At 47.4% G+C, this 144179-nt stretch overlaps 1 protein-coding gene across 1 annotated transcript; it reads left to right on the top strand.

The window, feature by feature from the left end:
* Positions 1 to 32105: 32105 nt before the first annotated feature.
* Positions 32106 to 102879, top strand: RIT1 (Ras like without CAAX 1). The gene is made up of 6 exons (XM_078670917.1): positions 32106 to 32495; positions 55477 to 55606; positions 61177 to 61233; positions 90304 to 90377; positions 96766 to 96957; positions 99967 to 102879. The coding sequence occupies exons 2-6, from the start codon at positions 55507 to 55509 to the stop codon at positions 100195 to 100197; spliced, it is 654 nt and encodes a 217-aa protein (XP_078527043.1). The 5' UTR covers positions 32106 to 32495; positions 55477 to 55506; the 3' UTR covers positions 100198 to 102879.
* The last annotated feature ends 41300 nt before the right edge of the window (positions 102880 to 144179 follow it).

Here is a 144179-nt window from a genome sequence, read left to right as displayed (position 1 = left end):
GCATCTCCACAAAAGTGCTCAAGGTACGAGTAACGTGACGCTCGAGCACCTTTGCCAAGAATGGCAAAAGGGAGATGGGACGGTAGTTGGCCGGGACCGAGGGGTCCGCACCAGGTTTCTTAAGGATGGGGACAATGATTGCAGTTTTCAGCGGGGTGGGTACCACACCCTGAGAAAGTGAGCTGTTAAGGAGGTGAAGAGGGGGATCAGAACATGAAGAAAAAATGTGACGGAGGATGTGGGAGGGACAAGGGTCTAGAGGGGAACCGGATTTGACCAAGGGAATTATCGAGGTGAGACATTCCTTAGTCAACAGAGGAAAAACGTCTAGTTGGCCAGTAGGGGGGGGACACTGAGGGTCCACAAACGTGGGAGAGGGAAGAGGGATGTTGGCCTTGATGATAGAAATTTTCTGGATGAAGAAATTATTTAGGGAGTGACAGAGTTCAGGTGAAGGAATGGGTTTCAGAGTAGTTCTGACAGAGAATGCCAGGTTGTTCACAATCGAAAAGATTACTTTCGATTGGTTCTCTGCGGCGAGGATTTTGGAGGAGAAGTAAGCTGTTTTTGCCCCTAAGATGGCCTGCTTGTACTGGGCCAGTATATTAATAAACTCCAGACTCAATAGGGGGCAATAGTTTCTCCTCCAGGCCCGCTCAGCTCTGCGTACAGCTAGCTTAGTAGACTTGAGGTCCTCATTGAACCACAGGTTGGCATCCTTCTCCCGCTTGGTCGTAACCCGCTTTAGTGGGGCAATCGAGTCGCAACCAGAGGTAAGCCACTGGTTGATGGAAGCGGCTTGGGAGAGAGTAGATAACCCCTGTAGTGAAGGGTAGGAAGCAGTAAGTAAGTCAGAGAGGTTGCCTGGGTCTACTCGTCCCCAGGACCGGACCCAAACGTTTTTAGGAAGTGAGGGTTTAGCTGGGGAGTATATGGGAAGAGCAAAGGAGATTGAATAATGATCTGACCAAGTACAGGGTGTAATAGAGACAGAGTTTACAGGACAATTCAGGGACCAAATCTGGTCAAGCACATGTCCTTTAGCATGGGTGGGGGAGTGGATGTGGGGTATAAAATTAAAAGATCGGAGGGTTTCTGAAAATTCCTTAGAGGAAGAACACTCTGCAGGGTCTGAGGGCCAAAAATTGAAGTCACCCAAAAGCAGGATGGAAGTATTATTAATAGCGATTGTAGCTAATACTTCTAGGAACGTAGGCAGAAACAATAAAGGTGATTGAGGGGGGCGGTAAATAAGTAAGCAGGTAAGAGGAGGGGAAATGGAAGTGGTGCGAATGGCCAGGTACTCGGTCGTAGCAATATCGGGAGGGAGAATTTGAAAAGGCAAGTCTGCTCGGGCAATAAGCGCTACCCCTCCCCCCGCCCTGCCGTTAAGGCGGTCCGAGCGTAGGGCGTAATATGGGGCTGGTAAGGTGGCCAAGAGAGCGGGGAGGGAATCATCACGAAACCAAGTTTCGGTGAGAAACAGCAAGTCTGGGGCATGAAGGTCCAACAGCACCGATAGCTCATGCGAATGAGCCACGGCGGACCGGGTATTAAGATAGCAAGCTTTGAGAGTTTTAATGGGTGCAGGATTGGTGGTACCCCTCAGCAGATTAGTGGGAACGTGATCAGGAGGAGGAGGAACATGAGAGGGGGATAAGCCGAATAAGGAAATACGAGAACGGATGGCAGCTGGTAAAGACCAAGGGCCTTGAAGGCTTAAGAGGTCTGCTGAGGAGTAGGTGAGCAAATGGGCAGAGTGATGTGCCCCCAGCCCCGGCCGGCCGCGGACGGGCGCAGACGGGCTTGACTTGTGCGCGACTTCGGCGCGAAGTCGGCGCTCCCGCTGCGCTCGTCCGCTGCGCTTGCTCCAGGGTGTCATATATATCCGGTAGCCGTGACCCACTAGACCGCTAACCTGCATGGTGGAGAGGCAGGGCGGAAGTGGAGCAGGACCAGGTAAGAAGTGTCGCTCGTAGGCTGACCCTCCGCTCAAACGGCACACAGCCGGGGCGGACCGGGGTCAAGAGCGAGAAAGATAGAGGTAGGTTCCCCAAATACAAAATATTAAATCAGGCACAATGCTCTCATTCAGCAAAGCCGGAAGTAATCCTCTATATCAGGGGTACTCATAGTACGGCCCGCGGGCCGCCAGCGGCCCGGCAAGCCTACATTGGCGGCCCGCGGACATTGCAGACATCGCACCAGTTTAAAAAAAAATCAACAGTGTCAACCTGGACACGTAGAGACTCTGCTCTATGGGGGCCGGGAGTGGAGCTGCAGGGGCCTCAGAAGAGGTGAAACAAAACAAAGCCTCATTAACAAGTTAAAGGTATTTTAAAGACCTGTGAAGTGCTCCGGTGCGGCTGTGCTGTGTGCGTGCCGGGGAAGGGGGGCGGGGGGTGGGGGGGAGGGATCGGGAGCTCTTTGAACTCAATGGGCGTTGCACGCCTGTATGTGGCACATATATTTTCTCAGGGCTTTGGCCTGGCACGCAGGTTTCTGGTGGTCACATACATAAGCTTGCTTACCCCTGGCTGACGGCAGGACTGCCCTTCACAACCTACTCTTAACAGTGCCCAAGCTTCACTTTACACCCAGTGCATGGCTGGAGCCAGGCCTTGGGAAGCATCTGCGGCCGGGAGCAGTCCATCCACTTTGCTTCTTTTTCTGCTCTTGTAATACGGGAATCGTTGGACAATTACAGTGACCAGGACTCAAAGACAAACCCCGTGACTGACTGAACCGAGCATGAATTTGGAGATCGCTCTGCGCAGCTCGTGCTCCCCAGAGTAGCATTTGTTTTATCAACACTGAAGGGATGAAAGTCTGAGTCAGCCCAGCCTTACTTGGAATCTCTGCCCTCCGGATTACACCTGATCTCTGCTGCAGCGGTCCAGCCAGCTCTCGTGCACCCTCTATATTAGGGTGTCATTAATAACGTGCTGCAGATTTTGGGAAGGCTGGGGAAGGTGGTTCGATGTGTGCAGCAAAGAACTCTTGCTTTTCGTGATATTTCTAATAGAATTATTACACCTCGCCTAGACAGAGATAGGGAGACGGAGATGGAGAGAGAGGGAGAGAGTCAGGGGAGGGCGAGGGAGGGAAAGAGAGAGGGAGGGAGAGTCAGGGGAGGGCGAGGGAGGGAAAGAGTCAGGGGAGGGCGAGGGAGGGAGAGACAGAGGGAGGGAGAGTCAGGGGAGGGCGAGGGAGGGAGAGAGAGGGAGAGTCAGGGGAGGGCGAGGGAGGGAAAAAGGGAGAGTCAAGGGAGGGAGAGTCAGGGGAGGGCGAGGGAGAGAGAGGGAGGGAGAGTCAGGGAAGGTAGAGAAAGAGAGGGAAGGAGGGGGGGAGACATAGAGATAGGGAGGGAGACAGAGAGAGAGAGGGAGGGAGACAGAGAGAGAGGGAGGGAGACAGGGAGAGGGAGGGAGACAGAGAGAGGGAGGGAGACAGAGAGAGGGAGGGAGACAGAGAGAGAGAGGGAGGGAGACAGAGAGAGAGAGAGATAGAGGGAAAGAGACAGAGGGAGAGAGAGGAAGGGAGACAGAGAGAGAGAGGGAGGGAGACAGAGAGAGAGGGAGGGAGACAGAGAGAGAGAGGGAGGGAGACAGAGAGAGGGAGAGACAGAGAGAGGGAGAGACAGAGAGAGTTAGAAAGAGAGAGAGGAAGGGAGGGAGAGAGGGAGAGAGAGTTAGAAAGAGAGAGGAAGGGAGGGAGAGAGAGGGAGGGAGACAGAGAGAGAGGGAGAGAGAGTTAGAAAGAGAGAGAGGAAGGAAGGGAGGGAGAGAGGGAGAGAGAGTTAGAAAGAGAGAGAGGAAGGGAGGGAGAGAGAGGGAGGGAGACAGACAGAGAGAGAGGGAGGGAGACAGAGAGAGGGAGGGAGGGAGACAGAGAGAGAGAGTGAGGGAGACAGAGAGAGGGAGAGAAGGAGGGAGACATAGAGAGAGCGTTAGAAAGAGAGAGAGGGAGGGAGAGAGAGAGGGAGGGAGACAGAGAGGGAGAGGGAGGATACAGAGAGGGAGAGGGAGGGAGACACAGAGAGAGGAAGGGACACAGAGAGATAGAGGGAGGATACAGAGAGAGAGAGGGAGGGACACAGAGAGAGAGGGAGGGACACAGAGAGATAGAGGGAGGATACAGAGAGAGAGAGGGAGGGGGGAGACAGAGAGAGGGAGAGACAGAGAGAGAGGAAGGGACACAGAGAGAGAGAGGGAGGGAGACAGAGAGAGAGGGAGGGAGACAGAGACAGAGAGAGAGGGAGACAGAGAGAGAGATAGAGGGAAAGAGACAGAGGGAGGGAGAGAGAGGGAAACAGAGAGGGAGAGGGAGGGAGACAGAGGGAGGGAGACAGAGAGAGAAAGAGAGTTGGAGGGAGGGAGGGAGGGAGAGAAAGAGAGAGAGTGAGGGAGGGAGACAGAGGGAGGAAGAGAGAGAGAGAGAGAGAGAGATATGTGTGTGCATGCTGGGTCTGGTGGCTCAGTGGACGAAAACGTCCGCTACAGGGGCCGGTGTTCAACCTCATGGTCACAGGGTCTTTTTTGCTCTCGCCCCCCCCCCCCTCTCTCACTGACCACGCCCCCACCGGTGCGGCCCTCGGCCACAAACCACACTGTAAATTTTGCCCCTGAGAGAAAGTTTGTGAGTACCCATGCTCTATATCATTACCAATCTCTGTCTTAAATGCCTCATCCAGTAAGGCGTGTGGCGGCAGCCTCCAAGTGAAGGCTCGGCTATGCATCTTGGGTAGTGTTAGCTGCAGCAGGCACGGGGCGTGGTCGGACAGGGAGCGGGCAAGGTGTTTAACATCTACTGTGTATGCCGCCACATCTTGGGACACCAGCCAGAAGTCAATCCTAGACCAGGCACTGCGATGGGCTGTGATGCAAGTACCCTCTCGTGCTCCAGTGTGTCTGTGTCGCCAAATGTCCACCAAGTTACCTTCTTCCATCACTCCCTTCAGGGCCTCACTCGCAAGTGGGTGCAGAGGGCGGGCAGTACCCCGCCGGTCTAACTGGTCGTCAAGAATAGCATTAAAGTCACCGCCCCAAATTACAGTGTCACACCCAGTGGCTTTAATTTTGGACCAAATGGAAAGGAAGAAGTCAGGTGAGTCTGTGTTCGGACCATAGACGTTCATAATAAGTAATGTCGTACCGCAAAGCAGTCCCTGCACCAATACATAGTGCCCCTGCGGGTCCACCTGTGTACTGCCCTCCCGCCAATCCAGGCCACGGCGCAGCAGCACCGCCACTCCCCTGGCGTAATTAGAGTAGATCGCAGAGAAGACATTGCCCCACCTATTATTGCTCAGCCTGCGCGATGGCGCACTATTTAGATGTGTCTCCTGCAATATACATAAATCTATGTTGTCCCGAGTCAAATATGCATGTACCAACCGGGCCTTTCTACCATCATTGAGGCCGCGGACATTCCAAGTGAGACAGTTGATCGTATTAGACGCAGCCATATATGTCATGCCTGCCGTATGCGAGGGGAATAATACTACGCGCAATTAGTGAGCAGTTTCCGTGTTAGAGTTGAAATCGTGGTTGGCAGTGGTTGGCAATTGAGGTTACAGGGATTGGTGCACATGCGCAGTATTCACGCATGCGCAGAAGTCCGGTAAACAGAATTTAACCCGCCCCAAAGAATCAGGAAGTGCTTCGCGTTAGCTGAGCTGTTTCCTGTTTTCGTTTCGGGTCACGGTGTTGGTGTTGGCATCCGAGGAGTTAGCGTGCCGGTTAGGTGTCTCGTCGATTCCTGTGTGCGGGCGGTTTACCTTGATTTCTTTGTTCAGTCCGGTGTTCTGTTTGATGACTTATTGTTCAAGGTTAAGCAGACTTCCATAGAGATTGTGGTGAGTGTTAGGACAGTATTAGACTTTTTCCTTATGTAGGTATCAGGGAACATTGTCTCATATTATTGTCTTACATTTAGACGCTTGGTGTGCAGAAACACTCAGGACAGTCACATGAGGTTCACCTGGATAATTCTGACTATTTGGTTCGAGTGGTCCCCACAATTTAGAAGGTATCTTTAGTTATATTTCCTTACCATCATAGACTCATACATACCATATAGGGGGGGGTTGGTTTTCACGTATCTTCATTTGTCTTCCTATATAGATCCAGGTGCTGAACATAGACTCTTGACTACACAGACCACAGAAGACGGAGGAAGCTTGTTTCTTTTTCCCTTCCTACCCTTGTTTTGTTCCCCTGTGTTCCCCTTAGTTACAACTTGGGATTCAGTGTTTCTCCTGTGTTCCGAGGGGTGACAGGGGGAATCAGGGTGTTTAGCGGCGAGAATCCAGGACACTTCCGAGACAAAGGTGCCTGCATTACAGAACGCGAAGCCATTATCAAATTGTCTCCCAGGTGCCATGGATCTCACCCTACAAGACGTAGCTAGCATGGTTGGAAACTTGCAGCATGAAACCCAAGCCATTTCCGAAAGACTAGAGACATTGAGCCTCAATAGAGGAGAAGGAGCAGGACCAAGTAACCAAAACCCTGTAGTACAAGTAGTAACACCGCACACTATCCCTCTTGCTCCCCCTGAGAGATTTTATGGGGATCCTTCGAAATGCGCAGCTTTTCTAACTCAATGCCAATTGCACTTCCTATGTAAGGCCCCCTGTTTTCTGAATGATCAGGCCAAGGTGGCTTTTGTATTGTCATATTTAGGTGGGTCAGCAGCCAATTGGACGATTCCTTTAATAGAAAAGGACGATCCGTTGTTGCTTGACTATGATGCTTTTCGGCGAGAATTAAGGAAAATGTTTGACAAACATTCTTTCACACACGCTGCTGACACTGAGTTGCTATACTTAAAACAAGGGTCTAAAGACTTAATCACCTATATTTCAACTTTCAATAGGTTAGTTGTTGAAGCAGATTGGCCCACGGAGAAACGCAGTGCTTTATTTTATAAAGGCTTAAGGGATGAACTTAAGGATGCGTTGGCTCATGTGGTGGATCCACCTGCTACCTGTCCAGAATTAATTGATTTGGTAGTGAAACTGGATCATAGACTGAGTGGAAGACAGGGTTCTGCACTAAGTTCGGCCTGTATGAGTACTTGGTGATGCCCTTTGAGCTTTGTAATGCTCCTTCAGCATTTCAATATTTCATTAATGAGGTGCTGAAGGAGTTTCTTGAAAGGTCTGTCATTGCCTACATTGATGACCTATTAATCTACTCGAAAACCCTTGAAGAACATATATGCCATGTCCGGGAGGTTTTGCAGTGTTTACAAGACAATTTTCTATTTTGTAAACTGGATAAATGCTTCTTTCATCAACATCAAGTCTCTTTTTTGGGATTCATAGTGTCAGCCACAGGATTGAGTATGGATCCACAAAAGGTCTGTGCTGTCTTAGATTGGCCTCCCCCGAAAAATGTCAAAGAAATCCAACAGTTCATAGGTTTCTCGAACTTCTATAGGAGGTTCATCCATCAGTTTTCTGACCTAGTGGCGCCCATTACACACTTGTTAAAAAAGGGGGTTCCCTTTCATTGGACCGCGGAAGCACATAAAGCCTTCAACACATTGAAAGATGCATTCACTAAGGCTCCTATTTTGAAACATCCTGATCCTACATGTCCTTATGTGGTGGAAGTGGATGCCTCCCAGGTGGCAGTGGGGGGAGTACTCTCACAAGCTGATTCCAAAACAGGGGAACTCCATCCGGTAGCCTACTATTTGCATAAGTTGACTCCTGCTGAAGTGAACTATACTGTGGGGGAAAGGGAACTACTGGCAATTAAGAAAGTGTTAGAGGAATGGAGACAATACCTTCTGGGCACAAATCATACAGTCACAGTATTGACAGATCATCGTAATCTCCAATATCTCAAATCAGCTAGAGCGTTGTCAATGAGACAATTGAGATGGACACAGTTTTTTAACAAATACGATTTCTGTATACATTTCAGAGCAGGCAGACAAAACGGTAAAGCAGATGCTTTATCCCGTTTGGGGTTTGCTCCTTTGACTTCTGATGAGTCACCCCCTTGCATCATTGCTCCTCAAAGAATTATAGGGGGACTCACTACTGAAGCGGATTTTCTTATGCAAGTGAAGAGAGCCAAACAGGAACCTGTTGCAATGGAGATATTGTCCCAACAACAGTCTACTGTCAAGTCAGATTTGCAGTACGTTCAAAATGGATTGTACATACCCTCTGTACCCCTCCAGAATCAAGTGATGGAATGGTGTCATTCACACAGTGTTGCAGGCCATCCAGGTTACAAAAGAACCCTCGAATTAATCAGGAGATATTGTTGGTGGCCTCATCTAGCTAGAGATGTACAACAATATGTCCAAACGTGTCATGTATGTGCCCAGGGGAAGGCGTCACATCAAGGCTATGTAGGTTTATTGCTTCCTATGCCCACTCCTGAGGCCCCCTGGCAGTCTGTGTCTATGGATTTCGTTGTTGAGTTACCACGTACACGGAAGGGAAATAACACTCTCCTTGTTGTTGTGGACATGTTCACTAAGGCTTCTCACTTCATCCCATTACAGAGATTACCAACCTCCTCTGCTCTGGCAGAGATTTTTCTGCAAAATATAGTCAGACTGCATGGTCTTCCAAACGTCCTAGTCACGGATAGAGGCTCTCAATTTATCTCTAAGTTTTGGAAACAATTATGCAAAACCCTGGGGATAGAGGTCCATCTTTCTTCGAGTCATCATCCGCAGACAGACGGTCAGACCGAGAGAGTGAACCAGAGTCTCGAACAATTCCTGAGATGTCAATTGTTGCAAGAACAAAGAGAATGGGATGAATTGATTTGGTTGGCTGAATTGTCCTATAATAACAGTCATCATTTTTCAACCTTATTCACGCCATTTTATGCCACCTACGGGTTCCATCCTAAGATCTTACCCTTCTCTCCTTTGCGGCCTTGTGCTAACCCTGCTGTGATGGAATTAGTAGCTCATCTACAGAGGGTGCATTCCACCATCCATGATAATTTGGATAGAGCCAAATCTATGTACAAGAAGGCAGCAGACACACATAGACATACAGGACCTACGTATAAAAAAGATGACAAGGTATGGCTTTCCACCAAATATCTTACTCTCAAAGGGGCCTGCAAGTTCCAACCTAAATACATTGGTCCTTTTTCTATTCTTAAAGTCATTAACCCTGTAGCTATGAAGCTGACACTACCGCCCACTATGAAAATACACCCAGTATTCCACATTTCTTTATTGAAGCCCGTTACACCTGATACCCGCCTTCAGACAGTCCTTTTACCCACGATGGTTGATGATGAGGACGACTATGAGGTTGGTGCTATTATTGATTCACGGAGAGTGCGAGGTCGGCTCCAATATCTTGTTCACTGGAAAGGCTACGGCATTGAGGAGAGGTCCTGGGAACCGGCTGGTCAGGTTCATGCTCCTCGCTTATTGAGAGCATTCCACAGACGATTCCCCCATAAATCAAAACCTGTGGGGGGCACTGTGGGAGGGGTGTTCTGTCATGCCTGCCGTATGCAAGTGGAATAATGCTACGCGCAATTAGTGAGCAGTTTCCGTGTTAGAGTTGAAATCGTGGTTGGCAGTGGTTGGCAATTGAGGTTACAGGGATTGGTGCACATGCGCAGTATTCACGCATGCGCAGAAGTCCGGTAAACAGAATTTAACCCGCCCCAAAGAATCAGGAAGTGCTTCGCGTTAGCTGAGCTGTTTCCTGTTTTCGTTTCGGGTCACGGTGTTGGTGTTGGCATCCGAGGAGTTAGCGTGCCGGTTAGGTGTCTCGTCGATTCCTGTGTGCGGGCGGTTAGTACCTTTCCCATTCCCTAGCGTTTCGAAACGGATTGTTTCGGGACCTTGTATTCTATAGTTTCTTACGCTTCCTGATTTTTTGTCACGAAGGGTTTGGTCTGCCACGGTAGACGTATATACTGTGGATGCTTATGATTTTCTTAGAGAGTTTACCTTGATTTCTTTGTTCAGTCCGGTGTTCTGTTTGATGACTTATTGTTCAAGGTTAAGCAGACTTCCATAGAGATTGTGGTGAGTGTTAGGACAGTATTAGACTTTTTCCTTATGTAGGTATCAGGGAACATTGTCTCATATTATTGTCTTACATTTAGACGCTTGGTGTGCAGAAACACTCAGGACAGTCACATGAGGTTCTCCTGGATAATTCTGACTATTTGGTTCGAGTGGTTCCCCACAATTTAGAAGGTATCTTTAGTTATATTTCCTTACAATCATAGACTCATACATACCATATAGGGGGGGTTGGTTTTCACGTATCTTCATTTGTCTTCCTATATAGATCCAGGTGCTGAACATAGACTCTTGACTACACAGACCACAGAAGACGGAGGAAGCTTGTTTCTTTTTCCCTTCCTACCCTTGTTTTGTTCCCCTGTGTTCCCCTTAGTTACAACTTGGGATTCAGTGTTTCTCCTGTGTTCCGAGGGGTGACAGGGGGAATCAGGGTGTTTAGCGGCGAGAATCCAGGACACTTCCGAGACAAAGGTGCGTGCATTACAATATATCAATACAACAAAGCCTACACCAGCATTTCCAATGACATGCGTAACTAGGGCGATACATGTGGGAAGCACGCACTCCAACATTAATTGACTGGCATTGTAGAACCAAAGAACCCCTCCCCGCCTCCTGCCACCCACTCCAACCCCCCAATCAGGTTGTAGTTTAACCCACCCTAAATGTCGCAGGACGCCCCGCAATGTAAAGAACATCAAATAATGGGAACTTTCCCTTGGAGGCGTGGCAATACCAGCTAACTACCTTGCATCATGCAAGGTGGTCAGAATTAGAGGGAGGCCTCAGCGTCCCCCGCAGCAGGACTACATATGAAAAGTACCAAATGACTTGTGCGTCAGTGACTCGGGGTCGGACCGGACAGTTCAGACAGTTCACCAATATCCGCAGGGCATACAAGGAGAAAGGCAAGACAAAAAAAAGGGGGGAAGCAATGCATATCACACATAGAACATACCATACCAGTTCAGTCATTGTCGCTTAGGGCACCTTCTGCAGCTTCTGCTCCTAGCTGCTTCTTCTTGGATTGTGACCCTCCTAAATGTTTTGCAAACTTGAGGGCCGATTTGGCATCTGTGAAGAAGTGTGGCTGCCCGTCCACTGACACCTTCAGCTTTGCGGGATATAGTAGAGGGTACGGTATCTGTGCCTGTAGCAAAATGCGCTTCGCAGGGAGGAACTCTCTTCGTGCCTCCTGTACTGCTAGGGTAATATCCGGATAGAAAGACAAGTTGTTCCCTTTGTGCGTTATCTTGCCCCTCTCTCTTGCCAGTCGCAATATAATGTCCCGGTCTTGATAATTCAGGATCTTGGCGATTATGGGCCACGGAGCGGTTCCCACCGGGGGTTTGGGGCCAAGTGACCTGTGCGCTCCATCAACCGCAAAAACAGTCGAAAGATGTGGGTCAAATAGCTCGTGCAGGAGGTCCGTGATGTACTTCTCCATCTTGTCAATTGCCGTCGTTTCTGGTATTCCGTGACACGCAGGTTGTTGCGCCTTGACCGCGCTTCCAAATCCTCGTTCTTGGCACGTATTATGCCAAGTAGCCTGTCCATATGGAGCAACTGCTCCTTGGTCTCAACTTGGAATTCGTGGCACTCCGTGTGGCGATTTTCTAGGGTGTCCAATCGCGTCTCGTGGGTTGATACTTGCGCTTTCACTGAGTCCAATTGCGATGATAGATTGTCGAGTTTGGCGTCGTTATTGCGCAGGCTGGAACGCATATCCAGCATTAGTGTTTGGAGGTCAGGTCTCTGGTCTTCCTATTCCTGGTGGACGGCCCCATCTTTCTGCGACTCAGAGTCCGCATCGCCCGGCTTAGGGGCGCGTTTGTTTTCAAACGTGATTTTTGGTTGGCGGGCATCATTCCACCCCATGGTGCCCGTAGAACCGGACTGCAGGTCACGGAGATCGCCCCGCTATCCACAACTCCAACAGCAGGCGGGTCCGCAGGTACTCGGTTGGCTGCGTGGCGTTAATCAGGCAATGGTGGGCCCCGGAGCTGCCCCGCTGTCACCGCTTCGCACAGCCGGTGAGGTCAGCGCTTCCTACGTGGACCACCACCCACTCTCATCAGTGTGCCTGTATAGTGCAGTCGGACAGACGTGTCAGGAGTTATATCAACGATCAATACCTGTATCAAAGGGACCGGGCTCAGCGCCTCTGACCCCCCGGCGACAAGATGGTTGCCTCTCGTTGGCGCCCGTGAGGTCAGCGCAGGTGGCCGCGGACGATCCCGCCGGGTCAGCTCTTGTTCATGCAGCCTGGGCTCGGCCAGCAGTGGCACCCCTCCGCCTCAGCCTCTGTACACCTCTTCCACCCCAGCCGCCGGTTCTCCACCTCACAATGCCAGGCTCCGGGCAGGGCTGCACAAAATGGCGGCCTCCGGCTCTCTTTGCGCTAGTAGGGGACTGCGCCCCCTCACCCGGTCCTAGCGCTGCAACAGGATGTACTCTGCCGGCGAGTGTCTCCGGGAGGGCTGCAGACGGGTAACATGTACTGGCCCCCTCGATGTGGTCCCCCGTCGTCACTCACCGAATGCGGGCCTTAACAATCTCGGGCTTTACCCTGCAGCCCCAGCGTCTCCCGTGGTCAGGACCGATGCCCGGGCACGCCCAGCAAGCTCCGCGTGTGTCACCGAGGGAGGCCGGACCTCTCCAATTCCGCCCTGTCTCACGGCCCCCCCGCAGAAGCAGATCAAGGCCCACGAAGCCGCGGGCTCAGGTAGTCCAGGCGGCCGGGCCGGAAGCTCCACTCCCGCCTCCTCCAAGCTCGGCTCGGCAGTCGTCCGCCCCCGGTGCCGGACCAGCAGCCCTCCAGGACCAGAGGTCACCTCAGGCAGTCGCGACCACTTACCGCCACCACCACAGATGTTTTGGGGTTTGCGAGGGCTCTCCCAGTGTAGGATTTTAGAAGGATTTGATTCCGACCGGCGGAGCACACTTACAGTGCGGCCATTCCGCTGCTCGGCAGGCCACGCCCCTCGAATAATAAATACCTTAGAGTCAGTGAGTGACAGTCACTCAGAGCAAGCTGCGGCCCGGTCCAGGGAATCATACTGGCGGCATTCAAGAGAGCCAGAGGCAGCTGCACAGATGCACCAAACTCTCTCTAAGTCCGTTGGCTGTGGTCCATCTGGTCAGCCAAGTGAGGTCTGGACTCGTGTGAAATGCCTGATCACGCAGAGGAGGCTGAGGAACGAACTGGAGTAGCACAATACTAGCGGTGCGAGCAGCTCTAAGGCTGCCAAGCTTTAAAACAAGCATTTGCAATGCAATAGGTCTCGCATTAGGAAAGTTTGAGCTATTGGTCTTGTAAATGACAAATGTTTTATTTATGTGTTGGTTTTGAAAATAGCGTAATTAATAGCTTTCTCATTTACAATGCTAATAGTTTTAACTTTCGCAAATGTGATACCTATAGCATTTGTAATGCAATGTGTTGTATTTACGTGACTTAGATGTATTGATATTAAAAATAACAATGGCTTTTAAAAATTTTTTATTAATACTTAAATAAAAGTTATTGTAATTTATAATGGCAATAGATTAAACTTTTGTAAATAACTTTTGTGAAGATTATGTTCAGTGTATTTGAACAGCCTATTAAATGGGAAGAGAAGTAAGGCATGCCTTCAGGATACTAAATCATATATATTTGTCAATAATGCGGCAAATAATGGTATAAATAAAACTCAAATATAAAAGACATCTTAGATATACACACTTTAGGAAACTGGAAAAGAGATACCCTAGACAGCCTGGCATAGCTGCTCCGGAAGGGCAAGAGTAGAAGCAGATCGCTCCTGATCACCAGCCAATATTATGTTTATTAGGATACCCCTGTAATCTCAATATTGTGAAGATAACACTCCTTTTGGGGGAGTTTCACTTTAAGAGACTGTAACATTCATATGGTGTATGACTAACTAAAACTAGCACTCAGTAATTGCTGCAGCACTCTCACTAGAGCACTCGCAGTGCCGCAGCACTCCCTCTCACTAGAGCACTCGCAGTGCCGCAGCACTCCCTCTCACTGGAGCAATCATTCACTGCTGTAGCACTCTCTCTCACTGTAGCACTCATTCACTGCTGTAGCACTCTCTCTCACTATAGCACTCACAGTGCTGCATCACTCTCTCTCACTGGAGCACTCAGTCACTGCTGCAGCACTCTCACAAGAGCACTCGCAGTGCCGCAGCACTCCCTCTCACTAGAGCACTCGCAGTGCCGCAGCACTCCCTCTCACTGGAGCAATCATTCACTGCTGTAGCACTCTCTCTCACTGTAGCACTCATTCACTGCTGTAGCACTCTCTCTCACTATAGCACTCACAGTGCTGCATCACTCTCTCTCACTGGAGCACTCAGTCACTGCTGCAGCACTCTCACAAGAGCACTCGCAGTGCCGCAGCACTCCCTCTCACTGGAGCACTCATTCACTGCTGTAGCACTCTCTCTCACGTTAGCACTCATTCACTGCTGTAGCACTCTCTCTCACTGTAGCACTCATTCACTGCTGTAGCACTCCCTCTCACTGTAGCACGCAGTTACTGCTGCAGCACTCACTAGAGCACTCACAGTGCTGCATCCCTCTCTCTCACTGGAGCACACAGTCACTGCTGCAGCACTCTCACAAGAGCTCTCGCAGTGCCGCAGCACTCTCTCTCACTGGAGCAATCATTCACTGCTGCATCCCTCTCTCTCACTGTAGCACGCAGTCGCTGCTGCAGCACTCTCTCTCACTGTAGCACGCAGTCACTGCTGCAGCACTCACTAGAGCACTCACAGTGCTGCATCCCTCTCTCTCACTGGTGCACTCAGTCACTGCTGCAGCACTCTCACTAGAGGACTCGCAGTGCCGCAGCACTGTCTCTCACTAGAGAACCCACAGTCACTGTGCGTGAGGACGGCTAACCCCACTACTAAGGCTGTGTCCGAGAGGCCGGGTAACCCCACCACAGAGGCCGTGTTTGACTCTGTCTGAGAGGCTAGACTCTGGGCGTAGAGTAACTCCACCACCACCAGCCAGTGTGTGTCTGAGAGGCCGGTCCCCGGAGCCTTCTCTGGGGAAGACTTTCCACCTAGCCCACGAGATAAAGCTGAGCCTCTATCTCTGAGAAAAAGTGAGGTAAGAGCACCGCAGCCACCATTGTTCCCTCTTCCTCCCCCTGAAACACAGGAAGCCGCATGCCAGGAGGATTCAAAGGTCATTAAAAAAACACTGGATGAATCTGAGGGAAGTACACAACTCAAGCTCGGCTATTTTTTGGCCTGGCCCAGGCCCACCACCACAGTCAGTGCAGCACCCTCGGTGCCCGCAGCAGTGCAAGCGCTGCGTCAGTGTGTGACCCTGGGAGCCTGCTCCAGTGAAGGGCGCCCACACGTCACTGAGGCTGGAGGACCCCAACACAAGCTGCAGGAAACCCCCGAGTTGTGTGACCATGTTTTCAAAGTAAACCGGAGAGTAGCACTCACTGATAGTACCATCTCTTACCTTCTCTTATTTCATGGGCTTAGATATGGCAGCGGCGCTTTATGAAGCGCTATGTGACGCAGGAGTTATTATTACCTGAGGAAGGAGGCGAAAAGGCGCGGTGAATGGAGCTGGGAGTAGCAGGCATTGGGGCTGAGGTACAAAAGGGAGTAGGTCAGGACAGCACAGGGTAGAGGTGAAGGGGGGAAAGGAGGAGGAGGGAAGAAAGGGCAGAACCGGCTGGGAAAATGTATGGCGATGTGTGGCCAGGAAGAGCAATGGGCTGCGAAGGTTGATGGAGCGGAGCAGCCGGGGAGAGGTACAGGCATGGAGGGGTGCAGACCGAGACATGTGGGCAGAAACAGGGAAAGGGAACTGTGCGGCCAGGAAACGGTATGGGCTCGGAGAGCTGTGCGCTGGGAGAAGGGCTGACAGATAACTACGGGTTGGGAACAGGCTGGGAGACCTGCTGGCAGGAAGATGTGTTGCAGGCTTCGCCGTGAAATGGATCCAAAAAAAAATATTTTTGTTACCCATGTTCTGAAGTACTTCCTTCGTTTTCATATGACTGTGATTGTGTTTGCTATCCGGTTGCTTTAATACTTGCACATGTGGAGTGAGACATTCAGATTCAGGCACCCGATTGTGGAACTTTTGTCTTCACAGCCTGCATTTCATCACAAATACAACTACCTTTAAAAACGAGTCCTCACCGCCTTCCCTCGGACGGTCCTGGTGGGCAAAATCCAAGTCACAGGGGCAGTCCGAGCCTGGAGAAGCGAGCTCCGTGTGCCGGCGCCGCTGAAAGCTGATCTTGCGGCGACCCGGAAGCTCTTGCCCGGCCGGCCAATCCGCTCGCGGCCGACCGGAAGTCCCGCCTCCCGAGGTCCGCGAGCTGCGAGCTACCGGCGCATGGAGCGCCCTGACGTCCGGGGTAGCCCGGGTCCCCAGGAGGGGGCCGGGGAAAAGGAGGAGTGTGGCGCCTGTTGCGGGGCTCCTCTGACCTGAGGGAGCCCCGATTTAGAGGATGAGACGCGCCGCGCCGTGAGGAGCCCCGCCGGAAGAGCGCAGTCGGTGAGTGGGGCCCAGGGCTGATGTGAAGTGCGTGCGTGCCTGTGTGTATGCCTGGGGGGGTGGGGAGGTGGGAGTGTGTGCGCGCGTGTGTGCGTGTGTGCGCGAAGGAAAGTGTGTGCGCATGCGTGACTGTGTGTGATTGAGAGAGAATGCGAGGTAGGGGATAGTGTGCCTGTATGTGTGCCTGTATGTGTGCCGTATGCCTGCGTGTGCATGCGCGCGCCTGTGTGTGTGTGCGTGCGTGCATGCAGAGGGGTGGGGGCTGTCTGTGTCTGTGTGAGAGCCAGGGCTTGCACCACGCATGCGCAGCTATCAGACGCTCGCTCCCGAGGTGAAATCCGACCTCGTCAAAGCGCGCGTCTGGTAGCTGTCCACTCTCCTAAATACGGGCAGCATAAGTTGTCGAGCTGATGCATTCATGCTTCGCATGAATGCAACATCAGCTCGACCTAAAAACATATCTGCCAACTGCTACCCACTTGCACCGCGGGCGGCCCCGCCTATGAGCCCTGTTTCTCAACATGTCATTGGGCAGAAATCATTCAGTGCTGCAGACTCTCCATGACACGATCATGTCACGTGGTGAAATGAATCATGCCGCGGTGTGGGTGATTGGAGCCAGCAAGGAGCGTTGTCAAGCCACCCCTCCAGCCGCCATCAGTTCAGACAGTGGGGCGGGCTTCTTTGCTCAGTGCTAATTATAACAGCACTCCAGCTTGACAGCTAAGGAGGAGCTATAATGCGTAAATTTGCATTTTGGTGGGGTGGTGCGGAACACCACACAGAAATGCGTTAGTCTAACTCGTGATGCGTGGTACTTGGCAGGACTGTGCCACCCAAAGTAATATAAAATCCATCCCTGATTTTTATGGTCACACTGCAACCCTTAGTACTCATCTCAAGAACTGTTTTTCATAGAACATAGGCAGGTTATTTTCACAGCATTATTCAAAGGCCGCCAGCACATTACTTGTCTGTGTAAGGTTTGGATGATCAAAAAGACAGTGGTTTAAGTGGAGTTCAGAAATTAGCAGATTCAAATATCACTGAATCTAAGGTCATTACAGCCAGCCTGTCTTTTGACGAGAAACAATTGCACAATTTAAAAACAATGTTGTATGTCAAGTTGGAGTTAGTAATCTGATCCATGCCCCGCAAAAATCTGAAAAATGTGCTCTGTTGTTCCATACGCATTTTCTTGCTAACTGCACTCTGTAAAGTTTCACTAAAAGTGTCACACATGATAGATTTAAATATCACGCATAAGCACAGTAAAAATATAGAAATGTCACTCATATGTATGCTGCAAACTTGGCAGCTATGAATTATCTGTGGCAGGAACTTTGTATGTTTATCGGTGAACACTAGCCTAAGGCTCTCATCATTACAAGTTTACCCATAATTAGATACTTACCGCACCTGATAAAATCTGACTCCTTGAGATGGAATTTAACAGCTGCATAATTAGTTGATTAAAAGAAAATCAAGCTCAAACTCAAATGATCAATAGTTCCGAACAAAATGCAACACATGGTCATGCACGCAGCAAGACCATTTGCAAAACGTGGTCTCCTTTTAGTTACTGATTATTGTTTTTTAGGTCTCGACCTCTGCCAAAGCGATTGCGCATTGCAGATGTCGAGACATATAGAGGTGGAAACAGGAAAGCTGAACCAGGCGGATTATGCCGGGTGCATGTGCCCGTGCACGCGCTTGATGTTTGCTCCCCGAGCCGCCTCCATTATCGCATCAGACCCGCCACAGCAATGCCGAGAGCTTCACACTTCAAAGGAATGCTCTCCCCCGCCCCATGCCTCTCCTCTCACCCTTTCGCTATCTCCCACGCCCTCCCACTTTCAGCCTCTTCCTCTGTAGTCTCCGCTGGACTTGCCCTCCCTCGCCATTGGTATGCACAGCGCACTCTCTCCCCCCTCCCTCCTCCTCACAGCGCTACACAAAGGTTGGCACCCCGGCTTGTCTTTATCTCTCTGCCCTCTACTGCTTCACCCGATCATGCTCTCTCACAGCTGTTCTTTCCTCCCTCTCCCTGCCCTGTAGCCCCGCTGCAACCCCCCCTCACGCAGCATTTTTATTAGTCATCCTCGCCTTTCACTTTCCAACTTGGCTATTCTTCTTTTCCTTCCGTCCCCACTCTCTGCCTTGCACTCCTCTCCCTCCCTCGCAATCCGTTGGCACCAAGGCCCTTTCCCCTCGTGCTCCTCCTTCCTGTTTCTCCCTGCTGCTCTCCTCTGGCTCACGCCCCTGCCTTATTTATCAGCATTCCACTCTTCCTCTGCCACACTTCCCTTTTCTTCCGTGCTTCTAGGTCATCGTTTGTCCTGTTCGTGTCTCTTACTCCCTTCTCCTGTAGTTTCCATATTCTCTTTACTCAGTGCTGCTCTACCTCCAAATAACACCTCTCAGTCGTCTTCTCTCTTGCTTCCCTCCCTCTTCCACCCTATCCCATTGCCAGGGCTCCCGCCCAGCGCCTGTCCCTAGCAGTCTTTCTCGTCTCCTCTCTCTCGCTGTATGTCCCCTCTCCCTCTTCTTGCCTTCTTGCCTTGCTGTGTCACTTCTTCCAATTACAGCGCCTCGCCCTTGGCTCTGCCATTACAGCCCCCATGCAGTGTGTGCACGTCGAAGCGAAGGCGGCTCAGCCCGTGACTTTTTTTACTCTCTTCTCCCTCTTTTTGGTCATCTGTAACTCACTCTCTCATCAAGTCTCCCCCATTGTCTCCCTCTCTCTTCTCACTCCCTCTCATTATCCCTCTTTTTCTGTGGGGTTCTCAGCTCCCCCTTTACTCTCACCCTCAGAGCCCCCTCCCCCTTTCTCTCCCCCGCAATCCTTCACTTCTCTCACCCCCCCTTCCTGTTCTTCCCTCTCCCTCCCTCCACCAGTCTCCACAGACCCGTGAGTGAGTCCACCCCGTCAGTGGAGTGCGGGAGCCTGTGTCCACCTATGAGCTGTCCTGGGCAGAGGGGGAAAAAGACACACGCCTTTCTTTAATCAATGACGCGGCTAAAATGGACTTCGAGGCACATTACATCATTCTCCTGCTCCAATTGCATTCACGCGCTAAATTGCAAAAAAATGGAGCTATCGGGCGGCTGCAGATTCTCTAGAAGCGCCCGCACCTTATTACTGAAGCCACAGAAATGTTATAAATGGAACACATACACACGAGCCTTCACAGGTATTGCCCCGAGCGCCCTGAAATCAGACCGAACCCCTCAAGTGCTTCAATAAAAAAAGATGCTGAATGAATGCGATTGTCGAAAACATTTCTGCTCTTTACTTTACTTACTGGTGCTTTTTTTTTACGGAAGCACAATCTTTTTGCGTGCTTTTTAATACTATTTTATTTACTTTAGCAATACACATAACCCCCACGCTCTAAAACTGTTATTACTCGTACCACACTTAGCCCTTACATCCCTTCACTTTAGCCCAGCCACCAATCAAATTTACATACAGCATAGTGTCTGTCTATTTCAACACTGCACTATTTCTATGTAGCTACAGCCCCGTTCACTCCGCTTAATTATGGACAACACTTTTATCGTGCTGCAATTATATGCCCTTAATCTGCATTGTCACTAACAGCATTGCTATCTTAACACCGTCTATATTATGTTGCATTTGCAAACATTTTTACTTCTCTACAAGTCCCTTAACAAGTTTCCACAGCTATATACCTATAGTTTATTATGCCATGTTCCCCTTCAAATTACAACTCCGAGCCTATATTGTCTGCCTCTGCTGTTCCCCATTAAATTACAAGTTAATCACAGGGTGCTCTACCCTCCCGTTTACTCTTCCGTTATATAACATTTTTTATGTCCGTGTCTTCTAACCCTGTTAAGCTTCTTATTAAACTACAATTCCATACCTATGCTTTCTAAAATTACAACAATTCCTCTGCTGCCTTCTTCCATTGTCTAGGTTATCTTGCAAACACGCTCATAAACACGCGCTAGCATCCGCTGTTGTAAAACAGCATGTGTTCAACTTGCGACTGGCGCCATGCCACGTTAATTTGTTTCCTGCTTTGTTGTAAAACTCTCGCAAAGGAACTTCGGTGGCTTTCTCAGTGGCACCATCTCTGCTTCTTCTAGTCACAAAAATTACAAAATCTACAACTCCCCCGACACCAGTACCCTCAACAAACATCCCCATTATATTACTTGTCTCTGCTCCTCCGCTTTATTCCCACAATACCTCACATTTAAATACCATTTTCTGCGGGAAACATCCTTTACAACACAACTTTTACCACGCAGTGCCTTTACGACGCAACTTTTACAACGCAAACCATTACAACGCATTGCGCTGGGGGGCGCTCTAGGATAGGGAATAAGTTTAATTTACTATCCAACACCTTCCCTAGTGTCCACGGGGACTGGAGTTGGAATAGTAAATTAAACTTTTCACTATCCAGCACCCCAAAGCGCTATGCGTTGTAAAGGTTTGCGATGTAAAAACCGCGTTGTAAAGGCATGCGATGTAAAAGCATGCGTTGTAATGTCATACATCCATTTTCTGCCTTTATAGTTTACTTCCATTATAATCCCTCTCAAATTACAAGCCCGCATCACTGTTGTTTACTTTTGTTATGTCTACCATCAAACTACAAGTCTGTGCTTCTTTCCCACCTTTCTTAAGCGTCTCATTTAACTATAGCTTTGTGCCCGTCTTCTCTACCTTTGCCACAGCTCCCATTAAATTACATATACGTTCACAGCTGCTCTACTCTCTAATAAGCCTCCTATAAAACTATAATAGCAAGTCTTACAGTTTGCTCCTTGTTTTTGTTGCAGTTTTATATAGCGCAAACTATGTTCAGATGTTAAACTGGTACTACTTGTGATGTGAAACATTTCATTAGACAGCATGTTTCACATGATATACGCCACCTTCGCCCACCATCACCCGGTAGGGTGACCAGATCTTGAGACCCAAAAACTTGGACATTTTTTAAAAATAGAAGAAGGATTAACATTTCACAACAATGTTGCTGCACAGAATGACAACTCTTATCAACCTAGGAACGCAGACGAAGTACTAAGAAAATAAATTACATGTAATTTCTAATGCCAGCATCATACCTGTTAATTAAATTGTTTACTTATAACAGCTGCCACCTAGCACAACTTTAGTACACCAAATAAGTGCCTCTCACTGGTTTCAGTCCACCCCCTCTAAAAACCGGGTAATAAGCCAAAAAATTGCAGAAATCTGCCGGGACAGATGGTGGAAACCCAGGACTGTCCTGGCAAATCTGGGACGACTGTTCAACCCACCACCCGGCCAGGGCTTTAAGTGGGATGAAAAAACTGGGGGGGTCTTCCAAAGGGGCATGGCCAATGTAATTAAGGGCGTAGCTTAAAAACACGTACTCTAAATATCTGTTCGAAGCATAGTGTGTCGCCCGACTTGTATTTTGCTGTTTCTGTCATTGTTAGAAAGGCGTCCCCGGGGGAGGCAGAAGATGTCTGACTGACCACCCCTAGGTCCACCTCTCCGTCGAGGAGTAGCCGAGCGGTTGCTTAGAGGCCTCCTGAATGAGGGTCCTCTCCTAGGATCGTACAGCAGAGTAATCACAACACTACAGATGGACACCACACAAGAAGTTAAGTTCTCAAGCTTTTATAGGGAATAAACGGTGGCTGGTTCTTGGCAGTATGTACAAGCAGATCGAGGGATCTGGAAAGTCTCTTAAAGGGGGGTAAGGTAGCGGGACAGTCTTACTCTGGGCGGAGGAAGGGATACCCTACGCACAGCTCTCAATCCTCGAGCTGGGGGGTTCCGAGATGTTCGAGCCGCGGCAGCGCCAGCAGGCTTGCAAGGTGGTTCAGCGAAGTAGGCCGCGGCAGCGCCAGCAGGCTCTCAGATGGTTCGACAGGATAGGCCGCGGCAGCGCCAGCAGGCTCTCGGCAGGTTCAGCAAGGTAGGCCGCGGCAGCGCCAGCAGGCTCTCAGATGGTTCAGCACGATAGGCCGCGGCAGCGCCAGCAGGCTCTCGGAAGGTTCAGCAAGGTAGGCCGCGGCAGCGCCAGCAGGCTCTCAGATGGTTCAGCAAGATAGGCCGCGGCAGCGCCAGCAGGCTCTCGGAAGGTTCAGCGGGTTACGGACGAGTTCGTCTGGTTTCGGCCGTGACAGCGTCAGCAGGGCTTCCAGTCCAGGATACAACTGAAGTCTTAATCCAGGGTTGCCCCAAATATAGGTCTGGAGGTCTTTGAAGTCCGGACCCTCGCGCCTGGGGGTCAGAGGGGCCGGGATGATGGTGTCCAGACACCCAGCAAGGGGGTGGAGCCAGCGCCCAGGGAGGCCGGAGGGCGATCGATACCAGGCGTCCGGGGACGGCTGGAGGCCCATCGAAACTCCCCTTCCTCCGGGATCTGTCGAGTGGCTACTCGACCACCTGGGTGGATCTTGGTGCCTCGATGTCGGGGCTTCGCTGGGGCCTGGGCTGGGGCCGAGGCCACGTGGTTGTGACGTGGCGGGTCCAAGATGGAGTCGGGCACGGCCTCGTGCTGAGGTCGTGATGGGCCTACGCTGGGGTCAGGCCTGCGCTGGTGGACCGGGATGGTAGCCGGCCCTGTGGGGTTGGGGCGTGCAGGATCGGGCCGAAGGGGCCGCCCGAGGTCTGGTGGAGGGCGGATATCGTCTTGGGCCCGCCATGCGGGAGGGGTAGGACCACGCCATGAGGCCGGGTCCAACACGCGTCCCCCCCAGCTGAAGGCAGGGGAGAGTCACCCATCTTCTTGGGGATTCTCCTCGCCAAGGCGGAAGAATCTGGACAGGCCGTCAGCATTGGCGTGGTCGTTGCCGGGGCGATGCTCCACGGTGAAATCCATTCCCTGCAGCGAGATGGACCAGCGCAGCAGCTTCGGGTTTTCTCCCCGCATCTGCATCAACCAACGCAGGGGCTGGTGGTCGGTCTGGACCAGGAAGTGGGTGCCGAAGAGGTAGGGCCGGAGCTTCTTGAGGGCCCACACCACGGCGAAGGCTTCCCTCTTGATGGTGCTCCAGCGTTGCTCTCTCGCCAGCAGGCGTCGGCTGATGAAGGCCACAGGTTGGTCGATGCCTTCGGGGTTGACTTGGGACAGGACCGCCCCGATGCCGTGCTCCGAGGCGTCGGTCTGGACTACAAACTCTCTGCTGTAGTCGGGGGCCCGGAGCACAGGGGCGGTGCAACCTCTTTGGTAGTTTCTTGGAGGTCAGTTCGGTCAGGGGCACCACAATGCTCCCGTAGTCTTTTATAAACCGCCGATAATATCCAGTGAGCCCCAGGAAGGCTCGGACGGCGGTCTGGGTGACTGGGGACTCCCAGTCCCAGATGGCGTCGATCTTTGGTTGGAGGGGAGCCACGTGGCCGCTCCCCACTTGGTGTCCCAGATAGGTCACAGTCCCTTGGCCTATCTGGCACTTACTGGCTTTGATGGTGAGTCCGGCCCGCCGAAGGGCCGTCAGGACCGTCCAGAGGTGGGTCAGGTGCTCACCCCAGTGAAGGCTGTACACAGCAATGTCATCGAGATAGGCAGCGCTGTACTCCTCTAGTCCGGCCAGTACCTGGTTCACGAGTCTCTGGAAGGTTGCTGGTGCGTTCTTCATGCCGAAGGGCATCACCTTGAAGTGATAGTGGCCATCGGGGGTCGAGAAGGCTGATCGTTCTTGTGCACCCGGGGTGAGGCCGATCTGCCAATACCCCGCCGTGAGATCGAAGGTGCTGAGGAATTTGGCAGCTCCTAAGCGATCGATTAGTTCATCTGCCCTGGGGATAGGATGGGCGTCGGTTCTGGTGACTGCATTCAGCCCCCGGTAATCAACACAAAACCGGAGCTCCGGAGCTGTCCCGGGGGCGGCGGTTTTAGGGACCAGGACAACGGGACTGGCCCAGGGACTCTTGGAGGGTTCGACTACCCCCAGAGCTAACATCTTGGCCACTTCTGTTTGGATGCAGGCCCGAACCCGGTCGGGTACTCGAAAAGCTCGGTGTTTCACGGGCGGGCTGTCTCCGGTGTCCACATCGTGGACACACCACCGGGTGACCCCCGGAGTGAGGGAAAACAGATTCGCAAACTGCCCCAGCAGCTTTCGGCAGTCTTGTTGCTGCTCTGGGGTCAGGGTAGAGGAGAGCCGGACCCCTTCGAAGGAGCCGTCTTTCTCGGAGGTGCTGAGGAGGTCTGGTAGTGGGTCGGAGTCGTCTTCCGCTCCGTCATCGGTCGCCAGCAGCAGACTTAGTTCAGTGCGTGCAAAGTGCGGCTTGAGTCGGTTAGCGTGGAGAACCCGGAGGGGGTTCCTGGGGGATTCCATGTCCACTAAGTAGGTGACGGGGCTCTTGCGCTCCACCACCTTGAAGGGCCCTGTCCACTTGTCCTGGAGGGCACAAGGTTCGACCGGGGACATGACCCAGACCTGCTGGCCCGGCTCGAATTCGATGGACGAGACGTTCTGGTCATACCAGCGTTTCATCTCCTCCTGACTAGCCTCCAGGTTGGCCTCGGCAAGTTCCCGAAACTTCCGAGTCTGATTGCGTAGGGTCAGGAGGTACCGGTAGACATCCGGTGGGGCATCTCGGACTGCCGTCTCCCAGCCTTCCTTGACCAGGCTGAGGGGGCCTCGGACCGGGTGCCCGTACAAGAGTTCGAAAGGGCTGAACCCCAGGGACTTCTGGGGTACCTCTCGGTAGGCGAACAGGAGGCAAGGCAGTAGGACATCCCATTTGCGCCGGAGGGGCTCCTCTAGGCCCTTGATGATCCCCTTCAGTGTCCTGTTGAATCGTTCGACTAGCCCATTTCCTTGGGGATGATACGGAGGGGTGAACTTATAGGCGACCCCGCACTGCTGCCAGAGGGACCGCATATGCTTCGAGATAAAGTTGGAGCCCCGATCACTCACGACTTCCCGAGGGAAGCCGACTCGGGAGAAGATGCTCATGAGGGCTCGGCCCACCACGGGGGCCGTGATGGTTCGGAGGGGGATGGCCTCGGGATAGCGGGTAGCATGATCCACCAGGACGAGGATGAAGCGGTGCCCCTGCGAGGTGCGAGGATCCAGGGGCCCTACGATGTCGATCCCCACTCGCTCGAAGGGGGTGGTGACCACGGGAAAAGGTTGGAGCGGGGCCTTCACCTTCCCCCCGCTCTTTCCGCTGGCTTGACAGGTCGGGCAGGTCCTGCAGTGGTTATGCACATCGTTCCGCATTTTCGGCCAGTAGAAATGGGTCACCAGGCGGCTGTACGTTTTGTCCTGCCCCAGGTGCCCGGCGAGGGGCACATCATGTGCTAAGTTTAGGAGGAAGTCTCTGAATCGGAGGGGCACGACCAGCACCCGGCTGGCCCCTAGTTCGGCAATCTTCTGTTCACTGTAGAGAAGGTCGTTGTCCCAATAGACCCAGTGGGACCCCGTGGGGTCTCCCGCGGCTTGAGTAGCGGCTTGCTGTCGGACCCCCTCAAGGGAGGGGCAGGTTTTCTGCTCCTGCCGGAACTGTTTGCGAGTGGGACCCCCTTCTTGGCGCCATTGCGCGAGTTCGGGGAGATTTTCTTGGTCGGGCTCTTGGGAGCCGTGTTCCAGGCCAGGGTCCTCGGGGATGACGGGTGGCGGCGGTGCGGGCCACTCTGGCTCTTCAGTCGAAGCTTCCCCCGCTGGGGTGGAGGCTCGGGCGGACATGGAACGGGTGGTCGCGCAGACCCACTCGGGAAGGCCTAGCATCCCTAGGTGCTCTCTTCTTTCGACGCCTGCCCAGGGGGAACTTTCCAGGTCGTTCCCAAGGAGGTAGTCCACGGGGGCATCGTCGCGGACAGTCACTTTTAGCATGCCCGACACTCCCCCCCACTCGAAGGGGATGCGGGCCATCTGGCACAAAGTCTCTGAGTTATCTGCGGACCGGACTGGGCACAGGACGTTAGGAAGGATCTGTTCGGAGGTCACCAAATGGCAGCGGACTGCTGTTACGCTGGCTCCAGTGTCACGGAGGGCTTCGGTTCGGCGACCATTGATGGTGACCCACTGGCGGTACTTCTGGGTGTTGCCGGGGATCGGGCCTCGGGGGATTAGGTCGTGAGTCCCCAGGCAGGCTAAGGTCATGGCGGCGGGCTCCCACTCGGCCTGCTCGGGCCGTTGTCCTCTTCCTCACTACCTTCTTCAGGGCCGCGGCCATTATCTGGCGGGCTGGGGGCCCGGTGGTGCCGGGTCGCTGATTCATCGGGCAGAGGGGGGTCATTTGCGTAATGACCCTGTCGCTGGCATCTGTGGCACGTAACGTTCGGCCGGGGCCCTGGTCTGGCTGGGGGGCCCCCTCTCTGGCCCCAGGGTGGCGACGTGGAGGCAGGGGATGACCCCTGGGGGGCGTCTCATCCCCGGCTCTGGCCTACTCTGCCGCCTCGGGGTCGGTGGTTTCCCGGAGATCCCCGGCCGGAGTCTTCCGTCGGACCCCGGCCGACTCGGGTGCTCGCCCATCTATCCGCCTCGCCAGCGAGTTTTCGTGGCTCAGTCAGTTTGCTGTCGAGGAGGTGTTGCCGGAGTTCGATGAAGCAGTTATTGGATAGATGTTCCCACAGAATGAGGTCGACCAACTGCTGGTAGGTGGTGACCTGACAGCCCCGAGTCCACCCCTCGAAGGCTCTGCTGTAATAGTTCACGTACTCCACCCACGTGGTACCGGGGATTTTTTTGCAGTCTCGGAATCGCTGCCGGTACATCTCTGGGGTGAGTCCGTAGCGAGTGAGGAGGGCGGTCTTCATGTGCTCGTACGAGGTCATCTCGGCGTCGGGGAGCTCTAGCAGGGCGTCTCTCCCTTCGTTGATAAACTTCCCCCACAGGCCGGCGCCCCAGTCCTTGAGGGGTACTCGATGGGCGGTCATGGCGACCTCGTAGGCTTTGAACCACTGTTGGATGTCGTCGTTCTTATAGTACTCTTTGACGACATCCTTAGGTATGTGCACCTTTCTGTCCCCCGGGGGAGGTGAGGTCTTCCCCCCGGAGCGATCAGTCTCGTTTGCCTTGGCTTTAAATTCCATTTCTTTGAGGACGCGCTCGTGCTCGAGCAGGAGTTTCTTCTCCTCGAGGTCTCTTTGTCTTCGCCTTTCTTCTAGGTCTCCTTCTAGCCGTAGCTGCTCGAGGGCTAACTTCATTTTTGCCAGTTGGATCTCTCCTTCTTGCCTGAGTCGAACGAGCTCCAATTCGTGGAGCCGGTTCTTCTCTCGTTCTCTGGCATCTTCGTGGGAGAGGCCCGTGTCTGGGTTCGCGGGTCTCCCTCCCGCTGGGTTCGTCGCAGCCTCCGTGCCTCCGTTCGGGCCCGGGTTATCTTCCCTCGGGGGTGGCGCCTCGCCGGCGTCCACCCAGGCCTGCAGGGCCGATTTAAAGTCTTCTTTAGTACTTAAGCCAGTGGTAGCGATGCCTAAGTCCTTGCAGAATTGCTTTAGCTCCTTGTGACTGTAGTCTTCCATTTTCTCTTTCTGGAATTCTGTGCTCATGGTTGCAGTGGTTTTTTTTCTTGGTAGTGAGCGACTTACTCTCTGTACGATCTGCGTGGGCTCGGATCCCAGCGCTTGCCACCAATGTTAGAAAGGCGTCCCCGGGGGAGGCAGAATATGTCTGACTGACCACCCCTAGGTCCACCTCTCCGTCGAGGAGTAGCCGAGCGGTTGCTGAGAGGCCTCCTGAATGAGGGTCCTCTCCTAGGATCGTACAGCAGAGTAATCACAACACTACAGATGGACACCACACAAGAAGTTAAGTTCTCAAGCTTTTATAGGGAATAAACGGTGGCTGGTTCTTGGCAGTATGTACAAGCAGATCGAGGGATCTGGAAAGTCTCTTAAAGGGGGGTAAGGTAGCAGGACAGTCTTACTCTGGGCGGAGGAAGGGATACCCTACGCACAGCTCTCAATCCTCGAGCTGGGGGGTTCCGAGATGTTCGAGCCGCGGCAGCGCCAGCAGGCTTGCAAGGTGGTTCAGCGAAGTAGGCCGCGGCAGCGCCAGCAGGCTCTCAGATGGTTCGACAGGATAGGCCGCGACAGCGCCAGCAGGCTCTCGGCAGGTTCAGCAAGGTAGGCCGCGGCAGCGCCAGCAGGCTCTCAGATGGTTCAGCACGATAGGCCGCGGCAGAGCCAGCAGGCTCTCGGAAGGTTCAGCAAGGTAGGCCGCGGCAGCGCCAGCAGGCTCTCAGATGGTTCAGCAAGATAGGCCGCGGCAGCGCCAGCAGGCTCTCGGAAGGTTCAGCGGGTTACGGACGAGTTCGTCTGGTGTCGGCCGTGACAGCGTCAGCAGGGCTTCCAGTCCAGGATACAACTGAAGTCTTAATCCAGGGTTGCCCCAAATATAGGTCTGGAGGTCTTTGAAGTCCGGACCCTCGCGCCTGGGGGTCAGAGGGGCCGGGATGATGGTGTCCAGACACCCAGCAGGGGGGTGGAGCCAGCGCCCAGGGAGGCCGGAGGGCGATCGATACCAGGCGTCCGGGGACGGCTGGAGGCCCATCGAAACTCCCCTTCCTCCGGGATCTGTCGAGTGGCTACTCGACCACCTGGGTGGATCTTGGTGCCTCGATGTCGGGGCTTCGCTGGGGCCTGGGCTGGGGCCGAGGCCACGTGGTTGTGACGTGGCGGGTCCAAGATGGAGTCGGGCACGGCCTCGTGCTGAGGTCGTGATGGGCCTACGCTGGGGTCAGGCCTGCGCTGGTGGACCGGGATGGTAGCCAGCCCTGTGGGGTTGGGGCGTGCAGGATCGGGCCGAAGGGGCCGCCCGAGGTCTGGTGGAGGGCGAATATCGTCCTGGGCCCGCCATGCGGGAGGGGTAGGACCACGCCATGAGGCCGGGTCCAACAGTCATTGCATCCAGAAATATGACACAACAAGTAACATCATAGCTACAACAAGTCAGGACTATTGCTTTTGTCAATGGTTGTTAGTTGCATAAGAGAAATAAGCAGCAACTATGGCTCGTTGTATATAATATTGAAAAGCTTCCACTTAGAGCCCTGGTGACACCGGGACAATGTTGCTGCTCCTGAGTTTTTAAAAAGAGATGGGAAATCCAGATGGAAAATTACTCTCTTTAAAGGATTTCCTTTCCCCTTCAACGCTCCCATGGCATGACATCATGCCATAACTTCTCCACTAGTGAGAAGTGAGCAGGGTGAGCAGCGCACATCGATGTGCCTGTTGTCACTTCAGTCCAGAAAAAAACTAACTGCCTGTGCCAGGGCACAAAACAGAGCCTGATAGAGACCCATTTCGAGGCCTCCTTTAAAAAACTGCCAGTGTTCAGACCCGGTGAGACCCAGCCCACTTAAAGCCCTGCACCCGGCCTTCTACCCTTACGGCCATCACCGGCTCGGGATCCCTCGAGGCCCTAGATCACCGCCCTTGAGTGCAACAGCACCCTGAAGGCATGGCTGAACGAGCACCGCAAAAATGAAACCTGCTTGAATCTATACTCCCATAATATGTACTAACATTAAGTAGACGTAGTAAAACTAATGCACACCAACATAAACACAAGGGAACTGCTTTGCGCTTGCCCGAACTAACGTGTAATTACATGGTATTGTAATAACCTTTGTGCTTTGGAAGAAAATAAAGAAGTTGCACGAATAGGTCGCAACTGCATCGGTATTTGCATGCTGCATCTTGCTTTAAAGTAATAATTAATGCTGCTTTTGCACTAAGCTTTTTCTAGGTTACATTAATGGGGAATAGTGAACTCTGGGTGGTAAACAGTGAAGGTTTCATTACCATATAATTAATAAATGTTCATTTTCATCTACTTTAGTGTGCTGAATGAAGCCTCCATTTATCTAACTTGACCAAAGTGAGAGGGGGGAAGCTCCGAAGAGTGATTCCGTTTTGTTACGAGGCAAGCAAGATGTGCTGTGCACCACAGATGACATGAAAGAGTGAAGGCCAGAGTGTCAGACGTCTGCCAACTACTGCACCCGAGCGTGGGACCAGAGATGTTCTCTGCAAATAACTTTAATTCATGAATGAAGAATGTAAAATGTGTAACTTATGTGGGGAACGTGTGAATAAACTAGGATTCAGACCATGGGAACTATCTTCCACAATAAAGTTATTGAATAAAGGTGAAGTCATAGTGGTGAGACAACGTCACCTCCCCAGACCACCAATCCCTGTGTGAGTTTGATTGTAGAATGCAACATCTGTGGGATTGACATGTCAATTTTAGACTATAACTAAGGTGATTTTAGGAGTGTGGTTTTGAGCTTAAGCTGACAGGAGAGAAGAGGGGAGATGCGTTGCTGTTCGTTGGTTTGCAGAGAGTCCTAGCTGTTCCTAACCTGTCCTGTTTCTGTCCTTTTACTTTTTGTTCCCTGATTCCTTATTGGGGAACCTCCATCCTCTCTTGGGTCCAGGGGGTGGTTTTCCTACAGAGCCGCTAGGTTTGTATTTAGCCTATATCATTCTCAGAATCTAAGAATTAATGTATGAGGTCTTTGAATCTTTTCTCTCCACCAATCCACTCCATAATTAGTATATTGATGTGTATTATTTTAGATGAACCTATTGTCTCCTCATCTATCCCTCTGTTAGGTATATTATGTTTGGCATAACTATTTGCTGAAACTTTTGTCTCTTACCCTATTCACTCCTTCATTGCATAATGTCATTGCGTAATGAGTCTTATGTTCTACATAATTTCTCCTTTCATGAGATTCCATGTTTGTAATTGTGACCTAATGCACCTGAACATTGACCTTTAAAATTGAGATAAAATTCATTATTAACCTTATCGAGAGTCTGTAATTAATTGACTAAATGGTTGGTAAATTAGCAATTATCATTGCCATTACCTATTCAAACTAATTGGTCCATCGACCAAGTAGGAGAGTTGTTATCAAGATTAGTTATTTAACGGATGTCCCAATGGGATCTATAAAAGGAAATATTTGATGGAACAAACAAATTGACCCCAGTGCATCAGGGATATTGGGTGAATGAGTATGGGCCATTGTGGTGATGTTATTGAGTATCAATCCCTGATCAATTATTGGTATTGGCGCTGGATCACTCTGTAAATATGTAATACATATTTTTCCAACCATAATTGCTTTAACTTTTGTGAAAATGTAATTTTGCGTGAATATGTACCTCTAACCACTAGTATCTGTAGTAGACAGATGTACTTACCACCATTCTGATGTGAGTCTAGAGTTTATCTGTTTCCTATCTTTTATGTAATTCATGTACTCTGAAGTCTTTATGTAATGTCACTGGTTCTTGTAAAGCGTTCTGACGAGTAAAGTTCGCGCTATATAAAAACGCATACATAAACAAATGAATAAATAATGCTTGATTACTCTCGGCCCCAGTGTCTTTGTGACTACAGTTCTTGTTTCGTGTTTTACTTTAGAAAACGTAAATAAAACGTTATAAATAAGCCCATTTCTTAGACTTCGCCGCCTACCATCTCATCATGAACTTCGCGTGTAGTATGCCTTTCATTTCAACCATCGTCGGGTTCAGTCCGTCTTTAGTGTCCATAACTGTCACTCCGGCGCCGTTGATCTCGGCGGCGGTATCGCGAGAGGATGCTGGCCATTGAGCCCGGAGCCGGGAAGGCGGCAGAGGGGAGGCGGTGACCGGCCTAAGTGGGGCCCCGAGCTCGCTGCGCACGGGAAGAGTCCGGGGTAGGAGGAGCTGAGGGGTCGGGCGGACCCGCGACACCCTGACCTGATGCTCCCCGATGACCTCTGACACAAACCGCAGATAGACGCTCCCAGCTGCTGTCCTGACCTCCCCGACCCATACTCCCATGGCTGCAAGAACCAACCGCTTCAACGACTCCTGTGGTTCCTCTGCCGACAACATTCCACCCATTCGTAAAGACCACCGTAACCGACCCCCCTTTGTGCCTGGGAGTATACTCCACTGGAGTACAACACACTGAGTGTAAGTTAGTTTGAACTATGGGTTTATTTACGTTGATTCTGCAGTGTCCCCATATAGGAGCCCAGAGGTATTCAATAGATCTCGCTTGGCACATGTGTTATAAGTTGAAAACAGTTGGTACGTGTTATATCACCATCATGTAACTTTGTGGACCGTGCACTAATGGTTTGTCACTTTAACATGCGATTTCAGTTCACTTTAAACTTATCTCACTGACAAAGCAAACATTGGCTGTGCTAAGATTTTGCCTTTTCATGTTTTACGCTAGCGGTTGGCTTTGCCAATACATTTGATGCGATTTCAGTTCACTTTAAACTTATCTCACTGACAAAGCAAACATTGGCTGTGCTAAGATTTTGCCTTTTCATGTTTTACGCTAGCGGTTGGCTTTGCCAATACATTTGATGCAGTTGCCTATGTGCACAATTGCTTATTTCCTGATGCAAAATGGCATTAGCAAAATGCTGTCGCAGTGTGATATGCAAAAGAAACAATTGATGGACGGAATGCTGGACAATGCAAACATTCACCCCCAGTCACAAGGATCTGGGTTTGCTCCATCATTCTTTTGTTCAACACACCACCCCAATTTGGACCCAGCCATATGCAAATCAGGCTTGACCCTGTTCCTTACGGGAACAGTCTAGTCCGAACGGCCAAGCCAGGTCCTCCCTGGACCGGAAACACGCATTCTCGGACCGGTTTCAGGGCATCACCCTTCATCAGCCAGGCTAGCTTGAATCCAGTGGTGTAGTGAGCACGGGACCCACGTCTGGGCATAACCTTCCCACTTAGGGCGACATATGCAAAAGAAACAATTGATGGACGGAATGCTGGACAATGCAAACATTCAACCCCAGTCACAATGATCTGGTTTTCAGTCCAGGGAGGGCCTGGCCGTTCGGGCTGGACTGTTCCCATTGGGCGCAGGGTCAAGACTGAATTGCATATGACCATGGAATGGCATGGTGGGCAAAAAGACGATGGATTTAGGCCCAGATCTCTGTACTGGGGTGAAAGTTTGACATTGTTTTGTATTCTGTCCATCAACTGTTTTTTTTGCATTTGTTACAGTGTGATGGCATATATGTGAATACAAATTAAAAAAAGCAAATTCAAAATACTGGAGGAAAAGCAAATATGTATCCTATAGAAGCTCAAAACTGTACATTGAATCCTATGTTTTCAGTCTTTATAAATGGCATATTTATTATTAGACGTAAGCAGTAAACTCTGCTCTGTTTGTGGAGTTTTTCCCACTCTTCATAGAGTGCCGAGTTGTGAAAAACTCTGCGAAGTGGTGCGGAGTGGAGTTTTTCCTCTCTTGCGGGAGTGCGAGTGAGGAACATACAACGCTAGCCCACTTTCTGGCGAGAGTTCTCAGCTTGGGTAGTCATGGCAGGTCGCTACCGCTCGCATTGAGAATCCTGCCACTCGCTTTCATGAAGCTGCTGCTCGAGTAGAACATCTACTCGAGCAGCAGAAATACGCTACGCTACGCCCTGCCGGACAAACGCCCAGCGCTAAAATCAGCATGACTTGCCTCACTCCGCTGCTTGTGGAACTCCAAGGACCAAAGCAGAGTTTTTTCTGTCAATTTGCAGAGTTCTGCCAAAGCTTATTTATTATTTAAATGCTATTCATTCAGGGAACTCAACAAAATTTATCAAGAATAAGGAAAATTATGAATGTAAAGAGAAATGCTTTATAAGAACTAATCAACTTTCCACAGGATTCAGATGGTCCATTTTGTCCTGTGTTTGAACCCAGAGAGCAGATTTATGGGCATCCGGGTGAAGTGTCATTTTATGTGCACCATTTGCTTCAAACACCAGCTGAGTGAGCGCAACAGATTACTCTCTCCCTGGGCGCAATCAGAGGCTTTGTGTGCCAAAACTTGCGCTTTCATGCAATATGTGGAATTCAGGAGATCAAACAAAAACCATCCTTAAAAATCTATTCTTAAGCTATATACCAGCAAAAATATTCTTGTCGCTGTGCTCTTTTAAAAGCAAGATTGGAGGGGTGTAGCACCAAAAGAGTGTTGAAAGAAATAGGAGCTGGGGGAGTGTGAGTCACTCATTTTCATCAAGAATTTTGCTTGTGGGAGGAGAGTGACACCAGAGGTTTTAGGCATTGGTCTCAGTTTATTAGGTCGAGTACCGTCGCACTGCGAAGCAGTTGGCGGAGTCCGAAGATTTTATGTTTTTAGGATAGGGGGGCTTGAACCCGCCCCTCTCCTCCATTGGCTGGCTTCCTAAACGGAGGCCAGCCATTGGAGGAGAGGGGCGTCTCTCCGTTCAAGCCCCGTCTCTTTCGGATTCGGGGGCGTGTTTTTTTGCGCTCTTTCGCCCTGTGACGTCATCCGTCACTCAGAACGCCAAAAACACGCCCCCTATTCCGAAATTTTCGGAGCTTTGCGGCCGCCATTTTGCTGCTCGGTAAAACCAGGAGAGCAGCGTCCTGAGAGAGACAAAACTTGCATGTGTACTCTGAAATATCAAAATAAATATTGGGGAGACGATTGCTATCGAGGTGCCAAGTAACAGCAGGATGGTTCAGTGAGCTAAACACTCTTTCGAGATAGACACTGCTGACTCGTCTTTCCATCATTCCTAAGTCGATAAACCAGGCACCGTTATATTGGAAAATCCAAAAGCATATTTAACGAACTTGAAACAGCAGAAGTGCATTATCAAACCTTACATAACAGGAAGTTAATAGTTAGTTGTGTGTGGCAGCTCCGTGAATAGTACATATGCTCCATGGCATAATGATCGCTCACTCTTTCGGTGAGCTCTTAGCAAATTATCTTTGCTTTGGGGGCAATGCCATCGACAAACAAAGTCTCTCTTGTAGATACATATACTCGATGTAAAACTCCAATACAAGTTATTCGGCAAACGAAGTTAGTCCTATTTAGAATCCCAAAAAATAGCGTGTTCACGACTGTTAACATGCACGGTCACTACCACTCTTGAAAAACATTTCCTCTCTTCGTGCACGGTCAGCAGCGACACACAGACCAACACTGCCCACTAACTTCACACTATTCAAACATGTACCACCCTAGCTTTACTGGACGAGAAACATACTCTGCGCAGGCACAGAGTACACATGACGTCACTGCGTGTTGTGCGGCTCTCTCTTCACAACTAGTAGACACCCGGCCCGTAACCTCTGCGTGCACCCGGCTAGCGCATGCGCATTGTTCTTACTCTCCTTCCCCTTCACTGTGAGTAAACAAAGCTGTACACATGCGCAGACGGTATTTCGAGTGGTGGCGCCCCCTGTTGCAGCCAGGAGAGCTTGGGACATGTCACTGCACCTATGACGGTTGAAGCGCTGACCAGTCTCCTGACAGACTTGAATGGGCTCTTCAGAATTACAGGTAAGGACTCTTTCAGTGATAAGTAAAACTCAGTAGTAGCAGGACTAAGTAAGATCTGGCAGTGCTACCTTTTCCAGAGGCACACTGTAAGTTCCTTACCAACAGCGATTAACTCGCTCAGTGTCTTTAAGGGCAATTTTCAACAGTTCGGATTTTCTACATCTAACACTGGGGAATGTAGTTCCACATATTGCAATAATCGTGTGGGCCTGCAAGTGCAAGTCAAATTAGTTCTGTTGGCTTTAAAACCTATTGAAGGTCAATGCATCGTTCCAGTTAAAGGTTTGTGGAGTTGTGGGTGAGGCGGACCGGAATAACAAGCTGGGAGGCCGGATATAATGAGCTATGGTTTCGGGTTTTTATTCAGAGGTAGGACACACAGTAGTATTCCACAGAGGTATAAAGGAGGAAGTCCGGAGAGAGCGTCGTGACGGAAGAGATCTGTTGTAGGGTTGATGTCTTTGTCCGGGATACTCTGTAGGTTGTGGTCATCAGATGACGGTCGGGTGATGGGTCTCCTCGGAGATATGTAAAAGAGAGAACAAGTTGGGGTTAGTCCGGTCCGATGAGGACTATCGAGTACTGTCACCTTCACCGGGAGTGCGTTGGTCAGGAAGGAGAAGTGTGGGAGGGGAGGCGGGAAGGGTAGAGGGAGAGGGTCAATTGCAAGCGGGAGGGGTATAGTGGTTGGGGTGCCCGGGGCAGTGCAAGGAGAGTGATATATATACAAGGTGCTCGTGATACTTCGTTTATCTATATGAACAGTGCAGGGTGCTCGTGACACACTATGTACAAGCTCTACAGGTATTTACACTATTTTTACACAGGGACACGGAGAAAGGATAGAGAGTACTCACGTGCCCCGCCGCAACTCTCATCCGAGTTGCGGCCGCTCTCCAGCCACCTCCGGAGGTCGCCACCAGTCCTCCGACCACAGGTCTTCTTCCTCCTCCTGTTCTCCGCTTTCCGCCTTCTCAACGTTCTCCTCTCCTCGTCCACTCTCCGTCGGGGGTTCCGCGCCGTTCGCTTTCTCCTGCCACGAGTCCGCTGGGCTGAACAAGGTCTTGACTGCTTTCCCGTCTTTTCTACGTTCCTGGTGGAGCGTAGTTGCTGCACTTCCGCTTCCGGATGGTTCGGGTTCCGGGTCACTGGTCGGGACTTCGCTTCCGGTTTCCGGTTTGCCGGGTTCCGGGTCGGCAATGGGTTGCGGATCCTGTGGGTGAAGAGAGGAAGTCCAATGACCCCGGGATGCTGTTTGTGCCGGCGTGGGGGTGGGAGACCCCTGTCGCTTCCGCCCCTCTGATGAGGTAGGGACCCCTGAATTTCCACAAGGTTCTACTTTTCTCTAGTGGCGCTACCTGAGGGAAGGCGTGCCGGGATTACCGCTACCAGAGTGGATACTTTCAAGGTACAAGTTAAGAATTGCAAGGGTACCAATGACGTAGTAAAGGTACACTAGTTTGTACAGCGCTACTGGTGTCAAATATCAAAGGCACGAAGTGTGAGGGTACGTACCAGTGGCGTAAGGAACGTAATGGCTGTGCTTGCTCCCCTGCCCCCTGGCTGTGTCATCAGCCGGGAGTATTTAAAGTGGCCCGGTGAAGCTATTCGTCCCCCATCCTTCCTGCCGTGACTTCTTGGCTCTTGCAGACCTGCTGACAGCCTTATACCGGTAAGCCTACTTAGGGAACATGTTGCTTTGTTTTGCTTGATGCCTGGATTTTCTAGTCTTTGATGAATTGTGTCTGGTATAATGTCTCTTGCCTGAGCGGCTACCATGTGTATGTATTTCCAAGGGGGAGATGGGCTATACTTTTACTCGGGAACACTGCCTTGATTTCATACTTGATGGGTGAGACTCGAGGCTTAATGAGGAGGGCCTAGCCATATGGTCATTACATATATCTATCAGTGATGGCATTATGCCTTTAGTTAGCAGAAGCTTGGATCATAAGTGGCTCTGTGTGTGCGTGTGGCTCTGTGTGTGCGTGTGGCTCTGTGTGTGCGTGTGGCTCTGTGTGTGTGCGTGTGGCTCTGTGTGTGTGCGTGTGGCTCTGTGTGTGTGCGTGTGGCTCTGTGTGTGTGCGGCTCTGTGAGGGTGGCTCTATGTGAATGACTCTGTGTGGGTGTCTCTTTATGTGTGTGTGTGGGTGGCTTTGTGCGTGTGGCTCTGTGTGGGTGTAAATGCAATAGGTCATGCATTTGCGAGCGATTAAGCTATTGGCATTGTAAATGACAATGCCATTTTATTTATGATAAAAAAAAGTCATGAGCAATGCCATAGCTCTACCTTTAATAATGCCGAGACCATTGCATTGTAAATGCTTGTTAGAGACCGGTCCGGATGCTCTCCAATGCCCCAAAGCTGTGTCCTCCTGGTGGCTGAGCTGTAGCCCCCGACCATCAGCTGATAATTGTCCATCTTCCAAAGGATAAAAGGCTGATTTGGCGGATCAGACCTGTGACTTACACATCCAATACAGTACACCTCTGTAGAGGGTGCTCGGTTTGCTTAGCTGCGTCTTGTTCCATGTTATTTTTTAAGAAGCGAGTTGACCAAGTATTCTTTTTAGCTATATTTGTAAGGAGCGAGGTTCTGGCACGTTGGATGGGGTGGTGGGCCTCTAGTTATGTACTTAAGTACTCTTTATCTCGAATAGTTATGTTTCAACAGTAAAACAGTGACTCACTGAAAGTTTGCACAGTGCACCATGACTCACATTTGAGCAGGTATTTGTTGTGTCTGTTCACAAGTTCCTTAGACACTGTTTTCTCTGCACACAGTGACTAGTGATTCACTGTGGTCACAATGGTTAGGAGGATCAAGTATGAAAAAAATAAATAGCCTGATCGCTTTAAAAATAACTAACCTATAAATATGGCATTGGATTACAAACGGTAAAATAAGTCTTTTAAATGCTTGAATGTCTCTAGCAGTATGGTACTAGGGCCCTAACTCTGCTTAATTATCAAACTCTGATACCTGTGCAAACTCCTGTTTGCAGGATCAGAAGAAATCAAGACACCTTACTTGGTGATGTACAATTAATAAACATTCACTAAAACCGGATTTCCACGCATTATCATGTGTTTGCAATATAGGTTTATTAATAAAACTGTATGTCTGTGTAAATTTCGTGACTGTTTCAATGGAAATGCACCACCAAACATTGTTTTTTTACATTAAAAAGTTTCCGCCTCATGTCCGTTAAAGCTAGGTGGATACCGAAAGTTTGTCGTACTAAAAAGTGGGTTGTGGTTCAAAAATGTATGGGAAGCTCTGCTGTAGGCAGCTCTGCAAGATGCTATGGTGCTGAATGTGGCCCCAGTAGAGAAGGGGCTACAACACCCAACGATATTGTTAGAATTGCTGGGCTTCTGTTTGACTGTAGGTCTGGCTTCCTCCTGTCTCTGTTGAAACATGTTTCATTGCTGTTCTGTTTTCGTTCTCATGCTGGGGAAAAACATGACTGCTTGCAAATAGTAATTGGAAAATGTGCTGCTCATGGTCCAGTTGGGCTGCACGTCTGTTAAAGATTCAGAAAGTGGGGTTGAGATGAAATTGTAACACTGTGTCTTCAAGTTGGCAGCTCGGCTTCAACATTTTGTAGATGTGTGTGGCAATAGAGGGCTGAGAACCCACCTCTATGTTCTGTCCAAGAGGTTATCACAATTTCACATTGAATTTCAGGCTTGTGTCACATTTACAGCAAGTGAGTTGTTACAAACAAATATTGCCATTTGTTTTGGCTATTTCACGGTGTTAACCTTTAATGCATACATTCAAAAACTGTTGGATACATATTTAAAGACCAATGATAATATAGAATTCGAACAAAGGATACATGTATGTTGGTGAGGGTTCTGTGTGGAAAAATATAGAGTGAAAAAGAGTCCAGAGAAATACCTACTACATATCTATATCTCACCATTAAATATTCAACCTTTTTTAATTTCCTATATCAAGCCACAACAAAATACCTGTTGTAAAACTGAATTGCTATTCTAGCTCCAGTCCTAACTTGTTTAGTGGCAAGTGGTTGATAGTTGATTTAGAATGACATTGACATTTGTTTGTGTTATAATTTAGTTTGGTGGTCACAATAAATGTTTATCAATCTGTGTTTCATAGTCCTGGCATTTATAATAGTGCAGGAATTAAAGTCTCTATAATCAGTTTGAAGTTTTGCCATTTTGTAGCATTGTAAATAACTAGTGTACTATTATATATTTATGCGCCATCCAGTGTACACATTTCTTATCTATTTTGCAATATTGTGTTCTTTTTACCTAAATGTAGTTTGTAGTCGTAATCATATTTGTCTTTTGCTTAACATATTACTTACTCGGCTGTATTTTTAGGTCTTGCCAGCAGACAACTTTTAGATTTCTATTATCGAAGACCCATTATGCTGAGTATAGTAGTTCTAGTTGGCTTTGAGTCTGCTCATTGATTACTAATGGTTGGCTTTCTTATCAATTACATTTGCTTGCTTCTTATTTGATGGCTGTCCTTCCACTTCTTATGTTTGTAGACCTTAGGGAGAAAATCTGGTCTAAAAAACAGAGTAGTCTACTATTACATAGGTTTTCTAATGAGACAAAGTGTTTTCGTTCTTCTTTGAAGTGCTGATACATTATTGTCAAGCTCACACCATTGCTAAATATCTGCACAATTTGTCCATGCACAGTGCTTAGATTTTTTCCCAGCACATACTGCAAATTGAACATACATTTTTTATATGTTGCAGCAGATCAACAATATCAACACAATTTAGGTTTCAGAGATAAAGAGCCTAAGAAGTGTAAGTTGGATGTTAGTATAGGGTAAGTGCAGATGTCTATTTGCATTTATTTTGGATTAAGCTATTTATTTTAGATTAATCTGTTTTGGTGGGGCATGGTTTTGTTATTACATTAACTAAATCATCTCTAGCGGGTTGCTGTTAATTATCCTTATGTGTTTATTGCAGCCAATTTGCTCTCACACTATCTCTCAACTCAGTGGCATCGCAATTTTCAATAATATGTTAACATCGGCTCACTTGAGTGACAATATTTTGATGCTATTTCTTGTACTTCTCGGTATCGTCTCTAAACTTAGAGAATTGTCCAGCATTGAGGCGGTAGCTGGGTGACAAGGAGACCTTCCCCTCCTTTCCACTGACAGCTGACTTAAGAATAACAAGGCTGGGAATATCTTCTAGGACTTTTCCCATCAATTAACCCCCTTCCCTTGCGCTCTCTCCATACTCTTCTCCCATTCCTGCTATCTGCACTAGAACATCTGTTGTGGTTTGGCGTTTGAGTTTCTGTTAGGATAAAATGTTATTAGGCTATGTGGAGTTTCATGCCCTGAATGGGCAAGGGTCCGTTTTTAATGGCGAAGGTTCCGCCTTTATGTTGGTAGTCACTCCTGAAACACTAAACCATCATGGACCATTGTGGACTCCAGTTTGTGAGGGAGCACACTTCAGGACGAGGATGGAAACCACCTTCTTGGTCCTTTTAAAACAGTATATGTGAAGAAAAAAAATGTGGCTGTGGTGGAATCGGTTAAAATGTAGAGCACGTGGCTATTGGTCATTAGTGGTAACAGGTGTGAAATTTGATAAGGGAAATTTAGAGAGAGTGTTCAAGAAAAGAGGTGTCACAAATCAAGGAAATATGGTGAAGGGTGTGCCAGGGTGATCTGGAGATGGTGTTTTTGTGGACTGAACGAAAACCATGGAGTGTGAGAACCAAGTGGAGTCCATTGGTGTGGATAGACAAAGTTATCTGTAGCTTAGCCATTTGGTAGAGACTGGGCTGTCTACCGAGTTACACACTGTGGACATATGTTTGTTCTTTGCTCTCAGTTTTGTTTGTTCGTTCTAGATGTGTGTGAGTCTTGTGATTGTTGTGTTCATGTGTTGTGTGTAGGTGTTTTGTTGTAGGGAGGGAGATGTTTCGTTTTGACAGTTGTGTTTCTGTTAGGATAGAATTTGATTAAACCATTAACTAGTAAATCTACCTTGACAACCCCCGTGTGGATTAGAGTTTGTGGGAAGCACACTTAATTGTGAAGCAATGTACATGTCCCCTGTGATAGCTAGTTTCAAGGCAGGTATCTGCTGACCACATTTGATTGGGAGGCTGCACATGGGGCGTGGTGGTATCAGTATCTTGTCAGGTCCACAATGTTGTTGTGAAACTGAATGTTTGTGCATACTAGTGTACCTGCGTCCACCCTTCCTGTACCTCTTTAAGTGCGCAACAATGGACCATCCTCATTTGGTCTTGGGGTGGGTGGGTGTGGGGTGTCTGTCTGGGTCTCCTCGTGTGATCTGGTTAAAACCTTAAGGGGAGCCAGTCCGGTTGCTGTGAAAGTGCTACATTTGTTCTTCTGTCACAATTATAATTTAGTCTTTCTTTGGGATCTTAAAAGATTACATATTTGAGATTTTGTTAAGTTTTGAGGGCTTTCTCGTGCCAGTTCAGAACCGCTTTTCTTTGATCAGGGAGACTTAAGATGTTGACTTTTCCAGTTTCAATTTAAAATGTAATGTATGGAAGAATATAGGTGAAGGGTTAGGATATTACCTGAGCCTGTATTGGGAAACCTCTATGGAATATAACACCCACTCCTCATCCAACTGGACGACATAATTAAATTCAAGTGTACTAATAGGCTGTCTAGGCATTGGCACGCAAACAACTATATTAAAACAATAGTTTTGCTTAAAAAAATGCTAAAGTATGTAAAAAGGGATGGCAAAAAAAATTGCCACTCAAGCAATAGCCCTAATGTGTCATATATATATATATATATATATATATATATATATATATAATGTCATAGTCTGAACAATTACAAGCATCGGAAAGCCATGCAGGTCATTAAAAAGTGTCAATTGTTTTGGAGTTCCAATTTTGAGTTTTGTTTAAAAAAAAAAAAGGCCGAATTTTTCCCAGCACACGATGAGCCAAATGCTTGGGTTCTGGCTGGTAGACGCAACGTCCCTATTGCCTGCCATCACAGACGACCCTTATAATACCTTGCAGATCGAATCAATTGAGCACAGATGATCTTCCGTACTGCCTGCAGCCGATGCTGGGGCAGCCTGTGCACCATCCAAGGCCTGGGTGTCAGTGGAGGAGCCGGTATCCATTCCAACAAGAGTAGAGATTTCCTGTGGAGGCTCTAAGAATGCCGCCATCAACATAGAAATACGCTGGGGACACTGCAGAACATGGGCCTTTATCGGGTCCAGTAAAGCATCAATGTCCGGTTATGCAACTGATGGAAGTGTCAGACAGAGATCCAACATACACTCTTCTCCGCAGAACAGGCATCGGAGAACAGGTAGGATGCAGTCCATCCAGACTGGTCTAAATGACAGGAACCAAGAGGGCGCTTAGTTCCCTCAGGCGAGGTGCACCTAGATGTTGTACCATGCGATCACGGTATTTATGCTCCAGGAGCGCTTTTTCTATCTCCTTGGTGACTGGAACGTCCATAGCGTAGCAGAAAAACTACAATTAGGATACCTGCTATTAGAACCCGGATCAGCCGAAGTCTTCCAAAAATGCTTCAGAATACGGAGTGTAAAAAGTTAGATAACTGGAGTATTTTTAAAAGTTCGATCGGACCAAATATATCATAATCAACCTTGTCCCATACTATACCATCAGGTATAGGAACTCCTGTAATGTTCACTGATGACCAGTCTCTTTTTCACGATGTGATGAAACATGAGGTTTCAGGATCAAGTTCACTTTTGATGATGCAGAGCTTTGGCGCAGGTAAGTTCCATTCATAAGCAAGCAGAAAACCGTTACTAAGCCTATCCAGAAAAGAAAGAACAGTATACCCGTGATTACCCAATGTTCTAGCCAAGGTGACACCAGATATGTTTTAAGAAAAATGAAAAAGTCTTTGCTTTGTTGTTGATGAGATATTGGGGCTGGCGTTGTTTCAGGTTCACCTGGATCAAATGAAAAGGTATCAAAGTCGATGAAGTAGCCAGATGCTGTTCGATCTAGTTTAGATAGCTCAGCAGGTTTTGTTGAACTTGTAGATGGCTCTTGTTGAGGCATATTTATGTAGACATCAGTGTTGGGTCGAATTGAAATTTGTCTCATTTTGATTATGAATTTCTGTATCTAGAGGAACGAGTTTCACAGCGTTGTTGCATAGTCCATCATTCCGTATAGGGTACTCTTCAAACGTGATAAGCCTTTCCGTCTGAACTTCCTGTATAGTAGCGAGAGGAGGGCGTTGGCTACTCAGGAGCCCACTAGGCCTACTATTCAGCATCAGACACATAGTGTGGTTTGATCAGATCAATGGAAAGAAATCTCTTCTCCTTTTTGCCGGCAAGAGGTGGCAGAAGTACAGTTCTTGTTCCTTCGACGGCCAGGACAGGGGCAGGTTTTCCATACGAATGCCCACATTTATTTTTTCCCCTGACCAGATCCCCGACTTGAGGAATCCAGACAGGTCTGTCTGCGATGGCAGGCAATAGCGATGTTGCGTCTATGAGCCAGGACACATAAACATTTGGCTCATCATGTGCTTGGAAAAATTCTGCCTTTTTTAAACAAAACTCAGAATTGGAACTCCAAAACAATGGACACTTTTTTTTATGCCCTGCATGGCTTTCCGATGCTTGTAGTTGTTAGGACTGTATATACGGACACATTAAGGCTATTGCTTGAGTAACACATTTTTTTTCTTTCCCTTTTTACATACTTTAGAATTTTTTTTTTTACTAGCAAAACTATTGTTTTACTATAATTGTTTGCGTACCAATGCCTAGACAGCCTAGTAGTACGCTTGAATTTAATTATGTTGTCCAGTCGGATGAGGAGTTGGTGTTATATTCCATAGAGGTACCCCAATGTAGGCTCAGGTAATATCCTAACTCTTCACCTACATTCTTCCCTACAGTACATACATAACGGTTCTTAGGGACTGACCTTTTACCTAGATACGACACTGCACATTGAAAGCGGGATTTTCTCTGGTAAAGGCCTCATACATTATGCATAAGGATTCTTGGAAACTCAGCAGGACTACCATCTCCTTTATGATATCTATGTATAAAGTTCATTCCCGACGTCATCCTAAGTCCGACAAGTGGCTCGGCAAGGTAGAACCACAGGGGAGACCTTTGAGTATATAAACATCACACCTTGCTGAGACAAACGGAGGAGATCAGGATTTCCCTGCCGACACACACTGACATGAGACGCTGAGGTTCATGCATGCAGACACTCCAGCTCGCAGTGGTCTACCATACCTTGTGGGGTGTCCAACTCGAGACCAAGACCAGGACCCACAGTCTCTCACTTAAGGTAATGGGTTGACTTTATCCTAGAGGGATTCTTGGTGGCTTAACACCTGCATACATGCTAGGTACACTTAGGTACATCTAGTTAGGGTAACATCGTAGGAGTATGCATTTTATTGTCATGTATTCTATGTACTTGCCTGTATTCATGGTTATAGCAAAATGGTAAAAATCTACCATTCTTTTACTTTCCTAGTGCTTCTAATCATTTATCTGTTACTGTCTAATGGTCGTTTCAGCACACCTATTTTACACCAGAATAACAACCGTTCAATAAATGCTTATTGAAAAACGTCCATACTGTTTATTCTGTGTATCTCTCTGAGATTAAGTAAGCACGAGTGACTGAGTGAAAAGTAGCACACTGTTTCCACGGTCCTGAGGGATGAGGGTTGTCCTGTTCGATAGTTGCCAAGAACTATTCTCTCCTTGGTGAGTGGAGTTTCTAGTGGCACTGTGAGCTGGCTGGTACACAGGCCAACATACCCGTGGGGCTGTCTAGAATCAGTCTGACACCAGTCCTACAGTGTATGTTGTTTAAACACAAGCAGATCCTATATAGGTTTTATAGGAACTAAACGACATGGCTATGTGAGCCTACGCTGTCTCTTCGAGAAATGCTGTATTCAGGATATGTGCCTAAAGCTCCGCCCACTTCCCGCCCATCTTTTTAATTGTTTCCTGTCCCGGTCCTTTGTAAATGGTGGCTTTTCATTGTTCAGTAGGCTTTGTAGACCCTCCTTAGTACTGCCCCGTCTTTTTGTAACCTCCCATAAGGACTCCCCCAATGACATGTGGTGTTATGCCCTAGGTTTTAATTACAACCTCAAGGCACTATTTTCTTAAAGGCCTTCAGATAGGACACTCACTTGGTCCTAAACCAGGTTGGCAGTGGTTACTGTACTCGCTAGCACATCTCACATTTATATTAGACCTTATATAAATTTCCCTACATCAGCTCCACATAGAGTACAACCTAATCGGAATTAATATAATAATTGTTTTGCTATATTTCAAAGCTATTAATTGTGTACATGGACATAGCTATTTGAATGTACTCTTGGTACTGCCTTGCATGCAGTGCATTAGGAGAGTACCATATGTGACCAAAAGTTTGATGCTCACTAGGGACCTCTAGGCGCAGCTTGCAGTACTGCACCTACACATCTATATTAGACCTTCTATAAATTTCCCTTCATCAGCTCCACATAAAGTACAACCTAATCCGGAATTAACCACATTGGTGCTAAGGCAATTCCCGCTGGGTGCTGAAATTTACATGATCCCATTGTTCATGACAAGGTCAGCTCGTCATAAGCACAGGAGCAGTGCACTGCATGACGAGCTGACCTTGTCATGAGCATGGAAGGGGTTAATATAATAAATATTTTGTCACATTTCAGAGCTATAATTGTATATACTGAATATGCTGTGGTACGGTCTTGCATCCAATGCATTATGGGTAGGGTGGGTTTACCAGATCTTCATAGTTTCTGATGCTCACTAGGGACCTCTAGGAGCAGCTTGCGGTACTGCACCTACACATCTCACATTTATATTCAATAAATTTCCCTTCAGCAGCTCCACCTAGAGTACAACCTAATCAGAATTAATATAATTTTGTCACATTCAAAGCTATCAATTGTATATATGGACATAGCTATTTGAATGTACTTGTGGTACTGCCTTGCATGCAATGCATTATGGGAGTACCATGTGTGACCAAAAGTTTGTGATGAGCACTAGAGACCTCTAGGAGCAGTTGCAGTACAGGCAGTGCTGTTGCCTTGCTCACTAGGAACCTCTAAAAGCAGCTTGCGGTACTGCACCTACCACATCTCACATATTAGACCTTCTATAAATTACCCTTCATCAGCTCCACATAGAGTACAGCCTAACCTAATCCGGAATTAATATAATTCTTTTGTCACATTTCAAAGCTACTTATTGTATATATGGACATAGCTATTTGAATGTACTTGTGGTACTGTCTTGCATGCAGTGCATTATGGGTAGGGTGGATTAACCATATCTTCAAAGTTTATAAAGCTCATGAGGAAGCTCTAGGAGCAGCTTGCGGTGCTGCACCTAGATAAGCAGTGCTGGTGGCTTGCTCGCTAGGGAGCTCTAGGAACAGCGTGCCGTACTGCACCTAGACATACAGTTCTGCTGCCTTGCTCACTAGGGAGCTCTAGGAGCAGCTTGCGGTACTGCACTGAGACATACAATGCTGGTTCCTTGCTCACTATGCAATCATTTGCAATGCACTAGGTCTCGCATTACTGAAAGTATGAGCTAGTGGCTTTGCATTATTATTTGCAGCACCAATACCTCAAACTATCAGTAATGCGAGACCTATTGCATTGCAAATGCTTGTTTTACAATGTCACCGTAAAAGACCTTGCAAAATGAAAAGTAGCATTTCAGAGGAAACAGACTGGAAATGCAGAGCGGTTATTTATGTACCACTGCAAGTACTCTCTTTGAGAAGACTTGTCGGAAGTGTCATGCATGTGAAGTATATTACCTTACATTTTGATTAAGCTTATATTCTTTTACAGCAGAAGGCCTGGTTTTACACATTTGTCTACTTGGCTTTGCCCAGGTATGCAGAGTTATGTTCGGTGTTCTCAGCGTAACCTAAACTCTTTAGAGTTGCTTGCTCCATACTGTACTTCCTAATAGCACAATAGGGTCTTCAGTGGAAAAATCACAGGCTAAACAGCGTATGGAGGGGTCTTATGTGTCCATGTCAAGGCTACACCAGGGTAGATGAGTAGTGGATCTTCAACACTGGAGAAATCCACCTGTAACTCTGATGTCTCTGCCTTGCCAGAGTACTTAGGGCATTTAGATTCCTGCCTCTCCCTTCATCCTTCAAAGTCCTTTTCAACTTGGACGTGAAGGTAAATGTGACTGTTAGGGAGAGGCTGCTTGGAATATCAGATGTCGACATTTTAGAGAAGAGGCGGTTGGTCTTCTGACACTCGTAGGTTGTCGTTTGACTTGCCATGTAATTTCTCAATTACTGTAACACAATCTGTTGTCTGTCACTCCCCCATATTCCTATCTTGTACCTTCATCATCTGTTACTCCGTCGCCCCTCCCACATTTCCCACATATCAGTTCCCCTCTAACAGCCTGGTCAGTCAGGAGCCTAGCAATTTACTATCGAACCACCTCCCACATAAGGTCACCCACAAGTAAGTTCTTATGTTTGAGTGAGCCACCTTTCAAGCTATTGTATTTTTAATAGATCGATTATCAATACTACCAAAACAGAAGTAATGCAAGTATGCAGGAGTCCTGTTTGTTGACAGTTTGACACAAGTTGGCCATGTCCAACAAGCATTCTCAAGGACACTCTGCACTAACAGGTCTTTCATGATTCAATTGCAAGTTTGGAGATTGCTTGTTGGGACCTTTACTTGAAGGCTAAAGCAAAAGTAGTGCTTGTTGCCACTTCTGGTTATCTGAGGTTGCTTCTGGAGGCCACCCATGATTTTAACAAGCATTTGCAATGCAATAGGTCTCGCATTATTTAACTTTGAGCTATTATTATTGTAAATGGCAATGTTTTTTGCTTTATGCTATAGTTTTCTTATGTACATAAAAAGCTACATATAAAGTATTTTTTGTTAAAATTATTTATGCAGTATTTAAAGGCAAGCATTACCGCCTTCGGGTAAAGTCCGTGCTATATAAAAATGCATAAATACATGAATAAAGAAATACCGCCTTCGGGTAAAGTCCGCGCTATATAAAAATGCATAAATACATAAAAAAATAAATACCGCCTTCGGGTAAAGTCTGCGCTATATAAAAATGCATAATTAAATAAATAAATACATACCGCAAAACATCCTCGTTACTCTGCCGGCCTGCGACCAGGAAGTCAGGCAGGCCGGCGCGACACCCGGAAACAGGAAGTAGGAGGGCGGGAGCCTACCCCGCCTCCCACGGAAGAGCCGCGATTGGAGCCGTGTTGGGAGCACCGGAGCAGGCAGGAGCCTACCCTGCGCCCCGGTGCCGAAGGAGAAAGGAAGAGTCCTGCTGCCGGGCCTTGCAGCTGAGGAGAGGAAGCCGGTGAGTGCGTTGCTGAGCGGCGGGCGGGCGGAGGGAGAGGAGCATGTAGGCGCGGGGGGGAGGCGGGCTGTGTATGTGTGTGTATGTGTGTGCGTGCGTGTGTGTATGTGTCTTGGAGTGCGTGTGTGTGACTGTGAGGGAGGGGGTGTGTGTGTGAGCGAGTGTCTGTCTGCGACGTGTGTGTGTGTGTGTGTGTGTGTTATGCGCGGTAGGCTGGGAGGGCGGCGCATGCGCAGTAGGATGGGAGGGCGGCGCAGGACGGAACGTGCGCGTTCACGCAGCCAAATCCGACTGCTAAAAATAGTGCCAGTTTTGTGTCTCTCATTCCCCGGCATCCGACGGCTATAGAGTCTCTGTCCCTGTTCCAGGGCGAGACCTAAAAAGGGCCTGCAATATCAATCACTCTGAGCAGGCCTACTATTGTAGTGTGGTGGTACTATGCCTTGAACTGGGTTTGTGCTTTTCATTTCTACCAAATGAAGTAGCTAGCATAAAGTTATCACTGTCATTGAAACAAACTAACCACTTACTGGGAGCATACTGTCCTCACGACTAACGTTCGAATGATACAAGTTCTGTCCGCTGGTCAAGACAAAAATTGAAGGCTTTGTGCGCAAGGTATAGCTTTCTCTTTGAATCAAAGGCAATATGCAAAGACCAGGCGCTCCTAGTAATGAGGAGTCAGACAAAGCAGGAAGCATTTGAAATGTCTTTTATTGCAGCTAGGCAATACATTGAGAATAAAAAACATCTTCTGTACTTCTACAAAGCAATGGATGTTCCAGGTGTAGCAGAACATTCGTTGAATGTACCTAAACCCAACTTGTGCTGTAAACGTTTATTACTCAGGATGGTGTTGTCATCAATTGACATACATCTGCTCGGGCTTATAGTCTATAAAAATATAATTTTTCTCTGTGTAGACTTAATAGGTTCACATTCTACTTCTTTGTCCAAATCATATGGTTCTGAGGATAAAACATCTAGAACCTTTATTTATTAGAAGTGGTTTACACACTGTTACACCAGCTCTCCTGTTTCTTACTGGGACTAAACATAGACCTGACCTCGCTTGCTATTAAGTATTTTCATTATTTTAATAGTTAATATGTGTAAGTTTAAATGTTTCGTTTTGTATTATATATATATAGACGCTGTACTCTGTTGTTTTTGTTAAGTCAGACAAAAATGTCTAATGAATAGACCTCCTACACAATACCACACTTGTTTTTGGGAAACCATTGTATCCATATGTACAATTGTGTTTCTTCTTGTCTCCTAGTTAGTCTTTTCCATCTCTTTTGCTCCCGTTGCTTTAAGTTGCCCTTATAGTGACGTAAAACAGATCAGAAAACAGATTAGAAACATAGCAGAAATTTCACCATCCATACATAATGAGTGCTTAACCTGCCACTGTATTTTTACCGCAAAACACACAAGATGATGGACGGAATGTTGCACAATGGCAAAACATTCACCCCCAGTCACAGATCTGGGTTTAATCCATTGTTATTTTGCTCACCAAGCCACCCCAGTTCAGACATGGCCATATGCAAATCAGTCTTGATCCTGTGCCTCATGGGAACAGTCCAGCCCGAACTGCCAAGCCATGTTTTTCCTGGACCGGAATCAAGCATCCTAGGACCGGTTTCTGGCTATCAGCCGTCTTCAGCCAGGATAGTTTGACTCCAGTGGCCTAGTGAGCACGGGACCCACGTCTGGGCATACTCTTCCCACATAGGGTGAACAGCAAAACACACAAGATGATGGACGGAATGTTGCACAATGGCAAAACATTCACCCCCAGTCACAGATCTAGGTTTAATCCATTGTTATTTTGCTCACCAAGCCGCCCCTGTTCAGACTGTATTTTTACCCTCTTATGCCATGTTTTGTGATTGAGACACCACATAGATTCCTAATTTTAGTGAAATAAAGTCTGGATTCTATTAAGCACCTGCTAGCTAGCAATTTAGTTATTTTCGTGTTTGTCACTGTCAGGTGCCAGCAACGAAATAGACCTGTTGCTTATACTGGTTAAATACCCAAAGAGAAAGTGAAACTACAAACACAAATGTGATCCTTCCGTGTCCTCTTGTCCTAGTTGTAGGTTCTGTCTCCCTCTAAGGTGTTAAGCCCTCTTCCTTTGCTGCTGATTGCACCTCTGTATTTTTCTGCCCCTGGTGTTGTCTAGTGGGCTTTTGTTTTGGATAATGTGATTCGTGAATGTCCCTAACTGACGTTTTCTCTGTGTAAATCAGTGCTGGTGGTCTCGCTCATGCATATCCTGTCTGAAGGAGTTCACCTTTCCCCAACCTTTCAAACATTCTGTTGCAACCCATGTCCTAATTGCTAGTTTTCTTCCATCTGCTATTAGGCTTTCTGGTATCTGTTAAGTGGGGTAATGTTGCGTCCTAGTTTTGCTAGAGAATCGTAGCTTGAGTGGATGGGCGTATCCCATTTCCTCTTTCATTTCTGTGCCTGTGCCCTCACTGATCTACTGTTTGTTCACTTAAAACTCTGAGAACTGTTAGTCCTAAAATACGAAAGGGGGAGTTGTGCTCTGCCACACACTTTTTTTTTTAAACAGTGTTTATTAGTTTTTGCAAGAAAACCATTTTAAACCACAATGAAAAGGCCGCCATTACGCAGATGGCTCGTGCCGCCACAGGATAAAAGCAAACATCAAATACTCATCACTCCCCTAAACACCCTTCTCCCCCTCCCTGCCCCCACCCTCCCCCCGCCAGTGTGCCCTATTTAGGTTGATCAGGCGTATAGCAGCTAACTACCCATCTGTACAGCCGTATAACCACCTAAAATCAGATGTACCAACATGATAAAGTGCCTTCACAAGGGAATCGGAGCCCTGTAGCCCCTTCCAAAGTTGCAAACGAAATCAAACCTGGATCGTAGTCGGGCGCCCCACCAATTTACCCGCACCCCTCAGTCTCACTCAACGCTCTCTCTCCACCTGTCTGGTGCCAGCATTGTCCCCCCCGACTAGTCTCAGTATTCTCCCCTCCATCCTCCTCCATGGTGAGTTCCCTTTTTGCCATGATCAGCCCCAAGTCGTAGAATTTACTAGTAACTTTGGTACGGGAGGTATGTGGAAACCAAAGCAGCAAACAAGTAGCCATCTCAGCCTCCAGCGCCCGCCCCGTCACACGATTCAAACACGTCACCACCTCTTCCCAATAGGATCCCAACCCTGCACAGGTCCAGAACATGTGCCGGAAGTCGGCACCATCGCCAGCGCACCTCGGACACGGTGAGTGGGATACCCCAAAGTACCTCAAAATCTTAGCCGGAGTCAGGTACGCCCTATGAAGCGTGAAAAACTATACCAATTGGAACCGGGCATTGCGCGTACCCTTCCAGGCTCGCCACAATAGGTGGGGCCACGTCGTCTCCGGTATGGGCCTGCCGATGTCTGTCTCCCACTTACCTTTTAAGGTATCTAGTGGTGATAAGTGTTCAGTCGATAGGCGTCGGTAGAGGCAAGTGACGGCTTTAAAAGTGCCCGCCGCCATGGTGACATACTGGCAGCCCAGCGAGGTCGGAGGTTCCTGCAGCCCCGTCTTCCAGCGGCGCTGCAGTCCCACTACCAACGCAGCATGCAATAAATAATCTCCTCGTGGCAACCCAAACATGTTTTGTAGATCCTGAAAGGACAGCAACCCGCCATCTCTATACAGATCTCCCACCATATGGAGGCCCAGCTCCTCCCAAACTGCCAACGCAGTCCAATTACCCCCGTGGGGGAGGGCCATACACATGCCCAACGGTATCTTCGGGGCATACGGGGAGGAACAACCGACTCGTTTCTGTCTCCGATTCCAGCACAGGCGGAGGGTGCGCTCCTCAAGAGTGAGCTGGCTAAGTTCGATCTTCTGTTGGAGAACTATGAAAGAAAATAAGTGTCGAGGGATCACTCTGCCACAGGGTCCCTCAGGTCCCCGGAACTCCCGAGCCACCGCCAGCGTAAGCCACTGAAGCTGTGCCGCTAGGTAGTACCATTCAAAATCAGGCACCGCCAGTCCCCCATCAGCCCGCGGGCGCATCAGGGTGGTAAGCGCAACACGCCGCCTACCTGCACCCCAGAGGAAACCCGTAGTCATCGCCCGAAGTGTCCGGAAGACCGAGGTCGGAATCCACACAGGCAAAGTGCGGAAAAAGTAGAGCAAGCGAGGCAGCGCCACCATCTTTAAGTGTGCCACTCGGGCCCGCAACCGACAGAGGGAGAGAGCTCCAAAAGGCCATGCTGCCCTTCAGGCCCCTTATCGCCTTGTGCACGTTACCATCCAAGAGATCAGACCGTGTATGATAAATACGGGTGCCCAGATAAGGCAGGCAGCAGGGTTCCCACCTCAAGTCCTCCCTTGCCGAAGGCTGCCGCCCAGTCGGGGTCAAAGGGAATTGGCAGGTTTTGTTCCAATTCACACACAGGCCCGACAGTCGACCAAACTGCTGGAGCAGCGCTCTGGCACCCCGTATTGCCTCATTTTCGCCGGACAAGAACATCAGTAAATCGTCGGCGTATAGAGAAATGTAATGGGCCTCTCCACGCAACAAAAGACCTTCATACGACCTCCCCAACCTAGCATGCGCAGCCAACGGCTCGATCGCGAGTGCAAATAATAGCGGGGATAACGAGCAGCCCTGCCGGGTGCCCCTCCCCACCTGGCAACCCGCTGATATGGTCGTCCCCGTTTTGACCCTGGCGTGCTCTGACACACACATATTGAAGTTCTACTCTTTTGCCTGTGCCCATAGAGGTACTTGGTGTCTGCATTGGGTGAGGCCAATTAGAAGCCCTTTAAGTTTCATCACAAGATCAAAGTCCAGGCATCAAAAGACTACCCAGCTACCCTAACCTATTTACATTGCTGCTGATCAGTTTGTACATCTTGGTGGCTTCCCCTTTAATGGCCTGAGTCAGGTTTTGCACACCTCAGTCCGTGTCCGATCTAACATTCATAATAGTGGCCCACAAGCCATTCCAGACAATGTAACTTCATACGGGAAGGAAACCGACCATAGCAGGCTTGATGACACATTGCATGTTAAATAGCATTCCATTGCCAACCGTATAGCTTCTGGATGTTTTGAACTCTGTGATTGTTTTACGATTTAATGTGTGCTGCGGGTTCGGTTCCAGTATGTTTTTGAGGAGGAAAGATCTGCAGGAGTATATTGTTTTTAGGATATGATCGCCGAGTGAGTGGCTCAGGAAGGTATTGTTGCCTTTTATCTCCGTTCTTGGTTGTCCTCAGCCCTTAAAATGATTGCAGTATGCCTTAAATAAAAAAAATCTTTCGAATATGCGGTTTTAGGGGGCACCATGAACCAGATATCACTTGGCAAAGTGATCAGTTCTAATTGTGTTTTTTGAATGCTGAAAGTGTTTGACTGCTGTCAAGAAGCATTCCCCACTTCCACCATCTTTTTTCTGTTCACCAGTACACAATCTACCTTTTGAGGCCTAAAACAACTTTAATGTTCAAATGTGTTAACAAAACCAAAAGAAAGTAAATTGCTAAGTGTTTTATGCCAAACTTGAAGGCTGAAATATATGAGGTGGGTTTCCTGGTTTTCAAAAACATGCTTTAGTCGAAACCGCAACAGAAACTGGTCATTTCCTTTTGCTGCTATTTTTGTATTGACATTTCAAAGTAAGTCTGGGAAAGTGGACATTGTTTTGAAAACATACACGTGACCCTCAGGAGCCAAAAATCAGTTGCATCTTTTGTGAACTGTCACATTTATAGTTCTTTCTCAACTAATGATACTTTCTAAGTTAATGATAAAAAAAATTGGATAAAAGTTTAACCAATACCTACAGTCTTAAAATTTTGAGTGATACATTCTTAAAACCAATTAATCTAAAATATTGTGATATTGAAAAAATTTTCCCAGGTAAAATAACCCGTAATGATAAAGCGAATATATGGCATTAGTATTTTTAGAGAGACATAACATCAGATCCAAAATATACTTGTATGGAGGAAACTGCGAACGATTGTACATTTAACTAATAACATTCTGATCATTTTAACAAGCTCTTTATTATAGTCCTTGTGTACCAAGTCACTCTGGCATATATCATTTTCCCACTGTCTTAAATGCAAATATACACACTGTTTATATGTATCTTTCTTTTCTCCAGGTTTCACTGTGAAACAGGCGTTTCTCTGAAATGGAACCTTCTGTAACCCGTCAACCCAGTGCTGCAGCGGCTCCGCAGTCCCGGGAGTACAAGCTAGTTATGCTTGGAGCTGGTGGTGTGGGGAAAAGTGGTATGTTTGAAATATACCGACTCTGGAACGCCTGTGGCGGTCATCTCAGTGATCCTATAGTAACACCTAATATCGCATCCCAAACAAATTTGACTGATTTATTTGTTGTGTGTTTTTAGAATGAATGTTGTAGCAGAGTTCTTTACAAATAACTAGGAAAGGTATTCAAATTTCATAAAGCTGAATGGGTTTTTGGACTGGCATTTCTTTCCAGAAGGTAAACCACTGAATTAGCCTCTAGGACGCAAAGTTCAATTTAATTTACAGTAGATTTGGGGATCTCAATTGCCCGCTGCCTGTCTTGCTATTGAATGTAACTAGAGGTTACCTGACCATGTCTCATAACTCCTGGGTTTTGTTGTAATATCTAATGCTAACTTAGAGTGGTAGTCTTAGTTTTAGTAAATAAATTGCAGCAAAGCACTATAATGCACTAATTTGTTAAAGTGAAGTCCAAAATTGTAGTATGTTGACTCAGGGACATGGTGCCACCTCCTAGCCTTAAGACTGTTTCTCATAGCCCTCCTCTCGTTGGCTCGCTCGCTATCGCCTCGCTGCAAGTTGGAACCGGACCTTGTGGCGACTTTCAGGGCTCTTTCAGTGAAGAAGTGGAGTTTAAGGAGCTTCGGCTGCTCCCCCTCGCTTCAATTTGGCTGTTTGGCTTGTCGGCGATGTCTCTCCGGACCCCGAAGAGAGGTAATGCAGGGGGATAAGGTTGGGGGTGAGATGGCAGGGTAACACAGGGATTTTCACTAGTGGTGATCCCGACCCTCTGGAGCTCAACGAGAGCCCTCCTGTTTCGACGCCTGCACCCACCATTCTTTTGCCTAGATGAATGGCGGTGAAAGGGGTGGTGGGCGGTGACGCCGGCGTCCCCACTGAGAACATGGGGTCCCGAGATTCAACCACCGCAAGCTTTGGGGGGTGAAGGTTTTTGCCTCTGAAGTGCTGTAAACAACGAGGGACGCTGGACCTGGACAGCCTGACTTTATAATGGCAGCTGTCAGACGTGTGCGGGGTGCCGGTCCAGGCTGCCTGACCCCTTAATGGATGCTATCACCGTCTCACTTCAATATCGCGAGGCAGTACTGAGCAGAGGATCGCCACAGATCCAACATCCACTGGTGGCCCTCAAAACAGCAGGTATTGCCGAGTCCCTGTGTTATCGGCCTCCGGTTTGCATGCCTGAATTAGAGTTGGTCCATTGAACGCCAAGGACCCTTCAGCACTAAGGCAGACAGTACCAAGATGGCCGCCTAACTGAAGCTGGACATGAAGCTCCAGCAGCCGGGTTCATTAGCATTTAAATATCCAGCTGATACCCTGCCATCCACCTACCTTTTAACCAACAACGCCTCATGACTCGTCCTCATTTTTTGTTGAGGCTAATTTATCTTCAAGAGAAGAGTAGGAGGGATATAGGAGGCGCCCCAAAATGGCAGCCGTTTCTCCAGCTTGTTGCTATAATAAAGCTATACTCCTCCTCCTCCTCGGGAGGCGAGCGGTCTCTAGCTCTGGCCTCTAGCTGCCCCATTGCTCAACAAACACCCCCCTTTGAGCGAAAAATATCATTGGGCCCGGCTGAATGTAACACCAATGTCAGAATTCCCTTGCCTGACCTCAAGACGGCTCCCACTGTAGTCCCTACCACGTTGTGCCACTACTCTGGGACATAAACTGAACTTCGACCTGACCTTAAACCTATCCCTCATCATGATAACCTGTCAGGACTTAGATCTTGTCGATCTCTCCTCCGAAAGTGGAGACATAGCTTTCTGGCTGATGCCCGGTGAAGCTACTGGATAGCTAAAGAGGAGATGGGTCGTGGTCTTCCCCTCAGCCGTCACCTACCCAGCCGGTCCTTGGACAGACCTTCCTTCGTCTCTCTGTCGTACCTCCCTCCTTCCCCTTCCCCTACCCCTCTACGCTCCATTCATCCTGTCTTCTATGATTTTAAATGTTCTGTGGAGACCTAGCTTTCTGGATGTTGCCTGGTGGAGCTACTGGATAGCTAAAGAGGAGATGGGTTGTCGACCTCCCCCTCGGCCGTCACGTACCCAGCCAGTCCTTGGACAGGCCTTCCTTCGTCTCTGTCGTACCTCCCTCCTTCCCCTTCACCCTACCCCTCTACACTTCATTCATCCTGTCCTCTATGATCTCTAAATGTTGTCCTGTGGAGACCTAGCTATTTGGCTGATGCCCGGTGGAGCTACCTGATAGCTATTGAGGAGATGGGCTATTGACTTCCCCCGCCGACACCTACCCAGCCGGACCGTGGGAAGATTTTTCCCTTTGTCTCTCCATCGTATCTCCCTCCTACCCCTTACCCTTCTATGCTCAAAGATCTTTTAATGTTTCCTGCAACTGATGTAACCTGTAACTGATGTAATTTTGGAACTCTGTGGAATTCATGTAAAGCGCTCTGATACCTTCGGGTCTAATCTGTTTTTATTCCTGAACACTGAGACCTGAGCAACATGACTGATGCCCAGTGGAGCTGCTAGACAGCTAAAGAGGAGATTGGCCCTGGTATCCCCCTCGACCGTCACCTACCCAGCCGGACCTTGGACATAGTTCCCCCTCGTCTCCCTGCTTTTGGCTCCTTCCTCCGCCCCCTCCCTCCCACGAACTCTCGCAACAAAGATTTTTTTTACTGTACTTGGCTATGCTCTTGTAACTGATGTAACTTGTAACGCAATAATTCTAAATGTAAAGCACTCTGATACCCTCTGAGGTCTGGTTTGCGCTATATAAAACATTAAACAAACAAACAAAGCCTATTTAGCACGGACTGCATAATGTTTCTGTGCAGCCCGTCTTAGTGTTCTTTTGCCACAGTCATATTCCTAAATTTAACAGGTTTTGGGCAACAGGAAAGAGAAAAGATAAATTGCTGCACAAAATTTATTTATTTTACCTAAAACATTTTGAATGCCTCTTGTACAATCCAATCTTACTGAGCAAACCTGGGATCATTGATAAAAATACAATTGTCATTGTTTTAAAGGAAATACATACTCATTATTTTGGGTAAGGGCAAACTGCTCTTCAAATTGGAAGATTGAACCCTTTCCTAATACTCAACACTTTGTGTTAATCAATTGAAGAAGCTATCTTGTGAGAACGAGCCAAGGTTCCTTCTCAGACTCCTTTTTCACTAGTACCATTATTATATGAAAGCATACCTCAGCACTTCCCCAAAAGAGGCCTTAATTTCGCTGCTATTCTGTCCAAACAATTTTACCTGTAAAAGTGACATTGTGAAAGTCTGATGGTTTCATGTTGAACCACCAGTGACCATGATTTATCGTCCTCGGTAACATTGTAAAGCTGATCCGATTCACTTCGACCTTGCTGGAAAAATATTAAAAAAAATTCAGTCAACACAATCTCAGAACTGTGAGTTAGTCAGAGTGGTTGAACTCTGAACTCTCCAGAGTCTTTTGAAGTTTTATTCCGTACTCTTGAAGTTGTGATTTGATTTATTATGTAGTATTAAAGGAATATGTCTTTCTGTGGGAGAATTTTTAGACGCTAAAATTAAGCTATATTTTTTATTTTTTAAACTACAGTCACATGTTAGGTAAATATAAGGAAACATTTATTTTTCATCTCAAAGCCTCTTTTCAGATTAGGCATCAACAGAAGTTGTCTCTTCTTGCATTTGTTCACTCCTTAAACCACTGAGCACAGCTGAGAGCTTACTCCTTATGTTGCTCTTTGACTAATAGGCTGAATACAGATCCTGGATACTAGCCTGTGAGAGAACCTCTCAATGAAATGCCAATGAAAGCCTCTCTGGGACTGGAGTCTTCTGTCCTTCGAATTCGAGGACAAGCACAGTTTTCTAGAACCCTAGATCGATGGAGGTGACTTGCCGTGCTATGTCTTTATAAGGTGCCATTCCCAGCTGTTTGTTCATTTCTCTACTTTAAAGTTCACTTAGAAAAGGACCACAATCATAGAATGTAATCTCTAGAGGTTGTTAGCAAGTTACAGTCCTGTCACAAGTTACAGACTGTTGATGAGTAGGCTTCTCTCATTCCAAGGCGAGTCTCCTAACCCTCCTCCTTTACCAATGGTATCTTAGGGAGCTATTGGAGTGTCCTTTCATAAATCAACTACTATACCATCAATTACCACACCTTTACCTAGGCAAGTTTTGATTCCCTCTTTTCGAACATACTTTGGGGAACTCTTTTTTAGAAGGCTAAGACTTAGTACGTTATTTACTTTCTATGCTGATTCTAGATGTCAAAAGTACATTCATACCAAACTATTACAGACACGATTGTGATGAAATGCTGAATACACATTATATTGATGTCTTTGTCTTGAATGAGCATGCTTTGATATATTTTTGTTAATGTTGGCTTGCATTTCAGGCCTTGGCGCTTCTTAACATAAGCTGTGCTATTGCCTTAAATGGATGTGAATGATTGATTTATGTAGCATAAGTGTGCTAGGTCTAGGTTTTAGGCCTCAATCAACACAAGTCTCTTTACTCATCTTCACAAGCAAACAGAGTGTATGTGGTAAATTATCACATACACTATATCCGCAGGAGAAAGATTTTTCCCTTCTCTGCAGTGGCTAAACTGTGCTTGCAGGTTGACCTAGATGGAATTTCGAGCTGGTGGTTTTCACAAACTCCAACAGTTGTGGCTTCTGTGTGCTTCCTAGTCAACAAACAGAACTATTGTTTTCAGTCATGTTTGCAAAATAAGTGACCCGAGTGTGTTAGCCCCTCTTGCTCAATAGTCCCTTATGGCAAAAAGGATATAAAAATCCCTACCAATCGGAGCAGATCTATTAGATGCTGGGAGGGGCTGACAAACATATTTTATTTAAGATGTTCTACCATAGAGGTACGCAGCACTCAGCAAATATCTTAAAATGTTAAATGATCCCTCAATAGAGTTTGCCTAAATTCAGCTTACTATCTTCGACTAATACCTTCGGAATGTGTGATGAACCCTTTATGGGACATAGTTTTCACTCTTATCTTATTATTTTTAATTACTAAGTTATTTATCATCATCATGATAATTCTTACACATACTATTTGTTGAAGAATAATATAATAACTTCTAAACCATCATACAATATCAATATTTGTGTGCCAGCACAGATGTTGGGGTTTCAGGTCGGGCTTTGCTAGATCAATGCATATGTAAGAGATTCTGACTAAATTGTTTGAGACTGCATGAGAAGAACTTATTTGGAGAGATGAGAAACACCTGCTCGTTTTCCTAATCTCCACCAGTGACTCAATTTAATTTGAGGACCTGAGAAATCTGAAAATAATTGGGGTGCCTGTTACACCTAGACCTGACATAGATTGAACGAGAGAGACCACGCTTGACAGAAGGTCTGATTGAATTGTCTTGGTACTTGGCTACATGTCTGTGAAACTGTTGAGTGTCTTCCTTTTTTGTTTTACACTTGCAAATGATGCTCCTTCTAGTTTAATGTAGTCTCCATTTAGATATCTGTTATAAATGTGTTGAATCATATTCTGGTAAAGGAATATTGTTCGCAAAGTAATATTAACCTGTTTATCTATGCAGCCATGACCATGCAGTTCATCAGCCACCGGTTTCCCGAGGACCATGACCCCACAATTGGTAAGTTTTTGTAACCGAAGTCCTCATGCGTTTACCATAAAGTGCCTTACTAATTCTGTACAGGCTGTCCTATATATGTCCATTCAGAATACCGTAGTTGCCTAGCATTTGCTAAAAGTTAAAAATAAAATATACACTTTAACATTGGAGGAACCTTCTAATCCGGCCACTCTAATTATGTGGCAGGAGAGAGCTAAATTTTTTGGCAGGGTTGACTAAATTATGCAACAAGAAAAGGCAAATTATGCAGCAGAGTGTGGCACAGTTTCTGATAGTTTTACTTCATTATTTTGCCATGTTTACCCTTGTTAACACTGTCTGAGCATAGATTACACCTCATTAGTTCCAGTTTAACACCTAAACATAGCAATAAGCGACAGCAAGGTGACCAGTCAAACTTTGAAAAGGGCCTTCCAGTGCGCGGCAACATGTCGCTACGATTTTAGTAACGTTTGAACCGTTTGAGCTAGAAACTATTTTTTGGGTAAAATCTGCAGATTATGCAGCAGATTAGGCCTGGGCGGTAAATTCCGTTCCGCTCACGTAATTTGCGTAATTTGGGTAATTTTACGTTCCGCTGAGAACGCGGAATTGCCAAAAAATCTGCTGCTTCGCTTAATTTTTTTGCTTGTTTGTGCTTTCAAAATGCGTGTTTGCGAGATATTTCCCCCCCGAGCACGCAAACAGCGTTCGAGAACAGGAAAAAAACATTGCGAACGGGCGGAACAAGCAATTCTGCGTGTTCGCGGAACTCTGCATGCTCGCAGAGATTTTTTGCCGTTTCGCAGAGCTTTGCGTAGTGCGAGGACGCAAATTCCACCCACCCCTACAACAGATGTTGGATTATGTGACAAATGCGACAGTCATAATATTGCAAAAAAACGCCGCTGCCTCACAATCTCATTAATACCTGTGACCTTGCCTATAATCTGGAAATATTATGTAACTGTAAATTGTGACATATGGTGACATAGTACTGGGAAATTGAAAACTAGTCGTCGTATTTTACGAGGCTCCCCAGTTAGAGGGAATACTCACTTCTAGATGTCCAGAAACATCACTAGTTCAAAACAAAAGTGTTGCACTCTGATAAAAGCATATGTGTTTCCCATTTGGTTCAAGCTATGATTAAAACAGGGACTTGAAGTAACAAAAACCACATTAAAACCTGTTTTTCTTCTGTACCAATTTATCATTTTAGTCGGCTCTTTCAATGAAAATGTTTCTGCTATTTAGGCATAAGTAAACATTGACTCGTTTAATAACAGAGAGCAGTTTCATTGATTAGGGCAAAGACCTGGGACACAAAGACTATTCCAACTCACTTTACATCGGAGGACCTGTCTACCCATAATGAAAGCTGTAAAGGCGGCAGCTGCTCCAGCTTGTCAATATATGCAGGCAAGCCATAACCCAAGATAGACAGTGTGTTTGGTTACTCTTTGGGGGTGTACAAGGAAAATCTCAAACTGTCTTCCGGGATAACTAAGAACAATTGTTGTACTCCCAAGTATTTGAAGGGTGCTCAAGACACACCTGTTCAGGTGCCTTACATTATGCCCCTCTGGTAGAGTCACAACCTGTTTTGTCCAAGACTAATGTACCCTCAGGAAAACCTTTGGAGACAGTCTGTTGCACTGTCTATAAAAGGAGTATAGCCAGTGCAGTATAGCTCACAAAAGTGTATTTAAATTTATTTTTATAGAGGTTTTTTTCTAAGGTACTTGGACAAAAGGCAATAGTTAGAACAAATAAATACCGTGGCAATATTAATTCTTAGAAAACAGTCTCACAGTTCAAAATGAATTAATCTTATTGACTGTGCGGTAAAGTGGAGATTCAAGCATTCGTAAACCTCTTCGAGAATAGAGATAAATGAATTCCAAAGGTAGGACATTTGTTTGATGGTACACGGTGTGGAAAGATATTTCTAATATGATTCAATACAGTAAGCAGAGAGCAAATGGAATTAATGAATGACTACTGTTGTAGGAATGTATATAGTTATAAGTGGTTGATCCATATTTGAATTATGGTTGTATAAGTGAGCTATTGACCATTGCCCTTCAAACCGAATTGTAGATTAATCTGATAAGCTGTGGTGCTATATTAACATATTTATTTAACTGAGCACTATGGATCTCATAAGCTTCTACAGGAACAGCAGGAGTCTAAACGCACACCCTCTGAACATCTTAAACCTTTTGATCCATTTCTGCATATCTCTAGTTTGAGTATGTTTACTTATTTTTGTTGTTCTGGATTACTTTTAGAAGTGGCATTAAATATTTTGCTACTAAACAACAAGACCATGCAAGTTGCTGATTGGGAGATTCACGATGGCCATTGATGTATAAATGTGGCCGTCAGACAATTCATGCTAGGCAGAAAATCTTAAATTCTTGGCCAGCTTTACTGGCAGCCATTCAGAACTATTGTTTTAGTTGGTAGTATGGGCACTGATTGAGTGTGCATCGCCTGGCGTTGACTTATATGGCATACTGGGTGTCATGCATAAACAACTTTGAGTAATCGAGTCTGAATAACATTGTTCTAATACTTTCTTATAAGCCAATATTGGCCCACGGTTTTTCATTCTATGACTTATAAAAGGTGATTTGTTGCCACTCATCCATCAAGCTATATCGTTCAAGATCTGCTGAATTCGACTTGAACACTTCTACAAATGTTTTAAAACCCTTTCTCTGGATTTAATTGTTATTGAAGCTATGGTATGCTTTCAGGCTTGTTTATCACATTACTGTAAAATTAATGATAGAAAATAGCATTGTAATGTTTTTGATATCTGACTCCAGCATCCTGTCTTATGGTTTAATAATTCTCTAAAAGAGGGCATCTCTAGGCAGGTAATAGTGGCTGCAGGGTACATCCTATCTTAGAATTGGCTGTGGCCAGAATTTACTAATCAAGAGTGTTAGACCTGACACCTTTTGGCGTGGTTCTTCCCCCATCTTTTTGCCTCTGACTCATGTGTTTTGATGCTGTGCTGGATTTCGTTTTTGCTGATTTAGATGTTTTGGACACTCTGCCACTGCTGATCAGTGTCAGAGTGTAAGTGCTCCTTCTGTAAATTGTGATATTGATTGAGCATACCTAATTGGCATATTTGTATCACCACGAAGTCCCTAGTAGAGGGCACTGTGTGTGCCAGGGCTGGTGATGTCAAATGCTACTAGTGGGCCTGCAGCGCAGATTGCGCCACCCACATGAGTAGCTTTTAAAAGGTGACTCAGGCCTGCCAGCGCAGGGCCTGTGTGCAGTCAGTGACTGCCATGTCAGCCTGGCCAGTGTCCCCACTGGCTAGGCCTAATCCTTCCCTGTCTGTGCACATCAGTCACCCCTATGGAAGGCTCAAGGTACCCCCCTGGGCAGGGTGCAGTGTATGGATAAGGTAGAGCATGTGCTAGTGCAGGTACTATGCTCTGGTAGTGGGCTGCAGCCATTTTGTGTGCTCACTGCTGTAAGGCTATCTTGCTCCATAGAGTAACATGGAGGGGGGCTGGGCCCATGTGATACCAGCCTATCTCCCCATAGGAACAAGATGGGACATAAGTGAAAGATATCCCTGGACTCAGAATTTAATGACACATCTTTTAGTGAAGGGTGTTTTTAAATCCTGTGTTGGAGAATAGCACTTTTAGAAAGTGGCTGTTCTCTTGTCTAAACCTTTCTGTGTGCCTGGGTTTGTGGAATGTCTGCCTGGTCTGGATGTGACAGGGAGGGGCTGCAGAGCCCCAGAGGAGAGGGTCGGAGCCATCCCGGGGATGAAAGGGCACATCTGCCTGCTTGGGAGGAGGGAGGAAGGAATGCCAGATAAGTGCTGGGCTGTGCCTGCCTACCTCCCCCACATTCGCTCTCTCCTGGTGGTCAACTGACCCCCCTGGCCCTGAAGCTGACAGGAAGAAGAAAGCCAGAGACACCTCCGTGCTCCGCAACCCCCAGAACTGGTTTAGACTGGACCCAGGGCCTCCATGCACCAAGAACTTCAAAGACATTGGGGGTATAAGGAAAGGACCCCTGTCTGCAGAAAGTTAGATTCTGAAACTCTACAATCAAGACGGACCCTCTGCTGGAAGGAGGACGGCGAGAGAACAAAAGGAAGATTGCCTTGCTGTGTGCTCTAAGGGCTGACCTGTTCTGCTGTATCACTGGAAGCTGAGGAGGGGAAAGGGACTTTGCTGTGGGCTGTGTCCCTGCCTGCTTGAAACTGCTGAGACTTTGCTGTGTGCTGTGCCTACAGCTTGAATCTCCAAGGGCCTGAGAAGAGCTGGCCTCCTGTTGGGAACCCAGGGCTAAAGGTTCCTAAAGCTTTGCCAGAAACCAGCTGCAAGATCGTGCTGTTGTGGACCGGGAGCGTGGGGTACTCGACTGCGGAGCGTGAGGAAAGGATCGGTGTGCTCATCGGCACATTTCCTGTGAGGGTTGGAGGCTTGTGGCGCCTCCCCTCGTGAAATCCGCTCCAACGTGGTGAGGAGGTCGAGAGGGGGGTCTCATCGGGACCAGCGCCCTTGAAAACCCTTTGCCGCCAAATCACCACCGCGGCCCGGGGCCAGGAACCCCCCCCCGTAACTTGCCTAGAGGTCCAGGCGCTGCCGCGGCGAAGAACGAAGCCGCCGCGCTCCCATTGGTGGAGGGAGCCGAGCCCCCTCACTAACGCCGCGACGGGATTGGCCCGTGCGGCGCAGCGTCATCAGCAGTAGTGGGCCGTGATTGGCCGGAGTCGCGGAGCGTCATTGTTTACTGTCCCGGGAGCCGCACTGCCATTGGCTGACTCCCGGGTGCTGTGGAGGCTCGCCTGAGGAGCCGCGAGGGGATTGGCTGCCTTCGCTGAGGCAGCTGACGAAGCCGAGGAACCAGCGCGATCACCGCCGGGCCCGGGAAGAAGTGACCTGACCTCGCCGAGGGATCTCCGCAAGTGCTCCAGCCCCTGGCCTGCCGTCTCTGCTCCCCGCTGCTCTTTGAAGGATCCAGAGCGGGCGGAGAGCGTCCTGAGACCGGCCGGGCGGGAGCACCACTGAGCCTTCACCCGCGAGGTGCCCCTGGGGGACCCGCGTCACCGCAAGCACGGGGAAAGAAGTCCCCCCTCCCTCAGGATACAGGGTGAGCCGCGCAAGAAGCGCTTGTGGTCCCTGAAGCCAGGGGACCCTTGGGGCATAGTTGTTTTACGCTGGCATTGTTTGCTCATTATTGAGAGCGTTTTTGATCACAAAATCGTTGGCATATCTTTGTGCTGACTTGAAGAGACTAGAGACATTTGTTTTGAGAACTTCCTGAAATTAAGAAAGACCAATTAAGATTAAGTGCCTCATTTTTATAATGAAGTGATTATCGTGCAACTGCTTGATTTACCTTGCTGAAACTAGATAAAGTTATATATTTTTATAAAAATATACTTACCTGTGTGGTCTCAGTTTGTGGTGGATTGGGGATTATTGTTGTGTTAAGTGCAAGTGTTATCCACATTGTCTCCGAGTTTAGCCTAGACTGCTCGCGCCATGCTACCTAGAGGGTGAGCAGGGGTTATCTCAGAGGGTTATTCCGACGCCCTGACCGGAGCTAGGGGTCCCTACTTGGGCCAAGGTACTTACCTTTGCCAACCAGAGACTCCCGGTTCTAACATTGGTGGCTCGCGGTGCGGATTTTGAACTAATAATTGCACTTGACATCACTAGTCTAGTTTAGCAGAACAGGTTGCGCAAGACTTTTTCTTTTTGGTGAAACCTTTTTAGTTGAAAAAGGGTAGGAAGCATCATGTCTCGGAAAGCGCCAAGCGTGAAAGGAGACGTGGAGGTGGAATTTGAAATCCAGAAGTTGTTAACCTATAACAAGGAGCAACTGAGAAAAGTCTGCAAACAGCTTGAATGCCCAGTGAGGGGCGGCGCAAATAAGGAGGAGCTAAGGACAGCTCTGAGGGCCTGGTGGGAGGCCAAATATGGTGTCCCAGAAGCTCCTATTGAAGAGGGTGGCGCACAGGAGATTGGGTTTTTGCCCAGTGAATTGCCAGTGGCGAAGCCAGCGTCTAGGGCCGGCAGCACCCACTCCAGTAGGAATATTTCTCCAGAGGAAGTGGAGGAGAATCAGAGAACTAGGGCCCATGAGATTGAGCTTTTGAAACTCAGAGCGGACGCCGATGAGAAGAAACTGCGCCTGGAAATTGAGAGAGAGGCGCAGGAGAGAGCGGCGCAGGAGAGAAGGGATGCTCTCGCTTTGGAGGAGAAGAAGCTCGACTTGGCTCATGAGAGGGGCATGAAGGAATTGGCCATCAAATATAAAGAGAGGGTGTCCAGTTCTAATGGTGGCAGCGCACAACCAGTACAGGCGGGTAAGGTATACATACCAAAGGATCTGGTACAGAATTATCAGAGGGGTGATGATATTTATGCGTGGTTTAGAGCGTATGAACTAGCCCTAAGGATGAATGAAGTGCCTGAGAAGAATTGGGGAGCAGGATTGTGGAAGCATTTTGAGGCCTCTGGGAGGGATGTTTTGGCACCCTTAGAAGCAGAGGATGCTTTGTCCTACTCCGCCATGAAGGAGGCTTTGTGCCTCAGGTATGGGCTCACTGCTGAACAGTACCGCCAGAAGTTTAGGAACTTCAAGAAGCTTGATTCAAGTACTTGGGTGGAGTGTGTGAGTATGTACACGCGTGCACTGGAAGGTTGGATGAAGGGCAGCAAAGTTACTGATTATGTGGGGTTGTGTCACTTGATTAGTAGGGAGCACTTAAGTAGTTTGTGTGTCCCAGAGCTGCGCCAGCATCTTTTGGATAGTAAGTTAACTGATCCCAGTGAGCTTGCTAAAGAGGCGGACCGGTGGACTAGCACCAGGGTCCACAAGGGGGTGGTAAGTACCCCAGCCAAGGGTGGACAGGGTCCTCCGCAGAAGAGTGGGGGGGACACGGGTAATCAAAAGGAGTCTTCTAAAGGGCCCCAAACTGGTTCCCAGGAGAAGGTGTCTCAACCCCCCAAGTCTAAGAAGTCCTGGCCCCGTAAGGGCAAGCAGGACAACAGGCCCCCGCCTACCTGCTTTACATGTGGGCAGGTGGGGCACATTGCCCCCAAATGTCCAAAGAAACCTCCAGCACCCTCTGGTGCTCCAGCACCGGCATTGGCCAGTGTAGCTTTGGGAGGGGATTTGATCTCTAGTGGGGAGGAAGGGTTAGCAGTGATGACCCTTGTCTCTTTAGGAGACCGAGAGATGGCCCAGGAAACCTTGCTGCCCCAAAACACTAAGAAATACGGGCAGAAGGTGACCATCAATGGACAGGTGGTGGAAGCTCTGAGAGACACAGGGGCCAGCGTGACATCTGTTAGGTGTCAGTGGGTGTCTGAAGAGCAAATTGTTCCCCAGGTACTCCGGCCTGTGGTGGCAGCTGACAGTTCAGTGCGCTACTGCAGGCTGGCGAAAGTTCCATTTGAATGGGGAGGAGTCTCCGGTATTTTGGAGATTGTAGTAAGTGATGCCTTGCCTGTAGATTGTCTATTAGGTAATGACCTGGAGAGCTCCCCCTGGAAAGAGGTGGAGCACAGGACTCACTTGGAGATGTTGGGTTTGCCGGCGTGGATCTGTGTGTCCACCCGTGCAATGACAGTAAGAGAGGGCGGTCTAACAGAGCTGGAGCCTGGAACAATGGCCCAGGGACCTGCCAAGAGAGGAAGGGGTAGAGGGCGCGGGAAACCGGCCCCCACTGTTCCCACGGTCCAGGAGGAGGCAGACCCAGAGGGGGATGCCCTGGAACCTACAGGGGAGCAGGTGGCCGAACTAGGGGAATTGCCTGAGCTGTCCCAGTGGCAGCAGGAAGGTGGTCCCTCCAGGGAGGAATTCTGCCAGGCTCAGAAGGAGTGCCCTTCTCTCATTGGTGTGCGGCAGCAGGCTGCTGACCAGGCCGCAGGCCTGGGGTCCAAGGAGCATTTGATCTATTGGGAGGATGACTTACTTTATAGTGAGCCTAAGTTCGCTGAGCCCGGCGCAGCCCGTGTGCTGGTAGTACCGGAGCGCTTCAGGAGCTTCCTACTGGGTCTGGCTCATGACGTGCCTCTCGCAGGACATCTGGGGCAAGACAAGACCTATCACAGGCTTGTCACCCATTTCTACTGGCCCCAGATGAAGACGCACGTCTCTGCCTTTTGTAAGTCTTGTCAGACTTGTCAGGCCAGTGGCAAGAGTGGAGGGAAGCGCGTGGCACCCCTCCAACCCTTTCCCGTGGTGAGCACCCCTTTTGAGCGGGTGGGCATTGACATCGTGGGGCCCCTGGATCCCAAGACAGCCCTAGGCAACAGGTTTATCCTGGTCTTGGTGGACCATGCCACTCGGTACCCGGAAGCCCTTCCGCTCAGGACAGTCACCGCCCCAGTGGTGGGCCGTGCCCTGATGGGGATCTTTTCCCGGGTGGGATTTCCGAAGGAGGTCGTTTCGGACCGCGGGACAAACTTCATTTCTAAATATATGAAGTCCCTGTGGAGTGAGTGTGGGGTGACTTACAAGTTCACCACTCCTTACCACCCTCAAGGAAATGGTTTGGTTGAGAGATTCAACCGCACATTGAAGGGCATGATTATGGGCCTGGAAGAGCCCATGAGGCGGAAATGGGATGTCTTGTTGCCATGCCTGTTGTTTGCCTACAGGGAGGTGCCTCAGAAATCATTAGGGTTCAGTCCCTTTGAGTTGCTGTATGGCCACCCTGTCAGAGGGCCTCTGGCTCTGGTGAAGGAGGGGTGGGAGAAATCCCGTGGGAAAACCCCTCAGGATGTGTTCAGCTATGTGCTGGCCATCCGCAACCAGACCAAGCGCTTCAGGAAGCTCGCTCAAGAGAACCTGGAGGCTAGCCAGGAGGAAATGAAGAGATGGTATGACCAGAACACTTCTCTAGTGGAGTTCCAACCTGGACAGAAAGTGTGGGTGATGGCGCCGGTGGAGCCTTGTGCGCTCCGTGACAAGTGGTCTGGGCCATATGAGGTAGTGGAGCGCAAGAGCGAGGTTACCTATTTGGTTAACCTGAAGACTCCCAGGCAGCCCCTGAGAGTGCTACATGTGAACCGCCTCAAACCCCACTTTGAAAGAACTGAAGTGACTATGCTCATGGCTACAGATGTTGGAGGGGAGGAGGATAGTGATCCTCTCCCTGACCTCCTGGCAGTCAAGGAGCAAGATGGGTCAGTGGATGGTGTGGTCCTCTCCCCCACCCTGACCCCAGAACAGCAGGAGGACTGTCGCCAAGTCTTGGGTCAGTTCGCCCCACTGTTCTCCCTGACCCCAGGTGTCACCAAATGGTGCGTCCACGACGTGGACACTGGAGACAGCATGCCTGTGAAACAGAAGTTTTACAGGGTGGCTGACAAGGTCAGAGCTAGCATCAAGGAAGAAGTTTCCAAGATGTTGGCGCTTGGGGTTATTGAGCCCTCCAGCAGCCCCTGGGCTAGCCCAGTGGTCTTAGTGCCTAAGAAAGCTGCTACCCCCGGTGGCCCCCCAGAACTCCGGTTCTGCGTGGACTACCGTGGGCTCAATGCGGTCACGAAGACTGACGCGCACCCCATCCCCAGAGCTGATGAGCTGGTGGATCGGTTGGGAGCTGCCCAGTACCTGAGTACTTTTGATTTGACTTCAGGGTACTGGCAGATTGCCTTAACTGACGGGGCAAAGGAGAGGTCAGCATTTTCAACGCCCGAAGGACACTTCCAGTTTCGTGTCATGCCCTTTGGGTTGAAAAATGCCCCCGCCACATTTCAGAGATTGGTCAACCAGGTACTGGCAGGGCTGGAGCAATTCAGCGCAGCCTACCTGGATGACATTGCAGTGTTCAGCTCCACTTGGGAGGAACACCTGCAACACCTCACTGAAGTGTTGAAGGCTCTGCAGAAGGCAGGCCTCACTATCAAGGCCAGTAAATGCCAGATAGGGCAGGGATCTGTGGTGTACTTGGGACACCAGGTGGGGAGCGGCAAGGTGGCGCCCCTACAGGCGAAGATTGATACCATTCTGGCTTGGGAACCCCCCAAGACCCAGACGGAGGTGAGAGCCTTTCTAGGTCTCACCGGGTATTACAGACGGTTTGTCAAAGGCTATGGCACCATTGTGGCCCCTTTGACAGAGCTGACATCTAGGAATCAGCCCAGGAAAGTGAATTGGACTGAGGCCTGTCAAACTGCTTTTGACACCCTCAAAACTGCCATGTGCACAGCACCGGTGCTTAAGGCACCTGACTTTTCAAGTGAGTTCATCGTGCAAACTGACGCTTCAGAGCAAGGCGTGGGAGCAGTGCTCTCACAGATCAATGATGAGGGAGGAGACCAACCTGTGGCTTTCATTAGCCGGAGGCTAATCCCCAGGGAACAAAAATGGAGTGCCATTGAAAGAGAAGCTTTCGCTGTGGTCTGGGCTCTGAAGAAGCTGAGGCCCTACCTGTTTGGGACTCACTTCCGCGTTCAGACCGACCACAGGCCCCTCAGATGGTTAATGCAGATGAGGGGTGAGAATCCAAAATTGTTGAGGTGGTCCATTTCCCTACAGGGGATGGACTTTACGGTGGAGCACCGCCCTGGTACAGAACACGCCAACGCTGACGGTCTGTCCAGATTCTTCCGCCTTAGTGATGAGGACTCCCAAGAGGTTGGGTAGTTCTCCCCACTTTCAGCTGGAGGGGACACGTGTTAGACCTGACACCTTTTGGCGTGGTTCTTCCCCCATCTTTTTGCCTCTGACTCATGTGTTTTGATGCTGTGCTGGATTTCGTTTTTGCTGATTTAGATGTTTTGGACACTCTGCCACTGCTGATCAGTGTCAGAGTGTAAGTGCTCCTTCTGTAAATTGTGATATTGATGGAGCATACCTAATTGGCATATTTGTATCACCACGAAGTCCCTAGTAGAGGGCACTGTGTGTGCCAGGGCTGGTGATGTCAAATGCTACTAGTGGGCCTGCAGCGCAGATTGCGCCACCCACATGAGTAGCTTTTAAAAGGTGACTCAGGCCTGCCAGCGCAGGGCCTGTGTGCAGTCAGTGACTGCCATGTCAGCCTGGCCAGTGTCCCCACTGGCTAGGCCTAATCCTTCCCTGTCTGTGCACATCAGTCACCCCTATGGAAGGCTCAAGGTACCCCCCTGGGCAGGGTGCAGTGTATGGATAAGGTAGAGCATGTGCTAGTGCAGGTACTATGCTCTGGTAGTGGGCTGCAGCCATTTTGTGTGCTCACTGCTGTAAGGCTATCTTGCTCCATAGAGTAACATGGAGGGGGGCTGGGCCCATGTGATACCAGCCTATCTCCCCATAGGAACAAGATGGGACATAAGTGAAAGATATCCCTGGACTCAGAATTTAATGACACATCTTTTAGTGAAGGGTGTTTTTAAATCCTGTGTTGGAGAATAGCACTTTTAGAAAGTGGCTGTTCTCTTGTCTAAACCTTTCTGTGTGCCTGGGTTTGTGGAATGTCTGCCTGGTCTGGATGTGACAGGGAGGGGCTGCAGAGCCCCAGAGGAGAGGGTCGGAGCCATCCCGGGGATGAAAGGGCACATCTGCCTGCTTGGGAGGAGGGAGGAAGGAATGCCAGATAAGTGCTGGGCTGTGCCTGCCTACCTCCCCCACATTCGCTCTCTCCTGGTGGTCAACTGACCCCCCTGGCCCTGAAGCTGACAGGAAGAAGAAAGCCAGAGACACCTCCGTGCTCCGCAACCCCCAGAACTGGTTTAGACTGGACCCAGGGCCTCCATGCACCAAGAACTTCAAAGACATTGGGGGTATAAGGAAAGGACCCCTGTCTGCAGAAAGTTAGATTCTGAAACTCTACAATCAAGACGGACCCTCTGCTGGAAGGAGGACGGCGAGAGAACAAAAGGAAGATTGCCTTGCTGTGTGCTCTAAGGGCTGACCTGTTCTGCTGTATCACTGGAAGCTGAGGAGGGGAAAGGGACTTTGCTGTGGGCTGTGTCCCTGCCTGCTTGAAACTGCTGAGACTTTGCTGTGTGCTGTGCCTACAGCTTGAATCTCCAAGGGCCTGAGAAGAGCTGGCCTCCTGTTGGGAACCCAGGGCTAAAGGTTCCTAAAGCTTTGCCAGAAACCAGCTGCAAGATCGTGCTGTTGTGGACCGGGAGCGTGGGGTACTCGACTGCGGAGCGTGAGGAAAGGATCGGTGTGCTCATCGGCACATTTCCTGTGAGGGTTGGAGGCTTGTGGCGCCTCCCCTCGTGAAATCCGCTCCAACGTGGTGAGGAGGTCGAGAGGGGGGTCTCATCGGGACCAGCGCCCTTGAAAACCCTTTGCCGCCAAATCACCACCGCGGCCCGGGGCCAGGAACCCCCCCCCGTAACTTGCCTAGAGGTCCAGGCGCTGCCGCGGCGAAGAACGAAGCCGCCGCGCTCCCATTGGTGGAGGGAGCCGAGCCCCCTCACTAACGCCGCGACGGGATTGGCCCGTGCGGCGCAGCGTCATCAGCAGTAGTGGGCCGTGATTGGCCGGAGTCGCGGAGCGTCATTGTTTACTGTCCCGGGAGCCGCACTGCCATTGGCTGACTCCCGGGTGCTGTGGAGGCTCGCCTGAGGAGCCGCGAGGGGATTGGCTGCCTTCGCTGAGGCAGCTGACGAAGCCGAGGAACCAGCGCGATCACCGCCGGGCCCGGGAAGAAGTGACCTGACCTCGCCGAGGGATCTCCGCAAGTGCTCCAGCCCCTGGCCTGCCGTCTCTGCTCCCCGCTGCTCTTTGAAGGATCCAGAGCGGGCGGAGAGCGTCCTGAGACCGGCCGGGCGGGAGCACCACTGAGCCTTCACCCGCGAGGTGCCCCTGGGGGACCCGCGTCACCGCAAGCACGGGGAAAGAAGTCCCCCCTCCCTCAGGATACAGGGTGAGCCGCGCAAGAAGCGCTTGTGGTCCCTGAAGCCAGGGGACCCTTGGGGCATAGTTGTTTTACGCTGGCATTGTTTGCTCATTATTGAGAGCGTTTTTGATCACAAAATCGTTGGCATATCTTTGTGCTGACTTGAAGAGACTAGAGACATTTGTTTTGAGAACTTCCTGAAATTAAGAAAGACCAATTAAGATTAAGTGCCTCATTTTTATAATGAAGTGATTATCGTGCAACTGCTTGATTTACCTTGCTGAAACTAGATAAAGTTATATATTTTTATAAAAATATACTTACCTGTGTGGTCTCAGTTTGTGGTGGATTGGGGATTATTGTTGTGTTAAGTGCAAGTGTTATCCACATTGTCTCCGAGTTTAGCCTAGACTGCTCGCGCCATGCTACCTAGAGGGTGAGCAGGGGTTATCTCAGAGGGTTATTCCGACGCCCTGACCGGAGCTAGGGGTCCCTACTTGGGCCAAGGTACTTACCTTTGCCAACCAGAGACTCCCGGTTCTAACATTGGTGGCTCGCGGTGCGGATTTTGAACTAATAATTGCACTTGACCGGCAGTGATTTCTTGTACATCACTAGTCTAGTTTAGCAGAACAGGTTGCGCAAGACTTTTTCTTTTTGGTGAAACCTTTTTAGTTGAAAAAGGGTAGGAAGCATCATGTCTCGGAAAGCGCCAAGCGTGAATGGAGACGTGGAGGTGGAATTTGAAATCCAGAAGTTGTTAACCTATAACAAGGAGCAACTGAGAAAAGTCTGCAAACAGCTTGAATGCCCAGTGAGGGGCGGCGCAAATAAGGAGGAGCTAAGGACAGCTCTGAGGGCCTGGTGGGAGGCCAAATATGGTGTCCCAGAAGCTCCTATTGAAGAGGGTGGCGCACAGGAGATTGGGTTTTTGCCCAGTGAATTGCCAGTGGCGAAGCCAGCGTCTAGGGCCGGCAGCACCCACTCCAGTAGGAATATTTCTCCAGAGGAAGTGGAGGAGAATCAGAGAACTAGGGCCCATGAGATTGAGCTTTTGAAACTCAGAGCGGACGCCGATGAGAAGAAACTGCGCCTGGAAATTGAGAGAGAGGCGCAGGAGAGAGCGGCGCAGGAGAGAAGGGATGCTCTCGCTTTGGAGGAGAAGAAGCTCGACTTGGCTCATGAGAGGGGCATGAAGGAATTGGCCATCAAATATAAAGAGAGGGTGTCCAGTTCTAATGGTGGCAGCGCACAACCAGTACAGGCGGGTAAGGTATACATACCAAAGGATCTGGTACAGAATTATCAGAGGGGTGATGATATTTATGCGTGGTTTAGAGCGTATGAACTAGCCCTAAGGATGAATGAAGTGCCTGAGAAGAATTGGGGAGCAGGATTGTGGAAGCATTTTGAGGCCTCTGGGAGGGATGTTTTGGCACCCTTAGAAGCAGAGGATGCTTTGTCCTACTCCGCCATGAAGGAGGCTTTGTGCCTCAGGTATGGGCTCACTGCTGAACAGTACCGCCAGAAGTTTAGGAACTTCAAGAAGCTTGATTCAAGTACTTGGGTGGAGTGTGTGAGTATGTACACGCGTGCACTGGAAGGTTGGATGAAGGGCAGCAAAGTTACTGATTATGTGGGGTTGTGTCACTTGATTAGTAGGGAGCACTTAAGTAGTTTGTGTGTCCCAGAGCTGCGCCAGCATCTTTTGGATAGTAAGTTAACTGATCCCAGTGAGCTTGCTAAAGAGGCGGACCGGTGGACTAGCACCAGGGTCCACAAGGGGGTGGTAAGTACCCCAGCCAAGGGTGGACAGGGTCCTCCGCAGAAGAGTGGGGGGGACACGGGTAATCAAAAGGAGTCTTCTAAAGGGCCCCAAACTGGTTCCCAGGAGAAGGTGTCTCAACCCCCCAAGTCTAAGAAGTCCTGGCCCCGTAAGGGCAAGCAGGACAACAGGCCCCCGCCTACCTGCTTTACATGTGGGCAGGTGGGGCACATTGCCCCCAAATGTCCAAAGAAACCTCCAGCACCCTCTGGTGCTCCAGCACCGGCATTGGCCAGTGTAGCTTTGGGAGGGGATTTGATCTCTAGTGGGGAGGAAGGGTTAGCAGTGATGACCCTTGTCTCTTTAGGAGACCGAGAGATGGCCCAGGAAACCTTGCTGCCCCAAAACACTAAGAAATACGGGCAGAAGGTGACCATCAATGGACAGGTGGTGGAAGCTCTGAGAGACACAGGGGCCAGCGTGACATCTGTTAGGTGTCAGTGGGTGTCTGAAGAGCAAATTGTTCCCCAGGTACTCCGGCCTGTGGTGGCAGCTGACAGTTCAGTGCGCTACTGCAGGCTGGCGAAAGTTCCATTTGAATGGGGAGGAGTCTCCGGTATTTTGGAGATTGTAGTAAGTGATGCCTTGCCTGTAGATTGTCTATTAGGTAATGACCTGGAGAGCTCCCCCTGGAAAGAGGTGGAGCACAGGACTCACTTGGAGATGTTGGGTTTGCCGGCGTGGATCTGTGTGTCCACCCGTGCAATGACAGTAAGAGAGGGCGGTCTAACAGAGCTGGAGCCTGGAACAATGGCCCAGGGACCTGCCAAGAGAGGAAGGGGTAGAGGGCGCGGGAAACCGGCCCCCACTGTTCCCACGGTCCAGGAGGAGGCAGACCCAGAGGGGGATGCCCTGGAACCTACAGGGGAGCAGGTGGCCGAACTAGGGGAATTGCCTGAGCTGTCCCAGTGGCAGCAGGAAGGTGGTCCCTCCAGGGAGGAATTCTGCCAGGCTCAGAAGGAGTGCCCTTCTCTCATTGGTGTGCGGCAGCAGGCTGCTGACCAGGCCGCAGGCCTGGGGTCCAAGGAGCATTTGATCTATTGGGAGGATGACTTACTTTATAGTGAGCCTAAGTTCGCTGAGCCCGGCGCAGCCCGTGTGCTGGTAGTACCGGAGCGCTTCAGGAGCTTCCTACTGGGTCTGGCTCATGACGTGCCTCTCGCAGGACATCTGGGGCAAGACAAGACCTATCACAGGCTTGTCACCCATTTCTACTGGCCCCAGATGAAGACGCACGTCTCTGCCTTTTGTAAGTCTTGTCAGACTTGTCAGGCCAGTGGCAAGAGTGGAGGGAAGCGCGTGGCACCCCTCCAACCCTTTCCCGTGGTGAGCACCCCTTTTGAGCGGGTGGGCATTGACATCGTGGGGCCCCTGGATCCCAAGACAGCCCTAGGCAACAGGTTTATCCTGGTCTTGGTGGACCATGCCACTCGGTACCCGGAAGCCCTTCCGCTCAGGACAGTCACCGCCCCAGTGGTGGGCCGTGCCCTGATGGGGATCTTTTCCCGGGTGGGATTTCCGAAGGAGGTCGTTTCGGACCGCGGGACAAACTTCATTTCTAAATATATGAAGTCCCTGTGGAGTGAGTGTGGGGTGACTTACAAGTTCACCACTCCTTACCACCCTCAAGGAAATGGTTTGGTTGAGAGATTCAACCGCACATTGAAGGGCATGATTATGGGCCTGGAAGAGCCCATGAGGCGGAAATGGGATGTCTTGTTGCCATGCCTGTTGTTTGCCTACAGGGAGGTGCCTCAGAAATCATTAGGGTTCAGTCCCTTTGAGTTGCTGTATGGCCACCCTGTCAGAGGGCCTCTGGCTCTGGTGAAGGAGGGGTGGGAGAAATCCCGTGGGAAAACCCCTCAGGATGTGTTCAGCTATGTGCTGGCCATCCGCAACCAGACCAAGCGCTTCAGGAAGCTCGCTCAAGAGAACCTGGAGGCTAGCCAGGAGGAAATGAAGAGATGGTATGACCAGAACACTTCTCTAGTGGAGTTCCAACCTGGACAGAAAGTGTGGGTGATGGCGCCGGTGGAGCCTTGTGCGCTCCGTGACAAGTGGTCTGGGCCATATGAGGTAGTGGAGCGCAAGAGCGAGGTTACCTATTTGGTTAACCTGAAGACTCCCAGGCAGCCCCTGAGAGTGCTACATGTGAACCGCCTCAAACCCCACTTTGAAAGAACTGAAGTGACTATGCTCATGGCTACAGATGTTGGAGGGGAGGAGGATAGTGATCCTCTCCCTGACCTCCTGGCAGTCAAGGAGCAAGATGGGTCAGTGGATGGTGTGGTCCTCTCCCCCACCCTGACCCCAGAACAGCAGGAGGACTGTCGCCAAGTCTTGGGTCAGTTCGCCCCACTGTTCTCCCTGACCCCAGGTGTCACCAAATGGTGCGTCCACGACGTGGACACTGGAGACAGCATGCCTGTGAAACAGAAGTTTTACAGGGTGGCTGACAAGGTCAGAGCTAGCATCAAGGAAGAAGTTTCCAAGATGTTGGCGCTTGGGGTTATTGAGCCCTCCAGCAGCCCCTGGGCTAGCCCAGTGGTCTTAGTGCCTAAGAAAGCTGCTACCCCCGGTGGCCCCCCAGAACTCCGGTTCTGCGTGGACTACCGTGGGCTCAATGCGGTCACGAAGACTGACGCGCACCCCATCCCCAGAGCTGATGAGCTGGTGGATCGGTTGGGAGCTGCCCAGTACCTGAGTACTTTTGATTTGACTTCAGGGTACTGGCAGATTGCCTTAACTGACGGGGCAAAGGAGAGGTCAGCATTTTCAACGCCCGAAGGACACTTCCAGTTTCGTGTCATGCCCTTTGGGTTGAAAAATGCCCCCGCCACATTTCAGAGATTGGTCAACCAGGTACTGGCAGGGCTGGAGCAATTCAGCGCAGCCTACCTGGATGACATTGCAGTGTTCAGCTCCACTTGGGAGGAACACCTGCAACACCTCACTGAAGTGTTGAAGGCTCTGCAGAAGGCAGGCCTCACTATCAAGGCCAGTAAATGCCAGATAGGGCAGGGATCTGTGGTGTACTTGGGACACCAGGTGGGGAGCGGCAAGGTGGCGCCCCTACAGGCGAAGATTGATACCATTCTGGCTTGGGAACCCCCCAAGACCCAGACGGAGGTGAGAGCCTTTCTAGGTCTCACCGGGTATTACAGACGGTTTGTCAAAGGCTATGGCACCATTGTGGCCCCTTTGACAGAGCTGACATCTAGGAATCAGCCCAGGAAAGTGAATTGGACTGAGGCCTGTCAAACTGCTTTTGACACCCTCAAAACTGCCATGTGCACAGCACCGGTGCTTAAGGCACCTGACTTTTCAAGTGAGTTCATCGTGCAAACTGACGCTTCAGAGCAAGGCGTGGGAGCAGTGCTCTCACAGATCAATGATGAGGGAGGAGACCAACCTGTGGCTTTCATTAGCCGGAGGCTAATCCCCAGGGAACAAAAATGGAGTGCCATTGAAAGAGAAGCTTTCGCTGTGGTCTGGGCTCTGAAGAAGCTGAGGCCCTACCTGTTTGGGACTCACTTCCGCGTTCAGACCGACCACAGGCCCCTCAGATGGTTAATGCAGATGAGGGGTGAGAATCCAAAATTGTTGAGGTGGTCCATTTCCCTACAGGGGATGGACTTTACGGTGGAGCACCGCCCTGGTACAGAACACGCCAACGCTGACGGTCTGTCCAGATTCTTCCGCCTTAGTGATGAGGACTCCCAAGAGGTTGGGTAGTTCTCCCCACTTTCAGCTGGAGGGGACACGTGTTAGACCTGACACCTTTTGGCGTGGTTCTTCCCCCATCTTTTTGCCTCTGACTCATGTGTTTTGATGCTGTGCTGGATTTCGTTTTTGCTGATTTAGATGTTTTGGACACTCTGCCACTGCTGATCAGTGTCAGAGTGTAAGTGCTCCTTCTGTAAATTGTGATATTGATTGAGCATACCTAATTGGCATATTTGTATCACCACGAAGTCCCTAGTAGAGGGCACTGTGTGTGCCAGGGCTGGTGATGTCAAATGCTACTAGTGGGCCTGCAGCGCAGATTGCGCCACCCACATGAGTAGCTTTTAAAAGGTGACTCAGGCCTGCCAGCGCAGGGCCTGTGTGCAGTCAGTGACTGCCATGTCAGCCTGGCCAGTGTCCCCACTGGCTAGGCCTAATCCTTCCCTGTCTGTGCACATCAGTCACCCCTATGGAAGGCTCAAGGTACCCCCCTGGGCAGGGTGCAGTGTATGGATAAGGTAGAGCATGTGCTAGTGCAGGTACTATGCTCTGGTAGTGGGCTGCAGCCATTTTGTGTGCTCACTGCTGTAAGGCTATCTTGCTCCATAGAGTAACATGGAGGGGGGCTGGGCCCATGTGATACCAGCCTATCTCCCCATAGGAACAAGATGGGACATAAGTGAAAGATATCCCTGGACTCAGAATTTAATGACACATCTTTTAGTGAAGGGTGTTTTTAAATCCTGTGTTGGAGAATAGCACTTTTAGAAAGTGGCTGTTCTCTTGTCTAAACCTTTCTGTGTGCCTGGGTTTGTGGAATGTCTGCCTGGTCTGGATGTGACAGGGAGGGGCTGCAGAGCCCCAGAGGAGAGGGTCGGAGCCATCCCGGGGATGAAAGGGCACATCTGCCTGCTTGGGAGGAGGGAGGAAGGAATGCCAGATAAGTGCTGGGCTGTGCCTGCCTACCTCCCCCACATTCGCTCTCTCCTGGTGGTCAACTGACCCCCCTGGCCCTGAAGCTGACAGGAAGAAGAAAGCCAGAGACACCTCCGTGCTCCGCAACCCCCAGAACTGGTTTAGACTGGACCCAGGGCCTCCATGCACCAAGAACTTCAAAGACATTGGGGGTATAAGGAAAGGACCCCTGTCTGCAGAAAGTTAGATTCTGAAACTCTACAATCAAGACGGACCCTCTGCTGGAAGGAGGACGGCGAGAGAACAAAAGGAAGATTGCCTTGCTGTGTGCTCTAAGGGCTGACCTGTTCTGCTGTATCACTGGAAGCTGAGGAGGGGAAAGGGACTTTGCTGTGGGCTGTGTCCCTGCCTGCTTGAAACTGCTGAGACTTTGCTGTGTGCTGTGCCTACAGCTTGAATCTCCAAGGGCCTGAGAAGAGCTGGCCTCCTGTTGGGAACCCAGGGCTAAAGGTTCCTAAAGCTTTGCCAGAAACCAGCTGCAAGATCGTGCTGTTGTGGACCGGGAGCGTGGGGTACTCGACTGCGGAGCGTGAGGAAAGGATCGGTGTGCTCATCGGCACATTTCCTGTGAGGGTTGGAGGCTTGTGGCGCCTCCCCTCGTGAAATCCGCTCCAACGTGGTGAGGAGGTCGAGAGGGGGGTCTCATCGGGACCAGCGCCCTTGAAAACCCTTTGCCGCCAAATCACCACCGGGGCCAGGAACCCCCCCCCGTAACTTGCCTAGAGGTCCAGGCGCTGCCGCGGCGAAGAACGAAGCCGCCGCGCTCCCATTGGTGGAGGGAGCCGAGCCCCCTCACTAACGCCGCGACGGGATTGGCCCGTGCGGCGCAGCGTCATCAGCAGTAGTGGGCCGTGATTGGCCGGAGTCGCGGAGCGTCATTGTTTACTGTCCCGGGAGCCGCACTGCCATTGGCTGACTCCCGGGTGCTGTGGAGGCTCGCCTGAGGAGCCGCGAGGGGATTGGCTGCCTTCGCTGAGGCAGCTGACGAAGCCGAGGAACCAGCGCGATCACCGCCGGGCCCGGGAAGAAGTGACCTGACCTCGCCGAGGGATCTCCGCAAGTGCTCCAGCCCCTGGCCTGCCGTCTCTGCTCCCCGCTGCTCTTTGAAGGATCCAGAGCGGGCGGAGAGCGTCCTGAGACCGGCCGGGCGGGAGCACCACTGAGCCTTCACCCGCGAGGTGCCCCTGGGGGACCCGCGTCACCGCAAGCACGGGGAAAGAAGTCCCCCCTCCCTCAGGATACCGGGTGAGCCGCGCAAGAAGCGCTTGTGGTCCCTGAAGCCAGGGGACCCTTGGGGCATAGTTGTTTTACGCTGGCATTGTTTGCTCATTATTGAGAGCGTTTTTGATCACAAAATCGTTGGCATATCTTTGTGCTGACTTGAAGAGACTAGAGACATTTGTTTTGAGAACTTCCTGAAATTAAGAAAGACCAATTAAGATTAAGTGCCTCATTTTTATAATGAAGTGATTATCGTGCAACTGCTTGATTTACCTTGCTGAAACTAGATAAAGTTATATATTTTTATAAAAATATACTTACCTGTGTGGTCTCAGTTTGTGGTGGATTGGGGATTATTGTTGTGTTAAGTGCAAGTGTTATCCACATTGTCTCCGAGTTTAGCCTAGACTGCTCGCGCCATGCTACCTAGAGGGTGAGCAGGGGTTATCTCAGAGGGTTATTCCGACGCCCTGACCGGAGCTAGGGGTCCCTACTTGGGCCAAGGTACTTACCTTTGCCAACCAGAGACTCCCGGTTCTAACATTGGTGGCTCGCGGTGCGGATTTTGAACTAATAATTGCACTTGACCGGCAGTGATTTCTTGTACATCACTAGTCTAGTTTAGCAGAACAGGTTGCGCAAGACTTTTTCTTTTTGGTGAAACCTTTTTAGTTGAAAAAGGGTAGGAAGCATCATGTCTCGGAAAGCGCCAAGCGTGAATGGAGACGTGGAGGTGGAATTTGAAATCCAGAAGTTGTTAACCTATAACAAGGAGCAACTGAGAAAAGTCTGCAAACAGCTTGAATGCCCAGTGAGGGGCGGCGCAAATAAGGAGGAGCTAAGGACAGCTCTGAGGGCCTGGTGGGAGGCCAAATATGGTGTCCCAGAAGCTCCTATTGAAGAGGGTGGCGCACAGGAGATTGGGTTTTTGCCCAGTGAATTGCCAGTGGCGAAGCCAGCGTCTAGGGCCGGCAGCACCCACTCCAGTAGGAATATTTCTCCAGAGGAAGTGGAGGAGAATCAGAGAACTAGGGCCCATGAGATTGAGCTTTTGAAACTCAGAGCGGACGCCGATGAGAAGAAACTGCGCCTGGAAATTGAGAGAGAGGCGCAGGAGAGAGCGGCGCAGGAGAGAAGGGATGCTCTCGCTTTGGAGGAGAAGAAGCTCGACTTGGCTCATGAGAGGGGCATGAAGGAATTGGCCATCAAATATAAAGAGAGGGTGTCCAGTTCTAATGGTGGCAGCGCACAACCAGTACAGGCGGGTAAGGTATACATACCAAAGGATCTGGTACAGAATTATCAGAGGGGTGATGATATTTATGCGTGGTTTAGAGCGTATGAACTAGCCCTAAGGATGAATGAAGTGCCTGAGAAGAATTGGGGAGCAGGATTGTGGAAGCATTTTGAGGCCTCTGGGAGGGATGTTTTGGCACCCTTAGAAGCAGAGGATGCTTTGTCCTACTCCGCCATGAAGGAGGCTTTGTGCCTCAGGTATGGGCTCACTGCTGAACAGTACCGCCAGAAGTTTAGGAACTTCAAGAAGCTTGATTCAAGTACTTGGGTGGAGTGTGTGAGTATGTACACGCGTGCACTGGAAGGTTGGATGAAGGGCAGCAAAGTTACTGATTATGTGGGGTTGTGTCACTTGATTAGTAGGGAGCACTTAAGTAGTTTGTGTGTCCCAGAGCTGCGCCAGCATCTTTTGGATAGTAAGTTAACTGATCCCAGTGAGCTTGCTAAAGAGGCGGACCGGTGGACTAGCACCAGGGTCCACAAGGGGGTGGTAAGTACCCCAGCCAAGGGTGGACAGGGTCCTCCGCAGAAGAGTGGGGGGGACACGGGTAATCAAAAGGAGTCTTCTAAAGGGCCCCAAACTGGTTCCCAGGAGAAGGTGTCTCAACCCCCCAAGTCTAAGAAGTCCTGGCCCCGTAAGGGCAAGCAGGACAACAGGCCCCCGCCTACCTGCTTTACATGTGGGCAGGTGGGGCACATTGCCCCCAAATGTCCAAAGAAACCTCCAGCACCCTCTGGTGCTCCAGCACCGGCATTGGCCAGTGTAGCTTTGGGAGGGGATTTGATCTCTAGTGGGGAGGAAGGGTTAGCAGTGATGACCCTTGTCTCTTTAGGAGACCGAGAGATGGCCCAGGAAACCTTGCTGCCCCAAAACACTAAGAAATACGGGCAGAAGGTGACCATCAATGGACAGGTGGTGGAAGCTCTGAGAGACACAGGGGCCAGCGTGACATCTGTTAGGTGTCAGTCGGTGTCTGAAGAGCAAATTGTTCCCCAGGTACTCCGGCCTGTGGTGGCAGCTGACAGTTCAGTGCGCTACTGCAGGCTGGCGAAAGTTCCATTTGAATGGGGAGGAGTCTCCGGTATTTTGGAGATTGTAGTAAGTGATGCCTTGCCTGTAGATTGTCTATTAGGTAATGACCTGGAGAGCTCCCCCTGGAAAGAGGTGGAGCACAGGACTCACTTGGAGATGTTGGGTTTGCCGGCGTGGATCTGTGTGTCCACCCGTGCAATGACAGTAAGAGAGGGCGGTCTAACAGAGCTGGAGCCTGGAACAATGGCCCAGGGACCTGCCAAGAGGAAGGGGTAGAGGGCGCGGGAAACCGGCCCCCACTGTTCCCACGGTCCAGGAGGAGGCAGACCCAGAGGGGGATGCCCTGGAACCTACAGGGGAGCAGGTGGCCGAACTAGGGGAATTGCCTGAGCTGTCCCAGTGGCAGCAGGAAGGTGGTCCCTCCAGGGAGGAATTCTGCCAGGCTCAGAAGGAGTGCCCTTCTCTCATTGGTGTGCGGCAGCAGGCTGCTGACCAGGCCGCAGGCCTGGGGTCCAAGGAGCATTTGATCTATTGGGAGGATGACTTACTTTATAGTGAGCCTAAGTTCGCTGAGCCCGGCGCAGCCCGTGTGCTGGTAGTACCGGAGCGCTTCAGGAGCTTCCTACTGGGTCTGGCTCATGACGTGCCTCTCGCAGGACATCTGGGGCAAGACAAGACCTATCACAGGCTTGTCACCCATTTCTACTGGCCCCAGATGAAGACGCACGTCTCTGCCTTTTGTAAGTCTTGTCAGACTTGTCAGGCCAGTGGCAAGAGTGGAGGGAAGCGCGTGGCACCCCTCCAACCCTTTCCCGTGGTGAGCACCCCTTTTGAGCGGGTGGGCATTGACATCGTGGGGCCCCTGGATCCCAAGACAGCCCTAGGCAACAGGTTTATCCTGGTCTTGGTGGACCATGCCACTCGGTACCCGGAAGCCCTTCCGCTCAGGACAGTCACCGCCCCAGTGGTGGGCCGTGCCCTGATGGGGATCTTTTCCCGGGTGGGATTTCCGAAGGAGGTCGTTTCGGACCGCGGGACAAACTTCATTTCTAAATATATGAAGTCCCTGTGGAGTGAGTGTGGGGTGACTTACAAGTTCACCACTCCTTACCACCCTCAAGGAAATGGTTTGGTTGAGAGATTCAACCGCACATTGAAGGGCATGATAATGGGCCTGGAAGAGCCCATGAGGCGGAAATGGGATGTCTTGTTGCCATGCCTGTTGTTTGCCTACAGGGAGGTGCCTCAGAAATCATTAGGGTTCAGTCCCTTTGAGTTGCTGTATGGCCACCCTGTCAGAGGGCCTCTGGCTCTGGTGAAGGAGGGGTGGGAGAAATCCCGTGGGAAAACCCCTCAGGATGTGTTCAGCTATGTGCTGGCCATCCGCAACCAGACCAAGCGCTTCAGGAAGCTCGCTCAAGAGAACCTGGAGGCTAGCCAGGAGGAAATGAAGAGATGGTATGACCAGAACACTTCTCTAGTGGAGTTCCAACCTGGACAGAAAGTGTGAGTGATGGCGCCGGTGGAGCCTTGTGCGCTCCGTGACAAGTGGTCTGGGCCATATGAGGTAGTGGAGCGCAAGAGCGAGGTTACCTATTTGGTTAACCTGAAGACTCCCAGGCAGCCCCTGAGAGTGCTACATGTGAACCGCCTCAAACCCCACTTTGAAAGAACTGAAGTGACTATGCTCATGGCTACAGATGTTGGAGGGGAGGAGGATAGTGATCCTCTCCCTGACCTCCTGGCAGTCAAGGAGCAAGATGGGTCAGTGGATGGTGTGGTCCTCTCCCCCACCCTGACCCCAGAACAGCAGGAGGACTGTCGCCAAGTCTTGGGTCAGTTCGCCCCACTGTTCTCCCTGACCCCAGGTGTCACCAAATGGTGCGTCCACGACGTGGACACTGGAGACAGCATGCCTGTGAAACAGAAGTTTTACAGGGTGGCTGACAAGGTCAGAGCTAGCATCAAGGAAGAAGTTTCCAAGATGTTGGCGCTTGGGGTTATTGAGCCCTCCAGCAGCCCCTGGGCTAGCCCAGTGGTCTTAGTGCCTAAGAAAGCTGCTACCCCCGGTGGCCCCCCAGAACTCCGGTTCTGCGTGGACTACCGTGGGCTCAATGCGGTCACGAAGACTGACGCGCACCCCATCCCCAGAGCTGATGAGCTGGTGGATCGGTTGGGAGCTGCCCAGTACCTGAGTACTTTTGATTTGACTTCAGGGTACTGGCAGATTGCCTTAACTGACGGGGCAAAGGAGAGGTCAGCATTTTCAACGCCCGAAGGACACTTCCAGTTTCGTGTCATGCCCTTTGGGTTGAAAAATGCCCCCGCCACATTTCAGAGATTGGTCAACCAGGTACTGGCAGGGCTGGAGCAATTCAGCGCAGCCTACCTGGATGACATTGCAGTGTTCAGCTCCACTTGGGAGGAACACCTGCAACACCTCACTGAAGTGTTGAAGGCTCTGCAGAAGGCAGGCCTCACTATCAAGGCCAGTAAATGCCAGATAGGGCAGGGATCTGTGGTGTACTTGGGACACCAGGTGGGGAGCGGCAAGGTGGCGCCCCTACAGGCGAAGATTGATACCATTCTGGCTTGGGAACCCCCCAAGACCCAGACGGAGGTGAGAGCCTTTCTAGGTCTCACCGGGTATTACAGACGGTTTGTCAAAGGCTATGGCACCATTGTGGCCCCTTTGACAGAGCTGACATCTAGGAATCAGCCCAGGAAAGTGAATTGGACTGAGGCCTGTCAAACTGCTTTTGACACCCTCAAAACTGCCATGTGCACAGCACCGGTGCTTAAGGCACCTGACTTTTCAAGTGAGTTCATCGTGCAAACTGACGCTTCAGAGCAAGGCGTGGGAGCAGTGCTCTCACAGATCAATGATGAGGGAGGAGACCAACCTGTGGCTTTCATTAGCCGGAGGCTAATCCCCAGGGAACAAAAATGGAGTGCCATTGAAAGAGAAGCTTTCGCTGTGGTCTGGGCTCTGAAGAAGCTGAGGCCCTACCTGTTTGGGACTCACTTCCGCGTTCAGACCGACCACAGGCCCCTCAGATGGTTAATGCAGATGAGGGGTGAGAATCCAAAATTGTTGAGGTGGTCCATTTCCCTACAGGGGATGGACTTTACGGTGGAGCACCGCCCTGGTACAGAACACGCCAACGCTGACGGTCTGTCCAGATTCTTCCGCCTTAGTGATGAGGACTCCCAAGAGGTTGGGTAGTTCTCCCCACTTTCAGCTGGAGGGGACACGTGTTAGACCTGACACCTTTTGGCGTGGTTCTTCCCCCATCTTTTTGCCTCTGACTCATGTGTTTTGATGCTGTGCTGGATTTCGTTTTTGCTGATTTAGATGTTTTGGACCCTCTGCCACTGCTGATCAGTGTCAGAGTGTAAGTGCTCCTTCTGTAAATTGTGATATTGATTGAGCATACCTAATTGGCATATTTGTATCACCACGAAGTCCCTAGTAGAGGGCACTGTGTGTGCCAGGGCTGGTGATGTCAAATGCTACTAGTGGGCCTGCAGCGCAGATTGCGCCACCCACATGAGTAGCTTTTAAAAGGTGACTCAGGCCTGCCAGCGCAGGGCCTGTGTGCAGTCAGTGACTGCCATGTCAGCCTGGCCAGTGTCCCCACTGGCTAGGCCTAATCCTTCCCTGTCTGTGCACATCAGTCACCCCTATGGAAGGCTCAAGGTACCCCCCTGGGCAGGGTGCAGTGTATGGATAAGGTAGAGCATGTGCTAGTGCAGGTACTATGCTCTGGTAGTGGGCTGCAGCCATTTTGTGTGCTCACTGCTGTAAGGCTATCTTGCTCCATAGAGTAACATGGAGGGGGGCTGGGCCCATGTGATACCAGCCTATCTCCCCATAGGAACAAGATGGGACATAAGTGAAAGATATCCCTGGACTCAGAATTTAATGACACATCTTTTAGTGAAGGGTGTTTTTAAATCCTGTGTTGGAGAATAGCACTTTTAGAAAGTGGCTGTTCTCTTGTCTAAACCTTTCTGTGTGCCTGGGTTTGTGGAATGTCTGCCTGGTCTGGATGTGACAGGGAGGGGCTGCAGAGCCCCAGAGGAGAGGGTCGGAGCCATCCCGGGGATGAAAGGGCACATCTGCCTGCTTGGGAGGAGGGAGGAAGGAATGCCAGATAAGTGCTGGGCTGTGCCTGCCTACCTCCCCCACATTCGCTCTCTCCTGGTGGTCAACTGACCCCCCTGGCCCTGAAGCTGACAGGAAGAAGAAAGCCAGAGACACCTCCGTGCTCCGCAACCCCCAGAACTGGTTTAGACTGGACCCAGGGCCTCCATGCACCAAGAACTTCAAAGACATTGGGGGTATAAGGAAAGGACCCCTGTCTGCAGAAAGTTAGATTCTGAAACTCTACAATCAAGACGGACCCTCTGCTGGAAGGAGGACGGCGAGAGAACAAAAGGAAGATTGCCTTGCTGTGTGCTCTAAGGGCTGACCTGTTCTGCTGTATCACTGGAAGCTGAGGAGGGGAGAGGGACTTTGCTGTGGGCTGTGTCCCTGCCTGCTTGAAACTGCTGAGACTTTGCTGTGTGCTGTGCCTACAGCTTGAATCTCCAAGGGCCTGAGAAGAGCTGGCCTCCTGTTGGGAACCCAGGGCTAAAGGTTCCTAAAGCTTTGCCAGAAACCAGCTGCAAGATCGTGCTGTTGTGGACCGGGAGCGTGGGGTACTCGACTGCGGAGCGTGAGGAAAGGATCGGTGTGCTCATCGGCACATTTCCTGTGAGGGTTGGAGGCTTGTGGCGCCTCCCCTCGTGAAATCCGCTCCAACGTGGTGAGGAGGTCGAGAGGGGGGTCTCATCGGGACCAGCGCCCTTGAAAACCCTTTGCCGCCAAATCACCACCGCGGCCCGGGGCCAGGAACCCCCCCCCGTAACTTGCCTAGAGGTCCAGGCGCTGCCGCGGCGAAGAACGAAGCCGCCGCGCTCCCATTGGTGGAGGGAGCCGAGCCCCCTCACTAACGCCGCGACGGGATTGGCCCGTGCGGCGCAGCGTCATCAGCAGTAGTGGGCCGTGATTGGCCGGAGTCGCGGAGCGTCATTGTTTACTGTCCCGGGAGCCGCACTGCCATTGGCTGACTCCCGGGTGCTGTGGAGGCTCGCCTGAGGAGCCGCGAGGGGATTGGCTGCCTTCGCTGAGGCAGCTGACGAAGCCGAGGAACCAGCGCGATCACCGCCGGGCCCGGGAAGAAGTGACCTGACCTCGCCGAGGGATCTCCGCAAGTGCTCCAGCCCCTGGCCTGCCGTCTCTGCTCCCCGCTGCTCTTTGAAGGATCCAGAGCGGGCGGAGAGCGTCCTGAGACCGGCCGGGCGGGAGCACCACTGAGCCTTCACCCGCGAGGTGCCCCTGGGGGACCCGCGTCACCGCAAGCACGGGGAAAGAAGTCCCCCCTCCCTCAGGATACAGGGTGAGCCGCGCAAGAAGCGCTTGTGGTCCCTGAAGCCAGGGGACCCTTGGGGCATAGTTGTTTTACGCTGGCATTGTTTGCTCATTATTGAGAGCGTTTTTGATCACAAAATCGTTGGCATATCTTTGTGCTGACTTGAAGAGACTAGAGACATTTGTTTTGAGAACTTCCTGAAATTAAGAAAGACCAATTAAGATTAAGTGCCTCATTTTTATAATGAAGTGATTATCGTGCAACTGCTTGATTTACCTTGCTGAAACTAGATAAAGTTATATATTTTTATAAAAATATACTTACCTGTGTGGTCTCAGTTTGTGGTGGATTGGGGATTATTGTTGTGTTAAGTGCAAGTGTTATCCACATTGTCTCCGAGTTTAGCCTAGACTGCTCGCGCCATGCTACCTAGAGGGTGAGCAGGGGTTATCTCAGAGGGTTATTCCGACGCCCTGACCGGAGCTAGGGGTCCCTACTTGGGCCAAGGTACTTACCTTTGCCAACCAGAGACTCCCGGTTCTAACAAAGAGTTAAAAATAATTGACAATTCTTTATAAAACTAACCACTTGAGACTCCCCATTAAGTGTTGGCATAATCTCTGGAGATATCAAACAGAATTAGATTTATTATAAACTGTGATTCTCTTAATGTTCTTCAAGATTAGAAAATGTCCAATATTTATTTTTTTACTTGAGGATTAAACCATGATTTGTCCTTTTTCCAATTTAGAGGATGCTTATAAAATCCGGATACGAATTGACGATGAACCTGCTAATCTGGACATTTTGGATACTGCTGGACAGGTAAATGTTTATTTTAGCTTGATTGAAGTAGGAATTGAGATGTTGTGCTGTCAGTGTTCAGTGACACGTACTTATTTAAACTCCTTTTAATGGAGTAGACACGTATATTCTGTCTAACAAAAATGAATGCAGTACACAATGTTTTGACTTTTGATCTTCTGGCTTTTGCAAATTTTAGGTAGTATAACTTTAGTAGATAACATATTACTGTAGCACATTCTTTTTATGTGTTTGGTTTTGTGAGTTAAAACAAACATGATAATGTGTCTGTATTCAGATCTAACCCAACAAAAGACTACTTTAAAAAATGGCACACTAAACAAATGTGGCAAAGAACGTGCTGCTCTTGATCATTAGAGAAGAATTACTTTGCAATAGAACAAAATGTCAGTAAACATTCTTGCCCGGATTTTGAATGGGAGGTACATTTTCAGAACACGTAGTCTGCAGCTCTTGTTTAATTTGTTGTAACAAACTCCCACTTTTGAACTTTTAGTAACGATCAACTCGGGGAAACCAGTCTTCTTCTGAAACCACGCAGGATAAAGTAGATCTGACACTCCCATTTTCGTTTTGAAGATAAAAATGTGGCAAAACTGATGTTGAAGACAGCAGGAACAATAAGGGCCAATTGGCATGTTCAGATTGTACTTTTCTTGAGATTTCAAAAAAACAGACTATCTGTTAGCCTCAATTGATTTCTCACTACTCGTGGAGGGAAGTTCCACGGCATCTGTCCCAGGACCTGCCCACCTCATGAGAAGTGGACTGGTCTATTTGACTCCTTTTATTCAGGCATACTGCATAAAAAATGTCACCTGCAGCTCCATGGTGCTTTCAGATGAATGTGCGTGCTGTACAAGTAACTGAGTGATAAACGCCTACCCCCAATAAAGCGCACTATCTGTTTTGCTGCCTGATGTCAACAATATTATAGTGTTTTATATGCGCACTAGCCAGATTGACCTACCGCCTGGTGTTCCATATGTGGTTTTACTCTTGACACAAGCGTGCTGTTTACTAAAAGGCTCTGCCACGCGTGGCCAGTACTTGCTGCATGCCGACTAAATAGACCACATGTCTCATTGATTTATTATTTATGCTCTGTGACACATGCGTCTGGTCTGGAATACATCTGGGTCTTAAGCTGAAGATCAGTTTTATATCGTCTTCACTTTTTCATTGTGAATTGCCAGCTACTAATAAAGCACAGTGAAGATCCAAAGTATATTTTACTTGCCTAAAAATACTCTCTTGTGGAGTAGTACCTTTTACTCCAAAACAAAACATTTTGCTCTCCACTTTCAAAAGTGGGTAATAAGTGAATCTGTCTATAACGTTATCTTGACACCTGATATTACTATTTCTTTCCCTAAAAAAAAGATTTCATTTTTCCTTCAATTCGCAATACAAAAATGTGTTTTTACATGAGATAAGGTTTATTAATTAATGACCTGTCTGTCACAACCAATGCTTTCTGGCTTGGGGTCAGTGAGGTGATCACCTGGACAGTCATTGCAGAGCTGGATTTTGCTCTCGTCCAGCCCGCCCTGTGGGACTGACTTTTGGGTCACTTTTCAAACTGAAACGGGCCAGATGAGTTTAGGGACCAAGAATGAGTTTGACACCTGCTCCTTCTGCCGGTGCTCATTGGGAGAACCCCAAAGTTAACAGGACCAGTCCTGGTTAGAAGACATTTGCAAGGCTGCGGGGATCCCTCTAAAGGTAACAGTGCCCAACTCAGAAAATGTTGTATAGAATTTGGACATCTAGTGGCTCATCCTTTCCTGAGGAACCCCTGAGTAGACTTGGATAACAGTGTCCCTGAATAGACCTAAAGATGCATGAAGGTGAAGAGGGAAACGAGCATTCAGCAAGGCCTACAAAAATGACTGTCCTGCAGCTTCATACTCTTTTTATTCCCAAGGGGTCATGAGCAGTATTCATGCCTCTTTATAACATGCAGGAGTTCCCTGAAATCTAGAAGAGGTTGGAAACGAAAGCTGCCATCAATAAAAGGCCACCAAAATAGTTAGAGCTATATAAGAGGAGATCACTAGGGAAAACGCCCGATTTCACAGGAACTAATGCCATTTTTACAAATAAAGCATGTAGTCCGCAAAGGGTAGATATTGTTGTTCAGTGATTGTGGTGTGTTTTGCTATATGTCAGGAGAACAAGCTATCCTTCAAGATGAAGTCTTGGCATCACTTTTGGGTACTAACATTCTTGCTACACTCCACTACGGGCTTGAGTAGTTGTGAGCTGTGTCCATCTCTTGCTACTCATTCTTAAATATGCCAATTTGGAAGGCAATTTTCATGCTCAGAAAAGCTGCCATATTTGTGTTTTCAAGGCTTTATAAACAACTGCCATGAAGGGATACTTGTCGGTTTCCAAAGCAGGCGGTGTTATTTTGGATCAAACACTTGCTTTCTCCTGTTCATAAAGTGTCCAGGAAAGAACAGCAGGTTGGTGTCAACTGTGTCCTGCTGTGCATAGCCTCTGTGCATCAAGCTCCGATGGATCCTGTTGGGCACAAACCGTGTCCAAAGGCTGTGCCATGCTCCCAAAAGTTTGATCTGCTTTCCCAAAGGCAGTTTGCTACCGGTTCAAATGGAACTTGGGCTGTTCAGGTGGTGGCTGTAGTGGCCAAAGGCTGTGTGCAGTGGACTCAGAAGTCACGAGGACTCGGTGCAGGGAAATGCCATGTGGCCCGTGCCTGAAATGCACAACCCGAGTCTGTCTACGGTGTTTTCTTGCTTTGTCAACAGGCCAAAATATATTCTTCCATTTAAAAAAACAACAACAATTGTAACAGCTTTAAAGAAGGGTTCTAGTTATTTCCTCAAAAGCAAAAGTACTGTTTACTTAAAAACTGATTTTTTTCCCTTTAAAATCTTCATTAGAATGGATATTATTGATAGTTTCAATGCAAAACCTAAACAAGCATTAGCAAAGCCAATAGTTCTCGCCTTTGAAAGGAAGTATCCAACCTTTTGGATTTGCCAGTGGCTGTTGACAATTCTGCACAGTATCAGCCAAAAAAGGCTATTTGGTCTGACTATATTGAGATCATTCATGTAGGCACAAGCATGCAGAAATATGCAGACTGTTTGTGCCCTGTCATTGTGTGACTAAAATGGAGGAAAATGGCACAATAAGAGACAGATTGCACAGAGACCGTTACCAATATAAATGAATATTTGTGCATGCTTTTGTTTTGATACCGTAGCACTTTAAAGTCACACTGTCGGTAATAGATACACACTTGCTAGCATGACACTGCTTCAATTCCCTGTCTTGTAGGACATGGCCTTTGGCTCTCACATACTTGTGCTTAACCCTAAATATGACGGACTGGAATTTGTACAGAATTTCAGCACATTACTGGAACAAAGTAGTTTTTTAACTCTTTTGAGAAGTTTAGGTTGCAATACACTTAGAAGATATTGTGGACCTTCTAAAGGGACCACATTGGCTTGTCTCCACAAAACAAAATACGTGGTACGGATAAGCGATCGACTTTTCTAAAGGAGCATTAGCGACAAGCCTGCAGGTTCCAAGTAACTGCGGGTGGTATGTGGGTTGCAAAATAGAGCATCCAATCTAGTGCCTAAAACAGATGCCAGTCTTGTACAGAACACAGAAAACATGACTTTAGTATTAGTGTTATTTGCACCTCTACTCAATCTGCATTCTGAACAGTACAAACCGTTTAAGCTTGCTTGCAGGCTTTAGCCATCTTCACCCCTGGCAGGAATTACATACACAACAGGAAAAGTGTAAGAAGGCACTGAAACAAAGCCCCAAGCCAAGGGAACCTTCGAACAAGGAGGCACAAATACATTTTAAAGAGGAGATGTTCGAGGGGCGTGGCTAAGATGGCGACCGAGTAGGACGTGCCCGCTCGTGCTCTTGCCTGGACCCTAGCAGCATAGCAGCCCTCAGTGGATTCCTAAATCGCCTGCTCCGAACCGGCACCAGTCCGCAAGGTCTGATCCCTGGATTTGGTGCGGTCTGATCCCTGGATTTGGTGCGGCACCGGCGCCTCGAGCTGACGGACGGCGCTTTGATCGGCACTCGAGCGTGTTGGAAGGCCTCGGAATCTATTTCTTTCCAAGGTATCGTATCCTATTGTGTCCTGTCCTGTCCTATTGGCCTGGGTTAAGGTTGCTGTCTCTAGAGGACTTACGACCTTTCCGTCTCAGATTACGCCTATAGTCCATAACACCGACTTTACACTGGGTCTGGATGCCGAGAGGTTCCGTCACTGGACTAAGGAGACTTGCCGTTCCGTTGGCCACCTTGTTGATCTCTCGGGACCTCGATCCTTTATGGATCTTCGCAAAGAGCAGGATATACCGGAAACAGAGCGTTATCGATATCTACCGGTCCAGCACTGGGTGCTAGGTAGGGATGTGCGGGAAGGCGCAGAGAGACACCTCACTCTGTTTGAGAAGTGGTCGCTCACACGCCACAATGACGCCCGTTTGACCTCTGACTTATATAAGTTTGCCAAACGCACCCCCGACACTGGGAAGACCTAGTCAGCTACGCTGGGAAGGGGAGTTAGGTAGAACCATGACGCAGAAAGAATGGCATGATATCTTCTACAAGGCTCGTGGCACGGCCCGCAACGTGGCCTCTATCGAGACAGCCACGAAAGTAGCCACCTATTAGTACCTAACTCCTGTTCGACTCCATAGAGGTAACCCTTCCCGCAGCCCGCAATGTTGGAGAGCCTGTGGCTCACTGGGTACCCTCACTCTATGGGATTGTCCTTCCCTAGGCACGTATTGGCAGCAGATCCTTGATGACGTGGACTCCACTTTGACTCTCAGATCCCCCGTTTTCCAGTATATGTCCTCCTGTGCCTTCCCAATGCTATTACGTTTCTCTTTAAATCTCGGAGGGGCAAACAGATGGCACTCTCCCTGGGGGCAGCAGTACAAAATATACTTGCCCACTGGGGTACTACGACGGTCCCAACCCGACTGGGGTGGCTCCATAGACTGGGGAACATATTGGGGATGGCGAGGATATCTCTTTCACTGACACATCCCGGGGCCTCTTTTCACGAACTGTGGGAATCTTTCCTCACTCTACTGACGTCAGAATTCCCAGAGCTCACTTGTCCCAAATACCTGAGGCTCCTGCGACTCGCTGAACCCCCTAAGCAAGTGGCCCGAGCACTCCTACTGTGTAGTGCATCAACCTATCTTTTGACATTCTCGACTCAGAGATATATCCAACACATGGGGGAGGGAGGGAGGGGCTTTCTTTTTTCGTTATTGTATTTTTGCCAAACGTAATAACAATATTGCCGGATTGCAGTCGATGTCTACAGAGCATGTTGACTTGTTTGTTGGATCTCCTGTCTTGAAACTCAAAGGAGATTTCAACAAAAAAGAGATGTTCTTTTAAATGTTGAGACTGTGGATATGCATTGCAAGTTAGGACACATTTTGCACTTCACAATGTGCTTAAAAGTGAAAAGCAAATGTGGACTCACAACGGGCGGAGTTGTGAAGCACTACGGTCTTGAAAGTAAGTCTTTCAATTCTGATAGCGGTTGTCCTGAATAAAACTAGTGTTCGTGTCTGTGGCAGGCTGATTGGGGCTCCATCAGGAAGTGGGTGTGGATGTTTCTAAAGTGTATGGGTAAGATTGGCACAACAATGGGAAGCAGCAGATGGGCTAGTAGGGAGGGAGAAACACAGAGCATGGGGATGTGGGGAAGGAAGGAGGGGGGGGGGGAGTAGCACACAGCGAGAAAGCTAGAAAATACATGAACTTCCATGGGGTGCTGAAATAAACACAAAAAGTAGTTCCCTAAATGTGAGCAGTGGAAAGATACAAGTCATTAATTTAAAAAAATGGCAGAGAAGCTATGCTCACAGGTAAGGAGAAGCGCAAGAAGGAAATGTAAAGCCATCCAATAGGAAGCAAGCAAATGAAAGTGACAAGAACGCCAACCAGCGATAAGCAATTGGCGGGGTGTAAGCCCACTTTAAGATTTTGGTTTGGGTCACAAGGGTTTTTTTCCCCACAGACTACTAAAAGCTGTCCTAGTAAGCAATACATATAAAATGTGCTAGTTAAGTGGAACCTTCCCCCATCCAGCACTAAGCCAATATACCGTTCTTGGCCCATTTCTCACTGATCTCAACAATAGGTGATGTTTAAATTTATTTATTTATTGTTATTGTGGTTATTTGTGTTGTTGTGGCTTCTTATAAATATTTGAATTTCAGAACGAGGTTCTGAGTAGATCATTGGAGAATACTGGCTTATTCCAATGATTCACTCTTATTATGACAGTGCACATTTGTTTTCTCATACCATTTATGGATGCCATTTAAACCATCTTATTGTTTCAATGCAGGCGGAGTTCACAGCAATGAGGGACCAATACATGAGGGCCGGAGAAGGGTTCATTATTTGCTATTCTATAACTGACCGTCGCAGTTTCCATGAGGTGCGGGAATTCAAACAGCTCATATACCGTGTGCGACGGACAGACGATACGCCTGTGGTTCTTGTTGGGAACAAATCTGACCTTTCACAACTTCGACAGGTAACTTTTAGTGCCACTAATAATCCACATTTGTAAAGCGCACAATCACCGGTAAGGGTCTCTAGGCGCTGGGGGCCGTTGGGAAGATTAAGCGAGCTATTGCCCAGAGTCACATGGTGCTGGGCTAACCTGCCGCCGGAGCCGGGGATCGAACCCTGATCCCCAGATTCCAGCGTCAGTCGCCCTGGCCGCGGCGCCACACCTCTCCCCTCCACTAAAGGGGTTGCATGTATTATATTACAGTGTTAAATTTCTTTACCGCAGCTTTGGTGGTATAATCACAAAATAAGTTAACAGATCTGCATGCTTTTCTCTTGGATCATATAGTCCGCAGATGTTAAAAGTAAAATAAATGTGTCTACTGGTGACAAATTGTCTTTGTTCCTGTGACATATGTTTAGAGCCATAAAAAGCCTAACCTGTTTTCGCCACCTTGCGCTGCCACCTAAAAGTGGAACCGCCTAGATCCTTTTGAGCCTTTGCTGTTTACTAAGTTATATTAGCTTCCAGCCTGAGTAAAACTTGGGACATAATAAAATTAATTCAATAAAATAGGTGTTCTTGCATAACAGAAATGTCAACTTCTACCTAACTAAAGTACATATCAAACCACGGTCCTCCAACAAGAAAATGTAACTATCATTGGGTAATAGTTTCTGAATCCATGGACCTTTGAAAATGACCACCTAACATTGTACATAACATTTCCATTTCTGTTTTGGATTAGCATGATAGCTGGTCTAATAATTGGGCCAGTTCTTTCAACTTGCAAATTTGAGACCTTTCAAAGATTTGCCTCAGTAAAGTCATTCACATCATAAAAGCATAGCTATTTCTCATACTTTCTGCTTAGTTGTCCCTTTCTCCATGATCTGCCAGTATATAGCAGCCCAAATCAAGAGCTGTCCACACAGTCTAATGTTCATAACATTAAATGAACCAATGTTTCAACTTCAGCAAGTGTAGGGAGTGATTGGACCTTTGAATTAACCCTCAAATCCATTAGGGTAAGTGGGAGAATATACTGGGCTGCTCGCCAATGCCTCCGTTTCCAACAGCTGCAAATCTCTAAACATGGGTAGGTGTTGGTAGAATAAAAGAAAACATTTGTTAACGTTCTGGTCAAGGCCTCGTCCCAGAAATATCTCATTTGTTCAACCCTGAAGAGAGAGTGTTGGGAGGGGGGGTAAATGGACTGGCACCCGTATGATAGGAACCCTTACTTCCTCAACATAGAGGATGAGTATACATAGACACAGCACACATCAGAACAACAGAGTTACATTAAAGTCTTAGTCCCATTGTGTTTAGTTTAACACACAAATTAATTTCCTGTCCATCAGGGTATCAGACTGTTTTTCTAGGCCCAATTCAACAAAAAAGCAAAAATAAACCACAATGATGTATAGATGCTGATGTAAGAAGCCTGCATGAGCACCAACTTCATTATCTAATCCAGCAATGGCAAAACCCACACATGGCTTCAATTGGGTTGATGTCAAACGAGCTAGAAAGAAATGAATCTGTAATACACACCGTGGGCACTGGGTGATGTCGTAAAGCTATGCATGCGAAGTTGTGGAGTAGAAGAACTATATTCTCCGTGCCCGTCATTGACAACCTATCTTAAGTGTAATAATCTTTGATAAGGTTCTGAATCCTCATTAGTGTTTACAACAAACAGCTAATGCTGCAGGTGGTCTGATGCTAAAAAATAAAACAAAATTGACTTTTGCAGAATGCAAGATCATCCAGCGTCTGGGTTGTATTACGAGCTCTGGGGAACATAAAAGCAGGACAAGTGGCAAGAGGAAGGATTATACTTTTTGGGCAAAAGAGGCGTACATTTTAAAAGTCGAAGTGATCTCTTCTCCTGACACTTTGCTATGATGTAAATTAGGAATGTGAGGTAGAAGAGGGACAAAGTCGTAATTGATGTGTCTATTGACCAGCTTTAATTAGTCTGATTTTGAAAAAATAAATATTCATTTTATGTCAATTGTGGATCAAAGTCAGTTTTTACTTGTGTGGTTAATAAGTCATCAAAGGTACGATGTTTTTTAAAAGATTATTTGTGTATTGAACCAATATACTAAGCCACTGTACTTTATCCAGTGTAATCTTCTCTTGTTCTAAGCCTCCTTTGGTATTTGGATGTGAGGCATTTGCTGTGTGAGTAGAGTATGCTTACTGGGAAATGGAGTGCATGATGTAGAAAGTTCTGATTATTTGAGCACTTCCTGCGAGTCATCTAGGGAGTCCCTTAGGAGAAAGTCTGAACTTAAAGTAACACCTAGCTTCTGGCAGGGTTTAATATAGATATGGAACTTAAGTAGATTTTTACCTGAATTTGAATATACTTAAATAGAGGTGTTGAACTAAACATTTTTACGCATGGACAGAGAATACTACACAGTAGCTAGGAGAATGGGAAACGTGTGCCTGGTCGAATACCCACACACACTGAACTCTGTACAGCATACATTGCATTTCCCAGTCATTTTCCTCATGAATACTTGGTTCACACTGCAAATACAACCACACACACACATGCTCACCGTACCCCATTTTGTGTTGGAAATAGTCCCTCCTCTGGATCATTTCTCCAGCAACAGTGTATATAGGGGAAGCTGTTGCTGTAGAATATGGTAGTCCATAAGGCGTAAAGCCACCATTACTTGCATAAATTAGGCTGCTCATCCCCAGCTCGCTCACAAATGAAAAATAGGGGTATACGTATTGGAGATCTGCAAGAATGCGAGCAATTGTTAAAAAAAAGAAAATTATGAATAATAAGACTTCTTTATGTATGATGCTACTGTTTTAATGCCTCCCAACAAAATACCAAGCTGAATTACAGTTTACAAACCCTGGCTCTTTTTCTCTTAGTGGCAATGCTCTCCTGGAATTTCTTTGTTTTTTTTTCCTGTTAATCTTTGTATCTAGTTTGAGAGACAAAATTGATGTTTGATGGAGCATGGTTAAGTGTATGGTTTTGTTGTGTTACAGGTCTCCAAAGAAGCAGGATCCTCCCTAGCCAGGGAGTTCAGTTGCCCCTTCTTTGAAACTTCAGCTGCCTACCGCTCGTACATTGATGACGTGTTCCACGCCTTGGTGCGGGAGATCCGCAGGAAGGAGAAGGAGGCAGCGCTGGCCATGGAACGGAAATCCAAACCTCGCAGCACTCTTTGGAGAAAATTTAAATCACCCTTCCGAAGGAAGAAGGATTCTGTCACTTGAAGCTGTAATCTGCTGGTACCTTGTGAACTGCAGCATGTAACCAAAGCAGTCCAGTCACCGGAGCGCCTTAGCACTAAAATGAATCCTGACGATATATTATTTTGCAATATGAAAATTAGTTTATAGGACTGGACTTCGGAGGAATGTTTTTTTTTCTTCTTTAGTTGCCTCCGACTCTTGAATATCCTCACTTTTTATGGCTGATCGTGCCTTTAGAATACTGGTTCTCTCTTACTAGACAGGGCCTTTCTCTGAGAGATGCCTCCAGTGTTATGAGATGAAGTTTTGAGTGCAGCCATCAGCATTCAATCTAGCAGACCAGTCATTGCAGGTGACAGCTTGTATCGGTGGGACTAGTGATTTGGCTGGCTTAGTCTTTAAACTCCTGCCAGTGACTCCACATCTTTGAGTTTCCAGAAGACTACACTGAAGCCACATAGTTTAACTATCCCATTCTGGTGGTAGTAAGCGGTCTTTCTGCATGTGATGGAAAACAAATGAGTATTCTCATAAATAGAGAATGGAATATTATGTTCATCACTACATAAAGTATGTATTCGATGCAAGAAGCCCCTGGTTGCTCTCACAAGCCGCTTTATTGTGAATCAGGAAAACAAGTTTGGCTTTCTCATTAACTGGTAGACTGTGTAGCACTGACAACAGTGTGCTAGCAGCACCTACCTTCTTTGCTGGACAGATTGAGTTTTGTGCTCTTTGGCAGTCTTTCTTTGATAACTCGATGGATGGTAGGGGTGTTGTAGTGTAACAGCCCTTCACCTCAAAGCCTGAGTTACTCTTATTTGGTGCCAGTTTATAAGACGTTTAACATCTATGGCTGGGTGAGGAACACATTTTGGGGCTTAGTAAAATATTCTCTAAACTTCGACTGATTTGCTCGGGGCTAAATCATGCTTGTTTAAATATGAATAGTAGAATTGCATGACCACTGCTTCCGATACAGTTTCTTGATGTAATTTTTGATAGCACTAGAAAGTAGAGATGATCATGAAAAGAATAATGCCTTTAAAATACTTGCCTAAAGATATTACAACTTTCATACCCAGGACAAAAAGTGCTGTAAACTCCCAAATCTTAAAATGATTGTAACACAAGTCTCCAGGTTGTTTAAATCTACACGATTTTTGGGGTAATTTTGAACGGACGATTGTCGCATCCTACAACTGAAATAAACTTCACAGACTGTTACAAAAGGCAGTTGCGGGTTTGGCAGTGGCCGTTTGGTGCAAAATGGATATAATCCAAGCCATAAGCTATGAAGTAGATACAAGCGCCTTTTTTGCTGGAAATGTACTATTCTAGTGCAATGCAGTGGGTTAAAATGTTTAATTCCATAGATACTCCTCTCTCTCTCTCTCTCTCTCTCTCCCACCCACAGACACTAGAACCTGGCACTTCAGGTTAGCACTGTTAAACCACTTTACCAGTTTTTGTTTTTATTATCAAACACCTGTTCTTGTTCAGTCATATTGAGCTGCACAAGAGTAAATGTAAGTAAATTTTAAAAAACATGAATGTTCGGATCTTAGAAACAAAAAAATGAATGTTAGTAACTAGATCTCAATAGGTAAATTGTATACACACACCCAAAATAAGATACTAAATGGATTACATGCCAAGATGAAATTAGAAGTTCACTTGTCTTTTGAAGAGAGGCTACCTTCTGGTGATAGATTGTAAAAAAACACTCTTTGGTTGCAAGCGTTTGATTAAGAAATACAATGGGGGTCATTCAGAAGCATTATTGTATCCTGCCATTTTTGGAGTCTGCTTGCCATACTGGCTGACCAGAAAATTAGCCATTTGTAGGTCTCCAAAACAGTTTATGATAGAACTACATTCCATTTGCAGGGTTTCTGCATGGTGACAACTCATTTCTTGCATCTCCAAAACACATTGAATATGGATTGTATTTTGTCATGGAGTCTTTTTTGACCATGGCTCTCTTTTAGTGCCTGACAGGTGAAGTGAAGCCTTACGTCATGAGCCCGTCTGCTTCGATTTTAAAAGTAAAGGGCGCTATGGAAAAAAAAAAAGAGTAAGGGGCTCTCAAACCCCAAAAGCACTACAGTGACATACAAGTGGATGAAGTGCACAATACAAAAGCTGGTAACATAGCACTCTTATAGCCTACATAGCTGTCTTGTTGTTTTATAGTTTCAAAGACACGGTTTGACAAGCACATCTGAGTCTCCTTTGAAGTATGGCAGTTACCGGAGACTTGAAAAATATTTTTCAACTGTTCTTGTATTCGTAATTGCTTCACTGCAAGTACTGTAACATATCTTGTCACTGTAGCTTTCGTATAGGAATATCGTGAGTTATCCCGACAGACAGACACCAGGACTGTAGCAGTCATTCATGTGCCTCAATTTCCCTATAGGCCTGATGTCCTAAGTATTTGCTGTTTTTTTTTTTTTTTTTTTAATTGAGAGATGACCAATATTTTTCTATCACTTCTCGTGCTGTGGGTGTTAACGCACAGCACATAATGTAAACTATTCAACAGTATTTTGTACAAGTCTCTATTTTGTGAATGACTTTATTGGAATTATCTATGAGCAGGAGAGGAACGGACAGCTGAAGGACTTTTCCAACCTTCTTGCAGATTCCAGTGTAAATTATACTTGTTGGATGTGAAAATAAATGGTTGTAATTTGAGTATTTTAATTCTATTTTATTGTGTTACCAGACTGTCTAAACTGAAAACTGTTATAAGAGAATATACCAGATGGGATAGGACATTTTGAGTAGGAGGGGTGTGGTGGGGTTATGGCAGAATGTGCAGTTGTTTATAGACATGGACATCCTTAGTGGTGTTGGTCTAAAGGAATGAGTTTTCAGGGCGGCTTTGAATGATGCTATGGCTCCTTGTTCCTCAGGAAAGGAGTCCCAATGAAGGACTTCTTCAATGCTGAAAGAGTGGAACCTCGGTGGTAGAGCAGGGTTTTTGCGATGGTGAGTTGTAATTAGCAGAGAACAGATGGTGATTTACCCACCATGAATCCTTTGTCGTACGTACGTGAGCCTATTAATTTAAAGACACCCTTTATTGTGTTTTATTTACTTTCCAATATGTGCAGCAACAACATTTTATAGTTATTGTGATTTATCGAAAGGTTAGTAAGCCTCATAGATATGAATGTAAACCATGCAATAAACATGATCTAGTAGAATTGGAATGTGAATATCTTAAAGGAAATTGGTGGTATGAGGATGTCAAAATGCATTCACAACTGTACGTGGGGGGGGGGGTGGAAGGGGTAGCATTTTGCTTGTGACCACACATGAGAAGGCTTAAGTTGTACTGCATTGAGGTAGTTGCACCTGGCAAAGCAAGGGAAACGGCCACTACAACGCGGCCGTTTCAACGAAAAGCTTAACCACGCATGCATTACAACGCATGCGTGGTTACAACGAAAACCTTTACCACGCATACGTTTACTACGAGGTACGTAGTAAAGGCATGTGTGGTAAAGGGTACAATTAAAAAATGGCGGGTGGGGGGGGTTCCCCCCCTCAAAAAAAACCCACTAACCTTAATTAGAGAAGTGCAGGGAATCGGCATCGTAGAGGAAGGAAACAGCCGTTTTTCTTTTATTACGTAACACGTCACCACGGAAAAAACGTGGAGAAGGTTATGCGTGAAAATAGTATTCCGTTGTAACGCATGCGTGGTAAAGGCATGCGTTACAACGGGAGTTCGTTGTAATAACATATAACCGCAAAGCAAGCAAATGCCTTTCAACATATTGGCCTAGTATCAATAAATCTCAGATTTGAAGAGGTCTGCATGCAAAGTGGACCCAACAACTGTAGAGTTTGTTTTGGCACTGAGATTATCTTAAAATGGAAACAAATCCTCATTGGTCCAGATAAGAGAAAACGATTGTCGTTATGCAAGCAGCTATTACGTACATTGTACCACCGGAACTGCAAGCTCCTTGAACAGTCAGAAGAGTAACTCTTCATAAAGTAATTAAAAGTATGGGCATGTAGCAATATTGTAGTAGCTTTGTCTGTCTGTGTATGCATCTGGATTGCCCTGTTAAGAAAAAGGGATCGTATAGTGACATGATTTATCAGTGATGCATAGGCTGAGTGGGCATGCTGTAGAATGTTGAGTGTGAGCGCAGTAAAAATGTGATGATGCTTGGCGGGTTGGTGTCCCTTGGAGCAGAAGCCCTTGGCTTTAGTATCTCCCCAGCGCCAAACATTTTTTAGGACGAGCCTGGGCAGCATATGCGCTGCTGCGAGGCATGCAGTATTAGAGTATGCACTTGAAGCCCGCCCACTCTCCGCCCATGTTTTTAATTGGCTTGTGTCATTGTCCTTTGTAAATGCTGCCTTCTGATTAGTAAAGAGGCTTGTTAGTCCCTCCTTGGTACCGCCTTGCCTTCATTTGTAACCTCCCATGTGGACTGGCCCTTTTACTTCGGTTACACAGTACGTAGTTTTTAGTCTGTCAACACTATTTTATTTCATGAGTTTCTCTTACAGCGGGCATGCCATGCTTTAGCTTCAACAATGGTGCCCTGCTGTCTGCTCCATATCATTTTTCCTCTTGCAGCATGGCGCCTGCTTTCATATTATCAACACGGGTGCCGGGCTTTAATCACCCATAATGTCCACACTACCATCCCACGCAGCTCTTCAATAACTATTACTTTGCGTTTTTTGTTTTTTTTACAGTAGCAACACCACCGCTGACTGGGAAACTAAGCGAACAATGCCGGCCACGCGACTCACCCAACTCTACTTAAACATCTCTGCTTTTACAACACGGGTGCCAGATTTACGTTGCACCACGGTGCCTGCTTTTGTACTCTTGTCTCCTCATTGTTGTTAATGTGCATTTTTTTCTACCTACAGTACGGACGATGCATGTAGTCGCAGCTGACTGAAACCTAAACAAACCATGGCGGCACCACGGCTCTGCCAACTCTTGGCAACAAATCAACATCTCCGCTTTGTTGGGGGGTGGAGCGCCACGCAGCCTTCCAGCCTGCTTAGATTTTCATCTGTAGGTGCAAGGAGATTCCCCTTGTGCCATAGTGAAGTCTGCACTGATGGCTAACACTCGGAGCCTCAGCATGCTGCCAGGTGTGCTCCGGACTACTTCTTGGCGTACTCTGTATGCCAACATACATCCGCATTCATAGAACATTACAACCTGCTCTCGAACCTTCAGAATGGATTCTGTCATGGGGTTATTACTGAGTTATCACAGATTTCAGTGTGCAAGGATAGCAACATAACTGTAGATTATAATGAAGAAGCTACCATCATCCTACTTGATCTATTTTAAGATTTGAGCATGGTTCAACATTGTAGGAAAGTAGGGTCTGCTTCCTGTGGTTACCCCCCACTTTTTGCTGAGATTCTCTGGTTTTTCGACTTTAGTATGGCTGTGGCCCTGCCAATCAGGACCACAGCCTAGCTGTTCTCTCTCTAAATTGATACCATGTACTTTAGGTACATACCAGATTGGTTACTGGGTCACCCTTGTGTGCCCCTGTATATGGTACCTTAGGTACCCAGGGCATAGCTGCACCCAAGGCCTACCAGGGGCTGCAGCATGTATTGTGCCACCCCTGGTTAGCCTTCCAAACTGACACCACAGGTCTGCACTTGCAGCCTGGGTAAGGTGGTGTCATCACCCCTTACTTAGATATAGTGTGTGTGTGTGTGTGTATATATATGTATGTATGTATGTATGTATGTATGTATATATATATATATATATATATATATATATATATATATATATATATATATATATATATATATATAGTGTGTCATTGTACTTTGTAAATGCTGGCTTCTGATTAGTAAAGAGGCTTGTTAGTCCCTCCTTGGTATGTATGTTTGTATGTAGGCCAAACAGTGAATGACCTCTGCACACGATTCAGGAACCATAAATCAGCAATAATTAATAAGAAAATTGACCAGCCTGTAGCCAATCATTTTAACCTTGTGGATCATTCCTATCAGATTTGAAGATTTTCCCCGTGGAACATGTCTCAAAGGAAGAACTACTGGACTCCAGGGAAAACTTCTGGATGTACCGTTTAAAAACCTTGCATCCACATGGACTAAACATTACTGACAATACAACCTGATTACTGCATATCTCAAGAACTCTCAGAACTGCATTGATTCCACATTCCAAATGGAATCTTCACTCATGATGCTTTTTGAAAATTCAGCTGTGTCATCTGTGCAGCCACTGAGCTTACCATCTTGAAACTACCTGAGGAAGGCGGAAGCTGAAACGTTGTAGTGGAAATATATTTTTGTTCTTTGGTGAATCTATCTGTTTGAGTCACTTCTTTCTTGGATATATATATATATATATGTGTATATATATTACCTACTGGCGGTCGCCAGTAGGTATATATAGTTAGGATTTTTTCTCTATGGGATTTTTGAAAATTCTATGTCTAATAACTTTGGCGTTTGTGGACGGAATTGGCTGAAACTTTCAGAAAAATTGAACATTTTGTTTCTGAGCAGCCCCTGAAAATTTGGGGGGGCGAAGCTGATTGGTTCTCCGGCGTCTGTAAACATTCCAAACAGTCCGTAGCGGCCGCCATCTTGTCTCTCGGTAGGATCGAGAGACAAGAGGAGGCCAAAGCGAAGGGGCAAATTACCATAAGGGGGCATAGTAGATCCTCCCTGACCCCCTAGGTTTGATGTGGAGGTTTTAAAAGGGCCCCGCAGGGCAAAAAAAAAATTATAATCGAACGGATTTGCACGAAACTTGGCAAAATTGTAGGGACTGGTAGCCCGATGTGCCTTTGCTAGGTCTCAATATATGTGCTCCAGTGGATTTTGAGAAATTAACGTTCAAAAAAAGATATATATCTGTAACAGCGCTCCGGGTAGCGCTCCGCTTCGCGTACTTTTCGCGTTACGGAGCTTTGTGAAGCGAAGCTGATTGGTTCTCCGGCGTCTGTAAACATTCCAAACAGTCCGTAGCGGCCGCCATCTTGTCTCTCGGTAGGATCGAGAGACAAGAGGAGGCCAAAGCGAAGGGGCAAATGACCATAAGGGGGCATAGTAGATCCTCCCTGACCCCATAGGTTTGATGTGGAGGCTTTAAAAGGGCTCCGCGGGGCAAAAACAAAAAAAAAAAAATCGTTTTTTTTTGGTGGGGTGCGCCCGGTTAGCGTAACGGGAAGCGGACTGGGGAGCGTACTACAAGGAAACAAGAATGATTGACTTTTTACTTATTGTATGTTTATAGACTTTTTTTTTCTGCTGAGTGACGTCTCGGCCTATCTCCACGGGATGCAGTCCCTACCATCTCGGCGTTTAAGCCCAGGGGGACCGGTAGTGTGGGAGAGATAACGTCTGTTAACGTTCGATTCGAAGGAAATCAGGAAGTGTTGATAAACATTGACGCCTTTTTCCCGTCTCGTCGTTCGTTAGATCACCATTTTCGTACATTAGTCGACATTCTGATGTGACCTGCAGAGAGAGGGAAAAAGAAGGGAGGCAGGGGCTACATTGATACACACTAGCGCGCATAAACCCAGAAAGGCTTTTACTTACTGCGTACTCGGCCTATCTCCACGGGATGCAGTCACTGCCAACTGGGCGTTCAAGCCCAGGTGGACCGTTAGTGTGATTTTTCTTATACAGGCAGCATATAAAGTATAGGCTAAATACCAGGATCTTTAGCGGTTGCCTTTGGCTGTACAAAAATGTGCAAAGTACATACAACAAAAACCTGGACCGTTCATGTTTGCAGTATTTCTGCGTACTATACCCTTTTAACCCTTGTTTTTTTAATCAAGCTGAGTCGTTTCACCTGTACTTAAGTTATATCGGATCATTCATTCGAAACTCATCAATTTACGCGGACAACTATATTTGCTTTCTCAAAAACAATCTTTAATGAGAATGTCGGTGCACAAATACGGGCCTACAACCCCGTGGGCCGGCCACGGAGCAGGCTGGAACTGTAGATGTGGGGATACTTTATTAGTGGAAAACTTAATGGAGTCAGTGGTCGTTAATTTCATAAAAAGTGCGCCAAGTGCAATAAAAATCATATTGAATCTTTAGTGTGAGCGAATATCATAAGCATCGAAATTTCGAACTTTCAATAATCATGATGCGCCAAACTCAACAACAATTCATTGTCCGAATGTTCAATCGGTACACATCTTATGCTAATTCATTGTCCTTCATTGTCCGAACACCTAATCAGTACCCATCTCATATCAATTCATTGTCCGAGCTGACAGTATACATCCTATATCAATCCATTGTCCGAACTCATAATCAGTACACATCCTATATCAATCTATATGTTTAAAAACTTCATACATATCCTATGACACCGAGGCTGAGCAATCGGGGTACAATAAGGAGTTGAGGGTTTCATTTGCATCGGCGCCATTTTGGGTGCAGTCAGGCAGAACCAGGCATAATCTAAATCTCTATTAACTCGTGGTTGGCCCAGAGCTTCCTTTGGCAGTCCAAAGTTCCGTTAAAAGGGCAAAAGAAAGGATCGGTGGTTTGAACTATCAGTCAAAAAGGGGAGGGGGTGCAACAATTTTTCCTACCGGGTCACACTGTGCTTTCACCGGAACTGATCCGAACTGTGGTCTGCAGCATTCTAGTCATTCAAACTGAGGCTGGCGCCAGCATGGGAGCGCCGACGTCCCGCAGCTACAGTTTCGTCGCTCCACGGGCGATCATGGCAGTCATTCCCCATCGGGGGTGTCTGCGGGGGTCGGGGACTCCCGCGGCTCCTCTAGAATCTTCAAGGTCGTGGAGGACTACGGTGGTGGAGTCAACCAGTGACCGGGCCATTTCTTCATGCTGGGCCCGCTCTTGCCAGGTCGATCGCCATTTTGAGAGTTCGGTAGCTACCGGCGATCGCGGGGTCAAATGAGCGGACGGGCTCCACCCTGCCGGGCGAGACGTTGCAGCATCGCCACAGTGGAAGAACCCTTTTCCGGGCGCCTGGAGCGCTGAGGGTGCAGCTGGGAAGCCTCCACCTGGGGAGGCGGGAGAGGCCTGTTCGCACCGTCTCTCCCTCCCAGTGCACCCCACGGCGTTTCGCTTGACATTTGTTATGGCCGGACCAGGCGATGAGGACGAGGGGGGGTCGGAGGCATGTGCAAGACATCCCCCCCCCCAGGGTTGTTGCAGCCATTATGGAAGAAAAAAGAAATGTCCAGTGCGTCTTTTGGGGCGGGCCTCTGGTTGATGGTGGCCGGACGCTCCTTGCCACGGCCCCAGGAACGGGTCCCTTAGTCCATCCTTGGGACAGACCTTGGCGCGTGGCGCCTCTCCTGGGCCTTTCGTGCAGTGGCCTCTCCACTCCCAGGCCCTCCATGGATGCTGGTCCAGACTGGGAGAGAGAGGGGGGGTCGAACCTGTAACTCTCCAGTGTTACCGCGGCCGGATCCCGTCTGCCTCGGCCTCTGGTTGATGGTGGCCGGGCTGGGAGAGAGAGGGGAGGGTCGAGGACACGGACATTCCCCCCCTTGCAACTCTCCACGTTTGTCATAGCAATCCCCCTGGCCGGGTCCCATTGGCCTCGGCCTTTCCTCCGGCTACACCCTACGTGATGATCTTCTGCCGACGGTTGGCAGCAGGACCCGCCTTATATGTGTTGCTTCCGGCTGGGCGTAGCTGCAAACCTGTTGCACTTTGGAAGTTTCCAGAATGGGGCGGATGTCTGCTGACTTGTATCTTTCCCAGTTTGCCGTTATTTGGGCGTGGCAGGCGGTGGGACAGACACGTTTTGGGGCAGTGAGGGGCGATGAAGCCTCGTTGCCTTGTGGCCGTTGCAATGTCACACTTGGTTTCTCTTACTGTTTTCAGGTTTCTTATTACGGGCTTACTTCTAACGTTTCTTGTTTCTAGGACAATAATAGGTTTTATCATTACGTATTGTTATCGTTTCTTTGTTTGTTATTTAATAAAAAGTTCATCAGTGGCCTACTGATTTTCGTTTTCCTATTCCTTTCTTTCCAGGTTGTTTCATGCTAAAGTTTCTGTTAACGGGATACAGTGATCACTTCGTTATTATTGCATATGTCCTTTTCACTAGGGGTGCTCTCTGGTCGGGCCAGATGACCTATCTCTAGTAAATGGTCTGGGTGAAACAGGTGCATCAATCAGTGGGGAGTAGATAGGCATGACAGATTACAACGGGGGACAAAGGTCCGCATTACCTACCCTTTCACTACTTGCAAAGATTTTCCTACGTTTATTTGCAAACAGGGAATACCTCCAAAAAGAACCAATTCCCAAACAGTCAATGTTCGGGCAAACAATCAATCAATGAAGAACGAAATAGGCACGACGTGTTAAAGGTTTGCGTTACCTACCCTTCACTATCTGCAAAGGGAGAGAGAATATTCCTATTCTTCCCCGTTTGCAGGCAGAGAAGATCCTTAAGAGAACAAACTTCGAACAATTCAATGCTCGATTCAAACAATCAACAAGGGGTACTGTGAACACAAATGAACGCCGCTTATGTACATACACATTGCTATTTTCAACAGGTTGTTCCTAATGTTTCTATTTTAGCGAGGTCAAAAAGAGATCCCATTAGTGGCCTACTGATTTTGCTCGATTCCTTTTGTTTTTTTACACGATTTTTCGCTATCTGCAAAGACTAAACAGAGTATTGCGACTCTGTGCTTGTTTGTAAATAGAGAATGAACCAAAGAGAACCAATTCTAAAACAGTAAATGCTTGAATAACAATCAATCAAATGGAGAGAGAAGCAGGCACGACGGATTACAACGGGGGCAAAGGCCTGCGTTAACTACCCTTCACTATCTGCAAAGAGAGAGTACTCCTAATAGAAATGAGGGGGGGGCAGCATTGAAAGCAGATCAGTGTGCATAAACACGAAAATGTTTTTTCTTACCACGTACTTGACAATCGACAGCTTATGATATTTGCTATTAAAAAACCATTGAAATTCACTGAAAAAACCATAGGTTATAGACCATATATAATTAGGAATTAGCATTTACAAAACCTTAAAAATTCACTGAAAAAACCATAGGTTATAGACCATATATAGTTAGGAATTAGCATTTAAAAAACCTTATTTTACTCACACAAAACCATTGAAATTCCATATATAGTTAGTTGTACTAACTATATATCGCGCACCCGCAATCCACTGCTGATCATGTCACATATTACATCATTCATGACATGGTCAGTGACATCACTGATGACATCACTGATGACATCTCAAATGACATCTCAAATGACATCACTGATGACAACATCCAGTGACTGTATTTTTCTGTAAAGTTAAAATATGTCTTGAGTGGATGTATAAGTGTCTGGATGAAGGATTTAGTAGGTGCATGACTGACTGTATGAGTGAGTGATTAAATGTGTCTCACTGAGTGCATGGGTTAGTGACTAAACTGTCTTAATTTGTGCATCATTATGTCTGTTGTTCTGAAAACTGCTGCATGTGTTGTTCAGTAGCTATATGAGTAACTATATGGGTTATTGATTGGTTGCCCAAGTATTTGTATGGGAGACTGAGTGTGTGTGTGGGTGGCTGGGAGGTGTATGACTCTGTGCATAGATGTGTGAGCAGTTGATTCACTAGATGTATGGGTTCAAAAGTGCATGTGGAAACAGCTGTATGGGCGGTTGACTGTGTGCATCAGTGTATTGGTGAGTGAATGGATATCTCAGTGCTACATGTCAAAGTAAGTACATATGTAAAACACAGTACATGTGAGACTTGACATATATAAATAACTGTGCATAAGAGCCAGTGAATGTGTGAGTGGCTGTATGCATCATTGTGAACTTGTATCCAGGATTGTATAAGAGAGTAACTATGTTTTAGTATATGTTTGAATAAGTAAGGTGTGTATAACTGTATAGTTGGGAAAATGGAGGTGTGATTGATTGTTTGCATGACTGACTAGGTGTGTGTGTAACTTCATGGATGAGTGACAATCTGTGAGTCTGTGTTTACACTGAGTGTATCTAAGGTTATATTAGAGTCTGAAGAGGTTCATCGTATTATCACATGAATGATGTCATCAGTGATGTGATCAGTAATGTCAAATGAGATGTCATCAGTGATGTCATTTGAGATGTCATCAGTGATGTCATTTGAGATGTCATCAGTGATGTCATTTGAGATGTCATCAGTGATGTCACTGACCATGTCATGAATGATGTAATATGTGACATGATCAGCAGTGGATTGCGGGTGTGCGATATATAGTTAGTACAACTAACTATATATGGAATTTCAATGGTTTTGTGTGAGTAAAATAAGGTTTTTTAAATGCTAATTCCTAACTATATATGGTCTATAACCTATGGTTTTTTCAGTGAATATATATAGGTGTGTATATATATATATATATATATATATATATATATATATATATATACACACACACACACACACACATAGTAACCTATAAGTCACTCCTATGGCAGGCCTTGACAATCCTGGAGGCAGAGTGCTTGGTTTTGTGTGAGAGGGTGCCCTAGCATGAGCTGAGCCCCTCTGCAGCTTTCGGAACCATCTCCTTATAGCTGTTCTATGATATAGACATACCATATACTCTTAAGTGCATTATAATCCTCGCGGTTAATGCTAACTTTGGTTTGGCTTTATCAAAACATGTCGTGTAAGGTGTCAAACACTTTGGAATACTACTCCCCCCTGCCAGTTCTGGCGGCGGGGGTAGCATTCCATCCTTCTAGAGGGAGAAGACATGTAGTTACAGGTAAACCCGGTTAAAGTTAAACAGAGCCCCAGCATCACAAAATGGATGCTGCTGCCACAGACACAAGTCTGCCCTCCTGCTGCTGGACGAAACTCCGGCAGGGGAGGCCTGGACAATAGGTTTCCTGCCCAGGGAGGTGCTGACACCTCCCCAGACAGGCTTTAGTGTATTGGGGCCGGTGGGTTGCATTCAGTGAATGCTTTTCAGACACTGCCTGGGGCACACTAGGTGCTCCATGCATTTCCCAGTTCAAACCGGTTGCTGGGGCCCCAGCTCTGGCGTGAAACTGGACAAAGGGGAAGGGGTGTAACCACCCCCTCCCCAGGTACTCCCAAAGGTGGGACCCTAGAGTTAGTCCAACCCCTAAACTTGCTATAAGAATAGGATCCCATTCCCTAGGACTTTAGATTTCCCTGGACGAAACTCTGCAACATGCATCTTGGACCTTCGACATTCCATATCGACTGGAAGACATCTCCCTTGTAGTCAAAGAGTTACCACCCTGTTCAAACAGGCACCAACTGCATCTTTGGCGGTCTGCATTTTCAAGGCTCCTGCCGGATCCCAAAGAATCTGCAACACAGGACACTGACTTCCAGACATTTCTGACACAGACCCGAGCTCCCAGCAAAGCTGAGACCCTTAGCGGACACGAGAGACGTGGGACCGGAACTCCTGGACATCCTGCACTTTTGCAACTGCACCTACTTCCCGAGGTATCGCCAAGTTGTGCATTGGGGTTTTTGAAACCCCTGCCCGAGCACCTTCTGCACCGAAGCTCAGAGGCCTACACTCCACGAGTGTCCCATGGGACCGCTTTGTGCATTTCCGCTCTAGGCCCCTTTGCGGTTCCTAGTCCGTTGGCTAGCGAGCCCACACGAAGGGCCATCTTTGATTTCTTGAGCTTTCCTGGTTGCTCCAGACGTGCTCTCACTTCTCTCCAAAGGAGGAGTCCCTCAGACCTTGCTGGTCTGCACCGAAGCCAACCTTGTCATCTTGCGTGGGTTGCTGCTGCCAAAGCTTGTTGGGTCCAAACCGGATTCCGAAACCGCAGTCAGCTAGATCCTTCGTGGGACAGCTCGAATCCAGCTCCTGGTCGTCGTCTACGCCTCCTGGACCTCGTGGCTGAAGAGTCAAGCTTCACCTCTTTCACCTGAAATCACCCGACATCGGCTGGCATCTTCTCCTCGCCATCCTGGTCACTGGCTAGTGCCCCAGACTCTGTCCCCTCTGCTTTCAGGTTCTTCACATCTCCGATCCACCCTTGGATCCACCCAGACACTTTTCCTCTGGTCGCCTGCAGCATTTAATCGCAGCTCTCCATTGGAATCAACGATGAAACCAGACACCAAAAGACACCTATGCACCAGGCCTCTGTGGGTGAGGTAACTTGAGTACTCCGGTGCTCCTGTTGGTCTTGACTCTCGAAGTGTCTAAGTCTAAAAGGGTTCCATCGTAGTTCACCTAGAAGTGCCCTTTATCTTTAAAATTGTTACTTGTTCGATCTCCATAGAAAGTCAATGGTGATCTGTGGCTGTGTTTAGACACTGCACGCGTCCCCCGTGGGCCTCCTGCAGCCTAAACGTTCTTGGTTTCAGGTAGCCCCAGCGGTTCTACAGGCCCTATACCTGCTTTCTAACTCTCACGTTGTTCTTATACCACTATTTTAGTATATGATTTGTGAGGCCCCAGGGCATAACGTATACTGTGCAACTTATCATATGCTAATTAAGTTCCTTGTATTGTACTTTTACCTCTGACCTCATAAAGGGACCAGAGGGGTTGTGTTTAGATTAAATACTTATATATTTGATATATACCTTGTGTGGGGTGCTTTAATTTGATCATTCAAGAGATTATATTTGGTAAAACAACTTGCTTAACTCGCCTCCAAGTCTTAGCCTGAAGGCTGCTCTCCACAGCTACCACTAGAATAGCTTTCTATAAGGATGACTTCACAACCTTTCATCAATAAGGGTCGTTTGGACTGGTGCAAGGTACCCACTAGAATAGTGGACATCATATACCAGGCCAACTTCTCACAAACATCCTCTACTACAGGTTTCAAAACTTTACAGTTCAAGGTATCTTTCTGAATTAGATTAATTAGTTCCTTGAAGGCAGGATGCCCAATATATCATAACCATGCAAACCACAGGTGAAGCGGAGCGCATTATTTACTGTGCAAACTACAGAAATGGACCTCTTGTCCTAGTACTCTGCAATAAAACCTCTTTACTCTCTGTGCTTCGAGTCAAAAACACACATCAGCGGAGCCTCCTTGTGCGTCTAGCATGCCACACTAGAACTTAGTGCCTACTCAAACAAGCATTTGCAATGCAGTAGGTCTCGCAGTTGCGCGATTTCATAGCATTGCTTGACGAGGCATTAGCCCCTAAATGCATTAACTATGCAAATTCTACTATCTTAGGTGACTTCAACATACATGTGGACAAAAGAGATGACCCTTTATCCATCTGCTTTTGGGAATCTCTAGCCCCTCTCGATCTTACACGTGTGGTAACGGGCCACTCGCTCAGAGCTGGCCATGCATTGGTGGCATCTTGTCCAATATAGCAGTACTTTTAGAGATCCCTGAACTAAACAACTTGGTCGGATCATTTGTTACTACTGTTTTCCTGGCCTATGGTAGGTCTTAAGGAAAGTAGATCACTCATTCAGGTGCATGGGAAAAGATCCTGGAATAAGGTATCTCTATCTGACCTTAAGAGGGTCCTCGATGAATTACGACCAGTGTGCACGGACAATGTTGCTGAGGGCGACAAGGCCATCAGCACCTGGCTCCTGAAAGCAGGTGACTCAGTTGCACCTACGAGGACCTCTCAGAAGGGAATGACTGCTCGCTCATCCTGCTGGTTTATCCAGTAACTAACCCTTGAAAGAGCCTCTTTGAAAAGGCTGGAGAGAGCGTGGCTGTGACAGTATCAGGAAGTAGACAACAAATTGGCCCTCAATGTTAGCATCACATAAAATTAGCTTTTTACACCCATCATATCGAAGAGGCCGATTACAATGGGAAGGCGCTCTTTAAGAACGTCTCCAGCTTCATGGACCGTAAAATGAAGACCCTACCGCCTGATGGCAATCGGGTCCTTGTGATGGACTAAGCGATTTCTTTGAAGAAAAGATCAGCAAAATCCAGGCTAACTGGGGGTTGTTCCTAGACGTTTTGATCTGGTCTATAGTCCAGGTGATTTGGCAGGGTCCACAGCAGAAACAAAGATGACATTCTTTCTACCTCCCATGACATAGGATTTGAAGTTGCTGTTTGGATACTGCATATCAGGATCCCAGTAAGGCCATTGTCCTCCTCCTATCCTATAGACAATTTCTGACAATATTGCCCTAAATTATCAGGAGTTGTTTTCCATCTAGCTCTACTCGGGTGTCATGCCAGACTCCTGGAAAAGGGCTAACGTTGTCCTTCTTAAAAAGGATAATGCTCACCCAGACATATTCACAAACTTCAGACCAGCCTCTTTACTGCCAGCGACAGCTAGAGTTCTGGAAAAGGTGGTGAATTGTCAGCGCACTACTTTTTTGACATGTAATAATTTGTTACACCTGTCCCAATCTAGCTTCAGAGCCCGTCACCGTATGGAGACAACGCCCATAAAGGATTCTGAATCCATTAAAGCTAGCCTTGATTTCGGTCTCAATGTGCTCTGCTGCTGTTGTACATGTCCGTAGCATTGGACACGGTGGACCACAGCATTTTGCTACAAAGGCTGGAACATCTAAGGCTGATTGGACCAGCCTCCAGCTGGATGGGATCCTTTTTGGAGAACCGAGAGCAGGCAGTCTTTCAAAATCAGTACCAATAAAGAGGGCAAACTACCTGGGAGCAATGCTGGATTCAAGTAAAGGAAAAGTGGACTGTCTGTTAAATCTATTCAGCACAAATACCCCACACTGATCACAATCAATTGTCCAACAGTGCACCAGATATTATTCTTTCTGGGTTCAATGGCATAATTCCACATGCCTGATGGTATATAAGGCCACTTCAGGATTGTCAGAAAGACTAATTGTGTCAGTGGCCTGGGAGCTGGGGCGAGTTGATGCTATTGTGCCACATCCACATGAAAGAAGTTGATTTTAAATGGACTTTTCCAATACAGACAACAGTCACAGAGGCCTCTATGCAACGTTGGTGAACTGATTTTGGATAGCCTAAAGCTGAAGGCACACAGCCTCCACAGGAACTACACTCTGATCCACATGCTACAGCTCATGGGAGAAAGAGAGCGGCATAGTTTGGCTCTGGAATCGCTCTTACCAACACTGATCAGCGAGGAGCTACTGATGCAAGCCGACACGTACAGATATACTTATTAGGAAAAGAAAAGAGCAAATGATATCCCGAGAGAATGCAAGATATGTATTTACATTAATGATCTATTTTTAAAAACTTGGGACTGTTGCAATAGCATAACCTCTATAATTTCATTGGTTAGGTAAAGTATTGAAACAACTTGTCTGGTAATAGTCTGAAGTCCAGACAATGGTGATCAAAGTGACTGAACCCCCAGAACGTGTTTATTAATTAAGAAATGCACCGCTATTGATAGAGCAAGATTTCGCATCGCGACTTGCTCGATTCATGAACCTCGAAACTGTTGTAACCTCGTAACGAATTGTACGTTTTACTAATATCTTTTATTTCCGATATATATGTATGATAGAGAAGCTTGCATATGTGTTCTACTAATACGATTAATCCGTGTCTCTAAAATGGCCGCTGCTTGTCTTTTCGCTTTTGCGCATGCGTTAGTCACACTCACGTGACTCTACGTAGATGTAGTTCTGGAGGGAAAGAGTGCGCATGCGTAATACGCAGCTTTCGTGATAATGTGGTGATGTTCGTGCAGTTGCTCTCGTATCAGTGTGTATATTACTAATGTCTAATTGCATAGTATATTTTTTTGATGATAAATCTGAAGTACAAAGTCACGACATGTAATACATTCATTTATTTCTATGTATTAATTTGTTTTCGCTTGCCTTTCATGTATCCTCGACACTGAGGGGTGCTGGGTCTGGGGTGTCCATCTTGGAGGGTATTTCTGCGCAGAATCACTAGATGGTGCGGTGACATTGAACCCAAGCCAAAGAAGGTTGATGCCAGAGCCAGCATGAGAACGTGCACCTTCAACCAGCCAAGGCATCATGATTGCATTCTATTGTATCAAAATGTGTTCTTTCCATTGTATTCTCTGCGACTTCTCGTGGGAACCCCAATCTTGCTAGGCGGCACCCTGGGATGTTAAGTAGGGCTTGTAATAGTCTGTTCTGATTGGTGTGTTAACCAAATCCTACCTTAGGACCAATCGAAATTTGGGGATTCTGACACTTTGCAACATTGGGGGGTGGTACCCTGTCCCAAAACAGTATATCTACCCTGGGTTCACCTAGGGAAATTGTCCGACTTGTCTGAATAGCTGACCTGTCACTGACCCAACGCACTCAATAGGTGACTTGATACAGAGGTGCTGCGGAGCACTCTGTCCGAAATTGACCATAGACTAAGGTTTTACTAAACCTTAAAAGTGCTGGCGGAGCACTTTGCTGGGAGTTCGCTGACCCAATCGGGGTCCTGACTGATAGCTGCAGAGAGGGTGGAGCGCAGGCGTTGCTTCCGAACTGCGGGTGCTGGTCGTGTCCTGGTGGTCCTGTCCTGATTCCTAATCTGAGGGTTTCCTGTCCTGTCCTGGGTGTCCATTCTGCACCTGCTGTCCATTGAGGGGTATCCTTCCTTGAGGGTTTCCTGTCCTTAGCTGACCCGTGGCCAGGGTTTGGTTTTTCACACCAGTCTAGGTAAATATCGCTCTAAATCTCTTGAAACTGCACCTTTCTATTTTTCTGTCTTTGCTTCAATAAAGACATATCTTTGCATATGAAAAGTTTTCCATGCTTTCCGCAACTCATCGCATCTCATGAAACGTATGCATTTATTTTCATAGCGTGTTCCTATGTTACCCTTCCTTTTGAAAATCATTTTTCTCCATTGCAGTTTATAACTTGTTTAATGCGTTCTATAAATTTTCTCACTAAACTGAATGTTCTGAAGTTATAGCGTGTCCTAACTGTTACGTTAATCGAACTGTTTAGATTCCTACGTTTTTCCCATTCCATAGCATAAGTGATTCTTGCCCTACTTATTCTTTCATCACCCATGTCCACTCTTGTATGATTAGTTTACTAGCTTAGCAGGTTCCCAGTCGCATTTCTCTTGAAATCCAAATGTTTTGCTTAACTGACTATCTGCTCAATGTAAGTTGGATTTTCACACTGATTTGAACTTTATATAAACTTTATAAAACTTCTAGTTGTCCGTGGTCATTTTATGAAAGTAAAGTCATTTATTGAAGAGTATATTATTTTTGCTGCCCTTCCTTTTACAGCTAGCTCCCTGATCCATGGTGGTCATAGGTACCCGTAACGGTGGATGGTAAGTCGGGTACACTAGAAATAATCGAAAGGAATCCCACAATTATTGGTAGTAGATTGTGATGTCATCCGATCAATGTATATGGTGATTTGAAATATATGGGCCCGAAGCCGGAAGTGGTGAAATTATTGGTCGGGTGACCCGCGATCTCTAGCAGTAATTTTCTGGTAGCATCGAGGATGGTTAGGGAATAGTTAAAGGTTAGGCAGGACTAGTTAGTCTAGCTAAGTCGGAAGCTGCTAGTATATTGATGCTGCTACAAGAGTAGGCACTTCGGGAAGACTGATCACCCACTTGAAATGTTTGCTTTGAAAAATTATGAAATGTTTTAAACTGGTTTTCTTATTGTTATATTGATATATGTATTAACCCATTCGTTCGTAATTGTTATATGTTGTTTGGAAATCCCCGGGGAATTGAATAGCAAGTGGTGAATAGAATCCATTTGCTTTGAGGTCGCTGGCCCAAGGAAAGTTGGTGTAGGTTAGGGAGAACTGGAAGCACTAACTAGGGACTTTTCTGAATGTATGTTTAAATAAATGTTCGTAACGAGGTTCATTGGCAAAATTCCTACTGTGGCATAACCTAGTGAGGGTCGCATCGGAAGAGTAGCAGGTTCATCGGAGCTTGGGTGAAAGCAAAGGGGCTCGCTGGGGAAACCTTAGTCTCGTATATATCCCGATAAAGTGGATGAGGCTAGGGAAGTAACAGGTTCTCCAATGCTAGTGTGAAGGGTAGGCAGAAGAGATCTACTCGTAGTGAGTGAAAAGTAAATGGAAGTAGTTTACTTGCAGTAAAACAAATCTTTCCTGTTTAGACACTTGAGCACAGTGGCGAATGTGTATTCGTTGTTAAATAACCAAGCACTAGCACTTAAGAAAGAAAGTTTCCGTTACCTTGTGAAGGAGGGAGTCAGTCGCGAAGCCGCTCTGACGTCACTCCGTGCCGCGTTGGGATTGGTAGACGCAGCGGGCTGGTAGTGGAGCTGAAATTGTAAGGGAGGGGTGAGCGTCGGAGCGTGGGAACTGTCTCACGAAGGGGCCGCGCACCCATTGGCCGGAAAATATTTGAACTCGTGCACCTCATTGGTCGCACGGAATTACAAGACGCATTCTGATTGGGAGTAATTTTGTAAACAAAGTTAAGCGTAGGAATCGTATGTGGCACTCGTACAGACCGCATACTAGACCCGATCCGAGAGATTTAGGATTTGAAAGAGATCAGTTTAAAGGCATAAAGCACGACATTATGTACGGAAATAAGAGAAAATTGTCCCTTGTAAACAAAATGAAGAATTATTTCAAAAAGGACAAGCCAATTAAAACTAGAGAAGGTGTTGTCATTCCACCACCAAATACTCCCGCATCTTTCATGATGTTCGATAAAGGGTACAACACATGTGTATGGTTGGAAAATTGGGCAGAATACACGAAAGATGACGGAGTATTGGCTTTTCCGTTAGCCGGAACATTTAACAGCAGGATTCTGTTTAATTTGAGAACCCGAATGAATGATTTACATCCCAGACCTAGGTTAACGCAGTATGAAGCACTAGAGGAATGGGAGATTGAGGCGTTTGAAAGGGACAAGCCCCGATTGGATAAAGGATTGACAAAATTTTATCCAAAACTGAAGCAAGAAGCCCGAGCCCAAAAGATGAAACAATGGAGGCAGAGTATGATTGTTGAGGGACTGTTTCCCATGATGCCAGCAGAAGATCCTCCTGGGGGGGGGGAAAAGGACCGAGAAATCCAAACACTGGGGGCCCCTCGGAGAATCAGATGACGAATTATTAGATGACATATGCATGAGAAGTCCGCCTCCTTATAATGAAGGACACCGACCTTCAAGTGCAGGGGATATTCCCCGGAGACCTCTACAAAGGGAAGAGGTCAGGTCCGCAAGTGTAGGAGGGGATTATCCAATTCCTCCTTATACTGAGAATCTAGGACCCGTAGAAACCAGAAGTATTTACCCCAGAATGCCAGCTAGTGGGGAGACAGGATATTCCCGTGAGCGAGATTTTTGTTCTCGTCCCCCCTACGGAGGCGAGGTGAGGTCCTTCGGTTCAGGAATGCCGTTATTACAGCCACGGGATGAGGAAGATCCGAGGATTCTAGGCACAGGAAGTTTGTTCCCGAGACCTAATTATGGTGGAGGACCGAGTGAGATACATCCCACTGCCCCGAGTTCTGCTCCCACTCTAACCCCACAGGTGTTACATGACAAATCTTTGGCCAGGTTATTAGAAGAGAAAGAGCGAGAAGCGCTAGCAAAGCAGAGAGCTGAGATAATACAGAAAATGTCACAGCTAAATACAAGTCCTGAAGCCTTGACGATCCCAGTAACTAATGGACCAGTGGTTCCACTGTACGGGGACCGTCAAGGGACTCCAAACCCTCCAGTAATTACTCCTGTCATTGCACCAACCAGACCAGAACCCTTAATTGTAGATGACCAGACAAGTGAGTGCGAGTCGGAGGTCTCGCTGCTAGATCTGCCCGTTAGAAATACAGGAAAAAGGATGCAGAAAAGACATAATCCTTTTAATGCGAGGGAAATTCAAATGGAATCGACCTCCGGTACTAAGAGTGTCACATTGGTGACTCCTGAGGAAATCGAAAGATGGAGTCAAGAATTTGAAAAACAAACGTCCCCAACGAAACCTTTAGATCTCTACAAGCTGAGAATAGAAATAGAGGAATTGATGGCAGGAAACGTAGGATTAGACAGATTAAATACCTACTCCGAAGACGAAATGCTGTTTATCTGCAAGAGTCTCACTCGAAATACCCGAGTACTTCATGAAAAACTGACAGACACTGCTGCTAGCATGGGAATAGATATTTCAAAATCGAAACCTCTGCAGAAACCATATAGGGCAGATTTCTCAGACAAGGATTTGGAAAACTTGAATGTTTCAGGGAAGAAAGCACAGGTCAAAGAGCTATTGACAGTGTTACAAAAATGGGGAGATGTGGAAAGATGGAAAGCCAGATGGACCAAGAAAAAGGATGAGGCCAGGTCTAGGCAAGCAACTCCCAAATTTGTCCTAAAAGAAGCTGACAAACCAGAACAGTTATGCCCTATGCGCGAAGTACCAGGGGGAAAATATGTACATGTTCCATGGTCCAGACAGGATATCGTATCCTTTACTAATGATTTTCCGAAATTACGGGAAAACCCCGTGGACTGGTATAGGCAGGTAGAGAGATTCGTAAAAGTGCAGAAATGCCTATGGAAAGACCTGGATGGTTTTTCGACATAGTGGTCCCTGTAGATCTGTGGACCGAATGTAACATAGCCATAGCCTGGCCTAGTGAGGAATACCCGAGAGATGAAAGAACAGGGGAACCATCGAAGGAAGTAATGAGAAAATATGATCAAGTAATTCAACATCTGAAAGCAAAGGTGCCAGCAAAGGAAACTGATTGGACCAAGATAGATAGAACCACGCAAGAAAGGGACGAGACAGTGCATTCCTTTTATGAAAGGCTGTTGCAGGTATTCAAAACATACAGCGGTATAGAGAACATCGAGATGAAGGATATGACACATTTTATTTACAGGTTTGTAAACGGTTTAAGACTCGAAATTTGTCAGTGGATAAAGGATAATAAAATCTGTTGGCATACCAAAAAGATAGATGAGGTCCTACGGTACGCAAAGTACTGTGAGGACGAGATGGCAGAAAAGAAAAAGGCTCTCAAGGAAAAGGTTATGTGGGCTCAAGTAAAGCTTGCAGAACAGCAGGAAAAACAGTTAAACAAAATGAACAAAACTACCCCGAACCAAGGCCCTGGGGGTGGGGGTGGAGGAAAACCACGTCCTAAAATGAGTAGAGAAGAAGCGAAGAAAAAATTTCCCTGCCACCAGTGCGGAGAAATTGGACATTGGCGAGACGAGTGTCCCTATTTACAAGATGATAATGCCCAAACACCTGATTTAATTCCACAGACGCAGAATGAAAAACAAAGAAAGACCCAGCAGCAGGTAAAAACGATCCAAGTGCCCAAAGCGCCAAAACCTATTTCTAAGGGAAAATCACCACAGGGGGATGACATAGAAATCTGGGGAGGGAATGAAAATAGAAATGCAGCAACTTCGCAGTATTTGCTGAGTGACACTTTCTTCTGTGATGACCAGTACTGACGGGGCCTGAGAGGGGAGGACGAGGAGTGCGTACTTGGCGCTTCCTTGCCGGTAGACCAGTCGGGACCATACATTGAAGGAAAGGTTGATGGAAATGATGTCACCTTTCTGTTGGACACTGGTGCTACCCGTTCTACTGTGAGAACAGTGGACGTTCCAAACCTACCCCTCTCGGGAGAAGCCATCCAAGTAGTGGGTGTATCTAATCAATTGATTAGTACACCTGTTACCGAGCCCATGGAGATCTCAATTGGAAATTTCAAACAAATGCACAGATTTGTTGTCTGTGATACCAGTCCGGTAAACTTACTGGGACGTGATTTGCTGTGCAAAATGAATTGTACCATCTTTTGCACACCAAAGGGCGTCGAGATTCAAACTCCAGACGAAGACGGTATCTATAAGCTAATGTTAATTAGACCTGACTCAGAAATAAAACGACTGACTATACAGGACTTACCTGAAGAACTCCAGCAGACAGTGAAGCCAGAAGTATGGGACTTTACAGGAAAGGATGTAGGATTAATGAAAAACGTAGACCCCATACAAATAGCCATGAGGGAAAATGCAGTGTATCCCAATACCAAGCCTTACAGAATGAGTGCAGAAGTGAGAGCAGGTGTTGCCATTGAAATACAGAAATTACTAGAAGCAAACATAATACAGGAAGTGATGAGTAGCCCGTGTAACTCACCCATTATGGGCATAAAAAAGCCTAATGGCAAGTACAGAGTAGTTCAGGACCTAAGAAAGGTAAACAAGATAGTGGTTCCTTGCTGTCCTATTGTCCCGAACCCAGCAGTGATCCTGTATCAGATTCCCTGGGATGCTGAATGGTTTACTGTGATAGACCTATGTCATGCATTCTTTTCGATTCCATTGCATCCAGACAGCAAATTTCTTTTCTCATTTGCTTTCAACAGTAACGTGTATGTCTGGAATAGGGTCCCCCAGGGGTACACAGAGAGCCCCTCTATCTTTAATCAGATCTTGAAAAAATGTCTGGAAACTTTGGTCTTACCTGGAGAGTCTGTTTTAGTACAGTACATAGACGACCTATTGGTGGCATCTAAAAGCCATAGGGATTGCGTGGTTGACACCATTGCCCTACTGAATCATCTGAGTGAAAAGGGACATAAAGTGGCCCCTGAGAAATTACAGTTCTGTTCGAAATCAGTGAAATATCTGGGACACCAGATAGAAAAAGGCATAAGAAAAGTCACCTCAGAGAGAGTCAGAATAATTCAAAATATGCAGTTACCCCGTACTCAGAAAGAAATCAGAATGTTCCTCGGAGTTGTAGGTTACTGCAGGCAATGGATTGTGGGATTCGCAGTCCTTGCAAAGCCCTTGATTCAGATGACAAAGAGAGGAGCGAAAGACCCAGTGGAATGGAATGACGAGAGCTTAACAGCTTTCACAAGGTTGCGAAATTGTCTGTGTACAGCTCCTGCTCTAGGGATGCCTGACTACTCCAAGGAGTTTGGCCTATTCTGTAACACTTGTGCATTGTCAGTCCTGACTCAGGAACATGGCACGACCAGAAGGCCTGTGGCATATTTCTCTGCCACATTGGATCCAGTGGCTGCTGGATTACCTGGATGTCTGAAAGCAGTAGCTGCAACATGCACCAGTTTAGAACAAAGTGAGTCCATTATTATGGGACATCCTGTAACTGTGTATGTTCCACATGCAGTTGTGATTCTATTGACCCGAACGAAAACTCAGTATCTCACCCCTAGTCGGCTGACTAAATATGAGAGGATTCTCATGGGTGCTGCAAACATTGTCATCACCAGATGCAACATTTTAAACCCTGCCACTCTACTCCCTGAATCAATGGTAATGGAAGGTAAGGGAGATGATGAGCATGACTGTATTGATCTGACAGAGTTCAGTACTAAACCTCGCCCAGACATTAAAGAAACTCCTTTGCCTGTGCATGATGAGGAATGGTTTGTGGATGGTTCGTGCCTGAGGCATGAACTAGGGGGCCTAAGTGCTGCCTATGCTGTGGTATCGTTAACGAAAATTGAAGAAGCGTCCTATTTATTTGGAATAAAGTCTGCACAAGTAGCCGAATTGATCGCTCTGATTAGAGCTTGCAAATTGGGAAAAGACAAAAGAATAACAGTGTATACTGACAGCCAGTACTGTTATGGGGTGGTGCATGACTTTGGCCAATTATGGCTCCAAAGAGAATTCCTGACTTCTTCAGGTACCCCCATTCGAAATGGAAAAGTGGTTCAAGACCTTTTAGAGGCAATCCAATTACCAAAAGAATTGGCAGTGGTCAAGTGTATTGCTCATAAAAAGGGCCTTGACCCTGTATCTATGGGAAACGATTTTGCTGATCGAGTGGCAAAACAATGTGCTGTAGAGCACATGACCATAAATCCAAAACGGAGGGGGCCTGGAAACAGCTGCCAACTTAGGATGTTTGAAGAAGTGCCTACATGGGATGAAGTGAGAGAATGGCAGCATGTGATGCCCTGGGAGGAGAAAGAGAAGTGGAAGGAAGAAGGTTGTAAACCAAGACGTGAGGATGGTGTCATTGTGGGCCCGAATGGTATGGCTGTGTTACCCAGACAACTACTTGCCCCAATGGCCAGACTGATACATGAGGGATCACACATTGGTAGGGATGCCATGGTTCTGGTATTTCAACAGACTTGGTACAACAAGAAATTCAGGAAGGTAGCAGAGTCCCTTTGCCAGAGGTGCCTGCCATGTCAACAGTTCAACGCTGGCAAGAGAACAGAGGTTGAACTGATGAAAATTGGGAGATCAGGGGGTCCCTTTGTAAGAATACAAATAGATTTCATTACCATGCCCCCTTGTGAGGGAAAGAGATATGTCCTTGTCATTGTCTGCCTATTTTCGAAGTGGGTGGAAGCTTACCCTGCCAAACAATGTGACGCCATAACAGTAGCCAAGTTATTGCTGAGAGAGCTAGTACCGAGGTTCGGGGTTCCAGTCTTTATTGACTCAGATAGAGGCACCCATTTTCAGAATGAAGTTTTGGCCCAGCTGTGCCAAGCATTCGGGATCACACAAAAGCTGTACTGTGCATATCATCCAGAGGCTTCTGGAGTGGTAGAACAAATAAATGGCACCATCAAGAATAGATTGGCAAAAATATGTGATTCTACTGGCCTAAACTGGATAGCTGCCTTACCTCTTGTTCTGATGGGACTCCGAAGCATTCCAGATCGGAGAACAGGCCTGAGCCCCCATGAGATTTTGATGGGAAGAGTGATGAGACAAGCATGGGTACCAGGATACAAACTGTTAAGCATTTCTGATGATTTGGTACTTGAATACTCCAAGCAACTGGGTGACCAAGTGCGTTCTATCTCTCGCCAGATTGGGGCAGACGACGTCGCCAACCCAACTACACCAGTTCACAAATTGGTTCCTGGTGACTGGGTTAAAATAAAGAAGCACACTCGTTCAAGTTGTCTAGCACCGAGGTGGGGACAAAAGCGCCAAGTAATCCTGGTAACGACGACTGCTGTAAAGTGTGCCGGCGTTCCCAAGTGGATCCATGCCAGCCATACCCAGAAGGTGACACCTGACGAGGAGCCTGGAGCAGAAGGTTGTCCAGCTGAGGGGTCTGCAGACGTTGGTCCTGAAGTAGCTGACAAAAGACGACCGAGCACCAGCCCAGTGGAGGGTCCTGTAAACGTTGGCTCGGAGGTAGCTGATGACGCGCGGCCAAGCACCAGTACTGCTGAACATCCAACGGAGGCTGGTCCAGAAGTAGCTGAAGACGAGCTGCCGGAAATCTGGCCAGAGGATTGGATACCCATAGTCGATCTCTCTGGAGACCCACTCAGAACAAGAGAGCGAATAAGAGAAGACAGAGAGTGGAATAGTGAGGTCGAGCAAGGCACAGGCGAAGACCCTCAGATCATTGAGATTCACATCAAGTCTGAGGACGAAGAAGAAGGTCAGATAGGGACAGAACAAGTGATTGATACTCCTCCATTGACTCCTGATGTCGAAAAGGGACAGACTAGAAAAAGTGTAATAGTTAGAGCAGAAGAAAATCAATGGATCGAAGTGCTCGAGCAGGATCAGTTAGAATTAGAAGAACGTGTTCAGGACACAGAATCAGAGACAGTCAAAAGCCAAACGCAAATTCAACCTGAACAAGGCCAGTTTAGTAACCAGGCAGAAGAAGTAGATACAAGACCTGGGACTAGTCAGACAGGTAGGGAAGAAACAGAAACAGAAGCGCCACCAACAAGCGAAAATAAGAGAACATTAGAAGTAAGCCAAGTCACAGTGCCAGCTAAAAGACTAAAGAAAAAGAAACACCTTGAGCCAAGGTATGTTAAGAGACTGAAATTAAGAATAAAAACAGTCCAAGAGAAACTTGCAGATCTAAGAAGAAGTCCACGAATTGCAGAAATACCTGAAGATAGCTCCAAGAGAAGAATTGAGCGAATAAAAAGACAAGCATTGGAAATGCAATAGGTCTCGCAGCATTAGAGTTAGTGCTTTTAGAATTGTTTATGGGTTTTTTTTGTAAATCTTTAGCATTTTTGTTTCCTGTAGGCAATGCTAAAGAATTACAAAGAAAAAAAGCCATAAACAAATGTAAAAGCTCTAACTCAAATGCTCCGAGACCTATTGCACTGGGTGAGGGGTTGAGGGTGAGTGAGGGTGAGGGTGAGTGAGAGTGAGAGTGAGGGTGGGTGAGGGTGAGTGAGTGAGGGTGAGTGAGGGGTTGAGGGTGAGTGAGAGTGAGGGTGAGTGAGGGTGAGTGAGAGTGAGGGTGAGTGAGGGTGAGTGAGGGTGAGGGTGAGTGAGGGTGAGTGTGAGTTAGGGTGAGGGGTTGAGGGTGGGTGAGGGTGAGGGGTTAAGGGTGAGTGAGGGTGAGTGAGGGTGAGGGGTTGAGGGTGAGTGAGGGTGGGTGAGGGTGGGTGAGGGGTTGAGGTTGAGGTGTTGAGGGTGAGTGAGGGTGAGGGCGAGTGAGGTGTTGAGGGTGAGTGAGGGTGAGGGTGAGTGGTTGAGGGTGAGGGTAGGTGAGGGGTTGAGGGTGAGTGAGGGTGAGGGTGAGTGAGTGTGATGCTGAGGGGTTGAGGGTGAGTGAGGGTGAGTGAGGGTTTGAGGGTGAAGGGTTGAGGGTAAGTGAGGGTGAGGGTGAGTGAGGGTGAGTGAGGGTGAGGGGTTGAGGGTGAACCATTAATAAAAGGAAGACGTTGCAATGGCCGACCAGACATCCATGGGCTCCTGCAGGCAGTGTCGAGTCTGTCCTCTGTTTTATAGAAGGCGACTATCGCCCACAGCTAGGAGGCGCTGCTGTCCCCTTAATACAAGTCTAGCAGTGGTAAAACTTCGTCTTCAAGGGGTTGCTATTCAGGAAAGAGGGGTAGAGTTAATTAGTCATACACCAATGCTAGGTATCTGCTACAATGCAGCAATGAGGTTGTCCTGGGCACCTGCAACACACACTCTCAAAAGTAGAGGCAAAAACGGTACCCCAAAATGGATGAAAGCCTTAAAAAAGAAAAAACAAGTAAAACGGCGAATAAAAGGAAAAAATACCACTAAAAGAAAAAAAATATTAGTCTTAAACTAGAAAAGGATTTCTCCAAAATAATGAACGAAAATATTTACATACGAAGGGAGTAACTGCAAATTATTACTCGATATTTCTGCGATATGGGCCAAAATAACGAGATACCAGGAAAAATTCGAGATTTGATTCTACAAACTAACTCTGCTTAATTCCCACACGCCCGCTCTGAAGTGCAGACGTGATTACAAAGCGATACAGGTGTAACAGTATAAGGAAAATGAGAGATCAGGGAATAAAGCTAAAACAGTAAATACATACGCGGAACTGAGCTCATTTTGTATTTTTTCACGAACAAGGATGTAATATCTCAAACAAAAAAAACCTTTGTGTTTACTCGACCTCACCAATAATTAAGAAAAGTGATGAAATGGTTGTGAACTCCATCACTGCATAGCACATTTGGTCAGAGCGAGCTCCCGCCCTTACATAGCTATAGGTGCTCAGGAGTGCCCTTGGTCTGACGCGTGAGTAACTTGTGTGACATGTGTTGTGTTGACGCGCCCAGGCAGTGGGGGCGAGGCGCAATAAATTCCAACCCCTAGGGGAAGGGAATTCCTAGCAAGCCTTTATTACATGGCCGGTCGCGCGCAGTGTCTCGAGGGCCCGAAATTCCACAAAGCACAAACGTTGCGACATCGAAAGAGGACTGGGACTGCTTCCAGCTACCTGTGTGGAATCGACTTCTGGGACAGACTCGTGTATGCTCTACTCATTCGGGAATATACTACTGGCCTTCAACTGCTGCTTGAGTCAAGATTTTGAGGTGAAATCCCGTGCCAGAGCGCTTTGAGGCGAAATCCTGCGCCAGAGCGCTTTGAGGTGAAATCCCGCGCCAGAGCGCTTTGAGGTGAAATCCCGCGCCAGAGCGCTTTGAGGTGAAATCCCGCGCCAGAGCGCTTTGAGGTGAAATCCCGTGCCAGAGCGCTTTGAGGTGAAATCCCGTGCCAGAGCGCTTTGAGGTGAAATCCCGCGCTAGAGCGCTTTGAGGTGCTCTGACGTGTTACTGGTAAACACAGGCGGATGTTTGGGTTCGGGTACCGTTCGGACTATATTATTATACGCTACTGAACTTAGAAGGCGATGTATAGCTCCAATTGCCCTTTCAGCTGCGAGGAAACCCCTCCACTCGATAGAACAGTCACCAAGTCAACAGGCATTGGAAAACCAATAGGCTTCACCGGTCAATGGCTTTACCTGAAGTTTTGGCATTGCTAAAGTCTTCCGCTGATGTTGTTCCTCCTTTGTCAAAAAAAGAAAAGAAAAACAAACAAGCTCTCGGCATTGCGTGGCGGGAGGGGGCGGGGGGAACGTCGAGGGCAGGCAGGATGACTCAGGGGAGGGGGCGGAGCGGGGCAGAGCGGCATGTGGGTGTGAAGAAGCCGGGCCTTTGAAGTGAAGCTAAGCTTCACTTCAAAGGTGTCGGAGGAATGCGGGCGGCTGTGCACGCGCTTTTAAGCTCAATGCACATGCGCATTGAGCTTAAAAGTCACGGGCACTGCAAGGAATCGCCACGATTCCTTGCAAGTTAGATAAAGAGTCGATGAGCCCCTATAGTCTCGCTTGCTCGATGCGCATCGACAGGCGAGACCTAACAAAACGAAAAATATCAGGATCCGGAGTGGACCTACTTAATCTTGGAAAATTTTGAGGAACTTGATATCACTGACGAAAGTGACGGTGAACCGGTTGCTGAGTACTCCGAAGAAGAGGAAGACGAGCCCACCTGAGGTTGCACAGAGTAAGCTGCCTGTGTAAACTTACAAAGAGGGGTTGAAAAACTTCTTCTGAGCCAAAATGTCTGAGTCAAGAACGAATGGAAGGCCTAGTTGCAGTGGTTGTAAAACATGCTGCAAAGTATGTGTATGTAGTATAGTTATAGTTGTATTAGTTTGGATAGGGCTAACAGTTTTCATTCCCTTTATGGTTAGTAAAAATACTAATATGTCCCCTACACAGATTACTGACACTGAAGAACTGACAACCCGAAGTGTAGAAAGACGTGAGAAAGCACTCAAACAGACACAACGAGACATAGATGCATCAGATGAGGAAGGACTACATTACCATGGAGTTAGAAATCAGACACACTCAAATGTTTTCGCAAACTTATTAGTACATTATGTAGAGACTATGGAAATAGAGGATTGCTATGTCTGCATGAAGCTACCTACCTCTGTGGCTGAAGGCGTGACATACCATCACTTGCCCCTGACATATGGAATTTCCTGTAGTATTTTAGCAAGCTTGTTTTACAAAAGAGGACCGTTACAGTACTATTACTCTAACAATGACGTGATCTTTTCGGAACTTCCCATTCGTGGAAACTTGAATCCTGTACATACCAAAAGTGACGTGATACGCTATATGGGAGACTACTTTCTGACTATAGGCAATATAGACATAGCTGAAGCACATAGAGATAACTTGACCTGTTCATTGCATGAACAAGAGAAAATATTTTTAAACATGGCAGAGAAGAGAAGGGAGAGTTTCCAAAGAAAGGCCAATGACAAAAAGCAGAAAATACCTAAATGGGCTGAGAACATGGAAAGCACCTCAACTGGCGAGGCAGGGCCTGCTCTGTTGCTGGATTTTGAAAAGAAAGGGAAACTCTGTCTTCACCGCGAGAAGACTGATTATTATAATAACATTTTCATTGGTTCCAGTCAATGTGAGCATAATTACAAGGTAATTGGAGGTAGGGGATTCAAAAATGGGTCAGAGCCTGTGTTTCCTGGAATTTATTATATATGTGGGGACAAGGCTTATTTCAAATTGCCGGATCACTGGTATGGAAGCTGCTACTTTGGCATTGTTTTCCCGAAAATATACCATGTGAATGAAATTGCTGGCAGCAATGAAAACACTAATGGCTTAGTGCGTAGTAAAAGAGAAAGCGTAGGTGAAATAATGGGTAGTATTTTTAGTGCACTGATACCTGGAGTGGGAGTGGTTCTGAACACTCACATAATTTGCAAATTGTCCACAGTAGTGGATGTGCTGTCTACTGACACAGCTCATGGATTTCTGCTGGTCAATACCGAAATGGTTGCGATCAGATCAATGGTTTTGCAGGACAGACTTGCTCTTGACACCTTATTAGCAAAAGAGGGCGGAGTCTGCCGGATGTTGAAGGCACAACATTGTTGCACTTACATTCCGGATAAGAGCGTGCAGCTCAAAAGATATGTGAAAAACATTACTAATTTGGAAAGGGAACTCAAACCACTCGAGGTTGACAGTGCTTGGAAGAGACTAGTTGATGGTCTCTCAAATGTAGGTCATTGGTTTGCTAACTTAGGTAGAAGCTTATTGTTCAAAGTACTGATGCCAATTGGAATTATAGGTCTTATCCTATTTTTCATATTCGTCTGTTGCAAGTGCCGAAGACATACTAAGAAGTATCAGGTGAATGCAAGAGGAGTGAAACGGAATGCGGGTGAGCTTGAATTGGAGGAAATGAATAATCAGATTTACAAAAGGGTGAAGAATTCTCATCCTACCAAAAATCAAAAGGAAAAACTGAATCGTATGTTGGAAGAGATAGAGTTGTACAAAGTGTGAAAGAAAAGTTGGCATCTGGTTCCATTTATGTGTGATGATAGTAAATATCATCAAAGAGGGGATTGATAGAGCAAGATTTCGCATCGCGACTTGCTCGATTCATGAACCTCGAAACTGTTTTAACCTCGTAACGAATTGTACGTTTTACTAATATCTTTTATTTCCGATATATATGTATGATAGAGAAGCTTGCATATGTGTTCTACTAATACGATTAATCCGTGTCTCTAAAATGGCCGCTGCTAGTCTTTTCGCTTTTGTGCATGCGTTAGTCACACTCACGTGACTCTACGTAGATGTAGTTCTGGAGGGAAAGAGTGCGCATGCGTAATACGCAGCTTTCGTGATAACGTGGTGATGTTCGTGCAGTTGCTCTCGTATCAGTGTGTATATTACTAATGTCTAATTGCATAGTATATTTTTTTTATGATAAATTTGAAGTACAAAGTCACGACATGTAATACATTCATTTATTTCTATGTATTAATTTGTTTTCGCTTGCCTTTCATGTATCCTCGACACTGAGGGGTGCTGGGGCTGGGGAGTCCATCTTGGAGGGTATATCTGCGCAGAATCACTAGATGGTGCGGTGACATTGAACCCAAGCCAAAGAAGGTTGATGCCAGAGCCAGCATGAGAACGTGCACCTTCACCCAGCCAAGGCATCATGATTGCATTCTATTGTATCAAAATGTGTTCTTTCCATTGTATTCTCTGCGACTTCTCATGGGAACCCCAATCTTGCTAGGCGGCACCCTGGGATGTTAAGTAGGGCTTGTAATAGTCTGTTCTGATTGGTGTGTTAACCAAATCCTACCTTAGGACCAATCGAAATTTGGGGATTCTGACACTTTGCAACATTGGGGGGTGGTACCCTGTCCCAAAACAGTATATCTACCCTGGGTTCACCTAGGGAAATTGTCCGACTTGTCTGAATAGCTGACCTGTCACTGACCCAACGCACTCAATAGGTGACTTGATACAGAGGTGCTGCGGAGCACTCTGTCCGAAATTGACCATAGACTAAGGTTTTACTAAACCTTAAAAGTGCTGGCGGAGCACTTTGCTGGGAGTTCGCTGACCCAATCGGGGTCCTGACTGATAGCTGCAGAGAGGGTGGAGCGCAGGCGTTGCTTCCGAACTGCGGGTGCTGGTCGTGTCCTGGTGGTCCTGTCCTGATTCCTAATCTGAGGGTTTCCTGTCCTGTCCTGGGTGTCCATTCTGCACCTGCTGTCCATTGAGGGGTATCCTTCCTTGAGGGTTTCCTGTCCTTAACTGACCCGTGGCCAGGGTTTGGTTTTTCACACCAGTCTAGGTAAATATCGCTCTAAATCTCTTGAAACTGCACCTTTCTATTTTTCTGTCTTTGCTTCAATAAAGACATATCTTTGCATATGAAAAGTTTTCCATGCTTTCCGCAACTCATCGCATCTCATGAAACGTATGCATTTATTTTCATAGCGTGTTCCTATGTTACCCTTCCTTTTGAAAATCATTTTTCTCCATTGCAGTTTATAACTTGTTTAATGCGTTCTATAAATTTTCTCACTAAACTGAATGTTCTGAAGTTATAGCGTGTCCTATTTTTACGTTAATCGAACTGTTTAGATTCCTAAGTTTTTCCCATTCCATAGCATAAGTGATTCTTGCCCTAGTTATTCTTTCATCACCCATGTCCACTCTTGTATGATTAGTTTACTAGCTTAGCAGGTTCCCAGTCGCATTTCTCTTGAAATCCAAATGTTTTGCTTAACTGACTATCTGCTCAATGTAAGTTGGATTTTCACACTGATTTGAACTTTATATAAACTTTATAAAACTTCTAGTTGTTCGTGGTCATTTTATGAAAGTAAAGTCATTTATTGAAGAGTATATTATTTTTGCTGCCTTTCCTTTTACAGCTAGCTCCCTGATCCATGGTGGTCATAGGTACCCGTAACGGTGGATGGTAAGTCGGGTACACTAGAAATAATTGAAAGGAATCCCACAATTATTGGTAGTAGATTGTGATGTCATCCGATCAATGTATATGGTGATTTGAAATATATGGGCCCGAAGCCGGAAGTGGCGAAATTATTGGTCGGGTGACCCGCGATCTCTAGCACTATCAAGCTTGGTGAAAACTATGACAATGACACAACTTCTGATAATGGAAATGAAGAAGTATTGTACAGTGATTGCAAACTTCCAACTACAGATGTGCAGGATAAGACATAGTGGGAGAGCCAGTGAGAGGGAGGACGAGAGGGACTGCGAGTACTAATTTTTTTATTTCAAGCTTGTGTTATTTCACATTATGTACATGGACCTTCTCTTTGAACCAGTGCAGTTTGATATTTCATATTTCACATTTTCAGAACATTCATCAACCACCCTATTTTTAACCCAACATATTAGGTGACCAAGAAAAGCTAGAATACAGAGGCTTGACTCCTAATTCGGATTTAAGAGTTAGGGGATCATTTATGGTTTACAAGAAAGGAAGGACTGCAGTAAATTGGCTAATCTTCCACTCTGCCTAACTCCTAGTTCCAAGCCCCATATGGAGCTTGAACCACGGACCGACCATCAGTGGATCCACCGCTGGCAGTCAACCAAAGGTTTTTACAACAAAGTTGCTGCCTTCCATGGATCTGGAGGTGCGTTTAAGCCGGTCCTCCAAATCCATATATTCACTGCCTGTGTCCACCATGCAAAATGATACCCTGTCTATTAAAGGCCACAAGTCGATTTGATTTACTTTATTTCGGTTGAAGACCAGACAAGCAGCAAAAAATATTTTTTAAAACTTCACATTGTTTGAAAAGCAACAATACAACAGTCTCAAATAGAATGTTTTGCAAAAAGGAAAGTTATAGGTTCCAGGCCTTATGTAAAGATTGGTGCCACATTTAAAAATAATATAAAATACAATAGTCATCTATTGAATATTACTTCCAAAAACGTTATTAAAAATCTTACATATAAAAGCACTTAAAAGAGCAGTTGTAAAAATTTTTAAAAAAACATTTATCTGACCGATCTGGTTCTATGTAGGCAACGAGTGCAAAAGTTCATTTTAAGATGGCACTGTTACATAAACTATATGACTCCACAAACTATTGAATACTTTTATCCTGATAGTTAATTAGATTTTATGCACAGGAGAAACAGCTGCTATCTATTTTACTAGTTTGAAGTGAAAAGGCCAAACTGATCCTAGGAATTTGGCAACAGAAAATAGAATGCATGGCCCTATATCTGACTTACAGATCCTGAAGGCCAGCTTGTGGTGGCGTATTCCCAAATATTCCCCTGACGAAGACGAATATATAGGAGTGACAGTATGAGTGTATATCACAAGAGGGACCTTTCGTTGTTTTTGGTATTCCCAAATATCTGCACAAGGACACAAACCAATGCCTTTATCTCTTCGATTTTGGACAGAAAAAAAGGAAATGGTCCTCTGTAAGAAAGCGTTTCATCAACCTCCCTACATGCAGGGTAAAGTATGCTGCCCTCTTGACGACCCCTCCAATTACTAGAAAAGGACACTAGCAGTAGTGTACCCGGCCTAAATCTTATGTACAGTAAACTAGTAAATGGAGGGTAAACCTCATCGGGGAAAAAAACTAACTTTGTTTCATACCTGTGGTTTAAGAGGAACTCAGCCGCCCTGCGACGGCTTGTGGATAGGATAAGTTTCAACTATTCGCTATCCAGAACATTAGTTTTACTTTTTTAGCAGAGGAAAAGGTCATAGACACTGTGTAATGCCAGAGATCCAGCAATCCCAATGCATAGAGGGGCTCTTTCACATACTTCAGCCATGGCAATACAGTACTCCTAGGTAAGCCAAGGATTAATTTCAGCCCAGAGCCCAGTTCTAAAGGGATGTAGCTCAAGTGTCACCTATAGTCTAAGCCAATACAGGATTGGTTTCAGCCAGACATGGCAGTAATTGGTTGAATATCCATGTCCACTCTAAAGAAGGCCAGGGGTGTACGCTGGAAGAGTTTTAACACAGCCCTCAAACATTTATTTTCAGCCATCTCTAGAGCATCTCCGTTGGTATAGCCCCAGAGCAACAGGAGTCAGCTGCCACTGCTTTGGCTCTCCAAATTTCCAACAGTGGAGACATTGGGTGGAAAGCAGAATTTTTTGCAAAGTTCATCATGGCGGCTGCTCTGGCATTCAAAATAAGCACACTCTGTTAACCGGCTATTCCATGGTTTGCAGCCAGATAGGCAAATGCCCACCTAGTCAAAGTCTACTACTGTTTCCAATTTTTACCTCGCCATCCCACGAAATTTATGATGAGGATGTATTGCCATAAATTTAATTTTGTTGGTGTTGATGGCTAAGCAATTGTAAGTGCAGAAAAAATTAAATCTATCAAACAGGGTTTCCAGACCCTTGTTTTGAGGGTTTTTTGACACCAAAAGGGTGTCATCCGTGCACAAGAGTGTGGTTATCTTTATGCTACCCAGGACAGGGGACTAATTTTCACAGTCAACCAGGAACTCTATGCAGTTGTTTATGAATAGCAGAAAAGAGTTGGGGCTAAGATGTATCCCTGCCTGACACACTTGTCAACGGGTATGCAATCCGTTGTTTCTCCATTAGGGTCCCATCTAATTTGGGGGTAGTTCCTAGTGTGGAGTCACACTATAATTTTGAGTAATCTCGGGGGAAGGCCTAGGTCCTTCAGGACTATTCAAAGTCTGTTTCTGGGGACAAGATCAAATGCCGCCTTATGGCCCACAAAGGCGTAAATACTGCTTCCGTTAATCTCCACAGTTTTCCATCTAAGCATTAGGAATCTGAAGACTTGGTCCAGAGTACTCATTTTTGGGCGACGACCCACTTGAAATTGGGAAAATATGTTATTTTCTTCTTTCCAAGAAATCAGGTGGCCATAATCTGTTTGCTAAAAATGTTTGGGTCGTATAGATCAAGCCGGTAATTGGCTGGGTTGCTTTTCAAATCTTTCTTGTGGACTGGGACTATTTCTGCACCCCTCCATGAGTGGGGAATTGGTGCTCCAGCCACGATGGCATCAAAAGCTCTGTTTAGATATGGCATCCAGACATTTGGCTTGGATTTGTAAAGCCCCCCAGGAATCTTGTCTGGGCATTTCCAGTTTTCATCTCGCAGATAGCTCTCCATGTTTCCTCAAAGGTGAGGGACAGTATTGTATTACACAGAAAACCTGTAAGATGAGCTGATTGAGAGCTTAGCTCTACAGTCGGCTTCCCTAAATCTGTTGAAACGGGACCTGCGTTAGTGTTTCTCGCCACACCATGAAGAGAATCGAAAGTGGATGACCCAGTCCTTGGGCAAAATATTAGATTCTGGATGCATCGAAATAGTTTTGCCTCCATGGCTAAGTATACAGCAGAAAAGTACTGGTTCCAGATAGCATCTAGCATGTCCCCCCAAATAGAAGAATCCTAGGAAATCTTACCCTGTTTTATAGTCTATATCTAGCCCCAGCTAGTTGGATATGGGTTTGAGAAGCATTTTTTATGCTTTTTTATCAAAGCAGATTTAGCTGCTCTGCATTCACTGTCGTACCAAGGATTGTCTCTGGTTCGAGAATTGCATCTGGAGTTAGATTTAGTAAACCATTTTTACCTCCGTGTCTCAAAACAATTATCACATAATTTCATAACAGCTAGCGGAGGGAGCTCGGGATCACTTAGTGCCGTTAAAACCGGGTTTAAGCTATGGTATCATTGGCTAAGAGTGGTATTATTGGTAAAAAAAATGGTAACCCATTTTTCATTTCTCCTGTTATTGCTGGCGGTCAGTTCCCCATTGGGAAGGCCAGAGCAGAAGCTGGTCTGGCCAGACTACCTGAAGGGTTAGGAGAAAAGGGAAATGGCCACTTTCATTCCTAGGCTGGATTTCCATGTTGATGACAGCTGACCAGAAGTAGAGATCTAGAAGGAAATAATCAATAATGTTTCTATACTCTCCCCTCCTAAATGTGGGTTTTCGGGTTATATCTGACAGGGTACGGGCATTGCAAGCTCTCAAACAGCAGGACCGGGAGACATCAATGATTTATACTACTGCTTTAGAGTTACTTGTTATACAGGGGCCTAGTTGCTTGGGAATACCCCATTGCTGGGCTTCCTCACCAACAATGTTGGCCAAAACAATAACGTAAGTGCATGCTGTTGATGGAAGATGTAATGTAGAGGGCCTATCACTGTGTGATACTGCAGTGGGTCTCCGACCTGAGTGTTGGATGATGCCCAATGGTCTCGCTACTATGTCCCTTCTCTGGCCAACTTCAGTAACCTCTGGCTGGGCCCCAAGTCCTGGCCCCCCAGATGCCATAGAGGAAACACCCAGACCAGGATTGAGAGGTGTTGTGATGCTGCATGTGGCTGCAGTGTGGGGAGTAGCACTGGCACCTCTCCCTTGCCCCAGGGTGGCATTCCGTTTCTTCCTCATTTTTTGCATGTCCTTAGCTTTTAGACTAGATGGATGACAGCTGGGAAAAAACAAGTGCTAATTTAGCATATAGGATACCCACAAATTCAGCTTTGAGTGAGTTGACCCAAGTCCCCTACACTAAGCGGGCCTTGCTGGAAAGGGGCCTCAAGCGGAGAGTCACATTTGGACTGGGTAGGTTTCCCTCTAGTGTTTGCTGACCTCCTCCAGCATTTACCTGCTGGGGTCGAACTTTGTGGTGTCCCGGGGCCAGGCCGGACTACCAGTGATGAGAAGTTGCAGCCAGACATGGGCCCAAGGCTCACTCTATGCAATGGGGGCCCTTCCCTGGTCGAGCACAATAGAAATCCTCCTAATTAAATGCCAAGAGAATCTGGATTTCATCAAAGACACAGAGGTTAATATTATTCTTTTAATGCAAACTCCACTAAGCCTCTTTGAAGTATTTATTTATTTATTTTTATTTAAGAGGTTTCATATAGTGCTGGCTCCACCCTGGGGTATCAGAGCGCTTTACATTGGAATGACGACAGTACATGGAATACAAAACAATAGTAATGAAATGCAGCATTAAGATATGGTAGACTTGAACAAAATGATTAATATATCTTGATTTGGATAACAAGTGCAAAATGTAGCTATTTACGAGACAACATATGAATAAAATAATTAAAAATTATTAAACAGTATAAAGGAGGTAGACTTAGTTTTTGTCAATAATGAATGGTTAGGTGAGTGTATTGCATCACACACTAAATTGTTCTAGAACAGAATACAGCTAGACCCTAGTAGGCATGCCCACAGTACAATCTGCCTCTTTGAAATGCGGTCCAAAATTCTCCATCCGGTATTATGTAAAGTCCAAAAATGATATGGCACCACAGGTTAATGAAAAAACTCCTCAAACAATGAAGAACTTGCATTGCAGAACCAAGAAAAGAAGGCACTCAGTTCATAGAGGTTTCAAGGTGATGAAGACATGAACTACTGGGAATTATCCGTAATTGAAGTGGAATATTGGAACATCTTCCATAGGTATAAGACATTCTAAATAAATAGCGCAAATACAATGTACATACCAATCTTGAATTATTAAAATGTTACATTTTGTTAACCTCCTTTAGTTTGGTATTGTTTGATTTTCTGTTTTTATTATTTATGTCAGCATCAAAACCCTTCAAACAACTTCAGGCATGGGAGGGTTGGATAATGTCAGCTTCCGTGTCTTTAATGAAATCCAGATTCTCTTGACATTAATTAGGAGAATCAATATTTCATTACAAGCCCGGAGGCTACCTTTATGCATGTTGGTAGTCCTGTAAAACCACATCCGACAAGTGCTTGGTCGGTTTACAGTAATGTTCGCGAAGGTATTGGTTTGACCAATCAGCAGCCCTAAGGAGGTCCTCTAGTCTTCCACCTTTCCAGAAGGATTGGCTAGCTATAGTTCTTCTCATAGAGTGTGCTTGAAACGTCTTACGGTCAACACCTGCCAAATTCATATTCCATTTAACCCACAGTGCTATTGAAGCAGATGTTATAGCCTTGAAAGGTTTCACAAATGAGATGAGTAGTTGCTCAACACCATCAGAACGATGCTCTCTCATTCTGGAATCTTATTCTCTCATGCAATCTACTACGCACACATTTTTGCTAGAGTCAAAGCTAGGATAAAAAATGGTGTCTGACATAGTCTTCGTTCTTATAATAAAAATAAAATCTCACTCCAAAGGTGTAGTAAACCCTGTTACTTACCTCTAAATCTTTAACATCTGATACACGATGGCAGGTAATTAAACAGAGAAGAAAAGCTAGCTTCATAGAAAGTCTCTTCTGATCTAAATAGCTGTTAATAGGCCATGCTATAAAAAGATCTAGGACATGTTTAATGTCCCAAAGGGTCTCGTATCTAGGTCTGGGTGGTCTCCTTAACCTAATGCTCTTAAGAATCCTAGATACAATGACATTTTTACCAATGCTTCTACCGTTTGCTAACCTGTCCTACTGAAATTGCAGATCTGTAACAATTAAGTGACCTAGAACGAAGTCCCCTATTAAACTGTTCTACTAAGAAATTATCCACTTCAACTATAGGAGCTTCCACAGGATCCAAGTCCCTCTCCAAACACCAGTGTACCCTTGGTTTCCATATTCCATTGTATCTATAGTGGGTATGTGGAGCCCAGGATTTCTCAAGGAGCTCTTCAGCCCTTCCAGAAAGATCTGACATCTCACTAGATCCCCTGACACTTTCCAGGCAAAAAGGTTCAAAATTCCAGTCTAAACCAGAGGGTGTTCTCTTCCATCTACATCCCTTAAAAAGCCTCCCTCTGCCGGTAGAAGCAAGGGAATATCACAGGCCAATTACAAGGTCATTGGGAAAGCAAGCCTGGGACAGACAGAAGGCAGTTACTAGTACCAGGGAACATTGCTCCTGTCGTTCCTTCTGGAAAACCCTCTGGATCATTTTAAAGGAGGAAAGGCATCAGCTCTGGTTCCCTTCCAAGGTTGCAGGAATGCATTGACTGCCTGAGCACCCGGGTCTGGCATTCAGCTGAAGTACTTCAGTTGAAATGTCAACCTGCTTGCAAGGAGATCTACCTCGAGTTTCAATGTGCTGCGATATTGTTTTTCTCTGGTAAGTATTTTGCTCTCAAGCTGATCTTGTATTCTAGACTAATTCTTTTGGCCAAATCTGACAATACTGAGGATTTTGTAACCCCCCACCCTTAACTGATTTATGTATGCCACTGCAGACACATTATCCATTTTTACCAGTCCAATTCTTAATCTGGCATCTTGATCTAGGATCACCCTGTCCGGATACCATGATCCTTTTCTTAGAGCTCTCGCTTTCACCCTCTGTAGAGCTCAATAACGTAATGGCCCTGGAAATATGGCTTGAATAGAAGAGGAAAGGATACCTAGGAGCCTGGCGAGCTCTCTCAAGGTTATAGAATCCTATCTGAACACAAATCTTATCGTCTTTCGAATCTTGGTAATTTTCATCTCTGGCAACAGAAAAAGGGTCTTTATTGTGTGTCGTAAAACCCCAAATTTCTAGGGACCTTCTAGGAACTAGAATGGCCTTCTCTTAATTTATGATCAAACCTAAACTCAAGAAGATTTACCACAAATTCCAGATCCTTTAAAATCTGAGAATGATATTGGAATATTATGAGGATATTGTCTAGATAAACCATTAACCGTATCCCCTCTCTCTCAGAAAGGATGCAGCCACTCTGTACCTTGGTGAAACACAAAGGAGCTGAGGATAGGCCGAAGGGAAGTGTCTGAAACTGGGGAAAAACAGTGATTCTATATGAAGGTAACCTTGAAACTCCATGGTCATAGGCATGGTTAAGTAAGCATCCTTCAGGTCCAACTTCATGAGCCAGTCTTTTTCTAATAGAATGTCTCTCAAGAGATGGATTCCCTCCATCTTCAAATGTCTTTAGACTAGAAACTTGTTCAGGTCTCTGAGATGTAGAACTGATATCCATCCTTTGTCTTTTTTCTACACAAGGAAGAGTCTACTTACAAAAACATGGCATTCCCAATGAACCTCTACAATTGCACCGTTTTGTTTCATAGAGACCACCTCTTCTTCTACCACCTTCTATTGCTCTACGGTAAGTTTCAATACTCCTGGGAGAAAGAACTGGACCGGTACCTCTGCAAAATCTAATTTGAAGCCTTGGATTGTTTGGTTTCCAGGACCCACGGGTCTTGTGTAATTAATTTCCAAGCAGGAAAAATAAATATGTGACGTGTTTGTGCTCATTCTGAAATTTAGATCCTTGTCCACCGGATCTGAAGCCTCTGGTGCAAGTGGTTCAACCTCGTTGAGGGTAGAAGGACTGTGAGGTATTTGGGTGGTATCATCTACCGAAACCTCATTGTCTGAAGTTGGGCCTTTGTGTAACTTGGTCTGTAGAAAGGTCCCTTGTTTCGGCCAAGCCAAAAACACTAGGGTTAAAAATCCTTCTCATATTTGTCTGTGCTTTGTCCAAGGCCATAAACATAGCTACATATTTTTGTATTGTTTTAATCGTATTCATTCTGAAGAGGAGGCCTTTGGGGATTTCGGAGTGTTCTTTATCCGCCATGTCGCCTAATTTTGGGTAGATCTTGCTTAGGACAACCCTACGCCGTTCAGCCTTCAGTCCTGCATTGGCATTTCCTAGGAGGATCAAAGCTCTCTAGCTCCAGCCGCTGAGTAGATTAATATCTACTGGGTTCCCATTAATAGAGACCTCTGCCATGCTGATTATTCTATCTAGGGGGGCTAGGATGTTGAGATGGCGATCTTGGCAGGTCCTAAGGAATCTCTCCAAGCCTTTTCCGGGGTCTCTCCCCAGCTTGAATAAAAATGTGATAAGTTCAGGATCTAGGTTCGGTGTTAGGCAAACTTTCTCTTGGATCACTGGTCTAGAGCACTAGACTCTCAAGATGTTAGGTGCCTCTTTTTCTAGGGGATTTCTGATCCACCTTCTGATAAATTTTCCAACATGATCTTGAGGCCACCATTCGGCACTTCTTGGATGCCTGTTATGAAAAGAAAACATCTCCTGACCAAGGGGGTCCATTATTATCCCCTTAGAGGATGACGGACATTCCTCCTCTGTGAAGAGGTCATCAATGTCCATATCCTCCTGCTCAAGGATGCATTAGTCAAGTAATTCTTCACTCTTATGCCCTTGATCTTTCATGACCTGTTGCAAGGTCTCGCACACACAAATGTGCATCTCCTGTTGTATAATTGTTTTTAGTAATTAATATTAGGTGCGTCAAGTCCATCAGTTTCAGCATCAGACGTAATGTACCAGTTCTTTTAAGCTAAACAGTAGTAGAAGATATATATATATATACACACACACACACACACACACACACACACACACCACACCCCCACACACACCCCCCACACCCCCCCCCACTCCCCCCCCACTCCCCACCCCCACCCCCCACCTACCTAGCGCTA

This window comes from Lissotriton helveticus, chromosome 12 (assembly GCF_964261635.1).
Source record: "Lissotriton helveticus chromosome 12, aLisHel1.1, whole genome shotgun sequence".
In the NCBI taxonomy this organism is placed as follows: Eukaryota; Metazoa; Chordata; class Amphibia; order Caudata; family Salamandridae; genus Lissotriton; species Lissotriton helveticus.
Note: the sequence above shows the minus strand (reverse complement) of the source record. Positions and strands in the feature narration are given on the sequence as shown.

What these genes read in the sequence shown, in the direction of transcription:
- RIT1 (XM_078670917.1), top strand. Translation starts at nt 55,507, where the DNA reads ATGGAACCTTCTGTAACCCGTCAACCCAGTGCTGCAGCGGCTCCGCAG. An exon ending in TGGTGGTGTGGGGAAAAGTG is followed by an intron (nt 55,607 to 61,176) that starts GTATGTTTGAAA and finishes TTATCTATGCAG; the next exon opens with CCATGACCATGCAGTTCATC. An exon ending in ACCTTTCACAACTTCGACAG is followed by an intron (nt 96,958 to 99,966) that starts GTAACTTTTAGT and finishes GTTGTGTTACAG; the next exon opens with GTCTCCAAAGAAGCAGGATC.